At 36.1% G+C, this 144,179-nt stretch overlaps 6 protein-coding genes and 1 long non-coding RNA gene across 8 annotated transcripts in view; 6 read left to right on the top strand and 1 right to left on the bottom strand.

Annotated features, from left to right (window-relative positions):
• LOC129276836 (proteasome subunit alpha type-7) overlaps positions 1–8,999 on the top strand; it is an 18,843-nt gene extending 9,844 nt beyond the window's left edge. Inside the window, exons 4-6 of the mRNA XM_064095271.1 lie at positions 3,075–3,197; positions 5,004–5,186; positions 6,085–8,999. Of these exons, the coding sequence (XP_063951341.1) occupies positions 3,075–3,197; positions 5,004–5,186; positions 6,085–6,189 (411 nt within the window). The 3' untranslated portion in view covers positions 6,190–8,999. The remainder of the gene's footprint in view (positions 1–3,074; positions 3,198–5,003; positions 5,187–6,084) is intronic.
• A 3,897-nt stretch (positions 9,000–12,896) lies between these two features.
• On the bottom strand, positions 12,897–28,480 carry LOC129276846 (dihydroorotate dehydrogenase (quinone), mitochondrial-like). The gene is made up of 9 exons (XM_064095272.1): positions 28,302–28,480; positions 25,870–26,079; positions 24,567–24,766; positions 23,474–23,556; positions 22,692–22,882; positions 21,326–21,445; positions 18,713–18,866; positions 17,747–17,906; positions 12,897–16,650 (listed from the first exon to the last, which is right to left on the bottom strand). The coding sequence occupies exons 1-9, from the start codon at positions 28,311–28,313 to the stop codon at positions 16,599–16,601; spliced, it is 1,182 nt and encodes a 393-aa protein (XP_063951342.1). The 5' UTR covers positions 28,314–28,480; the 3' UTR covers positions 12,897–16,598.
• Positions 28,155–33,432, top strand: LOC129270241 (tartrate-resistant acid phosphatase type 5-like). The gene is made up of 2 exons (XM_064095273.1): positions 28,155–28,214; positions 28,690–33,432. The coding sequence occupies exon 2, from the start codon at positions 29,161–29,163 to the stop codon at positions 30,178–30,180; it is 1,020 nt and encodes a 339-aa protein (XP_063951343.1). The 5' UTR covers positions 28,155–28,214; positions 28,690–29,160; the 3' UTR covers positions 30,181–33,432.
• A 9,705-nt stretch (positions 33,433–43,137) lies between these two features.
• On the top strand, positions 43,138–76,213 carry LOC129276828 (apoptotic chromatin condensation inducer in the nucleus-like). The gene is made up of 14 exons (XM_064095275.1): positions 43,138–43,390; positions 47,145–47,204; positions 47,755–47,839; positions 48,769–49,963; positions 58,913–59,132; positions 62,848–62,926; positions 63,973–64,130; positions 64,537–64,734; positions 65,104–65,413; positions 65,989–66,221; positions 66,712–66,819; positions 68,426–68,699; positions 70,229–70,344; positions 71,770–76,213. The coding sequence occupies exons 1-14, from the start codon at positions 43,247–43,249 to the stop codon at positions 71,971–71,973; spliced, it is 3,384 nt and encodes a 1,127-aa protein (XP_063951345.1). The 5' UTR covers positions 43,138–43,246; the 3' UTR covers positions 71,974–76,213.
• Positions 76,214–103,240: 27,027 nt separating this feature from the next.
• LOC129270225 (sodium-dependent dopamine transporter-like) lies at positions 103,241–112,477 on the top strand. Its single transcript, XM_054907628.2, has 2 exons — positions 103,241–103,914; positions 107,721–112,477. Exons 1-2 carry the CDS (start codon positions 103,437–103,439, stop codon positions 107,873–107,875), a joined length of 633 nt encoding a protein of 210 aa, XP_054763603.1. The 5' UTR covers positions 103,241–103,436; the 3' UTR covers positions 107,876–112,477.
• Positions 112,478–120,991: 8,514 nt separating this feature from the next.
• Positions 120,992–135,408, top strand: LOC129276807 (sodium-dependent noradrenaline transporter-like). The gene is made up of 11 exons (XM_054913213.2): positions 120,992–122,453; positions 123,216–123,354; positions 123,783–123,917; positions 125,038–125,141; positions 125,496–125,620; positions 126,118–126,230; positions 128,907–129,138; positions 129,941–130,041; positions 130,668–130,838; positions 131,933–132,007; positions 132,522–135,408. The coding sequence occupies exons 1-11, from the start codon at positions 122,368–122,370 to the stop codon at positions 132,543–132,545; spliced, it is 1,305 nt and encodes a 434-aa protein (XP_054769188.2). The 5' UTR covers positions 120,992–122,367; the 3' UTR covers positions 132,546–135,408.
• A 4,733-nt stretch (positions 135,409–140,141) lies between these two features.
• Positions 140,142–142,619, top strand: LOC135153323 (uncharacterized). Of its 2 annotated transcripts, none has more exons than XR_010292779.1 (3): positions 140,142–140,206; positions 141,988–142,089; positions 142,506–142,619. It is a non-coding gene; the product is annotated as an uncharacterized LOC135153323 (long non-coding RNA). The 2 variants fall into 2 exon arrangements; XR_010292778.1 differs by having other exon boundaries at positions 140,162–140,210.
• The last annotated feature ends 1,560 nt before the right edge of the window (positions 142,620–144,179 follow it).

Genomic DNA, 144,179 nt, shown 5'->3' on the forward strand with positions numbered 1-144,179 from the left:
AAATCCACCTAAAATGCGCCGAAAACGTGCAAAAGTCTAATAATACCGTCTAAAATGTGAATAGATCTATAGTTTTGCTCCTAAACATTCAAAATCCATGTCATTTTCATCATACTCTCTAAATTTACAGAGGAATGTATTCTGATGACGTTAAGATATTAAAAAATGGGGTCCATGTGCTCGTTTTTAAGGTATTAGTGTCTAAACTGTTAAGAGTTGGCTTGAAACAGCCCAAAATGCGCCGAAAACAAGTAAAAGTCTGATATAATACCGTCCAAAATGTATAAAATACAAATGGTTCCGTAGTTTTGCTCCCAAACATTCAAAATCCATGTCATTTTCATCATACTCTCTAGATTTGTAGAGGAATATATTCTAAAGACGTTAAAATATTAAAAATATGGGGTCCATGTGCTCGTTTTTAAACTATCAGTGTCCATATTGTTGCGAGTTGGCTTGAAACAGTCTATAATGCGCCGAAAACTGGCAAAAGTCTAATACCGTCCAAAATGCATGTCTAAAATACGAACATGACGAATGGTTCCTTAGTCCTGCCCCCAAACATTTAAAATCCATGTCATTTTCATCATACTCTCTAGATTTGTAGAGAAATATATTCTTAAGAAGTTAAGACACTTAAACTATGGAGTCCATGTGCTCGTTTTTAAACTATCAGTGTCCAAAGTGTTGCGAGTTGGCTTGAAACAGTCTATAATCATGATAATGCGCCTAAAACGGGCAAAAGTCTAATATCGTCCAAAATGTCTAAAATACGAATGGTTCATCAGTCCTGCTCCCAAACATTTAAAATCCATGTCATTTTCATCATACTTTCGAGATTTGTAGAGAAATATATTCTGAAGAAGTTAAGACACTTAAACTATGGGGTCCATGTGCTCGTTTTTAAACTATCAGTGTCCAAAGTGTTGCGAGTTGGCTTGAAACAGTCTATAATCATGATAATGCACCTAAAACGGGCAAAAGTCTAATATCGTCCAAAATGTCTAAAATACGAATGGTTCATCAGTCTTGCTCCCAAACATTTAAAATCCATGTCATTTTCATCATACTCTCTAGATTTGTAGAGAAATATATTCTGAAGAAGTTAAGACACTTAAACTATGGGGTCCATGTGCTCGTTTTTAAACTATCAGTGTCCAAAGTGTTGCGAGTTGGCTTGAAACAGTCTATAATCATGATAATGCGCCTAAAACGGGCAAAAGTCTAATATCGTCCAAAATGTCTAAAATACGAATGGTTCATCAGTCTTGCTCCCAAACATTTAAAATCCATGTCATTTTCATCATACTCTCTAGATTTGTAGAGAAATATATTCTGAAGAAGTTAAGACACTTAAACTATGGGGTCCATGTGCTCATTTTCAAATGATCAGTGTCCAAAGTATTGCGAGTTGGCTTGAAACAGCCCAAAATGCGCTGAAAACAAGCAAAAGTCTGTTAATACAGTCTAAAATGCGAGTGGTTCCGCAGTCTTGCTCCCAAATATTGAAAATCCATGTCGTTTTCATCATACTTTGCATATAGATACTTAGGCACCTGAATATTCCAAATATGCAAAAATTAACATGGGTCCATGTGCTTGATTTTTTGCTATAGAGCTTAAAAATTATTCCAAAATGGATGATGTTCTTAAGAATTGCGCATCCGAAAAAAATCTGGCATTCTTAGACCTCACGAGATCACAACATTGAGTTTAAAGCCCTCAGTCAAAATCCATGAAAATTTCATCAAATTTTGCAATATGATTTATAATCGTATCCGTGAGATGGATAATCTATCTATATTGCTGTCAATTGTTTATTCATTTAAGTCTAACAACACTCTCGGTTCTTAGAAAGAATTTGCGAGAAAGATACTCATATGCAGCCTCAAAAATGTGAAATTTCAATAACAAACTTGAGAAGTGAAAAAAATGCTGCACTTTATTCAAAACCCATGACATTTTCACCAAACTTTGCAAAGTTGTAGAGGAGTGTATACCTAAGAAGGGCAAACATTAAAAAATATGGGTTCATGTGCTTGTTTTCAAACTATCAGCATTCTTATTAGAGTAAATTTGCTTCTTAAAACACCCGAAAACGCGCCAAAAGTAGTATCTATGCATGTGAGGAAAATTTCCGAACCACTTTTTCATTTATTCATACTCGGGGTCATAATTCATCATACTTTTCAGCACTACAGAAAAACTATTTTTAAATTGTAGAGGAATAAAAAAAATGGTCCATGGAATATTTCCAGTTTATTAGCTTCATAAAATAACACATCAGATCTGCAGTTAGTGCAGATAAGGAGAAAAATCAGCTCACATTACCTATACAGCTGATTAAATCACAAGTTCATCCATTGTGACGGCGGCGCGCAGAGTGTAAAATATGCGCAGATACTGATGCGCACAAACATAACTGTGGAACGTCCTTAAGGCATCAGTTTTCAAGAACCCCATTTCATGTTAAATTCCAGTCGACAAGCACCCCCATTCACAGAGGGCCATCTAATTCTTAAGCCCCTCATTTCACGTTCAAGTTCAGATTTAGGGGCTACATGCCCCTGCCCTTTCCAAACCTGAGTGCCCCTCCCCCAAACACCTTATAATATTATTTGCAGCAATGTCCTTTATCAATACAAAAATGGGAAATATTTTTTTCTTGAAATTTCATTTGTATACGTATATCCAATGTAGAACATCAAGCAATTGAATTTAAAAACTCTTGCCGGAATGCTGCCCATGGAGTGGGAAAAGTACAAACATTGTGTGTGAGCAATGACAGATGTCATTCAGGTGTATTAAATGCTGTGTAAAAGGGGATTTTGCTATCATCATTTATCAAGAATTTGGTAGTGAAAGATTTGTACACGTTTGCTTGCACATGCTTGGAATAACTAATTAAATAGGATTTTTGTGGCTTCTTGAAAAAAATGTTTTGATGATACCTTATGTAAAGCAAGCATCCAATATATGAGTCTTATTGTTATTAAACTCTTGAGTCTCATGTTATTAAACTCTTGAGCTTCTTGTTTTGTATGCATCAACAATCTGTCTCCTTTTTTACCCAGCGTTACACACAAAGCAATGGTCGAAGGCCCTTTGGACTGTCAACTCTGATTGTAGGTTTCGACTATGATGGTTCCCCCAGACTGTACCAGACTGATCCTGCAGGGACATACCATTCATGGAAGGTAGGAAGAGAGCTCTTGTTCTCAACAGCTTTCTCTAGACTGGATGGGTTCTTCCTTGACGACTGGTGACCTGTTCTTGTGCTAAATGTGATGCTTTATTAACAAGAAGAATTTTAATGTACAATGTTTTTTTTTATTTTCGATGGTTGATGAAAATGATTGAGAATCTGACTAAGCACATAAGAATAGGTTAACAGTTGTGTGTAAAGTTCTCTATAACTTACAGCTTAATCAAACCTCACCCAAGAGAGGGTAGGGTGGCCCTCGGAGGAGTTGTCATTTTACGACATTACAACATTTAGTCAAGACAATAACAAATAGATAATTTGCACACTGCATTTGCGCTTGGTTGCCGATGATACTTTGACTTTAATGCAGAAGCAGATTATGAATGAATGCATTCATGCAATGTACAGTGTATCCCACAAAAAAGGAAACCAGTTTTCAGAGACAGATTTCACAATTGTTAAGTATGTTTTTATTAATTTGATACTTATGATGGTAAGAGTGGAATCTCACCTTTAATTTGAGACCTACAGCTTAGCAAATCGTTCATGCCTGGCTGATTACAAGCAATAAATCTTGTGGCATATCAGACATGATTTACGCAGAAACTGATGTGTGAATCTGAATCCACTCTCATTTCAGAGATCAGTGAGAGAAACTTAACAAAGAATGCTAATGTACCAATTGTCGAATAAGCACGGTCGTGGTATCATGAACAAATCTTGTCCAATTTTTTTGTGCAACCTGATTTGACATTACAGTTTCAAACTCGTCTTGCTCATTAATGCATGAAGTGTTTGTCTCATATTAGGTATCAAAATATAGAGGAATATTGTAATTGAAATATCAAAATTAATTTGCCTTTGAAGAAAAAGACATAGGAATCCTGATTTCCTTATTTTTGGGACACTCTGTACCATTTAATGTTGTATTTGTTGTGATAAATGCAGGAAAGCAGTCCATTTTTCTTGGGGGGGGGGGGGGAAGTGGTCATGTTTCTTTTATCTGCAGCTGTCCGAATTTCTCTTTAATCCTACTCTTTAAAGATACGTTCTTTAATTTAACCTGCAGTTTGAACCACTTGTCAGTCATAACTATACACATTTTTACCATGTTTATTCCATTGCCTTTTAATGAGTTCTGCATGGCTGGATATGAAAGTATTGGGATGGGACACTATTTCTATAAAACCTCCCAGGGTAGAGGGGACTATCTGTTTTAAAATATGTATTTCTTTGGCATTGGGTGATAGAATCATTGATATTGTCCCCATGCATATTTCACAAAATGCCAAAAGCCATTGGCATTGAACATTATCCTGAACATGCTGACCACTGAGCAGTAAGTTCAATCAAAGCTTCCAACTTTGTAAAGTGGCAAATGAAGTGAAGACAAAAGATCAGCAACACCATAATCTCTTTTTAGAGGAGCACAGGTAGTACGAACAATAAGACACTCCTTCGTAGTGTTGTATTGATTATATCTTCAATCTGCTCCTTATCTTTTTTCCTTGTCTCTTGCTGGGTCATGTAAAATATCCTGTTCAAATGAGAGTTTCGTGAAAGGGTTTCTTATTGATTCTTACTGATTTGTTTGCTCTCAGACATTCAGATGCAAGGATTAGCAGTCGCTCGTAAAATTTGTCAGGGAAATCATTGACAAGAATCTTCATGAAACTCTACTATGGTCCTTCAGTTTTGAATTCTTAAATTGATGTGCTCCATGAAAACCAAATGCTTGAAACAATATAGGTCAAACACTGATGGATTAATTAATTTGTTTACATTATCAATATTCCAGGCTAATGCCATCGGACGCAGCGCAAAGACAGTAAGGGAGTTCCTCGAGAAGCATTACTCTGACGAGGTTGTTGAGAAGGAACGCGAGACGGTCAAGCTAGCAGTCCGAGCCCTGTTAGAAGTCGTCCAATCAGGAGCCAAGAATATAGAATTGGCTGTGATGAGGAGAGGAGAGCCACTCAAGGTGAGGGGGTTAAAGGGCAAGACCACCCCAAGAAAAATTGATTTTGAAAAACAAATAAAAAAATATCACACAAGATAAAAAATTGGATTTTGAAAAATAAATAAGTATCACATAAGGATATCAGTGAAAATATCATCGAAATTGGATTTAAAATTACAAAGTTTTGACTTGTGAAAGCTTTAGCTTAGAAATTGCATTGATGTACTAGTCGAGGGACCTGTAGTATCAAGCTTAGCGATTGATTGCAGGGTTGATTTCTATGTTTGATTGGATTGATTATTGTGTATGATCATTCGTAAAAATCAGCCCCACAATCAGTTGCTTAGCTTTAAGTTACGGCCCCAGATTATATAATTGAGCATATAATTTAATGGATATTCTCAAACAAGCTATGTTTACAGTATATTCCAGACTCTAAAAAGATGTAATAAGTGAGGGTGCTCTTCAGAATGGCCGCCAAACTATTTGTAAAGTGTATATACATGCATTGTTGTTGTTCATAAGCATTTTAGAGGCTAGGAATGGGACATACTTTGCATGAATTGTGATGAAAGTTATTCAGAATGTATACATGTACATAAAACATTCAAAAAGTGATGGTGCTCGTCAAAGTTGCCGTTATCATCACATAAAGGGTGTGCCTGTGGCCTCTGTATGTTCAGCAAAAGGTGGCAAATTTGACCCCATTTTTGCATTTGATTCGGTTGAATTTGTTTGAAAAGAATCAACATGTGTGACAATAATGTGTATGAAGGCAAGATGAGGGTGCTCTTCAAAATGGCCACAAAAATCTAAATAAACAGTACAGATACCAAACCATCCTTGCAGTGTCTTTCAGTATCATCTACTTCCTACTTTAATGTCTTGCGTTATTTGTGTTATTAATTTTCATCATCAGATGTACGAGGTATCAGAAGTCGAGAAGTACGTCACAGAGATCGAAAAGGAGAAGGAAGAGGAGGCAGAGAAGAAAAAGCAGAAGAAAGGAGCTCCAACCTCATAATGATTAGTTAAAGCTTGTCTTGTATATTGTTTTTTGTATGTTAAATCGAGAGATCCCCTTAAGAAAAAAGGCCTAGTGATCGTCCAATTTGGACCAAAATGTAAGAAGCAATGTAAAGCACGTAACAGTTGCGATAGGATTTTGGAATCATAATACATTTGTCTTTGAAGGACATTAAAAGAAATAGTATTCTCAACATTCACTCTGAATGTCATACCCACGCCGCTTATCAATTGATATATGTGTATTCTATCACCCAGGATGGAATGAGTTTTATGACAAATAAATCATTACCACTTTCACAAAAGATCACAAGAGGGTTGTAGCAGATAGAAACATATTTTGAGATAAATGAATTTAAAGCTTTTTACTGGTCTGGGACCATCAGATCGGTGCCAGTGTCGCGCACTGGCTAAAAGTCTGATTGAATTTAATTTCTTTTCCATGACAGAATAATATCTAAGGAATGGAGATAGACCAGTGAAGACGCTGACATTTTGTGAGGTTATAGACATTTGACAGTCTTGTAACATTGGAGAAAAATATTTGTTTTCATCGATTTTTGGCCTTTTGGGATACTTTGAAAAAAGGGGAGACTGAATGTTATGTAATACACTGTATATTATGCATTGCCACCTGTTCGGAAACATGATTTCACTCTGCATATCCAGAAATGCCTGAAGCTGAGGCCAAGGAATGACTATCAATGTGGCAGTGAGTTAGCTGGATCCATTGGGTACAACTTTGTCATTATTATTTCCATATCTTTTCACAATTCCCACATGAATACTCAAGATAGTAGTTCTTAAAAAGATAAAATTCCATTGTTCATTACTCCCATATTTATGATGTGAGACTTATCACAACAAACACATTTCATTTTATGAGTCTTTTTTTATCAAAATGTACTACTGATATATGCTGATGGTTAAGCTGTATCTTTAATTCTATTGAAAATACATGCATTTCCAGTTTCGATGAATCATATTAGTAAAAATGACTTTGTTAAGTCTGCATATGAAGTCAAAGCAATTTGTATCTCACTTGAAAATGCAATGTATGTGTCATTTGCATGTTCTAAGACAAATTTGTTTAAGCTGATCATATTTCTGAAGGGACGGACTTTGGGAAGATTCACCTCTTTACAATCACTGAATTTTCTGAAACGGTATGAAGTAGCAACAACTTGACATGTGTAAAATGGATGATGAAAATGAATTAAAAAGATAGATATAGGAAATATGATAATAGTCCCCAATTTTTTTTCTAATACTAGTATACTGGTAGATTTGATGTTTTGAAGTTCTTGCTATAACCATTGATAATTCAAGATTGTCATTAAAATGCTACCTTTGAAGTAATGAAGGAAGTTCAGTCTATAAACTTTAATAATTCAAGATTGTCATTAATATGCTACCTTTCAAGTTTTGAAGGTAGTTCTTGCTATAACCAATGGTACATTCAAGATTGTTATTAAAGTGCTAATGCATGCAGTTCAACATTTGAAAACAACATAATGGATAATAGTATGGTCTATGGTGTGTGATAGTCCTGAAAAGCACCATCTGTAGTCATTCGGGAGTTCTGTTAGCAGGTGACTGTTAGCTCCTGAAAGAACTGTTGCTAAGCTCTGGTCATCATCAAAATGATAACTGTCATCCACTGACAAAATGAGGCAACTCTTTGAAATTAGTTTCTTAGTGTACGAGGAAAGTGTGTCATTGTTCTATGTAGAAATAAACATACTTGTTTTTTAAACATCTATATTTCCTGAAGTCGGTGGCTATGCAAGTCCAATTTCTTTAGCATCATGTAGAGCATATTGAACACATCCCAAGTAGAACAAAAATTATTTTTGAAAAAAAAAACCATCAGGGTTGCTTCCTTGTGTCAGTGGGCAGCAGATATGTTATACTTCTGAATGTCTCAGCAAATACAAAATGATGAGTGAAAACATTATTCAAATTAATGAAATACAGTTTCTGAAGGTGATGTTCCATATTTTGTTTGACCTTTACCATTGTTACCAAAGGATTGAACCTATGATGAATCTGAGAGGGTTACCTATGAATCAGGGCTTTGCAGCATCGAGGCTCCTTCAGATATGGCTCTACAACGCTTAGCAATGTTCTGTGTACAAACTCAATGGGAAATGAGGCATCCAAGATGAATGCTGCAGACACTGAGGAAGATAAGGTTGCCTGGCTACAAATAGATGTGAACCATGCAATTCCTTTTGGAATAGTAAAGGAGTACTACGAATAATGATTATACTTGCTTACATGTGCCCAATAATACTTTATAAAAAGTATATGCAGCATAATTATGTATGCGGCATGACAGCGTAATTATGCTGGCTTTAATATTATTATTAAGTATATTTTGGTTTGCATAACCAGTCCTGTATGAACCAGTCATATGACTTTAAACCATTGTCCAAATCAGAACAGCCTTTTTTTTTTCATTACTGTAGAACCAAATTAACTGGCAGGAGAAAAAGGAATGTTGATGTACATATGTAATTGAATGTATTGGAAAAATTATAGATGGATTTTTTTTTAAGATGAGAAATGTACCCTCCTAAAATTGATATGGATTTCTTACATTCGTAAACCGCTCAATGTGTAAATCTGATTTAACACATTTCTCTGGTTAATTGTGAAGATATGTAGCATTTGAAAATTGTGTGATGTACAGAGGTGCATGTCATGTATTATACTGTTAGCAAGGCTTTTAATTTCTTTTTCATGTATTCCGTAGAAATGTGTCAATTTTGCAAAGCAAAGAATTAAAATTCTTTTCCTACACTACTTCATGTAGATTTTGTTTTACTTATACGTTTTGAATGTAGAAAGTCACTTGTAGGATTCATCTTGCCCTGGACTTCTTGACTGACATCTTGGATATTGTGCAACTAAACTTGGTTCACACACCACACAAAATTTCCTTTAAAAACTGAAAAATATGAATTTTGTGCTAATTTATGCGTGAAATCGTAATTATGCACCAATTCATGGAATGAAACCCTCAAACTTTTTTTTTAGATACTGATGTTAGTTCCTGATTGAATATCTTTTATACAAAACAAAAACAAAAATCAGTATGATATTTTTTCTTGACTTTGTGACTTCATTTTGTTTTCAACTTTTTAGGAAATATTTTCAGTGACATTTGTGAGATACCTGATTTCTATCGCAAAATTATTTAATTTATTTATTTCAATCATCAAAGGAAAAAATAATAACATATTTATGAATATCATCTGAAGAAAGTTGTCTTGGATTTTTGTCTCGTCTGCGTAGCGGAGCGAGACATAGGTATCACTATTTCCGGCGTCGTCATCGTCGTCAACAATTGTGTTGTACACCCAATAACTTTCTATAGCTTCGAGGTGGGATCACCAAATTCATACCAGAGGTCCATCTCCTGAAGGCACAGGTCAAGTTCGAATATGAGTCAAATTGGAATAAGGTCAAAGGTCAAAGAACTTTCCATGACTGGCACTGTGCTGTGTTGTACACATAATAACTTTGTACACCCAATAACTTTCTATAGCTTCGAGGTGGGATCACCAAATTCATACCAGAGGTCCATCTCCTGAAGGCACAGGTCAAGTTCGAATATGAGTCAAATTGGAATAAGGTCAAAGGTCAATGAACTTTCCATGACTGGCACTGTGCTGTGTTGTACACATAATAACTTTCTATATCTTCGAGGTGGGATCACCAAATTCATAACAGAGGTCCATCTCCTGAAGGCACAGGTCAAGTTCGAATATGAGTCGAATTGGAATAAGGTCAAAGGTCAATTAACTTTCCATGACTGGCACTGTGCTGTGTTGTACACATAATAACTTTCTATATCTTCGAGGTGGGATCACCAAATTCATACTAGAGGTCCATCTCCTGAAGGCACAGGTCAAGTTCGAATATGAGTCAAATTGGAATAAGGTCAAAGGTCAATGAACTTTCCATGACTGGCACTGTGCTGTGTTGTACACATAATAACTTTCTATATCTTCGAGGTGGGATCACCAAATTCATAACAGAGGTCCATCTCCTGAAGGCACAGGTCAAGTTCGAATATGAGTCGAATTGGAATAAGGTCAAAGGTCAATTAACTTTCCATGACTGGCACTGTGCTGTGTTGTACACATAATAACTTTCTATATCTTCGAGGTGGGATCACCAAATTCATACTAGAGGTCCATCTCCTGAAGGCACAGGTCAAGTTCGAATATGAGTCGAATTTGAATAAGGTCAAAGGTCAATGAACTTTCCATGACTGGCACTGTGTTGTGCCAGTCTTTTATTCTATTCGCTGACGACTCCAACATATTTTTCTCCCATCGTGACCCAACAACTTTGATTAATGTTATGAATACCGAATTGAAATCGGTCCATGCTTGGATATGGGCGAACAAACTATCATTAAACATAAAAAAGACAAATTTCATATTATTTAGTAACACAATACAAACGCTCCATGGTAACATTAACATTAATGGCATTAATATTGACTCTACCCAATCAACAAAATTTCTTGGCATATTCATCGACAATAAATTATCATGGAAAACACACATTGATATTCTTTGTAGAGTGATCGCAAGAAACATTGGTGTCATCAACAAACTTAAAACATTTTTACCTCACAAAATACTTTTGACCCTCTACTCAACCCTCATCCTCCCTTATCTAAACTACGGAATTTTATCCTGGGGTAATTCACAAATAACACAAACTAATAGAATATTTTTGCTCCAAAAACGAATTGTTAGAATAATTGAAAATGCCCATTACCGTGCTCATACAAGCCCGTTATTTAAAAAAATAGAATACTAAAAATCCACGATCTCTATCTCCTGAACCTTGGAACTTTTATGTTCCAGCTATCAAAAAACGAATTACCCACCGCAATTACTTCACTCTTTACCAAAAACACTAACATCCATACATACCCCACAAGACAAGCTATACAACATCAATATCACCCCCCTCTGACTAGAACCACACTCGCACAAAAAACCATCATTTACACAGGTCCCAAATACTGGAATGGTATTCACCAAAGCCTTAAACAATATAGAAATATAAACACCTAAAACTCTCATTCCTTAATGAGTACAATGTATGAAACACATGAACTGCTTTATCTGTTCCACGATACTTGCCTCTCGACCCTATTTCTCTTTCTCCTCCCCTTTCCTTTTCTGCTGGGCACATAATCGTTTCTTTTTGTTTTGTTTTTTTCCCCAGTTATTTAATATTCCCTTATCCCTCTAACCTATGTAGTTACTGCCCCCCCCCCTTTCTTTCCTTGTTATTCAAACCTATTTTGCCGTTCTTCATATATGGTCTAGATTGTCTTACTTTACTTTTAATTCGATTAAGATTACTACAAATTTATCCTAAGGGACTTACAATTACAAGCTTCGCTTTTTAATAAGTCCCTCATTTTCATTTTCACATGCTAACTGTATTCTATAATTTGTCTAATCATCAAAATGTATCTTGAACAAAAATTGTATACATTTCATCTATTTCCTACGAATTTGTTAATTGATTATTGAAGTATTCTTATGACACTTATTCTGTTTTGTACATTTATACATATGTATATCTATGTTTGTTATGTTTATTATCAGAAAATGGAAGTGAAATAAACTAAACTGAAACTGAAACTGTGTTGTACACATAATAACTTTCTATATCTTCGAGGTGGGATCACCAAATTCAAACCAGAGGTCCATCTCCTGAAGGCACAGGTCAAGTTCGAATATGAGTCGAATTTGAATAAGGTCAAAGGTCAATGAACTTTCCATGACTGGCACTGTGCTGTGTTGTACACATAACTTTCTATATCTTCGAGGTGGGATCACCAAATTCATACCAGAGATCCATCTCCTGAAGGCACAGGTCAAGTTTGAATATGAGTCGAATTTGAATAAGGTCAAAGGTCAATGAACTTTCCATGACTGGCACTGTGCTGTGTTGTACACACAATAACTTTCTATAGCTTCGAGGTGAGATCGCCAAATTCATAACAGAGGTCCATCTCTTGAAGGTGCAGGCCAAGTTCAAATGTGAGCCGAATTTGAATAAGGTCAAAGGTCAATGAACTTTCCATGACTGGCACTGTGCTGTGCTGTACACACAATAACTTTCTATATCTTCGAGTTAGGATTGCCAAATTCATACAAGAGGTCCATATTTTGAAGGTGCAGGTCAAGTTCAAATGTGAGTTGAATTTGATTAAGGTCAAAGGTCAATGAACTTTCCATGACTGGCACTGTGCTTTGTTGTACACATAATAACTTTTTATATCTTCGAGGTAGGATTGCCAAATTCAAACGAGGTCCATCTCTTGAAGGTGCAGGTCAAGTTCGAATGTGAGTTGAATTTGATTAAGGTCAAAGGTCAATGAACTTTCCATGACTGGCACTGCTGTGTTGTACACACAATAACTTTCTATAGCTTCGAGGTGGGATCGCCAAACTCGTAACAGAGGTCCATCTAAGTCATATAGCATACATGTAGTTTTGACATGCAGTATCTTCATGACTGCAATATGCAGGCGAGACAACGCTTGGCGTTTGCCTTGTTACATACTGCATGACTGCTCCTTGCGTATTTGGTCTCAAATGATTTAAAGAAAATGGTTATGAAAAACTCTTGCATCATGAACTATTTCTTGTGCGAAAGGTTGGGTGACAAGGCAAGGTTTTACATTTATTAGTTGTACTGTATAAGTAATTAATTTCTGACGGCTTTCTTGATCTATAGAACATGATTATACACTGTACTACTCAGACAAGATAAAGGAAAATGAAAGGTGAAGTGTTTTTTATTCATTCATTTAATGACATTGTTGTATTTTCGCTTTGAGCTATAAAAAAACAATCTCATATTTAAATTTACAGTAACATTTCATGTTTCTTAAATAAACAGTATTATATGTTACCATACATTCATCCAATTCCAATAAATGTCAACAACAAAACATTTTCTTCTAATACTGAAATTAAACCTGAAATGACATTGATAATGATGAAGAGATAGGCAGTATCTATAAGAATAGAAGGGTACAATTATTTTTGGACGAAATGGTTTCATTATTGCTTGACAAAAACCTTTTCTCTTACTTTTGAGCTGCACCTTAACAGTGAATGTCTCTTTCCCATTTTGGTAGATTGTATCACGTATTTGTTTGGCATCACCCGTGCTTGGGAGGTGAAAAGTGAACTGAATCATTGTGACCCACAGGTCTCCCGATATAGCTGATTGGTGGTATACAGGTAAACCACTACACCTGGGTTAACCCCTATCCTTACACGAATAGTGCTGTAGGATCTTAGGTTCCATGAAATTTGCTCCGGCAACAATTGCTCCGCTCTAAATTCCACACACTAATCGAATGACCAACTTAAAACACTATACCCTACCCTAAACCTAACAAAACCCTATTGAAACCCTAAATCTTTAGACGATATTAAGCCTGGAGTAATGGTAGCAGGAGCAAATGTCGTGTCACCGGATCTTAAGATGCAAAGGTGAGGACCCCTTATATATGGCAACCTTTTCAAGGGAAGAGTGGTTCCACTGTAACGTGTGTCTATGGAAATGGGAGGGACACATAAGCACACAATGTAGCCTTTGGACAAGGCCTCATCACTTGGCCATATTCCTCATCAAAAAGTGGCTGAGATGAGTTTCGCGGTCGATGATGAGTTGGCAAAACCTGGGTGAACATGCTATCGAGCAACTTCAGTCACTAGGCCTTTTTGATTCTGGCGGAAATGTTAATGAATGAATCATTCATGAGCATGCCGATGTGCCAATCTGCACCGTTGATGCTCATGATATCGGGGCCCCCGAATGTTCACTTCTGTGGTATGGGGGTTCATTAATGCGAACAATACGCTCAATGATTGGCTGTTACCTCCAGGTACTAATTGCGCGTCAGAAACAATGATTAAAATGGGAAATCCAAGTCAGGTTCTTAAAGGCCCTGTGGCTGAGCTCGCATTGCTCATATTCACCCTGCCTTTTATCGGATAGTTTTTTTTCATTTGGTATATTTGATATAAATATCAATACCGACACAGGGCCTTGTGTAAAAGCTACACACAACATACTCTTGAGTCATGTCTGGAGAAGCCTTGAACTAACAATCTTTCATTCCAAAGGCAGATGCTTAACCAACTGAGCCAACTCAGTACCTTATATGTCACACACTGCCTTAATGTGCGCAGTATCATTAATTGCAACTTTGAGAAAATGATACATTTGGTGTTACAAAAGCACCACATAATACATGTACAAAAAACCTCTTTATGTTTTGACACAAACAATATGCCCATCAACTGTCCAGCAAATTTCATTACCTGATTTCTGTGGGGTTTTTTCTAAAAAAAAATTAAGATTATTCCTAGACATACCCATAGAACATACATATAAAATTATGTCTCAATACAAAAAAGACAATGAAAATATAAGTCACCTATTCTCTGAAATTCTATAAATACCTTGAATTTCATTCAGATCATTCGCATCATGGATACTATTACTAAAACTGTTATATATTCTTACTTACTAGTGACATCTCGAATTATTAATGTGAAGCCTGATTTCAAGGACCGCACAAACATGATTTTATACCAATGTATAGACCTTAAAGGCCCTGAGAGATTGAATTTCATTTTTTAACAAAACAAAGTTTTAAAGATTACTGAATGCAGTTGCAGTAAACAATGATTTCATGAGAAAACCTGTAAATTGTAAAAACAATGTTAATTCTTAATATGTCATCACAGATCTCGATCTGGTACAATTACAATTTTCGGAGATTGCATAAACAGATAAGCACGTATGGGACAGTGCAGGGTTCAAGTATGCCGGGTAGAGCCACCAGTCAAGGCAAATTACCGACTGGCTATTGGGTTAAAATTTGATGTGCCACCAGGCACAAATTTTCTGAAAAAGTGAACTAAAATTTTCTGAATATGTATTTCAAGTTGGTAAAGTCTTATGTGTTTGCACAATTAAAATTATGCATGCATTGTTTTGCCAATAGACTCACTTCGAAGCTTCGCCTCTTCATATTTTACCTGGCACTTAATTGGTCTAGCTAGAACCCTGGGGCAGTGTATTACTATTGCTTGAAAAAAGCCCTGACATTTGGCTGGAATGCCATGTTTATTTTGCAAATTTCTCAGTAATTACATGATTTCTTCCAGTTCCAGAATCCCTTGGCACATATGCAGACACTTTGTGGTCATTTTATTGGATTCAGTACGAGCTCACTTTGAATTTGTTACAACTGGCATTTATCTTTTTAAAAAAGATATTTTTACTTATACCTCATAAGTGATATCTAGAATTATTACCATGAAACCTGTTTTTAAAGATCATACACAAAAAAATTCATGTAGACCTTTAAAGTCATTACAAACAAAATTTCTTCTTTTACACAAGTTCTAAGAAGTAATTACTATTACCTCGTTACCTTATGACATCTAAGAATAATACTGTGAAACCTGTGTTTTTGAAGACCACACAAATGACCTTTATACAAATATACATGGATATGTAGACCTTCAAGGTAAATATGGCTTTAATTTCTTGTATACATATGAGGTATTGACAATTAGCACATGGTAATATCTAAAATTAATACTGTGGAACCTGTGTTTTTGGAGACCACCAAAAATTATCTTTATACAAAAATACATGGACATGGAGAAATTTAAGATCATTATGGATTACATAATCATGTTTTCAGAAGTAATTACTACATCATACGTGACATCGAAAATTATTACTGTAATACCTTTCTTAAAAGACCATGCAAGAAATAGTGGTGTTCCAAAATAAGCTCTGAAAGGTAATGAGAGATATGACTTCTTCTGTACACAATCAGGTAATCCCAGTCAAAACTAAGCCCAGGCATTTCCTGGAGGAGTCTGCAGAATAATGTTATAGCATAACTAGCCAACAGGTTAGTATATTTGTAAGACTTTGGCCCCTCGAGGCTTGTTCAGACAACTACTGTGGCTGGCCACAGACAAGGTTGAATGGACTCGTTTGGAGATACCTCACGGGCAAATTTTCTCAAATGACCTTTCCTTCCTTCTATAGTGTTGGGCAAATTTTAAAGCAAGATATTATGCAAGCATGTCTGACATAGCAGGATGCATAAATTGCATAGCCCAGGTGACTAGAAGAGCACATCAATGAACACTTTATGAAGGTGATTTATATTTGCATTTTTACATTGAATACAAATCAACTGTACAAGCAATTATTAAGATTTGTACTACAGGAACCAGATATGCAGAAGTGAAATATGCCATTTTAGTATTCCAGTTTATTGTCTATCTTTGTGAAGTATATCTGTGTGAAGTGATGCTATCTGTTGTCTGCTCCGACTGCATCTGATACAGACTTAAATCCATCTTTTCTGTAAACAAAAAAAAATAGACAAAAATAACTTTCAGAATGAAATTTAATGATAGATTAAGAATTGACACAAAGTTAGCAACTTGCTGTTTTGTAAGTCGTTTTATAGCCGTTTTCTCCCCCTTTCTTTGTAGCCGTTTTGTATACCTTTGAAAAAATTATTTAAAAAAACCCCAAAACAACAGTACATTAGTGATTACAAAACATATAATCTTGTCCATTTTGCTCACTCTGGAAATAAGTTAAATTATTACAATGACTGTCTATGTTTCTCAACTGGCCTTTTTTGAAATGTTATTATTACTGTTGAGTGGCCAATGTGCCTGTTTAGTGGAGCAAATTATGATGCTTTGTAACCATAAGGAAAAGGCTCTATACCAAATACTTTATGGATTGAATCGGGAAATGGATAATATCTCATCTCAATCTAGACAAACTAGTAAATATGATACATTCAAATTTTAATTAAGATTAGCCGAGAAGTGACTAAATGACTCAGAATATTTGCACAATAAAACTAAATGGATTCTTGACTGCACAAGCGATTAGTTCAACATGAATTTAAAGATTTTCTTGATAATCTGTCAGCTTTGCATTTGATAGAAAATATAAAGTATTTAGAATAGGAAATAATAAAACTAAAGAATGTGCCTATTTCTTACTTAAAAGACTATGGACTTTGTAATATAACGTATCCTATAGCCCATGTCGTCCTCTCATTCACTTTGTAAAGAGTAAATTTATAGTCAAACTGTAGGCCTATAAATACAGTGGCAGATCCAGTCAAATTATTTAAGCAAAATGGTGGGCCCGTCCAATGTATCATGTCTAATCCGGGTGTTTTATCCCGCTACATATATCTCTATCTCATATGCATTACACACAAATGTCATTGTATTTTACTCAATTCATCACTTTCTTTTTGATAATGCAATTGTTTAATTACTCTTTTTTTGGTATGTTAGATATCTTTTTTTTTATTTTAATGTAATTACAGACTTGTAGAACGACACACATTGGCTGAAGTTTGCAGCATTTTAAATGAAAAATAAAAAAGTTCACCCCATCTGGCTTTTAAAAGATGTGGGGAAACTTACCTCAGCAATTCTTCTAATTCCCTGTTAATTTTAGACGGAAGAGGTGGTCCTTCATATGCAAATGCAGTGTAGAGTTGAACCAATGAGGCTCCAGCTCTTATTTTCTCATAGGCATCTAGACCTGAGCTGACTCCACCCACTCCAACGATAGTCACTTTACCTGAAAAAAATTTATTGAAAGTGAAAGTGCAAGTGTTATGTATTAAAATTATGTCCAGTAAAGGAAAATACATTAATACTAAAGAAACGATATCATCATCATGCAGAGCTGTTTCTTTGAGGACTTACGATTATGATAACTTTGCTATTATGGTAAACACCATGGTAACAATAATCAGCAACTAATAAAAATCAGTGTTTCCATGTGAGTTACCATAATTGCAAATTTACTTTAAAATATTTATTTATTCTTGGGTTTCCCCTATTTCAGAGATACACAGTATTGCCTACAATTTGCAGCAAAGAGTACTTGTATTGGTTTACACTCGCATGTGCATAGGCTGAGAAAATTTACAGATGAAAAAAAAAAATGTGGACAAATATTATTTTACCTCAAATTAGTTTTCATGTTACTTCTCTTGAAGTCTTCATCGATTTTACCAAATATAAATAAAGATTCTCAAGTTAAATATTTTTGAGAAACTACAATCCTGAATTTCTATTAGGCAGGCTTGTGCATATTTCTCATCATTTTCTGATAAGTGTAAACATGGACTTACTTGTATATTTCATTGTGACATTTCAAGTCCTATAAAAAAAACTTCATCAGGCCATATGAACTTTGGCGGCAATTTGGTGCTCACCTGTGACGGGTGGAGAATGAGGCCTACATTACAAACTAGCCAGAACTTACAATTCAATGATCCCTTTAAACTTTTAAAATTCTCTGACCCCGTAAATCCAGGTAACAAGTTTGCTTTTACACTTATCCTAATGAAATCTAAAACATTCATAGACATTTCTCACCATTTGTTAATCTGTACATATCCCGAACTGCCGCTGTTGACATGTTTTTTAAAGGAGCACCACTCAAACCACCAGTCTCTCCTTTATGCTTGCCCACTAGGCTGTCAGGACGAGTTATCGTTGTGTTGGTTACGATGATACCCTCCACAGCACCCTAAAGACAACAACAAAAGTAATCACTTTAGACACAATTTTTTATAAATTTCCCACACTTAAATGCACTTATAGTACCATCTTTTTAAAAAAATTGTTTTGGGGCTCAAAATCACCCCTATCTGTGTCTCTTTAGAGCCTTTTAAAATCTTACATTTATTTATTTGAATAGAGCAAGGCCACATTTCCAGTTGGTTATACCATGGACCTATAAGAAATGGACGATTAACGCGAGCATTCTTTTGATGCAATCATAGTCGCCGTCTCCTGATTATGTGCATATTAATGATAACATACAGGTGCTTTGACAATAGCGACTACCAAGGCGAATCTGATCTTCACAAAGGAATGTTTTGCTCTTTTTGCCGTTTGTTGGCTGATGTCTTGTAGCAGATTATACCTTTCAATTAAGATGTTTCAGATTTGGAACAGCAAATTGAGAAGCAGACGATTTTTGTGATATCAAATTTATTATTATCGATTTGCACGCTTCTGCACACTCATAGTGACTTTTCTAACAACGAGAGGGGGACGACCCCTACAAGAAACCCACCATGTTTCTTTGGAATATTGTGAGGAAATCTTTAAAATGTGATTATAAATTACAATCAATCAATTTCATTTCAGCCTCTATCTTGAAATATTCATACATTTTTCCAAATAAAAACCATGGAACTAAGATAACCATTTGTAAACCAGAACTGCACATTAATTTCCGAGAATTCAGGCAATTTATTACCTTCTGCGCATACAATTTGTCTAATGTTAAATGTCTAATCACCGAAAGCTTCTGTAACTCATGGTTTAGTTGACGGCGACCATGATGGTATCACAGGAGATAAATATGAAGAGAATGTTATTCACATGACAATGACAGTCAGATGTTAGTGAATTCATTAACTAACCGATGAATGTCCAGCTTTCATAGGTCCATGGTTATACAGAACAAACAAATCTCTATGGTGTATGAGAGGGGCATTAAGGTCAGTCAGCAAGGTATCCCCAGCCAGGGGCAGATCCAGGATTTTCCAAAGGGGGGGGGGGCACATTTTCCTTGAAAAAAAAAAGGTCTTCACTTTCAAAAGGGGGGTGGGCACACTCCTGTTTTAATGGCATTTTCACATTACAAATTTTTATTTTGCTTCTCAAAAGGGGGGGGGGGTGCAGGCCAGCTGTGCCCCCCCCCCCCCCCCCCCACTCTGGATCCACCAGTGTACCCAGCCATGGCCCTGATAGCCTTATATTTAAAGCCCTGATTTTTTTTAATGATAAATATTTTCCTAAGAAAAGATTTTAAGTGAACTTTTGACCTCTTGCACCAATCCTGAAGAGTCACACACTGTTAATCAATATTAATGGTAAATTACATTCCTCCTTGTTTACAAAATCCAATATTGTAGATTTCATCTGCCTGTAATTTACATATAAAATTATCACACTAGTCAAGGTGACTTTCATATTTGATCACCCCAGTAGAGGTAAGTTTCTTAACCAATGTGTACATTTCATAGAAAGCATTTCCTGTGTAATCTACAAGCAATCATCCCCAACAAAGCAATGACCTACATGAGCCAGCTTCAAGGTCATTGACACTGAACTGCTCAAAAGCAAACTTTGATTTCATTTACACATTCAATATGACAGTTTATATTACAATTAATTGCAAGTCCCAAAGTTAATCACAAACCTTGTAATTAATTGCAAACTTGCAAACGATCTCTGGTCTGCTTCTTTCAATGCATATTTAAAAGGCATTTGATATTTTGATAGGAAATGTTTTTTAAAGATAAAATAAGGCACTTTGTTGATTTGAATGATCAACATTTTAACCAATAGTAAGCATTCATTTACCAATCCCTTCACATTTCAAAAATCTTTGTGATATTTTATCTGCTGTAATGAAGGTTTTGCCTGTAGTTTAACAGTAACAATACTCTGAATACTTTGTAAGTTTGAATTCACTGGTCTACAGGCAGATGGTTTAATTTTCACATTGACGAACATCATCATGGCTTAACCCATGGTATTGGTCTACTATCAATTTTGTCTAACTGCCATTTGATCCAACTGTCTAACACTCACTTAGTTTAAGTGTCATTTAGTCTAATGAAAAGACGTGTATTTTCCACATCTTCTATTTATTATTCCCACTTTGTTAAATGAAAATCATTTAGGCTAAATGGTGCTAGACCAAATGGATGTAAGACGAACTAGGTATAGCTTAACTGGAAATTAGGCAAAGTGGTAAATAGGCTAAATGGCAATTAGATCGAATGGAGGATTAAGTAGTTCTAGACAAACCAAGATAAGTAGGACGAGACCAAATGGCAAGTAAACAAAGTGGCAATAAATCACTTTACATTGCAATACTTTTTTTTACCAACGGATGTTAAAATTCATCCATTTGTTTATCTGTCAATGATATAATCATTTTGTTAAAGCTAATTTTCCTTCTCTCACCTTTTTGGCCATCACTACAGCAGCTATATCCTCCTTATCAGCTTGAGTTAAATCAGGAGCTATTTTGACAAGAACTGGAGGTTTAGGTGTACAGGGCAAGAGATCTCTCATGGCAACTACCTACAGAACCAAAATCAAAATAATTGAAAAAATGCTAAAGCCCTTAAATTTGTAATTATTCTACAGCCGTAAAGAACACTAGACTTTGCTTATGAGCATAAAGCTAACAAAAACACCAACCAAGTCCAACCAATTTCGGAAAAAAAACGTAATATTTGTTTAAGATATATCAATAACACAAGGGAGAAATAGTTGGCTTCAATGAGGAAAACATACTTGGCTACTGCACTTGGGCTGAAATTAATAAGATTTTTGGTAACTAAGCTAGAACATAACTCAGACTCTTGTCATGTTACAAGGGCTTCATCCGGAGGAAGTCGAAAAGGGGGGGGGGGAATCCACCCCCACTTTCTTGGTTCATAACTGTTATGCTATCCTGCTCCTGCTCTATGACTCCACTTACCAACTCAAGCCAGCCTTCTCTCATCCACTCAAGCATTTCTCACCTCTCAAACTCAATCCCACCTTCTACTCAAGCCTCTCATTTTGCCTACTCAAGCTTTTCTACTTTTTTCTGGTATACAGTGCTTTTAGGACTACAATTATTTCCGAAAGATACTCTACTTTCCAACTTCCACTTTCTGACTTCTCCATCCATTTCTACCTCTATCCATTTTTCTTAGTCCTTTCAAGAACACACGTTTTCTGTCATTTCCGCAATTGTTCATAACACCATGAAAACCTTCAGTCAGACATCATCTTCTTATTATTGTTCATTATGAAGAGAATCAACTGCATAAGTTTTTAATACACATGGCTTGATTTCTGCTACAAAGCATGAAAAAGCACTTTTCCAAAAGCAAAAAATAAAAAAGTCTCTGCCACAGGAAGGGGCAGCCTCCTTCCTCATAAAGAAGCAGATGAAGTCTACGTAGTGTATTTTATCAAGTCAATGTGACTAGCTCTCATTGAGGACACCATAGCTGATGGACCCAGTATTTAAGCATATAGATGTTGCAATTTTCTTTCTTCCCCCTTTTCACCTTTTCTGTATAATAATGTTTTAGGTATTGTTTGCATATAGAGTGACAATAATGATTGATATTTCAATGATATTGGACTGGCAAAACTCTTGAAAATAACTTTTACAGTAACCAAGATTCTTTATCTACCTCACTACCTAGATGATTTTAAGACCTGAAATATTCTTTCTATATTGCTTATACATCTAGAAATAGAATATTTCTAGATAGAAAGAGCTATCTAACAGTCTATTATTATAATTATTTCTTTGGGGATACCATACCTGGTCAACAAGCTCTGCTAACTGCTGTCTTCCCTGCATAGCCCTTAGCCCATGTGTGTTGGGACTAGAGACGTTGATGACTAGGTAGTCCCCTAAGCAGCCTAGTTTCTTCACACCATTGACATAGTCCTGGACCGCACTTGGAGAGGTCTTGTTCTTCCCAAGGTTGACGCCAATTATGCCTCTTTGATCTATCATAGCAGGCATAAATGGAATACAAGAATGTTGAACTAAGTACATTCTTGGAAGAAAGAAAGAGTCTATAATAAATACATTCTGAGTTTGAAAGCAAGTGGGTCCAGAGACAACACTAGAAAAAATACCACTTGTTTCAATTTTCCTTCCATGCATAAATCCAGGGACTTCAGGATGCATCTATTCAGATCACTTTCCTTGAGTGAAGGGTTTGCACAGAAAACGTATTTGAACTTGCTATAACATCACCTGAATAACTAGACCACGTGACTTTAGGCCTCTCAGGGTGATTGATTGGAATATGTATTACTGCAATCTGTCCATAAAAGACTGCTTTAATAGCTCCCTTGGGTGGTCGTTACAGACAGGTTTGAATGTAACTAAAATGGTTGAAGGTACATGTAAAGTCCACTCAAAAGAGTTACAACATTTTCAGGGGGGGGTGTTGAAAAAAAGCAATGGGAGGGGGAAAAAGACTGATATAAAATTGACTTCTGCCTAAAATGTTAGCAAAAATTCTGAAGATTTCCTTCAAAGAAAATGTCAATTAGCTTCCATGATTTAGCATGACATTACAATTAGCTTACTTTCAGGTAGATGTGCTGCTTGCTCTTGCCTTTCCTTCAGTCTTTGATAAGCTAAGTCATGTCCAACACTATTAAAGCCATACCTACAGGGAGAAGGAATAAACATACATCATCATGAAATAATGTGTGACATGGGTGGTATTCTGACAAAACATGCATGCATTTACAAGAGATTTGCTTAAGGCAGACTCCCGTGTATTTGATTGTTCATGTTTCTTTATTTTCTTCATCCATCACACTTTGGTGGCTGTAACAGAACACTAAGAAAAAACACCAAAGTTTGAGGCTTTGTGGAATGCTGGAAATTGATCATAAGTGCAATAAAAAGGAAAAGTAAAACTTTATGATAAATGAACATCGCTGACCTTATTCTAGACATTCATATAAATATGATGGTAACTTTTTATTGCTTCAAGCCTGAACAGTTAACAATGCTTACAATCTGAGGAAAGTTTATAGAATATTTAGTCTGACAAAAAACTGTTCATAAATTTCCACTTGTATGTATGCATAATTGCATTAGTCACATCATGCTCATGAAACACGCTTCACACATTTCAATCAATGAGTCTGCATGTTAAGGTGACCGCACCTTACGATTGGTCTGCGACCCGACTTCAGAATAAAATGTAGTAGAATTTGAAGCTAATATTGAGACTTTGAATATCTTACTGTGTAATGTTCTAAATCATCGTATAAATACCTATGTTCAAATCTGTGACTTTATGCTATCATCCTTCTTATAATAAAAGCAAATTTAATATCTAGTCGTAATGACGTCATAGTAGTCGTACGATTGGCTACGATTTGAAACTAATATGGCCTAATGGCCTTTACTCCAAAATAAAGGCTTGCAATCTTTCAAAATGGTTATATTAGTATTCTTTCAATTAATTTTAACGTCAAATAAAAAGATATGTTCCATTCACATTTTCAGAAAATGAGCAAAATGCGATTTGTTCCAAAATCAGATCGGGAACAGTTGTAAGGTGTGCGGTGGCCTTAAAAATATTATCATGTGCGCATTTTCACTTAAATATTATATTTAGTACGACTTTATTCTTCTTAAGACATTCCCCAGTTTCTTCAATACCTATTGATAATTGCCTTGTCTTCGGTCAATCTGAACACTCTTGGTTTGGGATTTCCCTCTTGGGGTTCAGGGGTGACACTGCCGACCTCTACGAACCCAAAACCCATCTTGAGTAGACCATTCATGGCCTCTGCATGCTTGTCAAATCCAGCGGCCATACCAATGGGATTGGTGAATTCTAAACCCATGGCTTTGCAGTGCTGTAATGGAAAAATATGGACAGTTGGAATCATCTAGGTTTGTATACACCCAGTGTAAAATTATCAAATTTTTACATCTTTACACATGCTTGCTATAATAGATAGAGTCTGTATCTATTATATTTTTATGAAGAATGTTTTTATCAAATATATCTAGGGATAGTGGCGGACCGTGACCCGGAGGAGACAAAGCATTGGAGGGGCACAGCATTGTTCACAAACAATACAGTGCCCCTCCAATGCTTTGTCTCCTCCGGGTCACGGTCCGCCACTGTCTAGGGAAGTATATATGGTGGATAAATCACATGATTTGCATGAATTTAGTGGGTCAAAAGTTTACGGTCCTAACATACTTTGCAATATTGATTGTACTTTGACAAATCTTCATTATGTTTGCTGCATTTAGCTGTCAAATAGTTTTTTTTTCCATAACAGGGTGCAAGGATAAAGCTGTTTAAAAATAAATTTATACATAACTGGTGACAGTTTCTTGAGCAGAATCAGATTTCAATAATTTGTATTCCATAATAGTTGAATTCCACTTATTTTTGGATCTAAATTATTGTTGTTATCATGCATTGAAGGCATAGTTTGTGTAAAAATACAGAAATTTTGTAATTTGGGGGCATATAATTTAAGACGGTTAACTAGTCGTACATAAAATAATACGAAACTGTCAAACTGGGTTTGTTTCATATTTCCGTTCGTAAAATACATGTATGCATGACTTTATAGGAGAAAAGTGACCCTAACTTAGCACGGTCTAAAAACATGTTCCAGTCTTGTCCACTTTGGTTACTTGTGAGAGGGAATCTACTTCCTCCAGAAGGAGACTCACAAAAGTTACATTAACCCCCCCCCCCTTCCACTTCAGTTGCCTCCTGCTGAAGTGAACTTGGGGTCGGGGGGGGGGGGGGAATTATAATTTGATTTCTGCGAGTCTCCCTTTATGTTTAGCAAGGAAGATAGTAGATTGTCCCCTCACAAGGGCCAAACTGGAAAAGTTCTACTTGTGCGTAATGTCAGGCATATCTTTGAACTTTATTAGTTACCTTTATGAAACACCACACTGTTTCGAATGGGAAGCAATGATCAATGCTTACCAGAATTGAAGAATCCTTGTACTTGCTCCTTGGCACCAATCCCCAAGCTGCGGCTTTCACTGCCAAGACGTGGGCTCTTTCTGGGTCTACCCATCGGAACGCTGGCATCACAAAGTCATGGTAGAACTTCTCATTGCCATTAGCGATGTTGATCCCGGTGAAACAAACAGCACCCCCTCCAAGGATAATAGCAGCACCCTTGAGCTTATCCTGTAAAATAGTAGAAGGAAAATAATGATGATGATGAAACATGATATTGAGGAACGGTGATTTTGGGTTTACCAGTTAATCAAAATTTTTTTTTTTTGTTAATTACTTTTCATAAGAGAATCCATTGAATTTTCCTTTGCAGAGCAGAATTCAGGTCTCTGCTGTCATGGCTGTGTAGCCTACAATTCATATGACAAAATGCATTTTCCATTTTACATCAATTTTGAAACTTAATTAAATCAACAGATTTTCAGAAATGGAAAGGCTTGTTAGAAAAGGCAGTGTAAGTTACACACACATAAGTTTTGGGTAAATTTTTATGGGCAGCCGTAAGGGCCAAAATTTAATGACCGGATTAGTGGAGTGCATAGAAGCAAGCTAACCTGTTAAATAGCTGGCTACTTGTCTATCAAAGAACAAAGCTACCAAGAAATTACACAAGTGATAGAGATTACCAATGTGCCATTAACCAAAATGCGCCGTAACAGGGCTGCAGATAAAGCATGTTAATCTCATCCAAACTTTTACAAGCCAGTTGCATTGCTCATGGCTTTAGGAAGACAGCATCAGGATATGCGACCATACACACATATACCAGGGGCATTACTTAGGGGGAGGGGGTGAATGCATTCCTATGCTTGTTAGAGTAACGAAGAAAAAAAAAAGAGGAGAAAATGATGAAAAAGAAAAAGAGAAGGGAAGAAAGAATAAAGACTAGGCCCTATCAAGAAGTCAGATATGGATCATGTTAGGCCTACTCTATAGGCCTATAACCCCTATTATTCAATTGAAACAAAATGGCTTCACCTTTTGCCATTGCCCCCCCCCCCTCCCCCATTAAAAAATCCTGATGCCACCCTTTTGCCAGGGTTTGGCTAAATCAATTTCTTCAAATACAATTATGAAATTGAAGAAATGTTCAATTACAATAAGGCCTACTTTTCAATTACAATTACTTTTGTCAATTACTATTTCAATTACTTTCTAGGAAAGTCATAAATGGAACCAGTTTTTATTCTGAACATAGTACCACCTATGACCTATTTCAACATTATTCTAAGTTATATAGAAACTGACAGAATGAAGGCTTAGGTTAAAGAGCACGGATTCTGCCTCTTACTCTCTTTGATGCTGAAGCAGTTGACATAAAAAATGTCATGAAATTAAATTCTAAAACTATAAATGCAAGTTTATTGTAACGTAATTAAATGTAATTCAAAGTAATTGACAGAAATTAAAGTCAATTAAATTTTATTCAATTACAATTACTTTCCCTTTCAAAACTTCAATTTCAATTACTCAAAAACATGTAGTTAATAATTATGTAGGCTAATTGATCAATTACCTTGTAATTGAGCCCAACCCTCCCCTGTCCATAGAAATATACTAAAAAGTTAAGTGCAACTTTTTTATATTAAACAAGCCAATACCGGGTGATGGAAAGACCTTTGAAATGGAAAATCAGTATTACTAGATAAACATGATCATTAACAAAAATATGACATTATTGAAACTTTATATCTAGAGCACCATATAAAACAAAAATGAGAGAATTTAAGAGGATACTATCTATAACAATTAAGTAGAAGAAATTAACAGTAGCCATAATGATAATGATTGATGATTATAATGATGATTACGACAATGGTGGTGATGAAAATTGATGATGATGATGATAATGATGATAATAAAAATAACATTAACAATGATAATAATGATGATGATGATAATAATCATGATAATAAAATAATACTATAGATCTACTAGTACTACACAAAGACAATAATTAAAAAAAAAGACAGATAACTCTAAGCAATTTTCAACATCAATTTATCTCCCCGCCCCCCCCCCCCCCCCCCCTCTATCCGATCGCGAATTGTCCAACTTAACCGGGTAGATCTGCCAATTAGCTTAAATTAAGCCTTAACTTTGTCCGTATACGTAGTCATTTCATTTTCAAGTAGTCTAGTCTCATCTATTTATTGATCTAACGAGTAACTACCTCGAGTGAAGTTCGTGCAGGTTCCACTCTACTCCACTTCACTACCGCTACACTACGCTCCACCTACCCGGGTAGGTGAAGCGCAGTGTAGCGGTAGGGAAGTGGAGTGGAGCCTGCACGAACTTCGCTCGAGGTAACGAGTACGCGAGTAACGTTTATACTTTATAGTACTAGTAGTACTCGGCCAGAAAAAAAATAAGAAGCATATTTTATACTTAACCTTGAGAGACATTGAGTTCGTTCTTTGATCCTTTGAATATAATGAAAAGCACTTTACTGTAGCCTGTAGGCAGTTATGTTTTTCCGGTATAAATAATGTAGCACAAACTTGACAAAGAGTTAAGTCACTTCAATTTTGGCTTGCACGGTTTACGTTGCTTACGAAATTTCGCGCGGGATAGCTACTTTTCAGCTGTAGATGATTAATATACCAAATAATTTTCGTCTTTCATGGAGATTTGAAAGGATGGAAATATCAACAGTTATAATTATAAATTCAATAACAAGGAACGTATATTTTTCTTAACTTCTATATCTAATTAAGAGTTTAAGGGCATAATTTATGACTTAAGAAAATATATATTTTTCTTTTTTATCCTGATTTACAGATAATACGAACTCAGGTCACCTGATCAAAGTGCCTGGATCATGTGACAACCCAACAGTGTTATTTCCGTGTTACATGTACGCCGCGTCCTTGCAACTGATAGTCTATTTTCATTTTCACCTTTTGTTTGTAGTCGATCGCAAGCATATATGAATATTGAATAAACTTATCAATCATCTCCAAACCACTTAGACTTTGTTTTTTTATCAAGAACTGCCGGGTTGACTGTTGCTGATGTGGCGATAAAACTTCTTGGGAGAAATCGAGGTCGAACAGCAAGCTAACTAAATTAAATAAGTGAGGTCGGATTGCAATTGCATTGGCATTGCCTTCATTAGATTAGGTCATGTCCGAATTTGCATGAGATGTGATTTGTGAGACCAGCTCAGCTGAATTTGAAGGAGGCATCAATAACATCAATAACTTTGTAACAACTGTTGAGCTGAGAAAGTTGAAAATACCAGTAGAGAAAATGGATTCTCAGTTTTCTCACACATTGATAGCATCGTTTACATCATGCATTTTGTTTGTTTTAGTATCTCTACAAGGTTCTAACACAGCATACTTGGGTCAAAAGAATTCATTAAATTTCCTGGTACTCGCTGACTGGGGAGGGCAGCCAAATTTTCCATTCTATACGACCTGCGAAGAGTATGTTGCCAAACAGATGGGAGACCTCGCATCAAATTATGCAACCCAGTTTGTCCTTGCTCTTGGAGACAACTTCTACTATGATGGAGTTCAGAACGTTACCGATCCTCGATTCAATGAAACATTTGAAAATGTCTTCACAGCAGATTCCCTTCAGGTTCCATGGTACGTAGTTGCGGGGAACCATGACTGGCATGGCAATGTTACGGCTCAGATACTTTACTCCAATATGTCCAAGAGATGGAACTTTCCGTCATTATATTACCTGGTGCGCTATCAGATCCCTTCGACTCAAGAAATGGTTTCTTTCATCATGATTGACACTGTCACGCTGTCTGGCACCACAGATGACTTCAACGTCCTGCAGCAACCAACAAAGCCCAAAGACCTTTTCCTTGTCGAAAAGCAGTTTTCCTGGATTGAGGATCAGTTGAAGGCAACTATGAACGACACCTATGTCATTGTTGCAGGGCATTACCCTGTGTGGTCAATTGCAGAGCATGGACCAACAGAGTTGCTTGTTGACCGTCTGCGCCCATTGCTGATCAAGTACAATGTGAACGCCTACTTCAGCGGTCATGACCACAACCTGCAACATATCAGGGAAGACAACTCGTCTGTAGAATACTTCGTGATTGGATCAGCACACGAGGTTGATCCTTCCGTGGCTCACAAGAAGGATGTGCCAGCAAACTGGGTGAAGTTCCATTATGCTGATGAGTCTAGCCTTGGAGGGTTTGCGTACATGGAAGCAACAACATCTGGAATGGACTTCACATTTGCTGACGGAAGAGCTGGTAAAAGCCTTTACCATGCAACCATCAAACCTCGAAAGATGTGAAATGTTTTCCTATGAGGATTGTATCTTTCATTGTCATGCTTTCAAATTGAGGGTCAGGTTTTATTTTGATAGTGTTTTCCTTGTGTCATCTACTGATTTTTGAAAAAAAAAAGTGCAAAGTCACTGAGTAAATAAACAATAATTGTTTAAATAAATTTTGATTGGAAGATATGTTTTGTTGAATATGGTCCATTTTATAGCCTTACATGTATGCATATCGATTACAAATGTATTATGAGATGTTTATTCTATTTCTTTGCTTCTTGAGTGTTTATGTACATCCATGTACTGACTTTCAGAAAAGAGATGTAACAATTGTGTGTTTTCATGTTTTTATTTTCAATAACATTTAAAAGGATACTATGTTGCCAAAACCTTCAGTTCCCGTCCATCACATAGTCTAGTGCTGGCAGCCTGATGTGGAAAACTTGATGTGTTCTAAATATCTAAGATGAAGTGATGTTCATTTACCTGACAGTTTTACCCTTTACCATCCCCTCCCAGTGATTTGTCTTTGGACTCTAGGAATCTCCAAAATAATGGAGGGATCAGCTGGGGAGGGGGGGGGGGAGATATAATGAAGAGAATGTGCACATACATGTATGTATGTTGACCAGGTCTTGGTTTATCCGGGCAAGGCTGGTCAAATTGTCAGACTACATACTCTACATTATTTCAACTACATGTGATGATTGGATCTAGATTATAGATTTTTAATTTCATTAAAAAAATTGAAGTTGTTCTATGCCAGCCTACTTGTACTAGTTAACAATATACCTGTATATGTAAAAAAAAAACAATCAAACTGTTTACCAATGATAGTGCAGTAACATTGTACTTAGTTGTTTTGTACAACATTAACTAAGTAAAAATGTTAACTTTTTTATAAGGAAATGGTTTTCATAAATACATTCCATTCATTGCTTATTCATGATGAGATTAATGTGTTCATATCATGTTATGAATGACATTCATAAGATCATAGGCAAGGTTATGTGTTCATTTATCTCTCATTTTTACTTAAATTATGTTCAATAAAATTATACTCCTATCTTTGTCAGTTCTAGTGAACTTATGCAAATCTGATATACAAGTTAGGATCTTTCCAGTTTTATAATTTTTTTATATAAAATGGATTTGATTTCATGTGAATAATCATGCACATCTACGGTACATAAATTTACAGAGAGTAACACAAATGATCATAATATTATTGTTGATACTACAGGATCTCATAACATAATCATAATTTGGATTAATGAAATATAAATTGCAAATGTAAATCTTAGATCATCCTGTACTTGCACGTTAAGATACTTTAACTTCAAGTATGAGAGAGTTAAAACAAGTTTAAATGCTTTGTGGTTGCTAATGCTATTAAACCAAATTTTCAAAGGAATTTTATTTCTAGAAAGTTTATAGTTTGCCATGTAATTGATGTGACGCCTCAACCATAAAAATAGCAAGGAATAACAAATTTGTTTGTTTGTTTCATTAAAGGTCAAGTCCATCCCAAAAAAATGTTGATTTGAATAAATAGAGAAAATCAAACAAGCATAATGCTGAAATTTTCATCAAATTCGGACGTAAAATAAGAAAGTTACATGGCATTTTTATGTTTCGCTTATTTTGCACAAAACAGTGGTATGTACAACTCAGTGACATGCAAATGAGAGAGACGATGATGTCCCTCACTATTTCTTTTTTATTGTTTGAATTATACAATATCTCATTTTTTTTTACAGATTTGACGATAATGACCAACTTGACTGAATCATATAGTATTAAACAATGCTACATCCACATGTTCAGGGAGGAATTTAATTCAATTGTTGTTTCACTGGACAATGAGGAGAAAATTAGAATATTTCATATTTCATATAATAAAATACAAAAGAAATAGTGAGTGGATGACATCATCAGTCTCCTCATTTGCATGCCGACCAGGATGTGCATATAACTGTTTTGTGAAATTAAGCGGAAACTTTCAAATATCATAACTTCTTATTTTGCATCCAATTTTGATGAAATTTTCAGTGTTATGCTTTTTAGATTTTTCTCTTTTTATTCAAATCAAGTGTATGTTGGGGTGGACTTATCCTTTAAAGTTGGAGGTTGTACATGCAGGCTTTTAAAAAGGTGTCATTCTTATTTAATTTTAAAATGTTAATTTCCAGTGTTATTTCTCTCAGACACAATAACTAATTGGTTTTTTTTATTGTGTAACCATGTTGTTCTATTGTTTCTTAAACAATTCTAGTGACAATGGTTGACTTTGACATGATTTCCGATTACATTCAATATAACCTTTACCTGACTTCATTTAAGTTTAGCTTTTCACTTTTTAAGAAATTGGAAGATCACCCTCTTAAGTTACTTTTCTGATATCATCAAAATAAAGAAGCATCTTAGTTCCGTTTAAAGATTGATTTATGTCAAAACATTGTATTTGTCTAAATAATGTTCTGTTTGTATTCTAAACAAAATTTGAATTTGCTTAATTATATCTTGCTATTTCATATTTTTTTTGTATAATGTAAGTCAACTGTTATTTCACTGCAGAAGGATTTTCTTATTTTCCTACATTCGCTGAAAGAATTACCCACGTAACTAAATTTGTTTATCAGAGCTATCTACATGTACAAATTACTGAAATTTGAAGCTTCTTTCATTTAGTTTGTATTTTTTGGTTTCACTTTCTGAAATATTATTTACTTTATTTTAAACATTCATTTTCCTAGTATGCAATATGAACGTCTAAAACCATGCATACTCCCAAGTTTGAACATGATAATAAAAAAAAATATTTTTGTTTATATGACACCTAAAAATAGATTTAAGTACCACTTAGAGACATGTTTTGTGATAACCACTATACAAATAATGTTAATTATTTGTGATAATGTTAATTTATGATAAAGTTCATTGTTATAGTGTTCATTGTGATAATGATAATTGTGATAACCACTATACAAATAATATTAATTATCATCCTTGTCATTTGAAATTTATGAATATGCTCAAATAGCTTTGTTATTATTGATAAGATTCCTGTTAAAAACTCTATGCAGTCTATGTGTTATATATTCTATGCAAAAAGAATAATATTTTGAAATTATTATATGTATGATCCTTGCAAATTATGACATTTTCATGATTGCAGACAAACTGAGTACTTTCTTTGTACTATGTTAAGAGTCTTATGATTCCTATAATAAAATCATATCATCACCATAGTACGTAATGATCATACATTTTGTCTTTATCGGGTCTTTATTTCCGAAGCCAGGTGTCAGTGGGGGGGGGGGGGGCGGGGGAAGGGAGAGCAGGGGTTATTTATTTATTTACGTTCACTTGGTTTACAAGCAGTCGGTTTAATCTCAGATAGCCTATTATCACTTAGGCTAAACCCCTTTAATTTACATGTAGTCTAATGTTCAGTTGGTCTAATTTCCACTTCATCTTCCTATTATTTTTACTTTGTCAAATTAAAATTTGGTTCATAAACAGTTCACTGGTAAATGGTGTCATACCAGGTGTATATTAGACAAAAGGGTATAGTTTCACTGAAAATTAGACAAGCATGCTACGTAGTAATTAGACCAAATGGTTAGTAGATGAAATAGAATTAGGCCATTTGGGACGAGAACAATTGGAAAGTAGATGAAGCAAGTGTTGACAAATTCTGTAGTTTACATATAAATGAAAGCAGTTTGGTTTTTAAATTAATACAGGAAGGATGTAATGATGGTAACAAAAACAGAAAGTAGTAGCCTGATGTAATGACTTGAGTTATAAATGCTGAGGATATTACAAGAAGCTTACCTTTGATAGATTGCATTATCTGTTGTACATTGGCAATTGATAGATCCATTCAGATTCAATCAATTCAGATTCAATCAATTTGTTGCAATAAATTGCAAGTATAGCAGTCAAATTCAAATCGCAACTGAAAGACATGAAGAGGTGACAAATGACTTACAACTAATTGCAAGTTTCTTGCATATATTTCAGAGATAATATGCAATGTTAGATTGTTGAGTAGATATAGAAATATCAAGAAGACAGTAAAGAGCGAATTTGAATAAGTATAAGCCTACAAATAGTCATGTATAATCTTATTTCACTGATTAGTATCTAACTTCACATAAAATATATGCTACCGTAGAGCTTATTTCCGAAGGGTACTACAGTTATATTTCTATATTTAGCTCTATCAACGATAATAATAACTCTTGTTTACCCAATATAACCACTTCAGCTACACCAGCTACATCTTTAACTTAACTTTTCTAAATCAGAACCCCTCCCCACACAAGAATTCCTTGCTATACGGCCCTGAAAACTGACATTTGAACAAGGGCGTAGGCTAGGCATGCTGGGGTGGGGTGCACCCTCCCGCTGAGGCAGAGGGGTTCCGACACTGGCAATCAAAACGAAATTTGTGCCCCTTCTGCTTTCAACAGATTCTCCATAATTGCAGTTCCACCTCCCCAGGCCAAGATGTGCACCCCCCCCCCATACCACATTTGTTCCACCTCCCCAGGATGTTCAAACCAGCCAACGCCATTGTTGAAGAACGGTAAATGTACGGTGTATGTTTATATTATTTATAATCAGAATGGTTACTTTGCCACCTTTGTCGTTATAGTAATTAACCATGGGTCAAGCACAAAACGTTTTCTGCAATTCCAAATTCCTTCGGGAAAATCGGATGATGATTGGAGAAGGAATGAAAAGAAAGACAAACACAAGGAGAAAGGGTGGAATACTGAGGAGAGGAGAAAATGAAAGATTTTAATTCGCCTTCTTTCTTCTTTTCATTTATTTTTTCGTCGACGGCACCAGTGCGGCGGTAGAGACTGTACCGACAACAATCGCACGCATTTTTTTTAGGGATATACTTATCCAGGGGCGGATCCAGCTTTTTATAAAGGGGGGGGGTTGGGGTGGTATGCGAGGGAGCGTAGCGACCGAGTCCAAGCGAGCGGAGCGAGCGAGGGGGGAGGGTGTGGGAGGGGCACAGTAGGGAAAATTTTTGAAAATCTGTGTGTGAAAATGGCGTTTTCTAAAATTACAAGTTTAAAAAAAAAGATAAGATTTAAAAAAATGGTCCCCGGATTTTTTTTTGGGGGGGGGGGGGTTGCAACCCCCCCAACCCCCCCCCCTCTAGATCCGCTTCTGTTATCACATTCATTAATTTAAATGCTGTTTAAAGTGCCCCGTTTTCATGTAATATGATATAAATACCGTGTGAGAAAAAAAATTGACACATCACAAATCCCCCACATTTCATGAACGTAAAGTCATTATATATGGCTAGAAAAGGTATCTTCTCCCAAATAGTTTGATACCAAATTTATGGGATATTTTGCACTGGCGTAAATCCCGGGGGGATGGGGGGATATATCCCCCCCACTTTTCGAGGAGGGGGGGGGATGGCCTGTACAATCATCCCCCCCCCCCCACTTTTTACGAAAGAAATAAAAAAAAAATCACAAGAGATAATTGTTTTATTGGTGAAAATTCTTCCTAAAATACCGCTTAACAAATAAAACAATATTATTGAATCATAAAATGCAAATAAAGAGCCAGTTCACCATTTCCAAACGAAATACTGATGTCCTTATTATGACATTGAAGAGAAACCCCCGTTTCTTCCAATTCATCAATGTTGGGGTCTTTGGGAAGGGATTAAGATGGAATGTCAAATTTTTTTAAATGTAATCTCTAATAAAACCATTAAACCATCATGGGGTAAAAAGATAATAATATTGGAGGGGTATTTGCCATATGGACATACAGTGGCGTAACTACGGGGGGGGGGGGGCATGGGAGGCACATGCTCCCCCCATCGGCTGACAAAAAAACCGGGGAAATGGGGGGAAAGAGAAAAGAGGGAGAAAGGAAAAGAAACGTAGTGGGAAAGAAGAAAGTATTATTCATTATAATGTTATATTATATTATAATTATGTTAATACATTACATAAGAAAAATTTTTATCATAACTTTATGAAACATAATTTGCCCAAGGCCTACGTCTTCATTGTTCCTGGTGCTCGCATTGTCTGTTCAACGAGATATATAATCCTGTTGTACTAAAACATCCCGCTTTCAAGTCAATATAAACCAAATATATTTCCTAGCACTTGAGTTATCATTGTTTTATGTAGTGACATAGGCCTATGCTTCTTTTACATGACTCAAAACGTGATTGTCCCATGTTAAGGTCTTCGTATATATAAAAACATTTCCTGTCCGTGATTACGTTCGCATTAGTGGATTGGTGAGATATGTCTGCTCTTCATGAATTCCTAAAATCAGTCCTTAAAATGTCCCTTTTTCTGATCTGAATATCAAAAAATTTCAGCTCGCGCTTCGTACTCGCATCATTTGGTTAATGAAATACGTATGGTCCAAGTTAATTCCTACAAAGAAACCTTAAAATGCCCCACTTCAGGTCTGAATTATCTAACTTATCTAAATTTTCTGCTCGCGCTTCACGCTCGCAATATTTGATTAGTGAGATGCGTATGATAATCATGATTGCAATGACTACAAAAAGTGTTTCATGTGTTCAGATGTAATTTTAATAAAATCAGCAAGCGCTTGGCACTCGCATTAGATGTCTATGGTGAGATATGCATACTCTTAATGGATTCCTAAAATATATTCCTTAAAATCTCGCTGTTTGGGGTCAAAGTATACGAAAATTTCAGCTCGCGCTTCGCGCTCGCATTGTTTAGCGAGACAGGTAACTATCATGATTACGCAAATTTGATTATAATGTCCCCTTTTAGGTGTGAATATTTAAAAAAAATCGGCTCGCGCTTCGCGCTCGCATTATTTGATCAGTGAGATACATATCCGTTCAATGACATTGTCCTTAAAATGTCTCTATTAGGTCAGAATAACTAGCAACTGAGCGCGCTTCGCGCGCTCACTCAGTGATTCAAAAATTTTGCTGGTGCCCCCACAATGCCGTGACCCACGGTACGCCACTGTGGACATATCAATTACAATTCCTTGCATATCTAAAAACATGATTGCAAAAAAAATGCCAAAATATTCCAGTCATCCCCCCCACCCCTCAACACGGATTTACGCCAGTGAAATATTATTTTGATGATCAGCTAGGGGGTATTCTTTGCGGTGATGTAAATTATGATTTGCGCCAAAGTAAGGCATGAATGCAATAAATGAGCCCCGAGATGCAAATGATGTCAAAATTCTACATGAGTTAGTAAACATACTTTGCAAATCCATTTTCAATGAATTAACTTGAGAATCGATACTAAAAAAGTACAATTATAACGTAAATTACTTAAATTTTTTTAAATGGATTTTAATGCAACTCTTGTGCTTGTATAGGATTATGACATCATTGACATGTGAATTTATTCTTTGCAGCCATGCCTTAATTACTTTGGCGCAAATCAAAATTTGCATCACAGCAAAGAATACCTCCTGGGGCCCGTAGAACATTTTTCTACGATTGATTGCATTGACTACAATGTACAATAAATCGTAAAAAATCAAGTGTATGATTAATCGCTAACCTTTGTGTTACGGGACCCTGATCATCCAAGCGTTATCACATACGACATAAATATGGTATCTAATTATTTGGGAGAACATACTTTTTCAGGCCATATAGTATAATGTGTTCATGACATATTTTCCCCTTAAATTTGGGATATATATATATATATATACACACACACACATATATTTCTGTTTCCATTACAAGAAATATACTTCCGATAAAATTAGGGGGCAAATTTAATAGTGTCCCCACTTTGCATGTACGGGGTGGAAGCTACAGTCCAGCCCCCCCCCCCCCCCCCGCATGTTGACGCCCATGGTATATAGTGTACTTTACTCATGACATTGTAAAGAACAAGAACGGTATTTTTAAAAGAAACTTGTTTTCAGAAAAGCACGAGCTGGCTCACTTATTCATATAGGAAGATGGTCGAGTATTGACAAATCAACATTAAAAAAAAAAGTCTGAGCGGATAATTATATTGATTTCGGATTCATTTCTTAGAAATTTTATAATTCCGATTACAGTCACATACAGGACACGATGCAGTTTGCTGAGTTAGTGCATAATTACATTGTTTTGTTCTCTCAAGGTGGAATCTTTTTCTCTCGGTCAAGAAAAAATATCGCCACCTCTGTGTGGCACGACGAGGGGGGGGGGCATGAGGCAATGCCCCACCCCGTTGCTTTTCATTCCAACACCCCCTCCCATGCACCCTATACACGCTAAAAAAAGTTTACCCAATACTGGGTAATTGAACATGCATGTTTGCTGGGTAAAATGATACCAAATTTTTAGTAAATTTAAAGGTCAAGCCCACCCTATAAAAAAGTTGATTTGATAAAATAGAGAAAAATCAAACTAGCATAACACTGAAAATTTCATCAAAATCGGATGTAAATAAAAAGTTATGACATTTTAAAGTTTCGCTAATTTTTCACAAAACAGTGATGTGCACAACTAAGTAACATGCAAATTAGACAGTCGATGATGTCCCTCACTCACAATTTCTTTTATTTTTCATTGTTTGAATTATGCAATATTTCATTTTTTACAGATTTGAACTTGACTGAACCATAATTAAACAGAGCTTATTACACATGTTCAGGGAGGAATTAATCGTTGTTTCACTTGTCAATGAGGAAAAAATTCGAAAATTTCATTTTTCATAAAAGAAATAGTGAGTTGGATGACATCATAAGTTTCCTCATTTGCATACCGACCAGGTTGCTGTGCATAATCAGGGGCGGATCCAGCTCCAATAGGGGGTGGGCCCAAATTGCTTTTCATGCATTTTTCCCCGATCGGCCGCTCAAAGTTGATTTTTGTTTGTTTCTTTGAAGGGGTTGTCTCAGTGGCGCAATGAGCCTAAAAAAATGAGGGGCTTAATACGGCATATCACATAAAATTAATAAGAGTTGCGAGCAAAAATTTTGACATTTTGAATACTAAAATCAAAGTTTGTGATAGATTTTTACATAACATTTGAAAAATGATAGGCTTATAGTCACACTTATTCCTTTTTTTTTTGGGGGGGGGGGCAAAATGCCGATGTCCTAACAGTAATTTCTTTGCTTTATTCTTATAAAACAACATTTAAAAAGTGTAATAATCTCATATGCCCTATTTGAATAGTGCGAGCGCGAAGCGCGAGCTGAATATTTTTGGAATATACTGGGCAATGTTTGTGAACCTGAACAAGATGCGTATGTAATTACATAATTACTGCGAGCGCGAGCAGAAATTTTTAATATGGGTTAAGGCTTGATCACGCGCAAAAAGGGACCTATTAAGGACGATTTGCAGTTAGCCATTAAGACGATACATATTTCAACATTTAGATAATGCTAGCGCGAAGCGCGAGCTGATTTTTTTTGACATTCCGACCTATAAAAAATTGACATTCTTAGCACTTTTTGAAATAAACGGTATAGGTATAAAACTAAACAATTGATGCGAGCGCGAAGCGCCAGCTAAAAGATTTGAGATTTCAGACCTAAAAATTGGACACTCTATTCATGTTTTGTAAATCATGAAAAGGAAGTTCCTACATTAATGATGAGAGCGCTCTTAGCACGTTTTGAATAAAGATCAAGCTGCGTATGTGTGCGCGTGTTTTAGAGTTAGACAGAATCTGGGCATTCTGAATACATTTCATTTTTTATCATGAAAATCAATAATGCGAGCTCGAAGCGCGAGCGGAAAATATTTGATATTCCGGTATGAAAAGAGCGAATTTAAGCACTATCTAAAGCACTGATGGAAATTGTGATGTGTATGTGAATAGCACTTAAGAAATGATGCGAGTCCCAGGACCAAAATCCAGTTAAAACCAATTAGAGCAAAACCAATTGAAACCAGTTGGCCAACTGGTTTCAATAGGGAAATTGGAACAACTGGTTCCAATTGAAAAACAGTTGCCAATTGGTTCCAATTGAAAACCAGTTGCCAATTGGTTCCAATTGAAAACCAGTTGCCAATTGGTTCCAGTTAAAACCAATTGGGCAACTGGAACCAGTTGGCAATTGGTTTCAATTGGTTCCAGTTGTTCCAATTTCCCTATTAAAACCAATTGAATCCAATTGGAGGCAACTGGTTTCAATTGGTTCCAGTTGAAACCAATTGGAGGCAACTGGTTTCAACTGGAACCAGTTGAAACCAGTTGGTTTCCAACTGGATCCAATTGGAACTTCCAGTTGGAATGAACTTAATTAGTTACAAATTAATTAGCATTTGCACTATAACTATTGCTCATGCCAACACAGAAGCAGTGTTATATGTCTATTAATATACCAATGTAAAGGGCATTGATAAAATACAGACTTTCATATGTTATATATTTATATGGAAGATCTTCAAATATATGTATTTTTGTTTGATGTAATTTGGTAACAGTTAGTGCATGGTGTACTAATTATCTTTGAATCTGTTTTAATTATATAATCTATAACATTTATGAACATGGTTTTCACTGCTAAGTATTATAAACACTTATCCTAAAAAAGTGTGGTACTTGAAATTGAAAAGAATTAAATAGATACATTGTAAATGATGATGAATCTCATAAAACATTAATCTGTGCACACTGGCAGATAATATGCAAATTAACTGGTTTCAATTGGATCCAGTTGGGTAACTGGAAAATTTCCAATTGGAAACCAATTGGAAATCATTTCCAGTTACCCAACTGGATCGCGTTTTATTTCCAGTTTAATACCCAACTGGTTCCAGTTAGGATTTCCAGTTACCTAACTGGTTCCAGTTAGAAATCATTTCCAGTTGGAAGTCATTTCCAGTTGCCCAACTGGGTCCAGTTAGGAATTTAAGTTGCCCAACTGGTTCCAGTTAGGATTTCCAGTTACCCAACTGGTTCCAGTTAGAAATCATTTCCAGTTGGAAGTCATTTCCAGTTACCCATCTTTCCAGTTAGAAGTCATCTCCAGTTACCCAATTGGTTCCAGTTTGGACTTCCAGTTGCCCAACTGGTCCCAGTTAGGATTTCCAGTTACCCAACTGGTTCCAGTTAGAAATCATTTCCAGTTGGAAGTCATTTCCAGTTACCCAACTGGTTCCAATTAGGATCTCCAGTTGCCCAACTGGTTCCAGTTAGGATTTCCAGTTACCCAACTGGTTCCAGTTAATTAGAAATCATTTCCAGTTGGAAGTCATTTCCAGTTACCCAACTGGTTCCAGTTAGGATTTCCAGTTGCCCAACTGGTTCCAGTTAGGATTTCCAGTTACCCAACTGGTTCCAGTTAGAAATCATTTCCAGTCGGAAGTCATTTCCAGTTACCCATCTTTCCAGTTAGAAGTCATCTCCAGTTACCCAACTGGTTCCAGTTAGAAATCATTTCCAGTTGGAAGTCATTTCCAGTTACCCAACTGGTTCCAATTAGGATCTCCAGTTGCCCAACTGGTTCCAGTTAGGATTTCCAGTTACCCAACTGGTTCCAGTTAATTAGAAATCATTTCCAGTTGGAAGTCATTTCCAGTTACCCAACTGGTTCCAGTTAGGATTTCCAGTTGCCCAACTGGTTCCAGTTAGGATTTCCAGTTACCCAACTGGTTCCAGTTAGAAATCATTTCCAGTCGGAAGTCATTTCCAGTTACCCAACTGGTTCCAGTTAGGATTTCCACGGTTGCCCAACTGGTTTCAATTGGTTTTAACTGGAAATTGTTGAAGTCCAGTTAAAACCAATTGAAACCAGTTGAAACCAATTGAAACCAATTAAAACCAGTTGAAAATCCAACTGGTTTCAATTGGATTTTGGTCCTGGGGTGCGAAGCGCGAGCTGATATTTTTATTATTATTTTGACTTAGGACCTGGGGAGCGTTTCATGAAAGGACTTGTCGGACGTTTTATCCGACAAGTCCCATTTTATCCGACAGTTAACATAGTAACAGTACCTCTCAGCCAATCAACATCAGAGAAAGATGTCAGATCTGACAACTTGTCGGATGAAAATGTTGATAAAACACTCACCAGGACATTCTAGGCCTAAGGACATTTCGTCATCATATGAAACTGATTACTATTTTCCTCTTCCTCTTCCTATATACGCGCGATATGAAACTTGTCGATATTCCTTTCTGAAAAAGGGACAATTTAGTTATTAGTAATTCATGAAAATTTTATTATCATATATGAGCGTAATGAGTGAGTGAAATTTGTTGACATTTGAAGCCTAAAACCTCCATATTCTAAGCACTTTTGTAATCATGAATAGGATTTATGAGTTGATATATTTTTAACTATTATTATAAGCGCAAATTGCGAGACGAAATTATTGATAAACTGTCATAAAAGGGGGATTTTAAGTAGTTTGTTAAATAATTATTATATATAAAGAATCTTATGGAATAAACAAAGACAATATATGTAGGCCTACTTGACAAATCAAATAACGCCAGCGCACAGCGCATAAAGCTGCAAATGATGTTCACACTATAAAACGGACATGCAGAGCACTAAAAAAAAAATCAATTTGTAAATCAAACAAAATAATAAAAGCTCCATGTCCGAGCTGAAATATGTTTTGTATATTGACTTCAAAACTTGATATTTTAAGCTACATATCAGCCTATCAGTGAGCAAGATAATCTCATCGAACAGGCTATGCGAGCGCGAAGCGCGAGCGAAAATTTAATAATGACATGAAATAGGGCCTATATATTATGTTTTAATCATTTTCCAAGTCGGCATCCCCTGACCTTATTTTTTTTCACTCGCCGTCTCCCTCCTCTTATTTTGCTCTTCGTTTTTCCTCTAGCTTTCTTCCCTTTCTTTTCTTTTTTCCTTTCTTTCCCCCTTTTTTTTGCTCCGCCAATAGGGGGGCCCGATCTCCTCGGGCCCCCCTGGATCCGCCTATGCATGTAACTTTTATTTTGTCATAACTTCCTTTTATTTCCATGATCGGATCGGACCATCGGACAGTGTACGTTTCGACAGTTTTCACGTGCATGCTAGGGCGCGCGCCCAGCTTCCGCTCGCGCGTCTTCTTTACCGCTGTGTTTCCAAAATGGCCGAACAGAAGAGAGTTACAACGCTTCCCGACGGCAGGTCGATTGAGCAACTTCGAGTTGTTGATCTGAAGCAAGAATTGAAGAAGTATGGCGTGTCACAAATTGGTAGCAAGAGTCAGCTCGCGGAACGTCTTAAAGCGGTAAGAAAGTTTCGCAGAAAAGGGGCTTCTCACGTTAAAAGTCGAGGGAGATCGAAAATTACCCTCTCGCGTGGGCCATTTCCAGCGTCCCTCCCGGGCTCAGTACTCCGTGCCCATTGCCAGGGCGTCCAACTCGGGGATATGTGCCTTGGCCTTACCGAGACATGGCTGCAGCCGCAGCGGCGCTAATGCAGTTTCGCACCGGCTGGTTTCAAGCAAATTTCCTCACCAGAAATTTATTCACAAATGTCGTGGCAAGTCTCTCAGTCACATTTGTGGTTAATTAATAATATGCCCACCGCTTTTCCAAATATCGGGAACGCCTCCGATCTCGTCTTCTCGACGCGACGACGACGTTATTGTTTGAATTCTCAGTCAGAGTCAGACATCATTTCGCTTGTATTTTAAGTTATCGACCAAAATTGCCTGCGTCAGGTCTTCTGTTTGTTCGCCACAAGTTCACATGATTTGGTCGATAACTTAATGTCAGTCCATATAAAATTACGGCAAAGCCAAGGCAGCGAAGGAAGTGATGTCTGTCGAGCTGTCTGACTGAGAATTCGACAAATGATGTCGAGATTGAAGCTGAACGTGAAATACAGCTGTTCCTGATTGCGATATTCGGGAAAGCAGTGGGCAGATTGACCTTTAAAGGTGATTGAGGGACTTGCCATGATATTTTTGAACAATTTCTGGTGGGGAAATTCGCGTGAAATCAGCAGATGATCATGATGATGCGAAATTGCATTAGCGCATCCCCAGGCCCAGCAGCATTTTGCCAACTGTCTCTGCTTTCTCGGGCTCATGCGTAACCATAAGAAGTAAACTCGAGACAGAGTTCAGTGACATGTTTAGTTGCCCAAACTGGAGCCACATTGTCGGTGTCAAATACTGTCAATATAAAATGGCATGAAAGTGGGTCTAAATTCCTAAAATTTAATTTAATAATCATGACATATAATTTCTGAGGTGACTCACCCAGTCACACTCAACTAAAAAATATGTCGAAACTAATACTAACTTATCATACTTATGTTTCATTCAGCCTCAATTGTATATTAAAAAAAATATTTTATCTCGGACATGTACATTGACCTTATCTTGAATATCATTAATTTCTTGTGTGTGTCACTGTGTGTGCTTGCTGTGTACAAAGTTAATGCCAATTGGTTATTCAGCTTAGTCTCAAAATCATCTGGCACTTGCAGGGCTCGAATTAATAAAGGGCCATTGACGGCCATGGCCGTAGATGCCTCTTTGTTTGGCCATCATGCCCCCCAAAAAAGTTACACTGTCACGGCCATAAAGTTACCTGCCCTTTTCCTTCTGGCCGTCATGCCCCTTTGGTCAAAGAAATGCCTCCTTTCTTTTGATTGTAATGCCCTTTTCTATATGAAATAATGTCAGAAATGTAATTTTACCAATACCTCAGTGACAAGTGACACCATTAAATTGCAGAGGCCAGAGGAGTACATTGTGCATTGAGTAATTCCCCAAATAGACAGAGAATAGTCCATTTATGAGTGGTGGGATTTGGAGGTTTGAGAGAAAATATCTACATGTAGTCATTTTAATATCCTTTAAAATTAATTATGGTGATTTAAAAAAAAAAATTTTGAGGCTCTTTTCTTGAATTAATTATTAGAAAATCCCTCTAGATAATGATACCGTCTGTCTGATATTCCTCAACATGTACCAAACAAGTTAGATAATTTCGGCTTTGAAAGACCTGGAAAGCTCTTAATCGACATTGAAGAATTAATTCTGGGTGATTATTCAACATTTATTGCAAGGCTCCACATTAACTTTTTTTGGTGGTGGCCCATTCGGGCCACCAAAACCATCAAATAATTTTTTTTGGTGGCCCGATATTAAAGTTTGGTGGCCCGAAAAATATAAAGAAAAACGTTATAAATGAATAAAACAAACTTCTGAAATATTCATTCTGCAGCCACTACCACTAAGTTCCTTTCACTTTATACATCTTGTAAGTAAACCTTGTTTGCTGTTATTTTACTTTGCTAATTGATAATTGTTTCTATCGTTGTAAAAATGAAATGATTGAAAGTGAATAAATGAATTGTATTGTTCGCAGGTTGTGTGGACTTTTTTTTAAATCTCTGTATAGAGATAATGGTAAAGTAAATAAATAGTGCATAGCAAAGTCAGATAGATGTACAAAACAATGGTTTTTCCTTCCTTCCTCTTTGAATCCTAAAACCTAGATTATGCATGCCCCAAATCCAGTTTATTTCTTTTTTCTCTTTTGCAGCATATTATAGAAGGAGAAAATCACAGAAAAATATGCTGCAAAATTAGAACAATGCATAAAAGGGGGAAACAAACAAAAATAATTTTCAAAAAGTATATAACAAAAAGAAAACAAATATAATAAAAGAAATTAGTGAAATAAAACAAAAGAAATGAAATGAAGAAAGAAGTAGTTATGGTCTTTACTTCAAAACACTTGCCGACTATAACTTTTACTTGCCCCGGGCAATCGGGCAAGTGCTTATGTAGCAGTCAGTAGCACCCTGCCTTTGATGTTACATTCCTTTGATCTCATCACTTCTACATTGACTCCTTTATTCATCCCATGCTTTACATTCTTCTCATGCTTCACATTCTCTCTACATAGCAAACAAATGTGCAAATTGACTTCGTTATTTTTATGCCATATTTTCATAGAAATGTTTGAACAGTAGATTTGTATTTTTTTTTCAAACTGTAAACCATGATTGTAAAATGAGGACATTTTATTCATTTTCTAAATTTCTAGTATTCGAAACTTTTTTTTTGTTGAGAAAAAATGTTCTTAAACAAATTGATCCTTTTCTTCTAAAGTAATTGTCAAATCCAATTGTAATGGCATAATACTTTAATAGTATTTTTTGGAATCTTTTGAATATAAACAGTGATTATCAATGTTACTAAAAATTGATTGAGTATGATTTCATTATCTATAATACATCAATGAGTTTCAATCAATTACATGTACAGTGCACACAATGTACGTATACATTATAGCAAGCATATGAAAATTACAACTCAATTTCTTACATATGTGAACTTTGTGTGTGTGGGTGTTTGTGTGTGTCTGGGCATATTTGCTAATAGCCATTTCTACCAATATTTGTTGCATATATCTTTCAATTGCAAATTTCAATGTTTTATCTCAACCAACAAAATTACTTCTTAGTTCTTGATACTGTATAAATTTCATAAAATCCTGGATGTACATGTTTCTGTGATTCTAGCCAGGAGGCATTTGGAAAGTTTAAAAAAAATGAAACAATGGAACATACATATGATAAATATCAAATTCAAATGTCAAATTTAGACATTTGAACAGCACTTAGTTGGACAAAGTGATGAGTTGTCTGGAAGTAATGCCATCAAAGAGTATTGGTAGTTTGATATACTGTATGTACATTACATGTAAAGTTAAACAGTATTTCAGTTGCAGGCATTTAAGCCAAGTTTTAAGTTCCAAGTTATGTTCATCATAATCAATCCATTACAACTTTTACTCTGATTTTTGTCACATTTTTATTTTTACCTTGGCCATATTTAAAAAAGAGTGCATATAGTAGTATTAGCTTTTGATATTATTTTGAAATGTATTGGATATTCAAATTGTATGGTAACAAGATTGAAGATACCATTGTCATGATCAGCCCTGCATATAGTGATTTACATTACATTTAGATTATATCCTCTTCCATTTTCTTTGCTCATTTATCATTTTTTTCAGCAAATTTACCTTGAGGAGTTGAAGCAAGCCCCTGTGCATGATGGATTCCCCAATCAGGATGTAAGTATATGTTGAAGCAAGGGTACTGTAGCAAATAATTTGTAATTAGCAACAGTAGTCATGTAGAATCTTACTGTATTTTGGGGGGTCATATTCATTGTGCCTCAAATTTTCTAATGGTATAGAAATTCTCCCTTACTTTTTTTAACCTTTCTTTCCTTGTCATTTGTAACCCCGATGATTAAAAAATTATGAAAAAAAAATAAAATAATGGAAATTACATGTAATAAATAACAAAGGATTTGATGAACTATTTAATAATTAATTGCAAGGAGTTGATCTTGGAATTTTTATTGCAGACCTTGTAGTTATTGAGGGTAGGAAATCATTTTCATTGCAACAAGCAATTGTTTGGTAAATGCAAATACATGTATCATAATTCTGCCATATATGTATGATCCTCGAGTTCATAAATATTGTTTAAAAAATTGTTTCCCCAAAGCATTCAATTTTAAGGGTGATTTGAGCTGTGATGAAGGCAAAGTCGTCTATCATCCTGTAATGTATGCTGTCATTGCTTTGATTAATTTTCTGTACTTTTTTGTTCTAGATTGTTGATGATGAGTCTGTTGCATCTAATTCATTCATTCAGCAGTATCTTAAGCAACAACAGGAGCAGCTGAAGCAGAGACATGGTGAATAATAATATTTTGAATGATTATCATGAAGAAATTTAACTTGTTGCTTCCAAGTGGTGGGTAGCATACATGTACATGTATCTAGGCAGAGGCTGCAGCTATGTGTTTGCCGTTATGAGACTTAAACATTCATGTATATGGGTAATTAGGCATCACTGATTGTCTTGCACAAGTCTCTGGTCACATGATCAAGGTCAAATGTCATTTTGTGTGAATGAATGATATGAATGGTGTGTTTTATGCATCGTTATGCATCGTAGTTGTTTTCAAAGTCAGGACTGCTGCCATTTTAAATCGCGTAATGCAGGCAAACTGCCAGTGCCAGAGGCATTCCACATGTATTATTAACAAATATCGGGCGAAAGTTGTTTTTTTTTATGAAAGAAAGAAAGAAAACCATGGCAAAAGGAAGAAGTGAGAGTATAGGTATTCCACTGTGTGTTTTCTCACTGCATTAGACATATCGCTGATGTTTTAGAGCTGCAACTTACCTACCGGTAATTAACAGGCTAGGACCTGGGTATCTAGAGCTACATGTATACAAATTAACCTAGATTAAGTGCGTAATTCTTCTATTCCTATGTATGACAAATTTTTGGTGGCTTTGCTGATCCTGTTTGTCTCATTCAAGTCCCACATGTACATGTACATATATTCAAGTTAGTAATCTAACATCAACTGAAGAAATCTATCTTTCAGGGTCATGCAATGATGATATTCATCATTTCATTGGTTTCCTTCAACCGAATCAAAATACTTTCTATAAAATATGGACAATAGGTTAGCATATCTTGGATGTAAAAATGTTACATTTGGATTTTTAAGCAACTTTTACTGACTTTTTGCCTCACCATTAGTTGACAAAATAGAATGTAATTTTGTATGTTTTTGAAGCAATGATGTTCATATTTCTTTTTGTATCATAGAGAGAGATCGAGTTGTGGAAGCACCACCAGAAGTTGAAAAGGGTGACGACATACCTGAAGGGCTAGCAAACCAGGTTGATGAGCTGAACCAGTCTTTGAGCCGTAGCCAGTCCGAAGAAGCTGACAAAGAACCAGACGAGGCAAGGAATGGGGAAGGTGTAGTGGATGAAGGAGCTGAAACTGCCCAAGAGGAACACACCACCTCCAGCAGATCATCCAGGAGATCAAGGAGACAGAGTGCAAAGCAGGAGGAAGAGGCGGAGGTAGAGCCAGAGACCAGGAGCACCAGGAGGAGGACCAGCTCCAGAGTTAAAGAGCAGGAGGAGCCAGAGGAGATGAAGGCACCACCTCAGGAAGTAGAGCAGATACAGACTATTAATGAAGTTGGGAAAAGATCTGAATCTGAGGCGATGCAAGATGAGGCAACAAAGGTTGTTGAACCATCTGCACCAGAAGAGGAGATGGATGTAGCAGAACCTGCTCCAACTGGAGATGCTGAAAATGAAGCTACAACACAGAAAGTAGAAATTGAGGAAGCAAAAGAGAGTAGGGCTCAGGTTGAAGAGACAGATGATGCCCAAAGAGATGGGAGTGTCCCAGATTCCGCATCGTCTGAACAGACTGAAGAGAGAGAGGAACAATCCAAAGTCACAGAAGACCCAGTTTCTACAGAGCCAGAGAGAGTAGAGCAAACCAGATCAGCAGAAAAATCTTCTGGAGAGGTTGCAGCAGATGATGCAAGTGAAGACAAAGTCACCATCCAAGAACAAGTTGCACCAGAAAAAGAGGCAAGTAGTGTAGAAATTGGGGATGCTTCTGAGAGCAAGGAAGAACAGTTAAGAGAAATTAAGCAGGTCTCCACTCAAAAGAGAGTGAAGCTCAACAGGTCTACTAACCTCAGTCGTGGTTTGGGATCCAAGACAGCAGATGAAGAGACGAGACCTGAGAAAGTTCAAGTCAGTGAACCAGAGGTATCTGAAAAAGGAGATGTTCAGACGAACCTGGATGAAGATAAAGATACCAGCTCAGCTCAGGAAGTGGTTGAGAAGTCTCCCAGAAAGCGGATAACACCTCCCGATGATGAGGATGATCAGGGTCAACCTGACACCACCTCAAAACGCAGGAAGACAGAATCAGATGGTGAGGATACAGACAAGGGACCAGAAGAAAGTTCCCAACCAGTTACCAGTTCAAGGTAAGTTTATATCCTTTATTCATAGAAATTTAGGGAGTTATTTGTGTGTTTTTCCTTGAAAAGATGACTTAAGAGGCTGACCTGCTGGTCATAATATCACTTTATGCCAAAAAAGACAAAGGTTGCTTTGAAATAAAGGGTTTATGCAGATATCTTGAATTATTTACCCTTAATTTGCATGCATGTAAAGAAAGGGTTCAATAATGCATGGCTTTTGTCAAAGGGTGCTAAATTCTCACTTTTTGCAATTGTTTGAGTCCATTGAGCATGTAGATTAATTAAGATAAATAATAAAAGTCTTATCACTCTCATGTACATGCTCAACTATATAGCAACAAGCATGAACTTTTACAAACTACATTTTGTACATGTACATCAGACCCTCTGATCTCCCTCAGTGGAGCTACTTAATGCATATTTACTGAAATTTGCATTAATTGTGGTCTAACAGAAAAAATATCTTAGGACCACCTATGTGATTTCAGGTCACTACTTTATTTCCTCCTAAGAGAACTTTAAGAAAAAGAAAAAAAATTGGATTACTAAGCTTTATGAATAAGATTTCTGAGGAGAAGCTGTTAAGAGTTTTCATTCTCAACCTCATGTACATATATGGTTAAATGGACCTATAATCATGTGGGACTAGTCCAAAGTCATCAAGGTGTTTTTCACTGGTGCCAGGTATTAATTTGAAATAAAGAAATGCATAAGAAAATTCATTGTCATCAAAGATATTGAAAATTTACCAGTTAAAAACTTAACTTATTTAACTTGATATTGAATTTCAAACCTGTAATAGACCAAGTGGGACAATGGAACTAAGTTTATCTCCCGCGATTTTCTTTATTTTCTTCTTGAATTTATTAGCTGGTAACATTATGGTATTGTTACATTAATACCGTGCTTTCGATCTGCGTTGGGGAGCACTCGGTACGGGGAAGTCAACAGACCGTTGCCGTACTCGAGCTACGTTCCCGTCCTGTTCTAAAGCCTTTTTGTTCGCGCTATTGACACGTGTGCATGTCGCATGTATTGTTCACATGCAATTGCCGCTCTTCTATTATATCGAAGCGGACGCTATTTTGCTCGATGATCATCTCAAATTCGGCGGTATGGAGAGGTTTTAGGAGGTTGTGCATGCGCAGATCAATTTTCGGCTCAAGTTACCGTCCTAGATTTCTCCCATCACATATGGAAAGCATTTTAATTATGTACAAATACAGTATGTAGGTGCAGCCATATTTGTTTGTAATTACACTGCTGGAGTTTCAATGCCATCTTATTTAGGAAACCAATGTTTTGTATGTAGGCCACAATGGAATTTTTTTTTGTCTCGCCTGAATGAAGTTCTGTTCGGCAGAGACCTTTTTCGTGTTGTTCTGTTAGTTACAAAAATGTTGAAGTTTTTGTTCAACCTGCTCTCATGTCTGTATTTCTGCATCAACTATGTTCACTCTTGGTACATATGATCCTTGGGCATTACCACATATGTGTCCATGAGGATGAGTTTACTGAGGCATGGTTTGTGATTTATTTTATACAAACATAATACAAAAAAGGAAACGTAAGTTCGAAAGTATAATCATATATCACAAATAATTTCATAAAAAATAATACATTTGAGCACAATGGAGAAGTATAATACAAGCTCAGTTAAAAAATTTGGATCATATGAAATCATAGAAGAATAACAAAAAATATTTGTGTAAATGGAGAAGAAGGGAAGGAGGGGAGAAGAGAATGAAGGTTAAGAAGAAGAGGAAGAAGAGAGGAGAAAAAGTGAAAAGGTAGAAAGAATACAAAAAGAAAAAGGAGAGAAGAATACAAAAAGAAAAAGGAGAGATGGAAGATAAATCACATAGACTGATATGTTGATAATTTTATGCAAACATGAAACTAATCTATATTCTTTATGACACTGACAGTGGTATTCTCTAATGATGAAATTATGTTGGGTTACAGAATGTGAACTACATGTATATTGCAATATTACCCCCCCCCCTTTCCCGATCCAAACAAGGTACATTACAACATTGTAAACCTATTCATTATCCCTCCCCTATACAGTGCATATAAAAAAAAACGGGACAGATTTGAAGTCTATAAAATTTTTGTTTCAAATTATGATGTCTATATTTTGGTGTAAATAGGTGCTCTTAAGGTCTTATCTTTGAAATGCAATAAAAAAAAAAACTTTGTTCATGTTTGAACGAACACGGGACGTTTTTGTTGGTAAGTTAAAAAAGAGGCTTGCGCCAGAATTGCAGAATATGAGTAATATGATGATCAGACTTCTTGCTAATCAGGAGACTTTCTCTTGACCTTTTCATTATCTGTGCCACAATTTTCGAATTATGCTGTCAAATTTTATTTATAAATTTATTTATTTACTTGAATTATTTTGTTTTTTCATTTAAACTTCTCTTACCTTTTAATTTTCCTTCATAAGTAACTGAGAAAAGAGGATTTTTTGTCAACCCAAGCAAAAAGATTTGCATTATTAATTGGGAAAACTTGTGATTATTCAAATCCTTTTATTATTGTGAAACAAATTATTTTATGTACCTTTAAAAGACATGAATCTATTTTTCAAGGGGTCATTGATTCCTTGACCAAGTTTAATTGCTTGACAAGAAACACAGGAAGGGATTCATGTCTTTCAATGACAATGGTGTATCGAGTCAATTTTGAAGGAGCTAGATATGGCAGATCGGGTAAAATGTATTAAAAAGTTGTGAGCGAGTGAAGTGAGCACGCAAATATTCCCACTTTTTTATTACAATATCAAATTTTGTGATAGATTTGACATAATATTCAGAAAATAATATCATATTTTACTTTTCTATCTTTCCTTTTATTTCCTGTCCACTTTTTTTCTTGGTCATGATTTCTTTAATTGAGGGGGGGGGGAGCATCCCAAGCCCCCGCCCATCTGTGTGGCATTGTTCAAAAGGTACCATAACCTTTGGAGCACACAATGAAAGGATTTGAAAAAAAAATCCACGCTCTCCCATACTTCGGTTGAAACAAAATTGTTTTAGCTTGAAGAAGGAATATTCAAAGCTAACAGAGAGCATATTAAAAAGAAACAACAACAGAACAATTCAAGCAAATAAATAGATCTGAAAATGAATTTTGACCGCATGATTTGAAAATTATGGCAAAGATAATGAAAAGGTTAAGAGGAAGTCTGCTAATTAGCAAGAAGTCCGATCATCATATTTATAATTTTATGCCATTTTGGTGCAAGCCTCCTTTTTAACCCCAGACAAACACATTCCGTGTTTGCTCAAGCATGAACAAAACTAATTTTTTTTAATAGCATTTGAAAGATAAAACCTTAGAGCACCTATTAACACCAAAATATAGACATTATAATTTGAAACAAAAATTTTATAGACTTTTCAAATCTGTCCCGTTTTTTTTATACGCACTGTAGTACCGCCAACACAAAAAGGCATATGTTGGACAGTATGTATTAATATCGCTTGGAAAAATAAAGTTGATATTTTATGGAATTACGTGCTTATTTTGCTCATTTCTCAGCACTTAATGCATTTTTTAGAGAGCCAATTGGCACATATTTTTTTTACTTATAAATACAAACACTTGGGTGGTCATTTTATTGGATTCTGTTCAAACTCATTTTGAGATTGTTACCACAACTGGTATTTATCTTTAAAGTATTATACATGTGTAAAGGGGTACTCCAGGTAAAGAATGATTTGATTTTAAAGGAGAATGAAATCTTTAGAACAAGATAGCTTGTGTGAAAACAGAAAAATCAATGAAACAGATCAAAGAAAGTTTGAGAAAAATCTGACAAATAATGAGAAGGTTATGGGCATTTGAATATTGCGATCACTAATGCTATGGAGATCCTCATATTGGCAATGCGACAAAGATGTGTGATGTCACTTGTGAACAACTCTCCCCATTACATTAGCATATATTTCACTTACATTGCCTCTTTTATGACACCTACTTGTATCAGTAGATCATGTATTCTTTCTATAGGAGGGCATGTACATGTATGTAATACAGATTTTTCAAGAATACATCATGGATATTAAGAGTTTGTATATCACCATAAGAAAGAGCAAAAAGAGACATTTCGGGGGTATTTTATAGTCCATCAAAGGGAAAGTTGTTCCCATCCTTGTCGCATTGCCAATTGGAGGATCTCCATAGCATTAGTGATTGAAATATTCAAATGCTCATAACTTTCTCATTGTTTGTCCGATTTTTCTCAAACTTTCGTAGATATGTTTCTTTGATTTTTCTGTTTCGACACAAGCCTACTTATTGCACAGGTTTCATTCCCCTTTAAGTTTTGAACAGATAAAGTAAAATCAGACAAAGTAAATACTTAAAATTTCATCAAAATTGACTAGAAATATTACATTTTAAAATTTTGCAAATTATTTTAGTGAAATGGTCGGAATGCATGTCTTCATGAAAGATATGCAAATGAGCAAGCTTACAGTATGATGTCATTTCCGCACTTAATATACTTATATATTTTATTGTATGAAATTTTATTTCTTTGAATTTTATCCTCCAATAATATAAAAAAAATGGATTCCCTAATGATTTGATCTGTAAAGTAATCACTGATGCAACTTATTTTGTTACAAGGGAGTAATATATGTACATGTCATCGGCGTTCATTCGAACTATCGTATCAGTCAATTTGGTCAAAAACTCGGTTTTGAGATTTTTGCAGAAAATGAATGTACACGTCCTATTCTATTCATAACTGAATTTCTAGGCAGCAATTTATTTTAGTTTCTGAGATATGAGAGGATTTTCACGGTGATGCCATACATACAAATTTTTAATAAAATGCGCAAATCCAATTGGAAACGTGTACTGTAGCAGAGCGATTCGACGTTTTGACTGACCACGATTTCAATGTGCGTGGTCAGCCAAGCTGTCATATCAGCCATCTGCACGGCATTGACTTTGCACGTGAAAAGTTATACAACGTTTTGACTGACCGCGCGCATTGTTGTATTCCCTATGGAATTTTTGTACAGGGGAAATCTAAACCGCTCAAACCGAAATTACAAGCATGGAGCTCTTCTGCGGTTTTTTCTCTGATCCTTGGTTTTGTTTAAAAATAAGGATACCATTGTCAAGCAATTGTCTTGGTCTTTCCAACCATGTATTTTTCTTGCAATGAATATGTCGTAAGGCTGGAGAACTAAGTGTAAAAATTATAGTAAAATTTGAAGTTGATTTTCTCTGAAATGGGTTTGCACCGTCGTATGTGGATACGACGGTTCGGATGACCGCCGACGATTTATCATACAGACATATGAGATAATTATGATTTCATGTCTATGTAATAACACCATGAGAAAAGGCAAAGTGGGGGCATGACATCATCATCATCAGGCATATACATGTAGGTTCACTGTTTTCACATAATATTGGAAATTGAAATCCAGTATTATTTATCATATTGAATGATGAAACTTTTTGCATTTCGCTTGGCGAACATTACTTTCATGTATTTATACAGATAATTATTTTCAGCCTATATTCCTTTAAGGCTACCCAACCAGTAGGCCAATAGAGAGAAAGAAATACCCCAGGGGTACATGCAGGAGGCAGGTGCAGCCAACCCCCCTCCCTCCCATTGAAAGGAAAAATATCAGACAATAAAAGGAGAGAGGGAGAGTTGGGGACTATTTTGTGTTGGACTGTTAAAAAGAGAAGTCTGGGTTATGGATTCCTATATTGAACTTTTATTTATTTCATTGAAAAAAAAGAAGAATAATTGTCTCGTCTCTCCATATGCTGTGCCAGCCCATCCCACCAACTCCCCCTGCCCCCCCCAAAAAAAAAGATAATGAAATGAAAAAATTAAAATGAAAGTGAAAAATAAAACTAATATAAAAAATGAAAAGATATATTTTTGAAATGAAAATAATTAGAGAAGACAAAATACGAGATTCAGGTAGAAAGAAAGTACAATAATAAGTCATCTTTTGAAAAAGATAAAATTGAGAAATTTAGATTATGAAAAACTGAATACATGCCAGGCGTCGTAATGTACAATATTTGAATGAGCATATTTCATTTCAATTTGGCTAATGGTTGAATACAATTGCAATCAGACAATAAACAAAACACAAAGTCATGTACTTTGGTCCTGCAGTCTCCATGAATGTACTAGTACCTGGGTATTATAATCATGAAGTCCATTATGCTCAAATGTCTGTGTGTGTATGGATTCTTTTGTGTGTGTGCACCTCTATGCACAATCACACACATGCACATGCATGGCATTTCAGCACAGCATTCCACTCCATGATGTCCTGTCTGTATGCAATGAATACAGCACATGTGAAAACCAAGGTCTATTCCTGCCCTCTGCAATGTGTATTGTCCATTAGGTTTCCACATGGCTGTCTGCTGTGCTTCACACTTTGGAGATTAATTTATGCAGTTAGTAAATGAACTACTAAGGGACCTACAGTCCCATTTTGGATTACCCTCAGTTATTTTGCCAGGATATTTTCTGACAGAAGGAAGGATGAGTCTATCCTTTTTATAGGAAATGTAAGCATTTGGATTTTGGAGGAACAGATCTGTGGCGTAAGAGTGACATGATCGAAGAAGATTCTCGTGACTGCGAGCTGCGTGGGCCATCGATTTACCTTTATTGTATTAATATTTGCACGTCATTTTCTCTTTTCCTTACCTGTATGTGTTCAGTTTCTGAAGTTTAAAGAGTCTTTTTAAAATGTTTTTGTCGATTTAAAGGTAAATGCTAGTTTTGGTAACGATATCAAAATGAGTTCGTACAGAATCCAATTAAATGACCACCAAAGTGTCTGTTTGTATAAATAAAACATATGTGCCAAAGGATTCTGGAAGAAATTGTGTAATTGCTGAGAAATCAGCAAATAAGCACAGGATTCGGGTAGAGCGTTGGGCCCAACATTCGAAGCAATAATTATACACTGTCCCACGTGCGCTTATCTGTGTTGGGGATCTTCAGCCTGAACATTTTTCAGCGTAGATTTCAAGATTTCACAAAGTTCAGTTTATGTAACTGTACCAGATCTAGATCCTCGATGATATACTGACAATTAAGCCTTGTTTTACAGACTTTCTCATGAAATCAGTGATTACTGCAACTACTGGAATTTCTCTTTATTAAAACATGTTTAAGAATTTCTGAATTATGTGAATTATTTTAACTTTTTAAGAGAATATAAATATGAAGACGGGTAATAAATACATTCATCCTGTATCTTGTGTTCTGTACTAGGAGCATGATCATGATAATGCTTTTAAGTCCACCCCAACAAAAAGTTGATTTGAATAAAAAGAGAAAAATCCAACAAGCACATTACTGAAAATTTCATCAAAATCGGATGTAAAATAAGAAAGTTATGACATTTTAAAGTTTCGCTTAATTTCACAAAACAGTTCTATGCACATCCTGGTTGGTATGCAAATGAGGAGCCTGATGACGTCATCCACTCACTATTTCTTTTGTATTTTATTAAATGAAACATTATAATTTTCTCTTCATTGTCAAGTGAAACACAATTAATTCCTCCCTAAACATGTGGAATTGGCATTGTTGAATATGGTTCAGACAAGTTGGTCCTTATTGTCCAATCTGTAGAAAATGAAATATTGTATAATTCAAACAATAAACTAAAGAAATAGTGAGTGAGGGACATCATCGACTGTCTCATTTGCATGTCACTAAATTTTGCATATCACTGTTTTGTGAAAAATACGTTAAGCGAAACTTGAAAATGTCATAACTATTTTATTTTACATCCAATTTTGATAAAATTTTCAGCGTTATGCTAGTTTGATTTTTCTCCATTCAAATCAACATTTTTCTGGGATGGACTTGACCTTTAGTGTTTTCATTTTAGATGCAGATATTGGGTCACATGCATGAAAAGTAGCAATTGTTTTTGCTAGGCATTTGCTTGATTCAGTATGCATAAAAATGAGTGAGCAAATGCTTTAGCTAGTAGTAGTAGTAAGCTCAAGCAATTATCAACTGCCTGCTACCATTTGCTTGACGATTAAGCTATAGCTAAAAAGCGTATGCATAAACCCAACCTTTTGGTTGTGTGTTTAAGCATTTGCTTTGGTTTTTCCAAGCTCTGTCAGAGCAGCTTGAGCTGAAAGTTCGCATTTTATAAAATTCCATGTTTATGCATGTAAGAAAGAATCCAAGGTGTACAGTAGCCTACACGGACATGTTTTCCGGGGGGGGGGGGGGCAGTCAAATATATTGCTGTACAGGGTGTTTTTTCAGTTATGGACGCGGGCCGCGTGTGCACTCGTTACGGGTATCAAAAACACAGATTTTCAAGAAAAAGGGTGGTTTTGAAAGACTCGTCAATGGTCAATCGCGGGGTCAAATGTATTTAGAGGGTTTTTTTTTTTCCAAAGCTTTTTTTAAAAGACTAGCCAAAAGTGTTTAGGTTATGTTTTTTCCCCCAAATTTTTTTTACCCGAGGTCATATTCTGGAGACAACTTGTTATAGGACTGTACTGAACTTTGTTGAAATAATTCCCCAACAGCCTAACTGACTATAAAATGACATTTTCATCCTTGAAGTGAAATTATTCCCTTGTATGGCTTCATATGCCTGATGCACTCAAGTAGCGCGCAGTGGATTGTACACACGACACTGCCATCATATTCGGCTGCATTAATAGCAGTATCTTCATAAACAAATCTGAATTAGCCACATTAACTGTAACAGAAAATATGCATGTTAACCTTTCAAGCAGTCATCAAATGTATTTATTCTTGTAGTTCAATTCATTCTACTCCTTATCTTATTCATCCTCTCAGGCATGTGTGCAGTTTTTTTAAAGGATATTATGAAGAATTTGGAGTTTCACTAGTTATGAATCAAGTTCCTTTGTCTTTCCATTATCTGTGTTCGCGAGTAGGGAAGACGGAGCGACTGCCTCTGAAGGGAAACTGGTTGCCATGACGATGGGTACTGACGAGGGAAAAGATGATGCTGCCTCTGCCGAGACTCCAGAGACGAATGAGACAGAGGATGGAGAGATCAAAGAGGAAGGAGAGGTGAAGGAAGAGGAAGAACAAATGGAAACTGAACCGGGAGTGGAAAGTAACAAGGAAAAAGAGACTGAACCATCTCAAAAGGTAAAAAAACAAAAACAGTTGGTTGATATTGAAAACGAAGCTGTCATGATCAAATATAAATCGACCAAAGTTTTTAAAAAACATTATACTGATTTTACTCCAGGGCCTTTTTCATAAAGACTTACAAACCATGATAACTTTGCTATTATAACAACTACAATGGTTACAGGGCTCAGCAGCCAATCATAATCAAATATGTTTATTGTGTAGTTACAAATGGGAAAGTTACCATAGTTACATGTAACCCCTGTATGAAATGGGTCCCATGAAGCATGATTTTGTTCATTTATCTTGGATTTCATATAACAAGAACAGAAATGCATTACCCACTGAATTTGAATAAATTACGGGATATTTTTATTTGGCATATACTTTTTTGCACTAATTTGTGCAGTGAACTCAAGATTAATTTTGTGCATAAAAATGAGGAACATGATTTTAATGCTTTCCAATTTGTCGTATCCAATTTAGAAACAAGACAGAAAAAGAAACATTTAAAAAATGATTAGCCATGTTCATTTTGTGTAAATATGTATGTATGCCTAACTATCATCTAGCCCCGCAAGCTTAGCATCTGGCCTGTGACCTGTACAACCCGGTTAGCCCTTGGGAGAAAAGTGCCCTGACCTACATGTATGTCAAGATATATGCAAAATCCTGTGTGTTCAAGAATCCGAAGGAGTAGTGTTGTTTGTGAAAATATAGAAGAAGGAAGAATGCTACAACTGAAGCAGAATATGGTATATCAGTAAAGTCACCTTGGTCTGAGCGATGTCATGACCAGACATTGCAGTTTAGATCTCCAAGTCCAACCGTTTATGCAGATGATTGTCTTCCCTAGAAGGCATCGCATCTTGGTTAAACTATCTTCGCAGAATATATCAAGCAGAAAAGCTTAGATTTACTGTCATTTCAGACTCCTGAAATCATGCATCAATGTAGTTTGTATCAAACTACTCATTATGGATCTACAGGCGTCATGAGAACACTTTGCGCTCTGCTCTGAGAATGTGCTACCTACATGTAAAAGACCTCATTTTCTAATCTCAGAGGAAGATACTTGGCTAATCAAAGGATCATCAACTTAGGTGAAGTGAAACATCAAAAAAAAATCTGAATTATTGTTTGACTGGAGAGAAAAGTGACCAGCTTACAAATGTGCTCCTGCAATGTGATCCGATTCCAAACCCGTCATAAATTCTATTTTAGATGAGTCTTTGAAGAATGATTCGATTAAAGCCTCTGCCATCTGCTAAGGAACTCTTCTTAATAACTCATCTACCCGTTTCTCTGGTTTATGTGTAGTTCTTTCACTGCTACATGTAGTCATCATCAGCAATTCAGACTTGGCAGTGTTCACATCTAACTCCCCTCTCGAAAAAAGTTAACATTTCTATTCTGAGACATGACAGGCAGAATGTACAGTACAATCCATCATCAGTCTTCAGGAGAAGTCTTGCCAAAAGCACCATCAGCTTTTGGCATATTGGTTGTCATCGCACATCAAATGTCAACGTAACTCCACGTACATTGAGTTGGCAAACACCAGGAAAAACATGTATGGATCCTTTATCAAGACCAAAGTCTTCTCTCCCCAATAATGTTTCCATCAGACATTTTACTTTGTTTATAAATGGTGACCATCTAAATGGCCATCATTCGGTGGAAGATGCAGAATGTACAAAGGAACATCAGTTTTCAGAAGAACTCTTGCCAAAGCACCTTCAGCTTTTGGCAATTCAGCTTTCATCGATTACCACACCTCCAACTTCAAATGAAATCTTCATATCATTTCTTTACATAACTTCAAGAAAGCTCATATGGACCCTTCTCAAGAACTTTATTATTATTACTGGAATATGAATCGCCTGCAGTGTCTTCTACGATACATCGTCTGTAATCATCATTCTTTAGGACTGAAGGATTAAATATACTTCAAAAGCGACTCCAGTATACAGTTCTGTTTAAAAAAAAAAAACTATTTGGACAGTGTCATCGACTCATCGCTGTTTCTACAACAATTCATCCTAATTATCAGGCCGCCTTTTGTTTTAGCTTATGAAATGATTAGTTCCAAAGCAATATGCCTTCCCCACACTTTATTGTGATTTGTCGCTCTTCAGAACTTTATTTTTGCCTTTTCACCATGGACTATTGCATCCTGTGAAATTTTCCTTTGTATCGTGCCACATCATCAACATCATTGTCCGGAGAATCTTCCAATTGATCGAAACTCATTGCGATAAGTTACTGAGACAAAGCGAACTGTGTTAAGCTGCTTTCGTAAACGCACTCATGCAGTCTTGTTTTTAACATCCAGGGTTCCCCTTCAATGTGTTCTGTACTCCCTCCTCACATGACGTTGCAAATAGTATTAGGCTCCAACACAGGTCGTGGCAGGTCTTCGAACAGCATACCAAACTTTGTTTTTGCAGAGCCCTGGGGGACAGAGCGAGAGAGAAAGTGGTGGCTGGGGTAATACTGATGGAGGCCGGGCCTAGAGTCTGCTGCCAGCATTATTCTGGATCATGTTTCTTGTTTCATGTTCATTGTTCCTGTTCTTTTTATGTATCTTTCTTTCTAATTATTCCTATTTTTCTCACAAGAAAGAGAGAATTGCTTTTAATATTCACCAAATTGGTTTGCTACAGGGAGGATGCGAAGAATAAATATAACCCCCCCCCAAAAAAAAAGAACAAAAAAAAGAATGAGAATAAAATTTAGAAAAACTTAGAATACTATTACAGTACTACAATGTAACTGCAAATTTTAAACAAGAGCAATTTATTATAAAAGGATATCCTGAAAATCTTGGCGATCTTTGAAAAAAATAGTCTTAAAAAGTTTTATGTTGGTTGACATTTACTTCTCTTCCAGCATAACAGCTACATGTAGACGTGAATGAATTGGGGGAAAAATAAATATTTAAAAAACGGGACTGAAATACACATATTGGATAATGCATCGTACACTAACTCCCCTGAACCTTAAGTTTAATTTTCACAATCTTTTGTAATCAGAAGGTTTGTCCAATTTATCTTGGATGAGTATTTCATTCCATTTCACTTAAAGTATTGGAAATGAGGCTCTAATTGTTTGAAAAATAGATGTATATATGAATGCACTGTAGGCATTTTAGAGAACTAACAAGTCTCCCCCATTGTCAAAGAGGCTCCAGAAAACTTGAAGAAAGCTTGATTTTATTTGATTACCATGCAAGAAGAAAATTTCATCAACTCCTTCCAGACATACCTGTGAATATTATTGATGGCAGCTCTTCAGTGAGATGTAATGATTTGTTTTGAATCTTTTCTTCACTTTTGTGTAGGATTCTAGGGATGTGCATTTCAAATTTCAGTACTCAGTTTGAAAAATAATACCCTCTTATTTTAAGTGTTGTGGACAATTAAATGAAAGAATCATGCAAAATACAAATTTGGCAAAAAATTGTTGACAAGCTTCCTGACACAGGTATATGAATGTTCAGGACCATGTAATGAACCATCATAGTTCAAAGGAAAAAGCAGAGATGAATATTGGACAAGCCTTCATTTCAATTTCCAACTCCTTTCTTTACTCTCCCTTCTCATGCCTTGCCAGAGTTACATTGGCATTATGGATAAATCTTCAGAATATCATTTGAGCAAATCATTGAGCAATTTTATCTAATCTGTATATTTGGCTGTTTTGTGTTTGTTTTTGCTTCTGAATCAAGGTTGAACAGAGATCCCGTTCCAGGTCGTTCACTAACGTGTCTTCAGCTCCCGTCAAAACTAAGAGACTTTCCTTTTCGTGTAAGACAAAATTGATTCATTTAAATGTATTGTTAATATAAACTGGGAACCAAAAGCTGAGACAAGTGTTGGAAAGATTTTGCTCATTAGAGCATACAGAAGACCACATTGCTATAACAAATCCACCTTGTACCTAGATAGTGGTTCAAACTACAACTAATTGTATCATTTTTTTAAAGCATTTCTTTTTGCATACACAACATAGGTCATGTGGAAACCCTACCCTATCTTGTTGATAGATATCGTTTCAATAAATTTCATGATTGTCAGAAGTTGAAAATCCTCTCTCTATTGTCACACCACTATACTATCATTGCAATGGAGGGGGGGGGGGCATTAACCCTTACCGTGCTGATGTGACTATACTATTTGAACCGATCATTCTCTGAAAAAGAATTTAGTGGTGAAAATTTCTAAGTTTTTTGGATGATAAGAACTACTGGTAAGCGTTCTATAATAATGCAGCAAATATAATCCAGCTTTAGCAGAGCAGCTGTCATGCACTTCTGCATTCTTGCTGGGTTCTGATTTTCCTCACCTGGATCGAGAGCAGCAAAATTCGGATAAATTCCTTGAAGGAATGAGATCCAGTTTTCTAAGTATATTTTATTTCATGCTTCGATAAAATTTTTAATAGAAAGTTCAATTTTTACGAAGTATCCATTTTGCCCCTCATACAACCAAATGACAACCAAAAACCAAAATACAATCAAATTAGAAATGGAGATGTAACTGAAATTGGCAGCTCATTACTGCAGTATATCATATTTTTCATGCATTAAATATAATGAAATATGAAAAATTTGTTATTATTTGAAAGAGCATTTACATTTTCTTCAAATATTGTGTGCAACATATAAACTTTGTAAGGGACTGGATGTATATAGAAGAACTCCCAGTGTTTCAAAAATAAACATTTTGTAGAGTCTTTGAATCAGAAATCCCCTGTTGCTGTAAGAAGGAAAGTGTATTCTTGGGGATGATTCATCGGAGATTGTATATCTCGCATTGACCAACCATTATATTTTATAAACTGAACCCCACAGCCAAGGACAAAGCCAAGGAGACCACAGGAGAGGAAGACAAACCAGAAGGCGTAGTCAACGCTCCTCAGGTTAAGAAGAGACGCTGGGGATCAACCAAGAAGACCACTGCAGATGTAGCCAAGAAGACCAATGTCAACATCAGTACACAGCTTCTCAAGGTATGCTATTTTATTGTCTAGGTAGTTATGGTAATAAGGATTATGTAGTTCATGAAGCGTTCATATCTGCTCTGTAGAGTGCTCATTGCCATTGTTACCCTTGCTCTAATCCATCCATCTGCAATGTTGATTTAGATTAGGCTCTAAAATTTTATACATATATGCCCTCTTTTACCTTGCTTAATATCCTCTACCGTTTTACAAAAAATAGTTCACATGGGATAACAGAAATAGATCAGGGAATTTTCAAGCAAAGTCTTATTCAAGGTATTGATACCTGTGGCTAGAATACACAGAAGAGGTTTAAAAAAAAATTTAGTGGGGGGGGGGGGTAACTTGAGTCTCTTCTTGGTTTTTTTTAAGGAGGTTATCTTTATAACTAGAGATCTATTTATTTCTAACGTAGGATATCATTCCGGAGATTAAGGTTCCAGCTTCTGAGTTGGAACTGGACCTAGAACCAGAGGAAGGGGAAGAATCCATGGAGGTCGGTGAGGTAGGAGAGACTAAGAAAGATGAAGAGAAAGCAGAACCCGTGGAAGATGAAGAGGCCACTCAAGGACCACCCAGGAGGAAGTTTATAAGGCAAACCATCACTGCACCAGTAAGTATTCCATGAATCTTGTCATTGGTGGTGGTGATGTAGATGGTGGTGATGAAAAGGTCATGCTTCTTCTGCTGTTGCTCATGATCAAAAGTAGTGAAAATATAATTTATTTGAAATAGAATTAGATTGTGGATGATGTCGACGATGGCGATAATGATAATAATGATGACGATGATGGCAACAATGATGGTGATGATGGTGATGAAGTTCATGCTTCTTCTGCTGTTGTTGATGATTATAATACTGAATATATTTATTTGAAACATATAGATTTCTAACTCGATCATTCAGACATTGCTTTCTTTCTTTTCTGAAGTCCTCACTATGGTTTATATTGATAGCAATTATTTTATGAAATTTCTATAGGGTGCTCAACACGAGGAAGAGAGTGACATCGACTACGAGGAGGATGAGGAGGATGACATGGTAACAAGGAAGGTTCAACAAAGAGATGAGGATGAAGAGGAAGAAGAGAAAAAAGAGAAAAAAGAGAAAGGAAGCGGAGATGAGGAGAGTGATAGTAGCAGTGAGGAGGAGGATGATGACAAGGAAGGGTTGGAAGATGATGGAGAGAAGGAAGGAGAGGATGGTGATAAAGAAGAGAGGAAGAAGAAAAAGAAAAAAATTGAAACACCCAAGGATGAAGGAAAGGAAAATAAGCAACCGGAAGTTAAAGGTAATTATTCAAGGAATCATTTTCTTTCAGATTTGAAAATTAATAGACTGTACTTGTATGTTAGGGACATAACTGATATTTTCCATATTCTTATTTTATGTAGATTGTATTACACAAGTTAATTTAATTCCAACACAAAACATTGATTCACCGGACGTTTTAACAAATTTTTAAAAATAAACAAAAAGTTATCGGACAAATGAAAATACTCATTCTGCAATCAAATTCTTATCATGATGATAATTAGGAGATTGTTTTGAGAACATTACGGCAAAGACTTGCTCTTCAAAATGTCCTCATAATTCCCTCAAATTCGATTTAGTGAATAGCAAGTTACAGCTGAAGATTTCACGCTGACGATATTTGGGTGCAGTCCCATATAAGTTTGTGCACAGCATTTGACCTTCGGAAGATTCGTGTCAATTCATTACCATTATGGCCATTCCATTGCTTTTCAGCAATCACCAGTTCTTAGTTGCATTTTGAACAGCCTTTAAAAAATCAATTTATTAAAGACAGTTTCCTCCATTATCAAATGGAAAACCAGGACTAAATTTTATCTTTAAAAATCACAGCGAAAAAGGTTATCCAGATCAAGAGAGCTGTGCGTACGATGATCGACGAACCAATCCGGAATACAGAACGTGACCCCAGCCCCTCAAAACGAGAGCTGAGTAACATCATCCACGTCAACAACCTGACGCGACCTTTCACCTTACCACAACTCAAGGAGCTGCTTGGTCGATATGGGACGCTGTCTGCAGACGGCTTCTGGATGAACAATATCAAATCACACTGCTTTGTAACTGTAAGTTTCTTTGGGCCTTTTTCGTGTTAGGAATTTAACAATTTCCAATCCCCCCTCCCCACGCCACATTCGAGATCATTCAAATAAGGCCTGCGTCATGCGAGTTATGAGCATATATTCACATTTCATATTAAAAGATCAGCTTGCATGGCTTATGTTTTTATTTCCATTAGTGTTTATTTTTAAGTTCCCCATTTATTTCTCTTTCTCTCTGTTTACCTCTTTTTATTCTTTCCCTTTCATGTTTTGCTTATTCTGCAAGCAGATTTTTTATTTTTGTATGATACAGTTATTTTATTCATTATTATGCTATGCAATCATATTGTACACTGACTCTAATGAACATTTTGAAATTGACCCTTTCACCTACTTTCAGCCACCACTGTTCAATTTTTAATACCAATAATTCAATCAATTACAATAATCATGTGATAAAGACAACTCCCAATGAGTTATATTCTTATTATTGTCTTTTTTTCTTTTATTCTAGTATGAGAGCTCTGATGAAGCCACGGCTTGCCGCGAAGCCCTTCATGGCACCACATGGCCAAGCAGTAATCCAAAGAAATTACGTGTAGACTTCTCAGATATTAACGAGGTAAGACATTGTCAATCACCATTACATGCATACAGTTTTAGGTATTCAGTTGTGAAGTGGGGTGATGAAATATTACATTCATTAAAGTTTCTTTCTCTGGGCTTGCCGGACATTGCAGTGTTGTTTTCTACGTTCAATACTCAGCATTAAGAAGTGCATTTGTGGTGGGGCTCACTAACTTTTGAGCACAACTGTAAATTCATCCAGAGCTGCCAAGTAGTAAGATTTTATTTTATTTAGTAGGATTTTTGAAACTTGTAAGAATTATGTTTTTTCGTATGTTTTTCAGAATTTTAAGCTTGAAAATGGGATAACAAGAAATAAAGAATTTTTTTTTCACAATGAAAGTTGGCAGCTCATCATGCATGCACCAGTGTCTTGCCGATTCAATGTACTCTTTGTTTTCAAAGGAAATGTGCAAATTTACAGTATGAAAAATTTGACATTGATGGCTTTCTATAATTGAGGTTGAGCCGTTCAATCAAAACTCTTTGTAAGATAGGACCCAGAGCTCTATGATACGAAGAATTGAGTTGGTACATCATTAACCAACGTAAAGTGAAAAAAGAGAAAGCAGAATTAAAAGTAATACAAGTTGTATCAAAGAAAATTGATCAAAAGTCAATAATGAAAATAGGTTTCCAGTTTGTCAGTCATAAAAGAAAACTTATTTATGATAGATATGTGTCAGTTACTAAAGGAAACAAAGATCCAATTGCTTTTCAAGTGAGTGGGTACACAATAACATTCTGATATCAAGTCAAATTCTGAACAGCTGATCAATCTGAAGGATAATGGATGACCTTAAATTTTAGATATGAATCAGAGACGACCATGGATGGATTGTGCAACTGTTGACTCGTTCGTCATTCTAAATGAAAAAGTAAATGTGACGTATTGGTGAATGCTGAACACACATTGTACATACTAGATAGTTTGCCCTCTACTTATCACTCTGTGTTTGATTTGTTCTGTGCACATCAACTTGGAAATGCCAGCACTCATGCTGTGATTGTGATGTACATGAGGACAATTCCACATGTATTTGTATTGGAATTGGAGTTAAACTAGTTTTTGGAGCAGCTCCCTGGCTAACAAGAATTTTTCTCTCAGAATTATTTGTGCAACGTGACATTACTTGACTGTTTTCCAGGAAGATTAAGGTTTTTTCTTTAAAATCACTTTCAGCTGCAAGCTTGTAAAAAGACTTGAAATTGTCTGGAATTGTAAAGTAATGCCAAATTTTGTACATGGATGTAGATTACACTTTGGATTATTGTGGAGGTTTCGTGGTATAGTGGATATTCCTCTGGACTGTAGGTCATAAGTGCATGGTTCAAATCTTGTTGTAGCTCTAATGTTCAATGCTCTATATTTGCCTCAGTCTGTTCTGGTGAAGTAAATGGGTACCCAATAGGAATGAGCTGAAACTGCAAGTAAATGCTAAAGTGCTCTGTTGAGATCTATGCCTGAATCAGGACAAAGACTTTTCATAATTTTCTAAATTTTTAATCTTATTTAATAATGATGAACTTTCTTTTTCAACTTTGACCAACTGCAATTGTTTCATATTTCATCAACGCACCTCCACAATTCTTATTGGCAGCTGAATAGACACATGGGTGTGGTTGTCAAGAAGGAGCCAGTCAAGGCGGAGCCTGCCAAGGAACCGGAACGCAACACCGCAGCCCGCAGGGAGCGTATCCTCCACCAGGACAGGGAGAGGGACCTGGAGCAGGAGAGACGGACCAAGGAGCGTGAGAGGGAGAGGGAGCGCGCCCGTAAGGAGAGGGAATGGGACCGGGGCAAGGAAAGGAGCCAGTCTCCTCCTGAGAGGAGAAGACGTACCAGGTCACAGGAGAGGAAAGACAGACATGAAGGTATCGTGTGATCATGTTCACTTTTTTTTTTGGGGGGGGGGGGTAATCCAGTCTGAAAAGCCCAGGTAAAATAGGGGTCAATTTATCAATCATTTTAAATTGAAAAAGGTATCCTTGACTTGTTCACATCTCCTGGAGTCAAGATTGAAGTATTATCTTGGTCATTGTTCTATTTTTTCACAGACGTATTGCCCAAATTTAATTCTTATGGGTTCCTTTTTGTGTGAAAAAAAAGTTTGTGCTTGTATTGTGAAGATTAGCAGCAGCAGCATTGATTTGTGCCTAAGGAATGGTTAATGTTTATTGGCATTGTTCATGGCTGAACTCCACTTACAACTTATGAGAAGACAAGATAAGAAAGAATGTTAAATGGAAGTCTGTATACAACTACTTCTGAAAATTTATGATATGACTGGACGGACTAGAATCCTTTATGTGATACTCCCTTCTCTGTTAGTTATCCTCTGATTCAGTATATTATTGCACCGTATAGAAGAGCCTTTCATCAACATTTTATGCCTGTACAAGTTGTCAGATCTGACAGTTTTACTTAAATTTGATTCTCTGGTAGAGTCAGATAAAACAAACTTTGTCAGATAACACATCTGACTAGATCTTTCAATGCTCTTAACCCTAAACAGGGGGGGGGGTTGATTCAACCCCCCCTCAACATTTTCTGCGCAACATTTTTTGACCGCGCCACTCGCAGAGTTTATACTTGTAAGTCTCGCGCATCTTTTGAGACCAAATTCACAACACCCGGGTACGCGGTTCCGAAATTACGCAACATTTCGTACGTGCATGTCAGACCCAAAATTGTTCCAAAACGTGATTTTGTGTACAAAGTCAATGCAAATTGAGTTTTCTCATCTTATTCATAAAGATATTATTATTTTTACTTTAAACAGCTGAAATCAATTGATTTTAGCATAATTATGATTCAAAAGGGTTGTGCAATAAATCTGGTGAAAAAAACAAAGAAAAAAAGGTTGAAAAATAAAGAAATACATAAGAAATTCATAAAACAATAAAATACATAAGAAATTGATTTCCAAACCGAAGTTTTTTTAAATTGCGATTGTTAAGAATGCTACAAAGAATATTTTTACCAAAAATTAGCATTCTAGGAGCTTTATTTAGTGAATTAGAGCAAAAAGTATGATTTATGCATAAATTAGCATAATTAATTCATATAAAATAAAATCTCATTATTTTGGAAAATTTTACCATACAGCCTTGTAGATTACATCGCACACTACCAGCATGCACATTTTTGCGGCGAATCAACCCCCCCCCCCCCCCCCCGGCCACAGAACAGCCAAAAAAGCCCGGCCTAGTTAGGGTTAAGAAGTGCAATACCACAGCCATCTACCCCCATCTCACCAGTTCCAAGAAGCCCAAGTGCCACAGAGAGCTCTGGTTATGTTTCTTTTTGTTATATTTTCAATCAATTGGCTTTGAACACATCTGCCATGAATGTTGTAAACCGCTGCCACTAAAAGATTAATCTGCACAATCTTAACCAACAGAAGTGAAGAAAGAAGAGAAAGAAGTTGATGAACCTCCTGCCAAATTGTTGGATGATTTATTCCGAAAGACCAAAGCTACCCCATGTATATACTGGTTACCTCTGACAGAAGAACAGGTATGTACTTCCTTCTTAATGCCCCCTGATGTAGAATCACAACAAAGTCTAGTTTTCAGACTTTTTGTCTTCATTCAGCTTAGTGCTGTATTATAAAAGTCTATTCTAATTTCAGTTTAATGAAGAGTCAAAGTGGACGTTATTATTATTACTTATTATTTGTGCTGCGCTTTTCCCATTAGGCCCAAAGCGCTTACAATGAATTAATTAAATGTAATATTTTAAAAATTACAAAGTATGAAAGAGATGAGTTTTTAATGACTTTTTGAAAATTGCTAATGTTGGAGACTGTCTAATTATTAGTGGCAGGTCGTTCCAGGATTTTGAAGCCGACACCGTAAAAGTTCGGTCACCAGCTAATGTACGAGTTAATGAATATGTGAGGCGAAGGTGATCACTGGCTGACCTAAGTGCTCTAGTTGGTGTATACAGATTCAAGCAGTTACTTAAATACTGTGGAGCCTGTTTATTCAGTGTTTTGTAGACAATCAAGAGTAATTTGAATGTAATTCTCTGTTTAAAAGGAAGCCAGTGAAGAGAATTAAAGAGTGGTTGGGAAGGATGATCTTGGGAAACCTGTAAAATTAATTGTGCTGCCCAATTTTGTAGTCGTTGAATACGGATTAATTGATTAGAGGGAATTGTAGAAAGGAGCCCATTGCAATAATCGATACGAGACAGAACCAATGAACGAACAGCATTGTGACAGGCAGACTAATCAATGAACCTTCTGATTCTAGAAATGTTCCTTAAATAAAAAGTGACTGTGCTACAGATATGAGAGATATGGTACGACATTGACATGAAGTCAAATTTCTCTATATTTGTTTTCAAACAGCACACTCACACGAAACTCAGTATTCATAGCTTTTATTTTTTATTGTTGCTATTTTTGAGATTTATTTTCTCAATGAAACGTAACTGTGAAATGCGAAATTGTGCATTAGTATTTGTAGTCATTTTCATTTCACCTCCAAAGTTCACAGGCAGGTGAGTCTCTTAGTAGAATTTCTTGGAATCACAGAAATTTGATATGGAAGAGGAAAATTATGCTTTTTACAATCTTGCCTGAAAAAAAAGCTTTGACATGCAATTATTAAAGAAAAGGTTAATGTATGGAAACTTGATTTTATTCAAAGTGCCATACTGGAGTAGGATTTACAGGCCTTAGATTCTAATCAGGGCCAGGCCGTTTTTACATAGGGTACTTTTTTAGATTACAGCACAAATGAGATATAAAAAAAAGCACACAAAAATCTCCAAAGCTAGTCAGTGGGACCATCACTGCCATAGCCTGGGTGGCCTTGGATCAATTAAAGCCCCGATTTGAAATATTCATTGAATCAAAATCTGTCCGACCGTAATTTCCACAATGAAAATTTCATAAATAAATTGTGTATTTTGAACTCGGTTTCATGTTGGCAGGCTTTAGAGCGTGAGAAAACAAAGGCCAAGCTGGCTGTGCAGAGAGAAGCACGCAGGATGACACAGGAAGACCGATTGAAGGATGTAAGGGATAAAAGCCGGGAGGATCGGATGAGACGAGATAGAGAGCGCCCCCGGGCCAGGGAAAGATCATTGAGTAGAGGGAGGAGAAGCAGGAGTCGTAGCCGTGGAAGGAGACGATAGAAATAACTTGTTGTTCATGTAGTATGGTGGAAATTTGGTAAACAAGCTCCTTGTGCCATGATTCTTGTTTGGATTGGTCCAACAAACCTCAGCCAAAATTGTCATACTTTTAAATAATGTTGAAAAGTGCTCCACTTACGCTTATAAATACATATGGTAAGCTTCAAGCATACACAATTTTCAAATTACAGTACATGGACAAACAGCATTCACAAGTTGTATTATGCTCAGAAATTTCAACTTTGGCATTCCATTAAAAAATAACCTATTTATTCACCCAATCCCCAGTTTCCCCCTTTCTTACTTCACTTCCTAAACTGCTCAAGTCATGATCATTTGAGCACATTACATATTTTCAATAGAACTGGAAATAAGAGACACATAATTTCAGGAAGATCTCACATGTTGGGGATTGGACTTACATATTATGGATTGCCCTTGTGCAACAACAAGTTATTGATTGTTTGTTGCAAGGAAGAGAGATTTTATGAGGAACAAAATTAACATTGAAGCGTTTGAGGAAATGGCTGTGCCAGTTTTTGTGTGCATGGAACATGATATTAGTTCTCCTTCTAATTCTTCTGTAAGAGAAGGAAATCTTTACCATTCTACAAATCTTGCATTGTCTTTGTCGCAGCAAAACACTTTTCATGAAATGGAGCGAGACAATTAAACTTACTTATCTATTAATACATTAAAAGATGGTTCTAGAATTAAACACAAGCTGTTAGGTAGAAATAAAATAAAAAATCAGATTTTAGGTAATCAATCTAATTAATTCTTCAAGGAAATCATGTTTTAATGAAGCAAAAATGAGCACATGCTGTTTGGTACACAATAGTAGGCATGCTCAAATTTTACAACTTGTACTAATTAATTTTGTCTTGTCTTCATTCTTGTGTTTGCCCTTGAAAAATGAGAGTTAATTTTTTTTTCGTAAGTTAAGGGTGACTTTAAGAATGACTGATGATCCTTGTGGTATATGATATTTACCATTAAATGTTCATTGGTGATTAGAGCGTAAGAAAGGTTTACCAGTCGTAGTTGCTCTTAACTTCTGAGTAGCTTCATGAAACACTCACCAAGGCCCTGTAATATAAAGCTAGTGCATTGAACTAGGGGTTGATTTATTTGATTGATTCCATTGTTGAAGATAAATACCAGTTGTGGTAACAATCTCAAAATGAGTTCGAACAGAATCCATTGATATTACCACCTAAGTGTTTGTATAAATAAAAAATATGTGCCAAATGGCTCTGGAAAAAAACGTGTAATTGCTGGGAAGTGAGCAAAATAAGCGCGGAATTCCATCAAATGTGGGGTATTTTTCTAAGCAATATTAATACACTGTCCTACATATGATTTTCTGTGTTTAATGATCATGAGAATTAGCGATTTTGAGCTAAGATTTCATGCTTTTACAAAGATTAGTTTCCATTAATGTACCTGATCTAGATGTATGATGATATTTTGACAATCTTGATTTAAAAGACTTTATCACGAAATAATTGTTTGCTGCAACAAACTGTCTTTTACCTTTAATCGTTTTTGATCAATCATAAAAATCAGTAATACATCCATCGCTAAGCTTTCTGTTACTGGGTCCTGAAGTGTTTTACATGCAATTGATGATAATGGGATGTTCTTATGTGGCATTCATTCTGTTGTGCTGTAGAAAATAGGGAGAAAAGTTAGACAGTCTGCTATCAGCAATTCTGCTAAAAATGTCTTGATGTTTGAGATATGCAGTTATACGTCTCAGCCAAGTATTATGTATGGTGCTGGTTACCTATGTTTACATAAGAGCGGTATCTTTTCTCTCATGCCCTTCATATGAATGGTCCCCCCCCCCTCTCATGCCCTTTAAAAGTTTGTGATTGTAGTCCTGCACACTGAAATGGAGACTGAAATCACATAGCAATTTCTTTATAGGGAAGGGCTTGTTTTTCTTTTAATGTTTGCCTAGTAGCATATTTTTTGTTTGTTTTCTGAATTCGTCCTAGATGTCGTCTTTCACTCTGATGTTGCAAATAGTAAGGGGGAGAACACATGAAAATATTTTCTTTTCATTGTAATTGGAAATCCATTGTATTTCCTGTATTGAAGGACAACATTTCTACCAGCTGTCTGTATGTAATAATACAAACAGCCTTGGGGGCAAAAGAAACAAATGTTTATAGTAATGTTTAGAAATGTCAGGGTTATACATGTTCAAGGGTTTCAAAAGTCACCATGAGTCAGATATATCAAAGCTACTATTGTAGTAACTTTGCTATGCAATGGTGACTTGCATGGGGTCTTCTTATTTTGATTGCTTGTTGAGCATTGTTACCATGGTAGTTACTGTTAAAAGGCAAAGTTACTATTAACGGTACTATAATAGTGTTTTCCCCTTTCCATCCCCTCCCTATTTAGGGTTAAATACCATGGCATTAATGTTTTTGTAAGATGAATTCTGCTTTGTCAAGAGTGAATGAAATTGGTTAATGAATGACTATCTGGTTACCAGCAGTTGATTTAAGTATCTGATCTAGTGATATATCCCATTCAATGTGTGCCATTTTGCAGCTTTTGTATTTTTTTTCTTCAAAATTTAATCCTCTGTTCACGGATCAAATTTGTTTTGTCATTGCATTATTGAATTGTGGAGAGTCCGTCTAGAAGTTGTATTATTTGGATTTGTTTAATGTTAACCTTTCGAGATTTGATTTTTTTAAATGAAGAACCAACATTACGAATGCTAACATTTCAAATTGTTTGAAAACACATTTTCGGCATTACTCCTCTGTTTTAAGATCACATGCTCCATCTGTTATGAAAATCATGAGTCAGAAAAAACTGGAACCTCTTTATTTACTATTTCAAATTGTGTTCATTCATGTGAATTACATTGGTACAGGCATTTTTAGCTCTCTTATTGGAATATGAATTCATCACAATCTTCTGTCTGATTTTCAGTACCTAGCTTTTTGGGTGAAAGTATGTCCCGATCTCTGTAAATCTTGACCCTACTGAATGTTAACCAAAATCTTTCACCAGGGTTTCATGAAATATCAAATACAGTGAAATAAAAAAGCAGCCTCTGGTATACATGTAGATAAAATATTGTATTATAAGAGCCATATATGTCCTTCGTAAGGGGAAATCAGATGGTATATTTTCTGTTTTTTTTCTTTAAGTGAATTATTTAAAGCTATTCCTGCTACAGCTTAAGAAGAATTGAGGTTGGCTCTGATGTTTGTTTCATACTTTTCTATGTATGGATTTGTTTGTATATATTGTCACATTTTTTTTTCTATCTTCATTTTTCTTTCGTCAACCTGTATTTGTAAAGCGCATGAAAAATAAAAAGCAGTGGATAGAATTGAGGAGAGTTAGGGATTTTGTGTAGGATTATAATAAAAATCACTGATTCATCTGCCAGATACTATACTTGCAATCCTTTAGATCAGAAAGTAATGGCCATAGCCTTATAACCCAAGTGGTCAGTTCAAACTGTCTGCAATAGATCTTATGCATATGACATAATCTCATCACGCCCTTTCTCTGAGGATGTAGGAATACGCTTATATGGAATATGAATAACAACATACCATTAAGAATTCTTCCTTTCGGCATGGTTTCTATGTGTTATAATCTGCTGCATTGAACCACCCACATGGTCTACCATGAGTGTTCAAATGTAAAAGAAATTAAACTACTCCCTTCCTCCCTTTCACCATATTATCTCTTAAAATTTATAGAGATCAAAGGTGGCTCCCTTTGTACATGTCAATACCCTACCGACTTGTAACATTTTTTTAAAGATTGTTCTTTGGGCCTGATGTTGCTATCATAAAATAATGAAAAGTGGCTTATGAGTGCCACGTAGTAAACCATAATTAAATTTGCAGGACAATAAAAGGTTCAGCATCATGTCAACAGCAAATGTTGACTTTGTGTCGGTGTAAATTTGAAGAAGTAAATTATATTGTCATTCCACATTTTAGAGTGTAGATACATGTATAGAATTAGGATTACTCATAAACACCAGTAATATAGATAATATCAAGACATCACCCTTGGAGATTTTTTTTCAGGGGCCAAAGAACTTTAATCCTCCCAAAGTATGAATATTCATACTTGAGCTGTAGTGAGGCATTATGGATAGTTTTGCATCATTATTATGTCATAGTGTGAGTTTCTATTTTCATTGAATTGTGTAAGATACATGTGAAAATTAAACTGATTTGATACTTTACTTTGAAACTTGTTTTGTGTTGTCAATGTTGCATTTTAAAGGCCAACTTCATCCAACAACAATTTTATTTGAAGAAATATCAAATACTTCGATTTTTATAGATTTGATGACATGAGGGTCCCCACCAAATCATGATATGATAATAACAACAACTATGATAATTATAATAATAATAAATGATGATGATGATGATGACGATGATGATGACAATGATGATGATTATTATTTTAACATAGTATATGGTTTCATTGGTACCCTCATTTGACACTGCTCATGATGTTCACATCACTTTTTTGATGAAATTCAAATGTCATAAATTAATCAAACCAAGATTTACATTATTGAACAGCAAATTGGAAATATTTGATATTTCATGTAATGAAATACAAAAAAAAATAGTGTGATGTCATCTGTCCCTCCATTTGTACACTACTCATAATGCGCATATTCCTGTTCTTGGGAAATTTAGATATCTGAATAAATTTTATAACCTTTTTTATTTTCATCTTTGATTTCGATGAAATTTTCAGTCTTATACTTGAACTTTTTTTTCTGTTCATTCAAATCAACTTTTTGTTTGGGTAGACTTGACATACATGTATCAAAAACTAAAAGATTGTGCATTTAAAAAACCTACAAGAAAGGTGTTTTCAAGTAACCTGTAAAGCTACAGGAGTAGTCTCCAATATCTAGTTGCTTGTGTGTAAGGAGGGGTAGACTCTTTATTGATATCAATAAATGTATCATGTGATGCAAAGCATCAGCAATTTCGATAATACATGTAGATCACTTCAAAGAGGTAAATTGCCAATTCGTCTACTGCCAACTCGTCCACTCACCACTAGGTCTACGTTCATTTGATCTAATGCCGTTCCGTCCAACATTTCGTCTATTTGGTCCGATCATCACTTCGTCTTATCACCATTTCGTCCCATAACCAGTTGGTCTAATATCCATTTCATTTTTATTCATTTTGCCCAATTAACACTTAGTCCAATTAGACCAAATGGTATAGGGACTAAATGGCTATGGGACCAACTGGTTATTAGACGAAATGGTGAGTGGACGAATTGGCAATTAGAACATGTGGATATTGGACGAACTGATGGTAGGCCAAATGATAGTAGACAAGTTGGCAATTGGACGAATTGGGAACATAAACCCATCAATGAATATTCAATGTTTGCATTTTGGGGGAAATCATGAAGACTACATACAAGAAAACATTTTGCTATAGGCTGCTTGTTCGTGAGGTGGGGATCGTTGAGTTCCCGACTGACAGATTTTTCAATAACAACATCAATAAAATGTATCATAAATGTGATGCAAAGCATCGGCAATTTTAACAGATCACCTCTAAGATCATTCTATTGTCATAATTGGGTAATGGCCCTTCACAAAAGAATATATTTTGATATAGGCCGAGGCCTTTGGCGGAAAGCATTGATCCCTAACCCGAGACTTATATATACATTTCATTTCAACACGCACATTGAAATCTTAATTTTTGGTGCTGATAATGTTTTTTTAACCAAACTCGGTTCCGTTCAGGTATGATACAAGGGCATTATAATAGGAAAGAGGGAGGGGCATTACGACCTATATGACTAGAGGAGAAGTATTTTTTCCCTCAAATTATCAATACGCTTATTATAGAGACACTAGACCGAGACACCACTTTTTTCATTCTCTTTCTTGCTTGCTTGCTTGATTGATTGCTTGCTTGCTTTTCCTTCCCATCTTTCTCTCCCCTCCACCACTTCATAAAAAATAATAGACTGATCACCCCTCCCCCTTTGGCCACAGCCCTGGTTCCGTTCACGAAAGGCAATTTTGAAATCAGCATCCCTTGTATTATAATTGTCATTAATTATTTATAAGAGCTATATCATTATTATCTTATAATGCCTTAGATCAGAACAGTCGAATATTAATTTAATTTCACAATCTCCGTAAATGTGTCTCCAAAACATCGATGAAGTTGGAACATGCTTGCTAACCGCATACATCTTTTATTAGGGGATATGATTTTTCTGAGCAATCGATCCCATATTCCACATACATACACATACATATATATATATATATATATATACATATACATATACATATACATATATATATATATATATGTATATGTATATATATGTATATATATATATATATATATATATATATATATATATATATATATATATATATATATATATATATATATATATATATGTATGTATGTATGTATGTATATGGAAACATAGGATCGATTGATCAAAAATATCATATCCCCTACTAAAAGTAGTATGTATGCGGTTAGCAAGCTTGTATATAAAATTATATATAATATATATATGAAATTTGACCCTCCCTAAATTTTCTAGAAATGGTTGAATGAATCATAATAATAATAGTTGCACATGCAGGCTTTTAAAGTTGGGTACCCGTTAATGCACTTTAATGACAATCCAAAAGATATCTATTATTCGAACTCGAATCATACGTGAACTTTATAAATATCATCATTGAACTATAGGATTCTTTTCTTTATCGTCTCGTTGGTTGTCCTGTTCAAACCTCATGGTTTTGATGCTACAGCATGTATTATGTTTTGGTGATTTGGCAAATAAAATCATTCAATCAATACACATTCGTGTGAAATCACCATTGTGACGTCAATATTTCAGGAGCTCGCTTGGGTCTGTCAGGGTGTATTTTTATTGTCACTCTTTCAAACAGCGTTTTGCATTTGTTCGATTTTCAATTCAGCAACTCGATTAAATACAAATCTTTATCATGGCAAATGAATGCATGACACCGGAGCATATTCCGTGGTACTATAGAATCGTGAACATTTGAACTTTGAATTTGGTGCATTATTGTATACATTCTCAACAGAGGAACGCACGGCCAATCTCTCCTTGTGCTCATAAACTTTAGTTCCTTTTAAGGGTAATTTCTTGTTTGATTAAAACATTCCTCGCCTCTCGGAATCAAATCAAATTGGTTTACAATTGCGTTGTGTACACTGGAAAATACAGCCTGATTTCGGGAACAACTGACTTGAGGATGGTGTCTATATGAGCAGTGTACCCAGCTGAACTCTGAGGGAAACCTTCCCGATTATTTTCCCTGCTTCTGGCCCGGCTCCGAGGCCCGTATAAGAGGAGAATTTGAGGAGAATATTGGTCGGATATAGAAGCGGGAATCGACGGAGACGTCGGACAGGGCTGAATTCGGAGATCAAACGTAAACAGTAAAGGATTGTGTGTCAGTCGAAATGTGAGCATGACAAAAGGACAAAAAGAGAGAAGGTATTATTTTACTCAAAGATATGTACAACGGTGTCTCGAAGCTTTATATATGGCAAGGGAAAAGAAAAGTAGGGCGATGGATGCATGTTGGTGACTTGGAGCAACGACTAAAGCGAGGCTGCAGCGGAAGTCTCCAACTTGACGAAACGTCTCAAGTGAAATCTGTAGAAGCAACCCTTTTTGATCAACCCCCAAAACCATTCGAGGATCATAACTCGATCTGGTCATAACTGTTGCCTGGACTTTGTTATAGTCATCATGGAATCATCAAAGCAGAGAGATTCTGTATGTCGTTAATGTCTTAGGAAAGAATAAGGATTATTAACATGGAAGGCGAAGAGGATGTCAGCGGGATTCGATTCTTGGTCAGGAGGAATCTCAAGGCTGCGAACGAACAAGGAGTGTTCTTACTCGCCGTCAGGAATGGCAAAGGTGAGACATAATTATTCTTAATCTTTTTTATAAAATCCAAGTTCAAACTATTTCTCAGCTCTTTTGCATTTTTTTCTTTCTTTGAATTGTAAAAACACCTAAGAACAGTTTCCATTCGAACATGAATGAAGTCGTAGGTAACTCACGAACAGCTCGCTTTGTGAAACACCACCCAGGGAGCTATTTTCACAAAGCTCCTTGTAGGTTACAAATGACTTTACGATCGACTGGAGCATGTTCTTTGGCCGTGCTAAATCCTATTCTTCATCAATATCATTCTTAGCTTACATCAACAGAAGAAAGTAGGAAATAAAAATTCTCGTTAATTGTGCGTGCAAATTTTATTTATTATTTGTCTGACTTCGGCGACAATGCAAATTTTAGACAAGAGTTTTACAACTAGCTTGTTTTCTTGTGTAGATTTTAGAGCAGTGGCGTATCTACGGGGGGGGGGGCATGGGGGCACGTGCCCCCCCCCCCCCCATCGGCTCGCAAAAAAAGGGGGGAAGGAGAAACGGAGGGAGAAAGGAAGAAAACGTAGTGGGAAAGAAGAAATTATTGTTCATTATAATATATTATAATTATGTTATGTTGTATTATATAAGAAACATTTTTTTCATAACTTTATGAAACATAATTTGCTCAGGGCCTATTTTTCCTGGTGCTCGCATTTTCTGTTTAACGAGATATGTAATCATGTTGTACTAAAACCTCCCGTTTTCAAGTCAATATACACCAGATATATTTCCTCGCACTTCGTCGAGTTATAGTTTATGTAGTGACATATGCTTCTTTTTCATATACTTAAAGTGATTGCCCCACATACATAAAACATATAAACACATCCTGTCCGTGCTTACTTTTGCATTATCGGATTGCTGAGATATGTCTGCTCTTCATGAATTCCTAAAATCAGTCCTTAAAATGTCCCTTTTCTAATCTGATTTTCAGCTCGCGCTTTGCGCTCGCATCATTTGGTTAGTGAAATACGTATGGTCTTAGTGAATTCCTAAAAGCAAGCCTTAGAATGTCCCTCTTCAGGTCTGAATTTCCTAAATTTTCAGCTCGCGCTTCGCGCTCGCAATATTTGATTAGTTAGATGCGTATGTTAATCATGATTACAATGACTACAAGTGCTTCATGTGTTCAGATGTAATTGTAACAAAATCAGCAAGCGCTTGGCACTCGCATTAGATGACTATGGTGAGATATATATATACTCTTAATGGATTCATAAAATAGGCTATAGTCCTTAAAATGTCCCTGTATGGCCAGGGGTCAATATATAGACAAGTACGTATCATGATTACAACAATTTGCTTATAATGTCCCTTTTTAGGTCTGAATATCAAGAATTTTGAGCTTGCGCTTCGCGCTCGCATTATTTGATCAGTGAGATACATATCCGTTTAGTGGCACTGTCCTTAAAATGTCTCTATTAGGTCAGTATACCTGGCAACTGAGCGCGCTCACTAAGTGACACAGATTTTTTTGCTGATTGCTGGTGCCTCCCATGCCGTGACCCACAGTACGCCACTGTTCTGGAGGTCTAACATTCATATTAACTTCACAGTTATATATATGATTAAGTTCATAATCATATATGATTATGACTGACACCAGGAAGGGGATGGGGGTGGGAGGTGATTTTAGAATGGCGTATCTTTTATCAGTTTGAATAATGCCGGTTTTATAGAGTTACAACCCGACCATGACCTCCCTTTTTGATACTCTTATCTATCATTCCTTTCTTTCCCCACTCTTTTTTTAAAACTAACTTTAAAAAAAATGAAAGCGCAGTCGCCCCCCTGCCTTCTGTGGTAATGCACCTGATTAGTATAGTTTTATTTAGGCTTATAGGTCGATAAACCTTTTGTTGACATGAATGCTAGATGAGATTCAATGCTTGTTGTAAAGTCTGAACTTTTGGAATATGCCCAAAATAAAAATGTTTGTTATATCACTTTTTGATAGCAAGAGCAAAAAGCATTTATTTTAGACAATAGGCCTACTTCAGGTAGAGGTGTTCTTTTTAAAATTAAATGTTTACTAACTCTAGTTTATGGAAGCACTAAACCACAGAAGTTTTGACATGTTCATAACCATGGGCGTCGATCCATGTTTCTGATGGGGGTGCGAAAGTGGAAAAAAAACTTGTCAGCACGCTTTGCACGCAAAGCGCACTGAAAGAATTGCAATTTTTTTTATAATTTATGTTTACTAGTACCTTTTTGTTAGGTTAATTGGTTTGAACATAGAGCTATTTTTTGGTTTGAAAGTTCTTTCCATTGCTTTCTACAATATTTGTTTACATCGCATATTATGAATGTTTCAAGTTGTCAAAATTATTAGAGGGGGGGGGGGGGGTAAATATATTGGTTTGCCACCGGTATATTTATGGGGGAGCTCGCCCCCTGCCCACAGGATCGACTCATCTCATGTTCGTAACGATGTATGCGTATTTGATGATTTGAACATCTAAACATAACTTGAACATCTGAACGTGTGTTAAGTACACACTTTATAACACACAATGAAGTAAGTAATATTTATAATAATATTTGAATAGGTCGGATGAATACTCTTTCATTTTTATTTCATGATGTTTGTTCGATTCGATATCACTTTATTGGTATCACAATAAAGCAGTGCTGCAATAAAGATATAAAGATTATTAAAGAGCTCATTTGCAAAAGGGGTTAGATCCATTTTTCATCAAATTTGATTATGTTGTCCCAATGTATAGATTTTTAGTAGCTCTATAAGATGATACAAAAGAAAAGTTGAAATTCCCATTAAAAAGTGAACAAAAATGGCAAAGAAAAAATCACCTTTTTCTCGAAAGGGGTTAGATCCATTTCAGTTCATGTTTGCGAAAGGGGCTAGATCGACAAAAGTAATTTTTTGACAGAAATATTTTTACAAATATGAAGACAGGCAGATTTTTTATGTTTACATTGTAGGGTATCATGAAAATCTAGTTTCACATGAAAATATTTAAATACGGGAGAATGAAAAAATGTAATTTTTTAGAATGGTCTCAAATGGATCTAACCCCTTTTGCAAACAAACTCTTCTCAAGAGCACATTTGCAGAAGGGGTTAGATCCATTTTTCATAAAATTTGATTTTTTTTTCTCAATGTATATATTTTTAGTCGCTCTGATGATACCAAAGAAAAGTCAAAATTCCCCTTAAAAGTGAATAAAAACGGAAAACATAAATATTTTTTTCTTAAGAAAGGGTTGAATCATTTTCAGTTTGTTTGCAAAAGGGGCTAGATCCACAATGGTAGTTTTTTCAAACAAATATTTTAAAAATATGAAGACAGGTAAATTTCTTTTATACCCATTTTTATGTTCACATGGTAGGGTAATATATCATGACAATATAGTTTTGCATAATAATATTGCAATATGGGAGAATTAAAAAAGCTTAATTTTCTCGGAATGGTCTAAAGTAGATCTAACCTCTTTTGCAAAAAAACTCTTCATATATAGAAAACATGAATGGGATAATGACAATGATTCAGATAAGCTATAGATGGTATTTAATAAAGCTGTTCTTTTCTTTTTAAAATACAAATATGAAATATGAAAAACACAAATGAATGAGCAAAAACGACAAACTTACACTGGCAAATGTGTATAATATCGACATAAATGAAACATTCACGTGAATCAATAATACTAATAATAATGAACCAATTCTTTTATTGCGAATATCACACACACAAAATTAGAATAAATTCAATTCCTCGTGCGCTCAGAAAAAAGTAAAATATGATGATGGCGCCATATCACATAGAAGAAAAAAAACAATACTTTGACACAAAACACAAACATTTACTATTTAAAATAATGAAAGAGATGTGTCATCAAAAGACTCTTTAACTTCTCTACCTGATCGGCCTGTCAAGGATTATGCTTGTTACACTCATGCAGGGGCCGCGGAACGGTTTTCAAAGTGGGGGGGGGGGGGGGGCTGACCATGCAAAAAATCACAATCATATGGTAATTTTTACGTTTTGGTACGAGGTTTTGAAAAAAGGGGGGGGGGCTGAAGCCCCCCGCCCCCCGCTTCCGCGGCCCCTGTCATGTTCCACTTAACTCAGCGGCAGCTTGATTAAACGATCATGTACTATTTCATAACTCAAATAAAGAATCAAGCGTTAGTTGTGATGGACATGAATGTTAAAAATGACATGAAAAATATACCTGAAAAGGAGCAGGGTTGTAGAATAAATAAATTTTTAACAGGGCTGGTTTCAATGCAAACATTGATAAAAAAAAATACAGGGGAGAGTAAGTAGAGCAAACATGGACAGAGGGGGAGGGGGGAGTGGGGGTCCCATTAAGAAGAATAAGAAACGACTTAAGAATAGTGACCAGAGAGTGTTGGGTATATACTTAATAACGATTCTCAATCACTTCGAGTCATCAGCTAAAATTGATATCTGATTTTGAAATATTGTTTTTGTTGTTGTTGACAGGTTTAATTTTACATATCTAGCCCCTCATTTTTTTTTTGCTAATTACGCCACTGCCCAAAGGACACAAATTACTGGCAACTGACTATCCTTCAAACCAGACAAGCCCGACAAGGTATACTTCTCGAAAAAGGCTCTCATCCCCTAAAATCAGACGAGCAAATAAGAAAAATTCCTACTTGCAGATGAGACTAGGTTTGGGTCACATTTCAAGGAGGCCCTTACCTTATAAGCTTCACAATATACTGCATGCAGAGAATACCAATGTTCGAACTGTGATCAGTGTTGTCAAAATCGCTCTTGAGAATAGCGCCATCACTTGTCAGCCGTCATTTTCATAATTGTCCTACATGATCACTTTGAAATATAGTTAAACTCAACTCACATTTTGAGACCATCAATTTGTATTGGTTTGGTGAATGGTTCCAGAGTTAGAATGAATTTAATGACGCCCGTGTAGGTAGAGATCATGGCTTTGAAATAATTTTTTCCAACCCGTACCCCGCAAATACTGCTCATCAGGTCATATAGTGTTTGGTTAAATTGATAAATTATGAATCTATGAAACGAGCAAACTCGTCCTAGGTGATTGTAAATAATGATCTAGCGGGATCCACTCCCTGAAATGCTTGCGGGATAATGCAAAATTAATAAGACTGTATTTATATCATGATGTAATTGTTATTATTACACTACAAAAATAACTTTAAAAATTTCATTCATATCGGCTGCAGAGGGTGTAAAGAGATTTGGTTGGCTTTTCGATGCTTAATCTTAGTGAGAAAAAGAATGTTTCTCTATTTCAATCCTTCATTTGATAACATTTCTTGCTTCCTACGAGCAAATAATAGGGAAAAGAAAACCTGTGAGGAGTGCAGTCAAATTTGCTAGAGAAATTGTTCGATGCTTTTATTTTCTTTCACCCAGTAATTCTCTTCCTCTTTTTCTCCCCTATCCCCACGGTTTCTTACAATTCTTTCAATCGATTGAGAGGAGATGTGGGTGTGAGCAGGGGCGGCGATCGGGGGGGGGGGGGGGGGCACAGTGCCCCCCTCACGAACGTGTACTGTGCCCCTTTCATCGGAAGAGAACCCGTTTTAGGTGTTACTAAGTGCCATATCTCGTATAAGTGCTCCATTTTACACAAGAAAAGTGCCCTTCACGAACATGTCCTGTGCCCCTTTCACCTGAGAGGGATCCGTTTTATGCCGTTGGCAAGTGCACCTTTGCCTTCTTATAGGTGCCCTTTCTCGTATCATTGCCCCTTTTTACTTAACAAAAGTGCCCCCTCACGAACGTGTTCTGTACCCTTTTCACCTGGGAAGGACCTGTTTGCCTTCTCATAGGTGCCAGTTCTTCATATCAGATATTGTCCTGAAAAACCACACTCTTTTCGTGCCCGATGAGCGCCCGGGTTCTTTATTTAGCACCGTTCTGCTCCCTTCTGCAAGTCCATAAGGAATGAAAAAGACTTGTAAAAATAATCCTACGTGCCTTAAGTTTCATGAGTCATGTGGGTAGATAAGTCATTTTTTTCTTTGTTTTAAGATCATGGCAGTACGCAGCGGGGGGGGGGGGGGGCAAGGGGCAGTTGCCCCCCCTCCCAAAATTTTGAAAACTCAAATTTTTCACTGCAGATTTTCACAAAATTCACCAAAAGTATGCATAAAATCCATCAATTTCACTTAAAGGTCAAGTCCACCTCAGAAAAATGTTGATTTGAATTGATAGAGAAAAATCAGGTAAGCATAATGCTGAAAATTTCATCAAAATCGGATGTAAAATAAGAAAGTTATGACATTTTAAAGTTTCGCTTATTTTTCACAAAATAGTTACATGCACAATTTAAGTCACATGCAAATGAGAGAATCGATGATGTCACTCACTCACTATTTCTTTTGTTTTTTATTGTTTGAATTATACAATATTTCAATTTTTACAGATTTGATAATAAGGACCAACTTGACTGAACCATAAAATGCTAAACGATGGTAATTCCACATGTCCAGGGAGAAATAAAACTTTGTTCCACAGGACAATGCGGAGAAAATGAGAATATTTCATATTTCATATAATAAAATACAAAAGAAATAGTGAGTGATGTCATCAGTTCCTTCATTTGCATACCAACCGGGATGTGCATATAACTGTTTTGTGAAATTAAGCGAAACCTAAAAATATCATAACTTTCTTATTTTACATCCGATTTTGATGAAATTTTCAGCATTACACTAGTTGGATTTTTCTCTTTTTATTCAAATCGACTTTTTGTTGGGGTGGACTTGTCCTTTAACAAAATGCAAAAGCGCCTCAATGATACGGTCAGTCGCTTTGCTCTCTCGCTTTTTGAGTTTTTTTCAAAAAAGTTTACGCGTGCTGCCCTCCAGTGAAAAATTTCTGCATATGGCCATGTTTAACATAGTGCCCTTTTTTAAAGAAAAGGTGCCCATTATCCCCGTGCCCCCCACTTAAAACTTCGCTCCGCCGCCCTTGGGTGTGTGTGTATGTGGGGGGGGGGGGTAGCCACGCGACTGCATATACATTAATCATGGTAACTGGAAATTTATCTTAAATCGGCATTTCCCCCAACGGGGTACTTTGTCATGTTTGTGATTTTCAAGATTTTCTAGAAACCGTAATTCGAATAGAGTAATGAGTATTGGTTGTAAAGTTTATGCTCTGTCCCGGGACCATGTTAACATATTTGCCCTAGTCTTCTTACTAAATGTCACGGATTTGACAGGTAGATAACAGTAATTGACAAGTATGGGCTATACGGTATGTAAATATTGAATCATTTTATACTGTGCCTGATCATGCTGGTAATTGTCATCTTGTCACGGTCGTAACTTCCGACCATTTCCTCAATTTAGTCTACCGTTCTGGATAATTTAAATATTACGTTTTTCTCCGTACTTAATTTGTAGAAAGAAGCAGGCCATCAAAACGTCTGATTTTTTTCCGGGGTGGGGGGGGGGGGGGGGAGCGGAAGGGAGCAAGACGTGTTAAAATTTTCGAAGAAAATCGAAGGCGAGGGAGTGAAGCGACTGAGCAATGGGGCACTTTTGCATTTATAAAGTAAATTTAAAGGATTTAATGCACTATTTTGGTAAATGTGGTGAATATTTTCAGTAAAAAATTGTAAGTTTTCAAATTTTAGGGGGCAAGTGCCCCCTGCCCCCTACCTGCTGTCCTATCTGATAAGCCTGTATCAGAACAATTTGATTATTATTATTACCCCCCCCCCCTCCCGAAAAAAAGTCAAAATCTGCCATCTTCACTCGCTGACACTATGGGAATTTTTTTCACACGTGAATCTTGAATCATAATTGTATTGATGCTTGCAATTCGTCTTTAGAATCATCGGAACTTTTACACGGAAAATTCGTACCGTAATTTGAGTAAAACTTTATTGGAATTCACCTACGGAGTAGAATTTGAATTCGTGATTGTGATTCGCGTTCGTGATTCTAGTTTGGTTTCACACGTTCTAAAAACACGGCTTATTTTTCACTGGAATCATCATTCAGATTACGATTTTTTACCTTGTGAAAGGGCGGCATGTCTATCCCCTTCCCACTTTTCATTGACCTGTCCAAAAGGCTAATTTGTAATCTTGGTATAGGTTTTATTAAAATAATATCAGAATAAACCATGACGAAGCAATAATCTTCAATTTGTTATCAATATTCGCATGAAAATGTCTGTTGGACTGGAGCGGAGTATTCCTGAACTATCAACGAACTTTAACATTTATGGCCCCCAAATAAACATAAATTATATGCACAAAAACTGCGATTCTACAAGTGGCCATGGGCGGAAATCCCAGGGGGGACAGGGGGACGTGTCCCCCCTACTCAAAATAGTAGGGGGGGACACAATATCAAATGTCCCCCTACTATTTTTTGTCTTTTATAATGGTAAGAAATGCATCATTCTAAATCGATATAAAACATATATTTTGGGACGAGTTGGGACGAGATGACCGTACTTTTGGGATGATAACCTTTTTTTTGCTTGTCAAATTTTCCCGCCCTTGTCCCCATAGGCGGATCTAGGGGGCCGAGGCCCCCCCTCCCCTATTGGCGGAGCAAAAAAGAAAAAAAGGGAAAGAAAGAAGGAAGGAAAAAGGAGGGAAAAGAGAGGAGGAAAAGAAGAGAAGGACGACGAGTGCATAAAATTAGATGAGGAGAAGACTTGGAAAATAAAAAGAATCTTTCGTGCCACTATATAAAATTTTCGCTCGTGCTTCGCGCTCGCATTGCCTGTTAGGTGATTTACATATCTTGTTCAATATGGAGCTCAAATATCAAGTTTGTAAGTCAATATACACAACATATTTCACCTCGGAAATCGAACTTTCATTATTTTGTGTGATTTACAAATTGATTTTTAAAAAGTGCTCTGTCAAAATGTCAGTTTAATGGTTTGAATAATTTTATCAACATTTGCTGCTTGCGCTGCGCACTCGCAAATTTTGATTTATCAGGTACCTATTATTTTCGTGTATTCCATAAAGTTTTCAAAATATCAATTTTCAGGCCTGATTGTCAAGACGTATCAGATAGCGCTGCACGCTGGCATTTTGATTGGCGAGTTATGTATGTTTCAATATTGATTATGCAACAAACTACTTAAAATCCCCTTTACATGACAGTTTATCAAAAATTTTAGCTCGCGATTTGCGCTCGCATTAATGGTTAAAAATATATTAACTGATGCATCCTATTCATAATTACAAAAGTGAAATGTCCAGTTTTTATGCCATAATATCATCAGATTTCGCGCCCTCATTAGGCATTAATAAATATGATATTAATTTAATAGTTAAACTGTCCCTTTTGTTTCATCTTGAGCTTAGCAAGAGGAATAGGAAGATAGTCATCATTTTCATTACATGTCATAAGGATGTCCCGGTCCTATGTCAAAACTCAAAGTAATAATAATGAAAATTTTAGCTCTTTTTTTTAAGTGCGATCCATATCCATCTTACAATTTTCCTACAAAATGCTTGAAATATAAAGCTGTAATTGACTCTTTTTTCAGATCGGAATATCAAAGTTTCATGATTTTCATGATTAAAGATGTATTTAGAACGCCTAGATTCTAGGTCTAAATATGAAACACGCGCGTGCCTGTTTATTCAAATACTCAACTTGTTCTCTATTTAAATCATTATCCAGTTTCAGATCACAATATCAAAAATTTTCTGCTAGCGCTTTGTGGTCGCATTATCAATGTAGGAAGACCCCCTATAACTCATCCTTTTCATGATTTACAAAACATTGATTTTGATTGATTTATTTTATTTAAACACGGTAAAAAGCCCTCGATCAGCATATGGCTGTTTACAAAACATGAACAGAGTGGCCCATTTTTAGGTCTAAATCTCGAAAAAAAATTCTGCTCGCGCTTCGCGCTCGCATCAATTGTTGAATTATATAGCTACCCTGTTCACGATTACAAAAATTGATTAAAATTTTCCATTCTTTCTTTAAAAATTTTCAAAAATTTTCAGCTCGCGCTCGCATTTTTTGATTGTTGAAATATGTAACGCCTTCATGGCTGCTAAGTGCAAGCAGTCCTTAACAGGTACCTTTTCAACAGGTACCAGTTCAAATCGTATATAAAAATTTTCTGCTCGCGCTTTGCGCTCGCATTATTAATACTCATCCTTTTCATGATTTACAAAACATGAATAGTTCAGTACTCGTTCAGTACTCGTTCAGTATATATTATAGGACTAAATCTCGAAATTTTCCGCTCGCGCTTCGCGCTCGCATCAATTGTCTACTTATATACCTATTCTGCTTGAGTTACAAAAAGCGCTTAGAATTTATATTCTTTAGGTGAAAATGTAAAAAAAAAATCAGGTCGCGCTTCGCGCTCGCATTATTTGTTTGTTAAATGCTAACTGCACGCAGTCTTTAATAGGTATCGTTTCCATCAGTTCATTTCTGCTCGCGCTTTGCGTTAGTAGTAATTTTTTCAGGATAACAAACATTGCCCACAATGTTCAAATTTTAGGAAAAAATACATAAAATTTCCAAAAAATTAGCTCGCGCTCGCATCATATAAATAAGGATTATGATATTATATATGAATTTATAAGAATAAAGCTAAGAAGTGACTAATGAGGACTACCCCTTCAAAGAAACAAACAAATCATCTTCGAGCTGCCGATCGGGGAAAATATGGCTGAAACAAATTTCCGCCCCCCCCCCCTCCTATTGGCGAAGGCTGGATCCGCCCCTGTGTCCCCCCTACCTTTTGGGAGAGATTTCCGCCCCTGCAAGTGGCTACCCAGTGCTGAGATCATTTTGATTACCACCTCCCATGAGAATTTATGACACTTTTCAATATTACATATTTCCGAAGTGACATCGGCGTAAATTAAATAATTTTGAAATTAGTGAAATAAGATGAAAAAGCTTTTTTTTTGTTCAACTCGACATTTTTTGACTGATGCATTGTTACAGCATGGACGATGCCGCATGATCGGAGTCTAGTCTGCAGGCACAGACCCTGATTGAAACTTTGATCAGCAAGTGTGTATCCACGCAAGGACTAGCACATGCAAAACTTGTCAGTACACAAGGCATGAGTAGGCTGCACATTCAGACCCTTAACTCGAGTGAGGGGTCTACACAGCAGACTAATCAGAGACAGAGGAAGATCACCCTACAATTTTAAGTAATTAAAAATATAAAATAGGAGGAAATTATAAGAAGGGGGACATAAAAAGAGGTTTGGGTGGTGTAACTATATCCTATTTACATGAAATAATTATGTCACTTTTAGGTCGTCATTATGAAAATAAAAGCTATATAATCAATGTTTTATCCTGTCGTATTCATGAAATTGTTAATTATTACTCAAATAATTATAGACTTGAAGCCTTGTAACATTTTTGTCAACCAAACTTGGGGACTTCTCCCTTTCCAGGTTGTTGTTTTTGACGACATTTGAGAGGTTACCTCGCCCTTACCCTAGATAAATGTTGTCCTTTTTGCCCCTATATAATTATATCAAAAGGATGCCCCCGCCCCTGTATGTCCACTGCCCCATGCACTGAAAAATATATTAACCACAGTGTGACGATGCTAGCATACTACCAGATAAATTATGTTTCGAATTCATTTTATACTAAAAAAGACAAACCCTCTACATTATTTTTCAGTGAATGAATACATGGCAGTTCCGGATCGATTAAATCAAATAATGAAATTAAAAAGTCATTACCATAACATAATCATTCAAGTGTTGGTGTTGAAACATGTCGCCGCTTTTGGACTTGAATAGTGTATTTTGGACCGTGTCAAGAACAAAAAACAAGAATGATAGACACTTCGAACTTCGGATCACGCACTGTTAGAGACAAGACAAAGATTTTAAGAAGAAGGGAAAAAAAAGAGAAGTACTTGATCGTTGAGCATATATTTGTTCATAACTGAGTGTGCAATTCAAATCTATTTTGATTTGATAAAGCATTGCTGTACAGTCATTCTAACCTTGGTTATGATTTGATGAACATGCTGGTGGCTTCAAATTTCTCTCGCGGCGGGAATTTTTACAAGGCATAGGCCTGCTATTTTCAGTAAACAATTTTACTGTTTCATCTTTGTTCATCGTTCCACTCATTATCGACATCATCATGGGTTCGAGGTAAGATTGAAGGTGATATTTACATCGCAAGAAAGAGAGAGACGATAAATTAGAGTGTTACGTATTCTATCAAAGGGATTACTAAGGTAGTACTACTGTTTGTTTGATTTCTAATTTGCATAGTGTTACTGCGTATACAAAATAGTATTTTCTTGTAGTGTTTTTCCTTCGACCGTTCGTTGAGAAATTTAAGACGATATTACTGTCTTTCATTAAAACTAAGCCCTTTCTTTTCATATTGTAGTATTATAATGCAAGCTTCGAATACTAAACTTGATTGGTAAGAGGGACGCCCGAATAGACCTTGAAAATCTATTACAATTGATATACAAACGTTTCACACTCTCAAAATAACTCAGTCAAATGTAGTCAGCTGGGTGCAGCTGATATGTCTAGTCACACTTCTGAATTATATTCTAGTCAGAAATAACTCTGTCCTAGTAAAATACGACTAGAAAATAGTCCATTATGACTAGAATAACAGTTGCACACAGCTGACTCTATTGACTAGTCTTTTTTTTGTTAGTTTTGACTGATTTGTTTTTAGAGTGCAGTTAAAAACTACTTTACAAAAAGGGGTAGAATGGAAAGAACACTGGAATGGTAAGGGCAGCTTTTCATAATTATAGTTTAGGGTAATATAATCACTCTATGCAGATCATTTATATAGGAACCGTAATGTCTTTTTCTTGACACTATCACAATTTCTGATATAACATAGTCAACGACATTTGCCTTCATCTACAGTTAATTATTCAAATCCTACAATATTATTGTAAGGGTCGTTAAAACTCAAGATGTGGGTTGGATTTAGAATAAAACCAGATCGACCATCGTTTCTATTTCAAGTGATTTACATTACAATCGATACCAAGATTTAGAAATAAATCTTTAGGATGAAAACAAAATTCAGAATTCGATCTACTCCATGCAATATACGGAAAGCAATTTTTGACCAAAGGGGGGGGGGGAATAATTGCTGACTAGTACAACATTTCAAGCAGACAAATTTATGATTTGAATGAAATCAGAAAAAGTCAAACTAGCATAAAACTGAATATTTCATCAAAATGTAAATTAGAAAGTTATGACGTTTAAAATTTCGCCTAATTTCATAAAACAGTTATGCTCATCCTTGTCGGTATGCTAATGAGGAGATTTGACGTCACCCATTCACTATTTTTTAAAGTATTTTATTATACTCTTTGAAATATGAAATATCTTATCTTTTTCATGTAAAACAAAGTTGTAATTCATGAAGTGGCTTTCTTAATATCAAAATATTCTATATTTCTCATCAACTCTCTCATTTTGCTTATCAATGTGGTGTGCATATAACACTGTTTTGTGAAAAATAAGTGAAAGTTTATATGCTATAACCATAGAGCTATTAGCTCCATGCTATAACTTTTTTCATTTTACATCCAATTTTGATGAACTTTAAGCTTTATGCTTATTTCGTTTTCTCGTTTAGTCCAATCAACTTTTTAATGGGGTAGATTTTCCCTTATAAGAAGCTATCATTATTTTGAGTGATATAATGAGGTAAAAAAGAAGTAGTAGATAGAGGTCGTGTCGAGAAGGAAGAAAGCTACGACCGAGGAAGAAGTATGGCGCGAAAATATTAAAGGCTGGGGGAATGTAAACATGTAAATGTAAAGGGAAGATTAATCAAACATTCATTTACCTTCTTCAAACAAAACACTCCATGAAAATTTATGGCGAAGTTTTTATTGCGAAAAAGCTATTTTGAAATAATATCGCGTAGAAGACAGTTATCGCGAAATTTGGAAGACGGTCATTGCAATTCATTCGCTGGTCGTACTAGTCCGAGACGAGATATATAGGCTTCATTGTTCTATTTGAGATATATATACATATATTTTATTTTGGTAGGGGCATTTTTGTTTCGTTAAGCCATCCCCATAGGGTACACTGCTAGCGTCTTGGGATTACATGAGTCAATATAGTGGTAAATAGGACTATAGTTAGCACAAGAATTACTAACTAAACAAAGACTTTGCACCCATCTACATCGCTGTGGATGGCGTTGTAGAAGAATGGGGGAGGGCTAGAAAGGGCGTATTGATGGGGGTTGGGGGCGCCCGGGCGGAAGCAATATTCTTGTTTGAAGGACTAGTCAAACTCGTGAATTCGGAAGTGAGTAAATTTACTATTTTGTTATCGAAAGATTTGCGCCATTTCTTTATGTGGGGGAGGTTGATATGATAAGAAAGACAGCGTGGGGAGGGGTAGGGGCATCCGCACTCCACCGATAGCATGTTAGTAAACAATAGGCCTATTCCAAAAGTGAGCAAACAGTCTTAGTTTACAGTCATGGGAAACATAATTGGAACTCTTCAAGTGTTCAACTCTGCGAGGCACATTACTATTAAACCATGCTGGCAATTTCGGGATGAGAGATGTCCACCCACATATCATGCATATAGACATGTTCAAACCTCACCAAAATGAAACCCGAATGGGATGAAGCGTCAGCGCAACCTGTTTTAATGTCTTGTTTATAAGATGAATAATTAATCAACTCATTAGTTAATTATTGTCTGATTAATTTGTCTTATTTATTTAGTAATCTATTTGTTTTTGTTTATTTCATTGACTTATTTATACATCTCTTTTTCGAAATGTTTCAGGGTAACAAGATCAGTATTTTCTTTCGGACAGGTAGTGAATGGTGCTCCGTCTCTAGAAATGTAGTAATCAGGGGAGCGTTTAATGGAAGGACTTGTCGGGCGTTTTATCCGACAGTTACCATAGGTCTAAGCCAATTAGAATCGGGGAAAGTTGTCAGATCTGACAACTTGTCATGTGAAAACTGTTGATGAAATGCGCCCCAGGTGTCCAGGGATCATTGTCTCGAAAATTAAAACGCAATGAAAGAAAGAAAGAAATAATCTTACACAAGTATCAATTTCGCTTGAAAAACAAATGCCATCATTATCAAGCTCAAAAGAAGTCATCATCATCATCATCGTCTTCGTTTTTCATCATCGCATCTGCTTGTTTTCTTAATTCTATTTTTTAATGGTAGTCTTTCATTAATTCTTTTTCATCCACTCTGCTCAATCAATGTGATTATATATTTAGTATTATATGTTTTGGATTGTCATAATTATTCTTATAAGCATAATTGCTTCAATGAAAATCCGTCTTCCTCAACAGGATGTATATTTCTAATTTATTGTCAAAACTTCTTTGTTGTATTTTTGTTAGCACATTACTATTGCTATGAAGAAGAAAAATGAATAAATAAAATCAAATTAAATCAAAATTAGAACAAGACCTTGCAAAAGGGAATATAATGAGCAACGATTAACATGATAAAGCTAATTACGTCATGATCATCTATACCATATCGCTCGGACTCTCTTCAAGGTGACCCCTTCGCTCGCATAAGAGTAGCTTGCGACCCCATTAAATGCGGACTTTTTTTAACCGTATATTTGCCCCCATTTAGTACTCTATAATTGTGCATCAAGAGTTTTGCAAATGTTTGATTTCATGTACTCCAAATGAGAATGACGTCAGTTGCCGCTTAAATCTTTATGTTTATTTACTTCGTGCCACTCTCCCTGTAGCCGGTCAATAGGCCTATTCATGTTTGACCTACTTCTAACTTTCTTGAAAAGGTTTTGCTTTTTTCTGCTATATTTATACCAAGGTCTTCATGGTCGAGATTCGCGCTTAAGGAAAAGGCGTGTAATCTGTTGGAAGGCGCCTTTTTATATCATAATGAATGAATATATGCCCTTTATCATGACAAGTCATGATGCACTCCAAGTCCTGCCAGGCAAATATTTACAAGCCACCCACTACCTTTTTTCCCCCTTCATTCCGGCAATTGACAAAACCGGTAACATTCTTTACCCGAACAGCGTTTGAGGGCGCTTGTCTGATTGACGATACAGTGCCGTATTGTATCTCTGCACGCGGTAATGTGACGAAAGAGAAAACAAAAGTTTTCAGGTAATTTAGAATCCAATCCATATTCTAACTTAATGATATTAAAAACTTATCAATTCTCATGCAAGCCTTAAATTCTAAACCTCTACGATTCACGTGAAAAATTTGCGATAAACTATGTAGATTATAAACAATCGTCAATTAAATTATGGACCTACTAGAGAGGTCCATGATTAAATCAACTAAATGATTTTTTTGTAGAATATTTACATTCGGCGGTATTATGTCCAAAGTTCATCTCTGCCGGTATGATTAGCAATAGCTTGATGGTGATGCTCGAAATTCCAGAGATTTAAACTAAATCCAAATTGGCTGTGAATAGTTACCAAATGGAATTTCCTATTGAGATGCGAATCCTAAGTTTTTACTTTTAAATCTCTAATGATTTGAAGCCAAATCCAGAGTTCAGCAATCACTACCCAAGCGCCAATCTGGGCACCATCGTACGAAGAGTTCTGATAGATTTAAATCAAACTCAAGCTGCGATTGGTCTAAATTTGTGCATACGTAGTTGAGAGTTAGAATTTTAGATCGGTCGCAATTTGAATTTGATTTGAATTAATCGTAACTCTTTGTAAGATGGGGCTCTCGATTATCGTTTAATCCATGAACTCGAGAGTATAAAATGCGACGTCTGGGTAATATACAGTGCGTATAAAAAAAGCTTACACTTTGAAAAAGCCCCGGGAATTGAAAAATATACAACATGTGGGTAATTTTTTCACATATTTTCTTGGGTTTTGGTCTCATCTATCCAATGGAAGTAAAAGTTTTGACAGAATGTTACACTTGAGTGAGCACTGTCCATTTGTGTAAAGCTCACAGAAATCTGTTTGCGCAGAAATGCTTGTTTTCACGCTGTGTCAAGAGGAAAGGGCGAAATCAAACTTACCCTGCGAAACATTTCGTATACATTTCCCTTGCGCTTTTAGTCAATTGAAATAAAATGAATACATTCAGGCATTTTGTAACAATTTTGCCACCCAAACTGAAATTTCAACACTTAGTAAGTACAACCTTTACCGTTTTTGTGCCAGCTGGATCTGAGGACATAACTGAATCTGAACCAACGTTTATATCAGACATCTCCAGCATTTTTTCACTAAGTTTTTATCATTTAAAGTGGGTTTACATTTCATTTTTCATTGAATACTTGTTTCTCCACACTTTTCCCAAGCTTGACAATGATTAACAAAATGAAAATCAAGCCTAAGCCATTTCATGTAAATCACAGCTAAATGTAAAGCAAATATCGTCACGATGGCCTCGGTATGTGCACGGGGGAGCGGTGGGGCGCAATGCACTCTTCGAAGTGTTTTGAGCAAGAAAATAAGTTAAAAAGGTAAAGGATATTTTTAAATCAATTTTACTAGCTAAATTCCACGTGTTCTTCATGATTAAGGTCTACTTTTATTCGTCTAACTATTTCAAAGTTCTGCGCAAATCATTTTTTCACTAACTTTTCAAAAGTAAGTGGTGCTCACTCAAGCGGAAATATTTTTCGACAGTTATATCGTCATTTGCTTAAATGGATCTGTATCAATGTTAAAATGTGGAAAATCACCAGGATATTACCAATGTTTAATTTTACAGGATTTTTTTCTAAGTGTATACTTTTTTTTTGACACGCACTGTATAACGTCCAACGATTAGAAACTTTGCTCAGGGAAGTTCATCCAGCGGTGATAGTCGTCTTTATTAGGTAGTCTTCTCACTACTACGCAGAACGCTTTCGAGAACATAAACAAATCTATTGTCAAGTGTCCTTTATAACAAAGAGCAATCAGAAAGTCTTTGTCGAAAATTAGTGATACAAAACAGCCGTTTCGTCCTGGACTCTGGACAAACGACATATTTGTAATTTTTAGTCAGCTCCGGAACTTCGGACAGTCTGCTGTTCCGGTTCACCGATTTTCGACAAAGACCTCTCAGTTGTTTATCGTCATATGACGGGAATTTTCAATACATTTACTGTTTGCTTGAATCTGTTCTGCTTCGCGATGCAAAAAAAAAATCCCTATTGCACCTTTATAACAAAAGCTAACAAGAGCTGGTTCTTGTCGACAGTCACGGTGCTGTTCGCAAACCGCAACGGTCCGCAGTCGACATGGTTGATCTTGATGTGAAAATTCTGGCAAACAAAACACTGTATGAGGTGGGTCCTGTCGACATTCATGGTGCTGTTCGCAATCTGCAAAGCCCCACAGTCGACATGGTCGACATTTATGTGAAAACTGGCGAGCAATTTTTCCTATTTATTTGCCTTCATTTTAACAGATCAGTTGCCATGGTTGCGTCCTTTTTTAGCGATCGAGAATCCCTTCATTCTTCCGATTAAAAAAGGCTTGTGTGTCCTATGAAGTGAGAAACATTTTTGGGGTAATCAAGAATTTCCTTATAGAAATCGATCACTCTCTGTGCCCCTCATTTAACCAAATTTATTGATCCGCCTCTGCCAGATGCCGTTTGGAGAAGCCACTAACGAAGGCGACTTCGGACTCCAGAAAAGGGTCGATAAAGAAGCTAATCTGTGAGTGGATTCTGAAGTGTAAGGTCAAAACTAATAAAAGAAGAGGAAAGACAAAATGGCGTATACACAAAAGGCTCTTTAGCAGCGTCTAGAATGCTAGGGGGCATTTATTTAGTTTCTTTTTCTAAAATAGGGGAAATGAACATTCAGAAGAACTTCCTATAAGATGTACGTTATTAAGGAAGTCTTAAAACATGTTATGGTTCCAAACAAATTCTAATATCAGGTGGATGTTTCATAAAGCTGTTCGTAAGTTAAGAGCGATTTTAAGAACAACTGGTGATCCTTTCTTGTGGTAAATGGTATATTCATTGGCAATGGTTTGGCACGTAAGAAAGGTTCGCCAGTCGTTCTTAAAGTCGCTCTTAACTTACGAACAACTTTATGATACGGCCCCCGCAAAGAAAGAAATATTTGCTAAATCTTTTATTGATAGCTTGAAAGGTGGGCGGCGACAGGGTATTTTGATAGATGATGAGTGATCTATTTTTCTCAACTGAATTACAGATTTACAGGGGTAACATAGAAGTACACGACCAGTACTGTACACGACCAATAGCATCCTCTTTGGCATGTTTGGTGCCCTCCTTTATTCCTTTTCTCCCTCTTTTAATTCCATATTCCTCCATTTTTCACGAGTTGAAAATCATAGGGACCGTCAGCTCCCCCGCCCCCTCAAGCGACGCCCTCGCTGGCTTGAATTGAAGAGACACCTACCCCTTTCTCCAAATGATACACTTGTCAACTGCAATGATATGGTAATGACATAAAAATAAATATATTCCTTGCAAAAAAAATATACATTCTTGTGCGTGTATGCGTTTGCTTCATGCGTAATACAGTAGCTACACGAACTTCACCCATAAATCAGGACAGACAGGTATATTACAAATAAAGTACAATGCCATCAGAAACATGCGAAGGTATTTTACGTTTGGTTTACATGTTGTAAAGAACTAAATTCTTCACACTAGCATTGATAATGTGTTATAAACCTTAATCGATAGGGCATATATTATTTGCCTTTTCGCGGGGTTTTGTTTGCACCATACACTTTATCTCACTAGGAACATGTAGAAAATGTGACAATCTAGCAGAAAGACCCCCATTAAGTTACATGTGTAATAATAAAAGAAATGTCGAATGAGTAAGTAAGGTACAATTCTTACAAAATGCAAGAAAACCTTGCAAATTTGTTAACCTGGCATTACATTAAAGGACAGGTCCACCCCAACAAAAACTAGATTTAAATAAAAAGAGAAAAATCAAACAAGCATATACAGTGGGTATCAAAAAAAGTTTACACTTAGAAAAAATCCTGTAAAATTATAAATTTGTAATATCCTGAAGATTTTTCCACATTTTAACATTGGTACAGATCCATTTAAGCAAATGACGATATAACTGTCAAAAAATATTTCCGCTTGAGTGAGCACCTCTTACTTTTGAAAAGTTAGTGAAAAATGATTTGCGCAGAATTTTGAAATAGTTATGCCAATAAAAGTAGACCTTAATCATGAAGAACACATTAAATGTAGCTAGTAAAATTGATTCGAAGATATCTTTTACCCTTTTAACTTGTTTCTTTGCCCAAAACACTTCGAAGGGTTTAATTACCAACTGGATAAATTGTTAATTCTTCAAAAACGGGTATTGCGAATAATTTGCCATTCTGACAGGTTAAGTCACACAAACATTTTATTTTTCAACAATAAAGTATTAAAGGTGCATGATTTATATAATTTCTTTTTAGGTTTTTTCATGTTTCAATTGAACTCAAATGCTCTTCCTCATGCTTTTACATCACTATTCCAAAAGAATCAACATTTGCATACTTACCCTACCCGACAGTCGTCATTCTTTCACTTGCATAGGTTGAGAACAGTACTTAGGAAAAGAACGATAGTATATACTGGTCCAGTTTATTGGAATTCCTTGGATATGACACTTAAGCAACTACATAATTATAATATTTTCAAACATCACTTGAAAGCAAAGCTTCTTCTTCGATATAATGAAACGAACTGAAATTGCTATTTATTGGCATGCTCTATTGCATTTTTGTCCACAGAGCTTATTATCCAGAAGTTTCTTAAGTTCTGTTGGATGGCAGCTGCTTACTTTATTTCTTTTGTTTTTTTTATTTCTTCGTTTCTTTCTTTCTTTGTTTTTTGTCACGTTTCTGTGTTGTGTTGTTTTTGTGGGTGTAATTTAATTGATAAAATATTGTCACGTGTATTATTACTAAGTAGTAATGTCAAATGAAATGTATAAAAAAGGGAACCTTATCTACAAGCATTCTGCTTCTAAGGTTTCCTCCGCTTTTCCGTTTTTTTATGTACTTAAACATGTATTAATATGTAGTGATTAAGAATGCTTGCTATCTATACTTATATAGTCTACGTGTGTAATGGTTGCTCAGCTTAGTTATGTAAGTTAAGTTATCAAAGTTTTGTAACATAACGGATTTGTGGAAATAAAACCTAAATGAAATGAATGAAGAGTGCATTGCGCCCCACCCCACTCCCCCACACACCGAGGCCATCGTGATGATATTTGCTTTACACTGAGCTGTGATTTACATGAAATGGCTTAGGCTTGATTTTCGTTTTGCTAATCATTTTCAAGCTAAGGAAAAGTTTGGAGAAACAAGTATTAAATGAAAAATGAAATGTAAACCCACTTCAAATGATAAAGACTTAGTAAAAAAAATGCTGGAAGTGTCTGATATAAGCTTTTGTTGAGATTCAGTTATGTCCTCAGATCCAGCTGGCACAAAAAGGGTAAAGGTTGTGCTTACTAAGAGTTGAAATTTCCATTTGGGTGGCAAAATTGTTACAAAATGCTTGGATGTATCTGTTTTATTTCAATTGACTAAAAGTGGAAGGGAAATGTATGAGAAATGTTTCGCTGTGTAAGTTTGATTTCGCCCTTTCCTTTGACACAGCGTGAAAACAAGCATTTCTGCGCAAACAGATTTCTGCGAGCTTTACAAAAATAGAAAGTGCTCACTCAAGTGTAACATTCTGTCAAAACTTTTACTTTCATTAGATAGATGAGACCCATACCCAAGATTATATGTGAAAAAATTACCCACATGTTGTATATTTTTTAATTCTCAAGGCTTTTTCAAAGTGTAAACTTTTTTTTTGATACGCACTGTATAGCACTGAAAATTTCATCAAAATTGGATGCAAAATAAGAAAGTTATGATGTTTTAAAGTTTCGCTTAATTTCACAAAACAGTTATATGCACATCCTGGTCGGTATGCAAATGAGGGGACTGATGACATAACCCACTCACTATTTCTTTTGTATTTTATTATATGAAATATGAAATATTTCAATTTTCTCCTTACTGGCATGTGAAACAAAGTTTTATTCCTCCCTGAACATGTGGAATGACCAATGTTTTAATAATTTGTGGTCAAATCTGTAAAAATCGAAATATTGTATAATTCAAACAATAAAAAACAAAAGAAATAGTGAGTGATTGACATCATCAACTCTCTAATCACTGAGGTGTGCGTGCATATAACTGTTTTGTGAAAATAAGAGAATCTTTAAAATGTCATAACTGTCTTATTTTACATCCGATTTAGATGAAAGTTTCAGCATTATTCTTGTTTGATTTTTCTCTATTGATTCAAATCAACTTTTTCCTGGGGTGGACTTGCCCTTTAAGCGAGTGATCGACATGTTGACATGTTGGAACCAGTGGCAGATCTAATGGGGAGGGGTAGGTGTTTAACCCCCCCCCCCCCTTGGGCTTCCTAAAAGAAATATGGGGAGGGGGTCAAACTACAAAGGCCCTTCTCTGCTAACAAGGATCGCGCAAGCATGTGGCGGATCTACGGGAAGGGGAAGGAGATGTTATTATAACGCAGTACGTCGCTGATCATTGTCTATTGAGTTAAACCCGCTGGGAAAATCTTCATCTTAGCAAAAAGCTAGATCCTCCCCAAGGAACGGAACAATTATTATCAATACCCCCTTTCGGCCTAAATACCATTTTCACGTATTTTCTAAAGAATGTAAATTGTCCGTATAATATTTTGAACACTGTTGATAAAACTTTGATACAGAATCTTTTAATTTCTAAGGTATTATCTTTTTTGTGCAGTCGTTTGTTCACTTATTTCTGTTTGTATATTCATAATGTGCAGTATAAGGAGTAAAATATATAACAAACGGAATCCTTCGCTTTGGTGATAATCGTGTAAAGGGCAATGTCTTTGGACATTTGATCACGTTACATTTAATCTAAATTGCTTTATCTCTCTCTTTATTTTAAGCAGTGATACCAGATTAAGAAACATGTCTACAAATCACTGTCCGGCAAATAACAACCCGAGGATAAATGCAAAAATAAATGTTTGCAGGAATACTTTGCAGTAAAGGATAACAATGGGAACATACAGTTGCGGACAGACCCTAACCCCACTCCTAACGTCAAGACTCCGCGTCCTCAGTGCCCATGCCACACTAAATACAGAAACCAGACCGCACATACGATATGACATGACCCCCAGATGATTAAAAAATCGATTGGCTTTCATCAGGTACACCGGTGTGACATTTTATAGTTGCAAGAAACGCGCACGCAAAACTCAACGAGCCGACCGGGTGGGTATCTTCTTTCCAAACAAAGTTTCTTTCAGCCATTCATTCCGGTGACGAACTTTAACCGACTTCAGACCCATGCTTCCGACTTTGCGAGATACTTAATCCTTTGGATGGTTGATTGAAACTCATTTCGTGTTCGATTTTTATTCCAGGTTTAGTCGTGCAGGTTCGCCAGCCGAACACCACCAACATGGAGACCAAACCCATCGCCAACGGCGTCGCTCCCTCCGAGGACGTCACTGACCACGGCAACTCGAATTCCCATCCCGACCGTCCTGACGTCGTCGAAGTCGGCATCGACAACCCGACGATCGATCTCGGAGACGAGGTGCCCATCTCGGTTCACATTATCCGCCCCGAAGAAGCCGGCATCGCCCCGGTAGTCAACCACGACAGCATGCCTAATAACAATTTCATGAAAGATGGCTATGCCAATGACCCCTCCGCCACCGAACTCCTCAACGACACCAAAGTGGTGGAGATGGAGATGGAGGATCGGACAAGACTGCCAGTTAAAGAGGAATATGAAAAGGACAATGATAAGGAAGACGATGAGGAGAGAGAAACGTGGGGAAGGAAAATTGATTTTCTTTTATCTGTCATCGGTTTTTCAGTCGATCTAGCGAATGTCTGGAGGTTTCCATATTTAGTATACAGAAACGGGGGAGGTAAGTTATCTTTTTTTTTATTTATAAGATTTACGTTTTCCTCCCTTATCATATCCCTCCTCTGAAGTTATAGGTGACTCCAAAGTTAATCGCATTCGTTACATTTACATTAGAAATTTCAAAGATTTGGAATAAATAAAGATGGGTTGTGAATAATGACCAGCCGAATAGTAGATTTAATTTTAATCTTTATAAGAATAAACTTTTCGGTCTCAATATATTTGAATTTAAATCTTTTCGCTTTATATTTAAATCCAGGAGGTTTAATTCTAAATCTAATATTCGGCTGGATTTCATTTAAAAACTTGGAATTTAGAGTGTACTCCCAACCCCAAAGCGTTTTGTAATGTCATTGTAGCTTTAGAATTGACCAATATCAACCAAAAAAATACATTTCAATCAATACGACGTAAGTCTACTGATAAAACACCTCAATACATAAGTTCTTTCAAGCACGTATTCCTTCATGTGTGATTTTATTAATCCACCATTCCCTTTATCGTATGTATATTCCAAGTGTGTACTGTCTCGTTTAATTTTAGTATTGTAGATAATAATTTTTTGTTTTGTTTTCTACTTGTCTACAAAAACGCCAAATAACGTATTAGTCCACGACTAGTCCCCTTTCTGCTTGTTGTTGGGATTTTCTAATGGGTTCAAATGTTATCTGAACTGGATCTGAACATGTGCCTTTACGTAATTAAAATGTAAATAACTCGATATAAAAAAGGCCGAGAAGATTATACATTCCACCTTCATGGCTAGACTATTAATTTTCTTTGCTATTTCCATTTGGAATTACGGGGTTCGGGGTTCAAATCCTAAGCGAAGCATTAATGTCCTAGCTTTGGCACTAAATTTGCCACTTTCAACTTAGTGCCCCATATTACTTTGGTGACTCGTGGTAATACAGTAACCATGGTAACTGTCTAATCGGTGTATAAGTGTTACAAATTGACATTGGGGAGTTTTCGCGCCGTGACGCCGAACGAATTCAAGAACAAAGTGAAAAGTCATATCACAGCTTGGAGGTCTTTGTCGAAAATTGGTGCACCGGGAACAGCAGTTTCGTCCTAACAAGTTTCGGAGCTGACGAATAATTGTGTATGTCGTTTTTTCCAGAGTCCAGGACGAAACTGCTGTTTTGATTCACTAATTTTCGACAAAGACTTCTTAGTTGGTTGCTCTTTGTCACGAAGGACAATTTTACGATATATTTTCTATGTTCTTGAAAGCGTTCTGTGTAGCAGTGCGAAAACACCTTTATAACACATGAATTACAAAATCTGCCGAGGAAGAAAACGGAGCTGTGAAGCAATACAACGTACAGAGGGGTGTTTAGAATATGCCGAATGTGAATAGGTGGTGTCAATCCACGGCTCGGTGATGCTTTAGTGATCTTCGTTTAAACCAAGTTTGACTTATATTCTGAGCGTTTTCATTAAGAAAATACATTATTTTTGCTGTTTTCATTAAAAATTCGGGAATTTATATTGCAAGTTTCCAAGAACACAGAATACAACAATAGAATTCAATGAAACAAAACTTATCAGCCAACTCAATCCCCTTCCACGGGGCAAAACAACTTACTGATCATGCGCGCGGGAAAATTTAATGTTGTCATGTTATGCGCATGCTCGACTTGATAATGTTCTAGACGTATTATTTAACGTCTCTTGCGAACATTTCCGTCCGCACTCTCAGAAAAATTTGTAACCAAGGTTATAACATAATGAGCCTATCAACTGTTGATTGACAAAATAATATCCTTCATTCTACATGCAATTTTCTGTTTAACAACATTTAGCAGGTTGATAATATAAACCAACCTTAATATCTTTTCCTAAGAGTGTATATCTTTTCCCAAGAGTGTATGGGACATAAAGACTATAGGAGGGGAGGGGTAATTGCGGTTAGACTTTATTTGTAGATCATACTGTGGGGAGTGAGGAGAAATGAATTACTTTACTGTTATATTTGATTTTGACAGTCAACGCATTCCAACTTCGGAGTCTGTAATAGAAACAATTACACCTTTTATGTTCCCTTCTCAGAAAGGGTACGAACAATTTTCGGCACATTATGGTCACACCTTTCCAATATAAGCAGGTCTTCTCGGCGACCCGAACGGCAACGAATAATGATTTGAGTATGCAACAATCGTTTCTTGGAAATGCTACGGCATTTTATAGGAAAAGGCCATGTTTTGTAATAACATTATACAGTATAGACAAAGAGGCAAAATAACAATTCTTATTCAGCTTTAGAATTCATTTACCGTTCATATGATCATATTACCTTCCTGCTGCTTTTTTTCAATTGTAAAAGTGGTTAAGCTGAAAACCACAGACTGAAAAACACAACTTCATACCCAAAGAGATGAACTTTAAACTCTTACGGTTTTCTTTTTTCTTTACCTGTGTCACTATTCGACAAACATGACAGAAACTTCATCTCAGATTATATTTGAAATGAAACGTAGCCTGCTTGAACTAAAGAGAGAGTGGAAAGAGTTCTTTAAACTATAACCCCTTCCCCTTCTTTAGACAAGAAATATACCAGTCAGTCGGAGGACATATTCCGTACAGCATGTGCTTCACAATTTGGCCTACTTATCATCTCTAGTCTAAATTTGCTGGACTCCTAATTCTTTATCTTGTTTTATCGGAGCACATATCGACATTCCAATATACATGAATAACAATGAAGGTAAAAGTTAGAACAGAACTCAAGAACTTATATTTTGCTTTAAGAAAGATGTCAACAGAGTAAAAGGTTTATCCATAGTCTGCGAAATACTCTTAGAAAGTGTTTGATCAAACTGCTGTATATACGAAACTTTCCCTCTACAATGCAGGCTTTTAAGAATGACAAGATCATAACAAATAATGCAAGATGAGGATTCAGTTTATCAAGGACTTCAAATTGTTGATAAAGACCTGGTCTAAAGTATTCGAAATCTTTTGTGAAATTTTATTGACATTTGAATGCTAAAAAGTGGGAGGATTTGGTTTGATCGACTAGCTCTCAAAATAATTTCACTCACAGTTATCAGTTGCAGCTGATTTGATACCCCGCGTAAATACTGAAAAGAAAATCGTAATAGTATAAAGTGTAATTCATTTGGAGGCATTATACATAGAAAACTATATCGTTTAGAGAATATGAATAAATGATAACAATATAACGACGATGGTTATCGTGATAAGAATGATGATAGTGATGGTCATAATGATGATGATGATTATAATGATGATAGTATTAATTGAAATAACAATAATGATTATACTCATATGATAATGATAATACTGCTAACATTGAAAGTAATAATAATGATTATTATAATGATTTAATAATGAGAAATAAATGATTACACTTTGATTGTGTTGTTGGTAATGATTGCAGTGGAAATGACCGTGGTGGTGATATAATATTTATGATCTATGATGATGATGTAGATGATGATGAATATGAAGATGATGAAGATGATGATGATAATGAAGAAGAAGATGATGATGATGATAATGATAATGATGAAGATGATGATGAAGATGATGATTGTTATTGTTGTTGTTATTATTATTTTTTGTCTATTTTTTTTACTATTTATATTATTATTATTTCTAGTAGTAGTATCATCATTATCATTATGATTATTATTATGGTGGTGGTGATCGTTCAGTTGGAACACTTTCAGTATTTTGTCTGTTATCGTTATCGTCGCAATTAGCATTACTCTATATTCACCATCAATATTTCATACAATGTAACTTCTCAACTCTTCCATTTTTGACACACCCTCCCAGGAGCATTCCTCATACCGTACGTATTGTTTCTACTGATCGGCGGAATGCCCATGCTGTACATGGAGCTGGCACTCGGACAGTATAACAGAGGGGGAGCTATTAGTGTTTGGAAGATCTGTCCAATTTTTCAAGGTAAGTCTGTGTTGACCACTTAGATGACATTAACGTCTTATTATTTACTTTATGCTGTTGTTTGTTAGTGTACTATTGAATAATCAACAGTTCATAATCATTGATTTAAAGATAGGTCGCGCATTTTACCTTGAACCAATTTACTTAGTGGGGGCGTCGTGGTCTAGTGGATATGACTCTCGTCTTTGAGGGACATGGGTTCGATTCCCAGCCATGGTGTGTTTGCCTTCAGCAAGAAATTTACCCCATTAAGCTGCACTCAACCCAGGTGAGGTGAATGGGTACTGGGTAGGAAGAAATTCCTCGAATGCCAGAGCGCCTGTACAGGCAGCACGGCTATAGCCGGGGTTAAAAAACATCGGAGTATTATTTTGTTTGAACACGAATATCAAGTTAAGCTGTTACGAAAGGGGCCACTGTCCAACTTAAAGAAAACTTATTAATATCATACTTTTTATTTCAGTACTTTAAAGTCTGTCTACGGTAATGGTGTAAATCATACTCGAGTATCATCGAACATTGCAATTTTCGAAAACCGTAGTTTTTAACGCATTTTTATCTGTAAGAATTTAAAAATATGCATGGCATTTTCCAGCCATTAGGATTTAAATTTTCATTTTCAGTAATGTTTTTATTTAAAACAGCCATTTTGGCATTTACCGTACATAATTATGGTGTTACTGGATATAAAAAAGCTATTGACAAAAATGATATCCTGAAATTTTCAGTCCATTCCATGCATGAGGATGTATACTTTATACAAACAAGACTTATATTTTTTTATATTGATCGGAAACTCGATCAAAATAAATTTTGATGTAAAATCGGTATCCTTCACACTACAACTGTATTGTGGCACATGCATTAATATCTAGTATATGAATTGAAATAGTGACGTGCACTTTGTGAGGATTGACCAAAACTTAAGATGGATCTTAATTTGTAATGGATCCTTTAAAAACCAAATGATTTGTTTTCTGATGATTCTATTTTCCTTAATACCCCACTTCGCTTGTAAGTTACCGCAGCAGGGCTGCTCCGGATTATGTTTCTAATTTAGTACACTCTAAAAACTGGAGTGCTAATTCAGCTCTTAAGGAGCGTGTATAGTGACTGCACTTCGGAGTGCTGATTTTCTCGTTCAAATTCGAACTAAAAAATCAGCACTCCGAAGTGCAGTCACTATACACGCTCTTTAAGAGCTGAATTAGCACTTCGTTTTTTAGAGTGTAATTAAATCAAAGTTGATATCCCTAATATCTTATTTTGCGGGACTTTTTGCTGAAAGTGGGGGCTTTCACCTCCTATACATGCAGGCTTGCGTCATTTTATAGGCAATATAAGCAAAGGCTCTATACAAAAAAGACCGAACAATTTGATTTATCAAATAATAAATCAAATTCAAAATGGTTAATGGAGCAAGCTCGTAGTGAATATTAACAGATAATCTTTTGCAACGATATTCAAATTTGCATAGCCCTCCATGCCTCGAGTATGTAAATATTAAAAAGAATAAAGAAGAAGAAAAAAAATGCGCATGAAAAGCATTGTCTCGTAAGAAAAAAATCAAAATAGATGAAGGTTTCGAAAATGCAAATTCCTTTTGCTAAAAAATACAACAAAAAAAGCGTAAGACTTTTTCTCAAAGACTGCAGGGTTTGTGATGATTCTATTAATTTCAGCATCTGAGTCAAAGGCATTTTTTTAAAGATAGTAACAGTAAGATTTAAAAGCCCGTACATTCCTATTCATACATCATTCTATTTCATTATCATAAAACGCAGTCATGAACGAATTGCGAAATTAAGACCCTAAGAATTTATTTTATCCCTTTAAGTGGGATCGATGTTTACATTTATGATTGATTTCTCAAAACAAAATATTTCTTGCTCGCGCAATGAATGATTGATTATGACAATTGAACAGAGAACTCATACACGACCACCCGAAACAAGTCAGCACTGACATGACTGACGGCGCTCGATCGTAATTCTGATATTATTTGGCATATTAAGACTATAGAAATATGTAACATTTTTGGCAGATCTCCACGTTGTATACAAAGAATCACAACGTTTCTTTGTTTTGTTTCAAGTAAATCGTCATTATGTTTGGTTGAAATATCGGGAAATCGTAAGCAAGCATATCGCAAATTAGCAAGGCTTCGTAAATCTACGTCCGTCCGGGTACATTGTACATACAAAAGTATTCGTTTAAATGTTGTCAAATTGTGCCAGTTACACCCAGCAATAAATAAATGCAGGTATCTATCATACCATCAGTGTAATATGAAATAATTGGTGAAATTGTTCAAGAAAGCACCTGCATGGGATTTAAATGACAATAAAAGGGTCATTACTGAGATTGGTGGTGATGGTCGTGGTTATGATACTTATGGCGGTGATAATGTAATCAAAATAATGGGGACGATGGTGATTATGATGGTGATGATGATGATGATTATTATTATAATGATAATGATGACGATAATTTTGATGATACTATTCTTATTCTTGATGATTATTGTAATGGTGGTGGTGGTGGTGGTTATGATGGATATACCGGTGGTGATTGTTATGATTTCTGAGATGGTGGCGGCGGCGGCGGTAATGTTGGTGGTGGTGGTGGAGGTGACGGTGACACGCATAATGACAATTATGTTGTTGCTGGTGATGGCGATTAAAGTTGGGAGTTGGAGTTGTTTTCATGGTAATTATTATCCTTGACACCCCCCACCTCCATCTCGTTATCTTTATCATCAACCTAATAATCCCGCCTTAAATCATATTCCCTACTGCCTGGCCACCATACAACTTCCAAATTTATTAACAAACTCCCTTAACATGCAACACGTGTGTTTGCAAATGAATAACAAGAATCCGTTTCCATGGAAACGAACTCGACCATACGACATTTACTCTGTTTACAGTCTTGACCCGTTTTTCTTGAATTCTTGCATTACTGACCGAATATCAGTGACGGATTGTATCACACTGTTCCAATGACTAGTTCTACATTTGTGCCCGGTCGTTCGTCATAAAGTATAAATCAACCCAGCAATGGTGAATGGAGAACGAGAAAAAAATGAATAAAAAGCCCCGATTTTCTCTCAGAGAATAAGTGTGGGCGATGATATGAAAACCATCTGTTGACGATATAGCATCCATCGATTCACGTATACACTGTACTTGGTCACGATTGTACTTACCCTGTTTCCTGAAGGGGTATATAACAAGGATTTGGTACACCATGTGATGCATTTTGTACAACTTGCAATTCAAAATTTTATCAGTTTTCAAATTTTTTCGAGTAGACAGCAGCAACCTCTTTTATATTTTAATGAGTAATGTATTACATTCAAATATGTTTCCAAAGACATTTTTTTTAAGATACATGGATGAATAAGCGAAAATTGTGTACGAAAGATGAATCTCACCCCCCAAAAAAGAAAAGAAAATCGTTGAAATTTAAACGAAGGCGACCAGTTAATCATTATTCACTCCCTTCAATTAGACCGAAATATCAATGAATCTGGCCTGCATTCGTTTATATATACATTTTGTATGACTTCATAACACACGTAAGTTTTTAGATGATCTAAACTTCTGTTTGATTTCTGCTGTTGGTGGTAATAAAACTCTTGACGTTGATCATGATGGTGATAATGATGATGATGGTGTTGACGAAGGCGACGACAATGCTGTTTTTTTTTGTTCACAGCATCATTGATTGTTATCATCTGAGTTAAGACAAAATTGTTATGTTTGCATTTCGTGTAAAGATGGTTTGAAGAATACTGAATATAGGTCAACAGTAGGCCTTGTAGACGTATACTTCTCTCATTTCTCTTCCTTCGCGTGCTTCCATATTGAGTAAGCTGACACGCTTGTAGTAATAACTTTTGTTTATAAGTACACTTGAAGTGCATTCACCTCATGTTTGATTTATTATGTATTTTCTCGCAACGTATTTGTCACATAACGCGAAATTAGAGATCATGTTGGTGTCGAGGTCTGAATCAATCGTAAAACATTACCCACCGAATGACACTGTTTCAAATCGTGTAAGAAGATAGGCCTACTTTATATCTGTTGCAGAAAAACTAGGAGAGAAAGAGAGAGAAGCAAGGGGGTTGGGGTTGGAATACAAATGTTCAGCATAATTTCGATAAACTAAAGAGCAGCTGCATCGGCAAGAAACCCGGCAAGAACCCAACAATTTTCTTTAGCGATATAGTGAATAACAAAGCCTTCAACCTTGCATCTTCGTTGGCCAACAGGGGTCATACTCCCTATACTCGAAAATGACGAAGTGGATTATAATCTGAAAAAGAGGAATATTAAATAGCTCATTCAATGCAATTATATCAAGTATTTTTTCTTCCTGGAGGCCGTTCAATGATTTCTGCTCAATCGACTTAACCAGTACCAATCTACACCAGGGTAGGAAGAGGCAAATTTGGATTAGAGCCTTGCGAAAACTCGGGGCTACACAGCGTGTGAAATTCCTTCCTAAGACATTATATTATATCGCAATGATAATCACTGACGTAAAGATGAGGGGTTTGGGCCTTGGGGCCGTGCCCCCCCCCCCTCCCCCCAAGATTCTCGACCTAGGAAAAACTCGGAGAAAAAGAAAGAAAAGGAAAACGAAAGTATTATATTATTTTCCTAATGTTATATCAGACTCTATAGATTTTTGTTTGCTCGCCTCTTTGCAGAACTTTTGCTCTATCCGCCATATATGGCACCCTCTTTTGGGGAGTCTCATTTACATCATTGATGAAAATGTTAAACATATGCCTATAAACGACAAAATAGGTTGGTTAACATTACATGTGTAAATTGTAACTTGGTCTATCATCCTACGTGTATGGTCTAACTCCATTTCGTCTACTTTCTATTCGTCCATTAACCATTTGGTCCAATTGTCAGTTAGCAAATTTACCATTTTGTTTATTTTCCAGTTAGGCTTCATCAATTTCATCTATACCGTCCGCTAAGTTTAGTACCACTGAGCCCCTGGCTGTACACATAATTTTTTTTTTCGGGGGAGGGGCAAATTTTCGAGGAAACTAGAAATCGAGGGAGCGGGGTGACCGAGCTTGTCACGTGGATGATTTTTCATATTTGAAAGAAAAAATTGGAGGATTTAGTCCACACTTTTGGTGAATTTTGTTTAAATTTTCTGTAAAATAAATTATGTAAGTTTCAAAACTTCTGGGGGCAACTTCTCCCCGCCCCACCCACGCTGCTCACAGTCATGATTGAGCTTGTATTATTTGATGAATTTAATTTTAAATAGAATTTAATATAGAGGAATTAAAATTACACCATCAGGGTATTAATTTAATAACCGTTGGGGTAGGACCAATTTCATAGTAGACCAAGTGGGTTTTAACCATGATGGCGTTAGAGGATTTGAGAATTAAACCGTCTGCAAGTAGCCCAAATGGATATAAATCATTTCATATACTTGTCCTGCGTGTAATTTATATCAAAAATCAAACAGACTGGTCGCCTTGTGAACAGTCAGAATGGATTCGACATTTCTGACATAAAACACCAAATGAGATCCGAATATTTGAACCTCAACGGTGATGTTTCTAATATTGTAACTGTTTCGAGAAATTAAGTGTTTAAATGCGAGTGTAGCAATTGGAAACCCCGTTGGTCGTTATACTATTTTTAGAGAAACATATATATGAAAAAATAAATGTGACGACAAATTTAGGATTAGGGATGCCGATATCAGCACGCGATGGCTTCTGGCAGTGGGACTGTTATCATGGAGGGCATGCGCTATGAATTAGAATTTGAAACTAACACTTAGTGTTTGGAATTCAGATCCTACTTAATTCATAGAACTGTTACACTTTCATGCTCTTAAAGGCCAAAGTCTGCCAACACATACATTTGCATTAAAAGAGAAAATCAAGCAAGTAGGCGACAATACCGACAGTTTCATCAAAATCAGATGTTAAAACAGGAAATTATGATATTTTAATTAAAAAAAAGTTTTATGCACAGCATTGGGCAAATTGGTGGAAAGTCGGTAACATCTCACATTCGCTAATTTCATTTTTGTATTACAGTACATGAAATATGACATAGATTATTTTCAGATTTGATGTTAAAGGAAGCTCTTGGTCTTACCAGAATGGTTTTGCAATAATGACAATTTTATTTGTTCTCAGAACAGTAAAACTATACTGCTTATAGGAGGGAAAACATTCTTTATCATATGCAACATAAATGTTGCGTGCGTCACCATTGCCTCCTTTGTAATCGTGATTGCTCGAATTGTGCATATCATTATATTGTTTTGTAAAAATAATCAAAAAATAATAATCACAACCTTTCGTGATTTTCTCTTGAAATTTTCAGCATACGTTGTGCTCATTTGATTTTACTCTATTAATTTAAGTCAACTTGTCGTTGGGGTTGATTTGACCTTTAAATTTTAAGTATAGAGGTAAACGTTTGAACTGCTCTGATTTCTTGACGTGCTCACCAATGATCTGTCGGAAAATGCTATTTTTTCCCGAATTGCGTGACAAACCGTCCCGTAGAGGGGGTGCTCATTTGAGTTAAAAATAATTTTGGAGGACCTAGTAGAACACACAGTCTATTAATAACATTCTTGTATTTAATTCTAAACCACCGAGGGAACTGCGGACGTGTAAAAATGTATTACTGGCTCACGAATTCGGTTTAGCTAACGTCTTTACTTCAATGAATAATCAAACTATTAATGTATAGTACTTGTATAAAAGATACTTTTGAAAATATTCTTATAATATATCCTGAAGCTTTTTCCACGTCTATGAATGGCGATTAAGGCTATCGACAAAGCTTTCCGCTTGAGTGATTACCACTTACGTTTAAAATATTCGTGAAAAGTGACTTGCGCAAAACTTGGAAATAGATATCATGAACAGTGCATGGATTTTGGCTATAAGAAAACTTATAAGATATTTTGTCCTTTCTATCTTATTTGCTTGGCCAAAACATTCCCTCGAGCGCCACCCCCACCCCCCCCCCCCGTCCGCGAATGTGCTCTACATATCGCAGTGCTAGCTTGATTACCCTTGATTTCTTAGAGCTTTACAACAATGGACGGTGCTCACTCAAGCATGAGATTCTGTCAAATATACTTTATAGATGAGACCAAAGGCTAAGAATTATAAATAGAAAATATCCATATCTTGTATATTCTTCAATTTGAGGGACCTTTCAAAGTTTGAACTTTTTTATATTTATGTTTTTATTATAAATCATCGAGAATCGCAATATTTACAGGAAGTTGGCAGGATAACAAAAAAAGATCCAAATCATTACGTAGTCCTTAAAAACATCATAAAGGCATCAGCGCAGGGCCATCGTAGAATATACTGGCATGATCGTAAAGTCAGCGCAGGGGCATCGTAACTAAGTATACATGTACGAGCGTCGTACGATATGACATCTATCCCAAACGGTGCCCAATACATGAAATCGTTCGAAGTCCGTAAATAATGTAAACATTAAAATCGTAGCCCGTATTTACCTGCGATCCCCATCAAAATCGAAAACTAATCCATCCTACGGTGGTCGTAGCAAATGTAGGTAAACGAGGCATTAAACTTCTTTTTTATATAATAAGCTCATTTAAACGTTGTACGACGTAGTTATTATAATTATGTAGGCCTAAATTATTTTCTCCTGGGACATTAGCCGTATTTTTATTCGAATATAATAATGATTTCTTAGGCCCAAACGTATTGGAAACATATTACACAATCACTTATAAAACACCCATTTCTACATCGGTTTGTTTTTATTTGTCACTTTCACATTTGACAAATCACAGACGCCCCTCTAACACCTTAAAATATTACTCTTTCAGATCGGAAGTAATATATAATTCTACTACTTCTACTTGTAAAAAGCGCAATCTAAATATTTTCAGGAACTCGTATAGTTCATTGCTATTTTACCTTATTCCTATTTTTAGAATCCCATTCGGAAATCTCAAATTTCTTAGACCAACAGATAAGTGACATCTGTAAATCAACGATACCACATAACACAAACAAACAATGAATCATTCGTTAGGATAAATACAAGCACAACCATAACATGGACACAGGTTAAAATAAGGTCCACGGGTATAAAGTATTTGGAAAGTTCACTTCAAGTTGGCTTGTACTCGTAAATGTTTCGAAATACGCTATTTCCGTCATCACGTAGGTTTGTATAATAATTATGGCCACACCTTATTTGGCGTGGGGCCTATTTGAAGAGAGATATATTGGGATATAAATCTGCTTAACCCCCTTCCCCCCTCAAAATCAAAATATCTGTATGTAAATAGAACAACTTTTTAGATTTTAGTGAAAAGTGAATAGAAAAGATAAAAATACAATAAAAGGGAAAGGGACAGAAGGAAATCTACGGGGAGGAAGGAAGATTAAAATGGTATGCACGGGGTGAGACTGCCCACCCCTACACCCCAATTTTCAAAATTTACTTTTATTTTCAAATTTTCACACAAGTTAAGCCGGAGTGAGTACCTTTACAGTTAAACATGTTAAAGTTAAAGTTTCGTTTGATTGTTCAGAGCAAATTTTGGGCAACATACTGTCCACACAACAAATGGTTAAAACTTTATCAAATTCTTGGTAGTTTTAAACCAATAATGTGTGCTTTAGATGAAAACTACAAATTATTGGTTGAAAACTACCCAGAGTTGGATGAATTTTTAAACCAATCGTTGTGTGGACAGTATGTTGCCTAACATTTTAAGAGTATACCGTTTTTGTAATGATTTTGTTAAACTACATTCTTTTAAACTTTTCTACATATTTTTGTACAGACACAGTGAAATAAAATATTCAATTCCTATTGATCAATATTTGGAAATCTGAAACCTGAATTCTGGACATATTCCCTTCTTTTCTTCTACTTTTTTAAAAGAATGATAAATGAATAGTACCAATGTGATGAACGGTAAATAGAATGTGGACGTGAGAGATAGATCGTATACACAACAATCTCTTCATTCTGATTCCCGCATTGGTCCTCTTTGATTTGAAACAATATCAATCACTTATATATTGTGTCCTGTATAACCTGTCACAAATATGACAAAAACTCCCAAACAAAACTAAAAATTAGAAAAGGGGGATGTTGAACTGTAGAGAAAGTGAAGCACGTTAATATAATATCCTTCTGTTTTCTAGTATGTTTTATAGAGCGAAGACTGTCTTAAGTTGTTTTTTCAATGACATGCCCACATTTTTAACAATTACACGACCACGTCCCGGGATCATCATTAGAATTCCCTCGCCAAGAAATGGAATTATTGTCCAAAAAATAACGTACACTTGCTTCCATTATTCATTATTAGGAAAGAGAAACTCAAAATGCTGTAAACTGCGCCCCGGGAAAGCACCCCGCTTCGTCATTGTTCCTACCAATAAACCTGGCGATTCTTCATTGTTTTCCTCGACGTGTATTACGTGATCTTGTATATAGTCCCAAGTCTACGATAAATCTAATAGGCCAGTTTATTTTGTATTCCTTTGTGTGTCATTTTCAGTTATTGAATTATCACAGAAATATTGTTTAAACAGACACATGACTGATACATCTGCGTGTTCCTCTAATTATCAATCCTCTATTGCCACGCCACCGTTAATAGGGGGTGGTGCACTGGGAAGTGCTGTAGGAAGTCTGGAAAGTGCAAAACTTTTTCCTCGTTCAAGGTCAAAACGCATTGTCAAGTTAAACTCGTAACTGCTTTCGACCCTTGAAATGTCCCCGGTACACTTCAATCTGCAAGGGCGTAGGCTGGTTTGGGCATGGGGGGGGGGGGGGTGTGCACATTTTGAAGAAATGGAACTGAAGAAAAGTAGAACAGATACCACATCATGAGGACCCTATTCCTGAACGATATTTGAAGTTAAGTCGGTGTTTGAAGTTTGTATCTACTAGCCTGGATTTTTTTTTTGGCTACTACTATTGTATGATGGAACTCATATGGCTCTACGGAGTGGGAGGTGCATTTGCACCCGCCCCTCCCCCAATCTACGCCCAGGATCTTGGCTTTCCTAATGAGAAACCGGAATTTGGGGGAAGGTGAACTGTTCTAAAAGAGGGGTTCCAGTTCGAAGCGATCGAACCCAAGCAAACTTAAAAGCCTGCGCACTAGGGGATCGACGTGGTATGCATTATATGCCCCCGTACGCCTTCAACACCAACTTCACTCCGTCGTTGTTAACATGTGATATGATTAGTTGTAAATTGGAAAACATTATTCGAATGTACCTGATAGACATTCCATTGCTAACATTCCCTGGGGTAGGTATCCCCCGTAGACATGGGGACGAATGTTAAAGCACTTATGCGCTTCGTTTCGGATAAATCATTCGAATTTGCAATTTTCTTTTGCAGAGAAGAGAGATAGATCCCGGGAGATAGATAGAGAGGGGGAGAAAGGGGATGAGAGAGAGAGAGCGAGAGAGGAGGATAGAGAGGGAGGGGGGGGGGGCTATGTAAAGTCTGAGGGTGTAGGGGAAGGGCAGTGAGGAATCGGGACGAAATATACAAATAATAGCTTAAACCTCCCTGGTGTGCTTAGGGGCACTTTCATGGGCACTTATTTAGGGGCACTTTTTGTAATACGCCAATAATTTTCTTACAAAGACAAAGACAGTGTATAGAGAAACCAGAATCATAGCAAAAGAGTGAAAGAAAGAAAGAAAAAAAGTACATGAAAAGTGTCAGAGAAACAAGTTAGAGTAGAAAACAGAGAGAGTGAGATGAGTAGTAACAATAACTCAAGTCAGTTTCCATACTGACACTTTTAAAGTCAAATTTCACATTTCAAGGTAACACCTGTAAACAGAACACCTCGTAGTTATAAAGTTATTTTATCCTGTTCATTAGAGTTTTGTCATGTACAGAAAGGTATGATTAAACTCACATTACGTATCGGTCACTACTAATTTGTATCCATCCATCTTTCTTTATTTTGGAGCAATGTTGTGAAAAGTATCGAATTATCGCGCAGAAAAATTGTTGAACTATAAGATATCGTAACCATTTCAGGGGTTCGCAGACGAATAAAAAGAAACAACACTCGTTGTGCATTAGGAAACACACATGTGAATTAATCTAGTGAGGTGTAAGTTTACTACTAACAAAGTTATATCCGAGTAGAGAGAGGAAATCTACGGGAGACTATAGCATGTATAAGCTGGGTAGCTGACCGGTGTTTTGCGACCCAAAATTTGATCAGATCAGTACAGTGAACTCGACCAGCAGAACCCGACACTAACCGAATAAAGCATGTCTATTGCCATTCTCCTACTGTTCATCAATGCGTTTTGACACTAATCGGATCGCCTTTCACGTCTTTTTTTTTCCACATCGTCAGGAAAAAAATGTGCGTCGAATGAATGTTATTTCATGACTTGACGTAGAACCCTACACATGCAGAAACGAAATTGATGGTTTTGAAATGCATATTTTTGTTTTGGTTTGCAACCATAATTATATGCATATAGAATGACTTTATCAGGGCCGAGGCGCATCAAATTAGGGACAAGATCTATTACATAATTTCAGTTTCTTCTTTCGGTGATTTTGTTCGACCCGACCACCTCTTATGCATATTTGGATCCACTTTCCTTTTTTTTCATTTTCGGCAACTTTATTCTAGTAATCATTATGGGCGACTTCTCCCTGTGACACCGCCCCTCTTTTTTTAATATTGCATTATTACTGTGACAGTTGCATTTTTCCCACTTTCATTTAATTCTAGAAGCAGCGCTTTTATCATTACGTCTTTGTGTCATTTGCTGTGGGATGTCTTTAATTTAATGATATGTTTTAATATAAATTCTTATGACTCTATTACGTTTGACTTGCTAAATGACTTTGAACCCTACCGAGAAGTCAAACCTTGAACTCTTAGTCCAAGAATCCATTAACCACTGTACCATCATCACTGGGATGAATTTTTAAGTGAGGACATACATGTAGTCCCGACATAGCACCTGACTCAGTCCCCGTTTTGTTCGTTGCTTTGACCTTTGGCCTCAAACTATACATGCCTTTTCCTATCTGAGATGCGTTCTTTAAGCTATGTAAAGAAGTGAGTTTTTTATTAAAGTTATGGTACAATATTTGAGATATTTTCATTAGGTTTTTTTCATTAACCATGTTAACATGAATATGTTTTTCTTACCAAAATTACGCACACATTAATAATGATTGATGTAGAACAAAACGCAGCATCAGCAAAGAAAGTACATGAAATGGGACAATGGGACAAATATGGCAAACCAAAGGACAAGGAATTGCCAAGGATTCGGTTAAAACCGATATGAAATTGATATTAAAGACCAACCCCATTTAGATATTACTTCTTCCAAATGCTTTAGGTTAAGTAATTAGATTTCCAAAAGCAAATGAGAACTACCGACAACACAAAAATAACGGAAAGGACAATAGCCATGCAGCTTTCTTCCTACGTCGAGAGTATGTTATGATAGAACATATTTTGTGATTTATCATACCACCCGTGAAAACATTTTGAAGCATACTATAAATCAAAACAATAAAACTGCGAAACGGAAGCGAATGAGATATGGAAAGCCTGCTTGCTTTGTTCGATTGCCCTTACAGTTACAATCTTAAAATCAATTTTAGCTCAGAGGAATCTCAATTTGATAATGGTACATGTCAAAGCATTTTACCGCTACCACTAAAAGTCTAACGTTGCATTATCTTTGGTGCAAATTTAACGATTTAACGATCGATTCTTGTAATGAGGGTTTGAATTTTCATCGAAAGATTACACAAACTCCACTTTATGAAAATGTTATAAACAGATAAGTTAAGATTTAAATAACCAATATCTCAAATTGTAATATTCATGGGAAGTACTATGAATAGTTGAAATATAGTTCAATGTTTGAAAGTTATTCATATAGCCAGGGACGGATCCAATATTTCAAAATGTTACATATAGTATTTGAGAGCAACTTTGGGCCAAATAGGGATACATACTAAGCAGGAATGGAATCCCGCCCCACACCCCCCCCCAAAAAAAAAAAAATGTATGCCAAAGACTCGCGCACTGCGAGTTTGCAGTCATTTTGTTATTTCAAGAATCAATCCATTCGATTTCCGATGTGGAAGGTTATAATTATAAATACATTATTTCGTACATTCACTTCTCCGTATCAGTGATTGAATGTTGTAAAGAAGAACTGAAAGAGGAGGGATAAGTCACGGAAATTTCCAAAGGAAATTTCCAAAGGAAATTTCCAAAGATAGAGGAAATTCAATCTTAAAATGAAAAGATGCATGTACACAATAATATGTTGTTTTGAAATTGTGAGCCAGATGAACGAGAGACGATATAATTTTGTTGTTATTTTATTTTAGCCAGCAAAAATCGCTATTCCTATACAGGGATCACTTTGTAGGACACCACCTCTCCTTAACAAAAAACAAAAGAGAAAAAAGTATCCCCCTGAAATCTTCCATAATCAAAATTTTAAATGGAAACTTAGAGGACATCAAATTTCATCACGCCCCTCTATCGAACAGCTGATAAAGTAGCTGTCACCAAGGCGGGCCTGTTCTTACCCCATTACCTCTCATAGGGGACATAGGTTTACCCCTTCTATGCCCTCCCTCCTCCTTGGTTGATCTTAAGGGACGTAATAATGTCATTTCTTTCATTGAATCTGTCTTCGCTTTTGTAATGAGTATTGGCGCTCGTAAAATTAGCGTAGCTATCAGGAATCAATTGTAGGACAAATTTGATAATAAATCTTATTGGTAGGGAGGCTGCCAATGTTCTAGTTTCCATTTCCATACTCTACCTTTCTCTATATATGGATATTCGTATATACATTTTTATTCCTTGTCTCCAAATTTCGTCTTTATTTCTTGCCCATTTCTTCGCTAGAGATTTGTCGTAAAAAAAATCTTCTGCAAGCGGTCTTATTAAAATTTGAGAAAATTATCAATAATTTGCGTTAAGGTATTTGCAATAAAAAGAGATTAAAAATCATTTAAAGAGAATAATAATACTGATCTTCATGAACAAATGAAATGCTGAAATGTAATGCACTCCATAATTGGATAAAAGGAAAATATACGCAATTTTGCTGGGTAAGATATCTGATCTGTGTAAAATCTGTCCAATGCACAGTTAAGATTACATGCATACATGTATTTAAATCTGCAACAAAAAATGACATATTCACTTTACTTAATATTAGGAGAAATAATTACTTTTTCCCCGAATATTAACCGATTCCCGTGTCATTTTTATTTTGTCTCTGGTGGCAGGAGTTGGTTGGGCAGTTCTGGTCATCGCATGGTACGTGGGCTTCTCCTACAACGTGGTGATTGCTTGGTCCTTCTACTACCTCTTCGCTAGCTTCACCGGTGAGCTTCCGTGGACGTACTGTAACAAAGACTGGAACACGCCCTATTGTTTCGACGATTCCATGAATGCATCGTATGTGGAGATTGACGGCGCCACGGTGTGGCTTAATGCCTCCACCGGTACCACACCAGCAAAAGAATACTTTGAGTAAGTATCTAGTCTCGGTTTATATTGGATGGATTGGGGGCTTTGATTTGATTAATTTATTGTTCTCTTCTGCATACATTCATATAAATGGTATAAAATCATTGTTCATAACATAACAAACATAGAATTATTTACTGTTTTTGGCATGAGTCGTACTAAAAATATAATTTAACACATACAAAAATGATCCACTACCAATATTACAATATTTACAATTAGCAGGAGGAGGATTGTCATCATAAAAAAATTGCTTGAAAAGAATGACAATCGCAGATTCAAATTCATTGAAATTGATTAAATACATTGATACAGCAGAATGGGTATGTTTTTATATGAAAAACACAAGTTTGTAAAGAAGATGGAGATGATAATAATGAGGACGATGGTGACAATGATAAAGATGAAAGCTATGGAGATGATGATGGCATTTAATACCTGAATATTCACAAGGACGTGGATGTTCCCGAGAACGTTAAATGTTACAACATATTTCAGTCGAGCACGATCATGTAATTATGTAACGTATGAAATCATGAAACCTTCCCTCATGTGTTGCCCCCCGGGGGAGGGGGAGGGGGCTCACGTATAATGGTAGTATATGATTTATAGCAGTTTAAGTAGATACTTTTTGTGGGGGGTGCTCCCGTCCCATTGCCCCCACCTCTCCCGTTGCATAGTCTATAGTGATGGGATGTCAGTGTTAATTATATTAAAAACTGTATGGAATTGATATCTATATATCTACTTTTGTTTTTCTCCTAGTCTTGAAATGCTCCGGAGGGATAGGAGTAGTGGTTTATTTGATCTAGCTGGTATGTCATGGCCACTGCCTCTCTGCCTCATTCTCGTCTTCATTACCCTCTATTTCTCCATATGGAAAGGAGTTAAGACTTCTGGAAAGGTATATATGAAACCAATTTACTGATGATCAAAACACTTCATTTTTTTTTAACCAACTACAAAATTTAGTTATAACTTTTGCAGGAATTCAATAAAAATGAGAGAAAAGTATTGCAATAATTGTTTTTTTCTCTTAAATCACGGCTCGTGAAATCAATAAATATTTTTGAAAAAAAATTGATGGTGAAAGAAGGTTTTTTACGAATTTGAATGTTAATTTGATAATCCTCACAGCGAGTGATAGACCTAGAATTATGCCAATTTTTTCCATTACGATCAAGATATTTCAAGTACACCCACATTCCATCGTGATACTTTTTATAGCACAGCTCCCCCACTCCCCAAATTTATTTTGTTGTATATATATATTTTTTAATCGATAAAACGCTTCCTTCTTCTTTGCCACGCCCCCTTTTGTTATCACGACAGGTTGTATGGGTGACGGCTACGCTCCCGTACTTTGTTCTTACTATTCTGCTCATCCGTGGTGTCACCCTCCCCGGGTCTGGGGATGGCATTAGGTATTATCTCTACCCCGATTTTAATCTCCTCGCCCAACCCACGGTAAGTGATATAACTTATTTGGGACGTTGACTTATTTGAAACAGTAGTTGGCCAACCTTTATTCTCCAAATTGGCAACCATTAATATTTTCTATAATTCTTGTATTTTTATTTTAACGTTGATGTATCAAAATAAAGTAGATCGTTAAGGAAGTGTTTAGAAGTTATAAATGTTTAGTAATTTAGCCCCCCCCCCACATACCACCCTATTGTTACTGCAGACGTTCATGATTTTGACATTTATATCGAGATACCAATTAATTCAACAATTTTAGGGAATATTTTCCTCCAAAACCTTTTTCCGGAATTGGGCAGTTAATTGAAAATAGCACAATGAGTTTATAGATTTTATATTATTTTTTTGGGGAAGGTATTGAATGTATTGTATTAAAAGTAATTGGGCCAAACCACAACGTGTGCTTTCTTTGACATAGTGACAATGTGATAATAAAAGAAATTATGGAAATACATAATTTTAATACAGACCTGTATCTTTTAAGTTTTGAATTATTCTGTGAAATGAATAAGTACGAGGCCAATAATTTCATTTTAAAGAGCAAGTTTACATTCTTCTGTCATCATCGGTCACACATCGACAGTCCGTCAAACATGTTCTATATATTTCAGTTCATTTATTTAATTCTAATAAAACACACATGTATCATACAATTCCATGAACACTTAAACTTGAGCAAATAAAAATTAAAATATAATATACAATATAAGATTAAAAAAGAATACATCAGTATTGGAATAGGGTGGTCATAAAGAATACAAATGGAAATGTCTAAATAACCACTCTTGATAAGAATACAGTATAGAATTAGATAAAATCCATTAATAAATTAGATTTAAGGAAAGATAATTTATGAATAGTTAATGGGCAAATAATTGTACCATGAAAACACCTCCATGGTATATAAAGCTATCTTAAATTTTAACAAAATGATTTAGCAAATAATTGCTCATTTTCTATTCAAAGAAGTTAAGAATTGCGATTGAACATAACATGGCTAAGGCGTTCTCTTCTTATAGATGCTGTAAGTATAGGCCTAGTGCTCTCCTGACAATCTCGGTCCGGAAAGTTCGGACTAAAATGTTCTCTTTATCTTCTACCCCAGGTATGGATCGATGCTGCGGTGCAGATCTTTTATTCAATTGGAGCTGGTTTCGGTGTACATATTGCTTTTGCCAGTTACAACAAATTCCATGGTAATGTCTACAGGTGAGTTAAGTATGCCGAAGAGGAAAATCAGATAGGCCTATATATCGACGTGCTTAATTGAGATAATAAAATGTACAAAATATATTCATTTCAAAGCCGTTACACTATGTAATTTTATAATAAATAAAAAAAGGAAGAATAAATATAATGATTTTATGAACCCTCTTAATCGTTTAAACCTATCTATAATTACTTCTATGACACTACAAACACATTGAATTAGAAATTTGAAAAATCACAAACTCCCCAATAATCAAGGCATCCCATTCCCTCTACTTAATAGTATAGAAATTAAAGTACCTCTTTGGTCCGCCAGTATTCTTAAGTCTTATCATTGTTTTTTTTTTTAAACAGAGATGCTATTTTTACGAGTACTATCAACTGCTTCACGAGTTTCTTTTCCGGATTTGCTGTCTTTTCGATTCTCGGTTATCTGTCTTTCAAAACCGGTAAACACATATCAGAAGTAGCAACGGAAGGTAAGCACTCCTTTGAATGCCAATAGTCAATATGTGTGGTGGGGTGACACAAGGCGCTGTCTTTCTTCTTTCCCATTTTCTTCTCTTTTATGAGTGTTTGACCCTTCCTCTTCTTTTCTCTTTTCATTCTCTCCTTTCTCTTTGTCTTTTCCTTCTTCTTTCTTGTTCGTCATTTTTCTTGTTGTACTTGTTATTCTTTGCATCTTATTCTGTCGACAAAAGAAAGAAGAAAGTGCCTTTTATCATGCTCCCTCTTCTTATTTTCATAATCTTCTTCCTCCTCTCTTCTTTTTTTTTCTTTTTTATGTTCTTCATTAAAATGGAAGGAATGAAATTTATAATTTGTTTTAATTATCGTAAAAAAATGATGGATTTATATAATTATTTGAGATCAAAGGAGGAGTATCAAAGTACGAGTATTGGACATTTCACTAATTATGTTTTTGTGATTTTGTCTATGGTTGTTTTTAATTCATCTCTAATGTCATTTTTACAAGGTCCTGGGCTGGTGTTTACAGTTTACCCAGAAGCCATTGCGACGATACCCGGTGCGCCATTTTGGTCTATTATCTTTTATATCATGCTAATCGCACTTGGGCTTGATAGTTCCGTAAGTATTATATCATATCTTTCACGATTTAATCCTGATCATTACATGTTATTTTATTTATCTATCTATTATTTATTTATTTATTCATTTATCTATTTATTTATTACAATGATTAAATTCATCAAGAACAGAATATACATGTACTTTATGATTAGAAACATAAAAGAAAAGGATTGATAAACCGGGAAAGAAGGAGGAAGCGATAGAAAGAAATGTGGAATGAGAAAATTGAGAGAGGGGTGGGGGGCTCGGTGTAAAAATGGCAAAGGTAAAAATGGCAAAGGTAAAAATGGCAGAGGTAAAAATGGCAGAGGTAAAAATGGCAAAGGTAAAAATGGCAGAGGTAAAAATGGCAAATGTAAATATGGCAGAGGGAAAAATGGCAAAGGTAAAAATGGCAGAGGTAAAAATGGCAAATGTAAAAATGGCAGAGGTAAAAATGGCAAAGGTAAAAATGGCAGAGGTAAAAATGGCAGAGGTAAAAATGGCAGAGGAATAAATAGCAGCGGTAACAATGGCAGAGGTAAAGATGGCTGAGGTAAAAATGATAACACTTGAATTGGTATTTCTTATTTTTTTCGTGGACTTACATGCACGACCTTCTCATGTCAAATCGCTTTTCTAATATTCAAATTTGAAGAACACTTTGGATCCCAAATATTGTACTTAATTCATTACAGGGGAAATTCACACTGACATAAAGTTTATTGAAATGATATTGGTGAGAGTTTTAGGGAATCCATCAAAGATTTAAAAAGCTACTAAAATTTTACATGTTAATGGGGACGTCATTTGCGAGCAGTTTTCCCCATTTATAGTGTGATAAAAAAAATCAATGAAATGTCATTTAAGAAAAAATGAAAATGGTTTTAATTTTACCTTAAGTATATTAACATACATATAATTTCACATCCGCTCCTAATATATTTTTTTAGCAATCATGAACCACTGATTAAAAAAATTGAAAAGTAGACATTTTGGTGTATAAAATACGGTGTAGTTACTAGTATATGACGTCACAGATCAAAAACTCAAACTTCTAATAACTTTCTTAATCTTTGATAGGTTTTCCGCAAACCTTCACCAATATATTATTTCTGCTATTTTTACAGTAAACCATTCGTCAGGGTGAATTTCCCCTTCAAAACAGGTCGATAGAATGGTACCTAAGAAACACCTATAAATTTATATCCCTGATTTGCTACACATTTCAAAATTCATGTGATACCCGTTACCATAGAAACTAGTTAAAGAACTTGATATCCACTTGGACTAGCTGCAATGAGGTATTACTCTGAAAAAATGAACACTAGTTGCTATTATTATATCATTTACATTAAACTATATACGTATCATATCAATATCTATTCGCATCAATTATGATGTTGAAATATGAAAAATTACTTTTATTACATATTTAAAGTTTGGTTATTTTTCTGTTATCCAAGTTATGCAAGCGGTTCAAAGAAATCCCGAACTTGTCTATTTCAGTGTGTTAATGGTAGCGCACATTGGTGTTTACATTAAATTCGTTTGGTATGTATGTGATAAAGTGCTGTTCTACTATACGAACTGGCCAAGATAAATCCTATTTCATCACTAATTGAAATCATTTTGGCATGAAAATGTTTGAGTTTAATCATATCAACGATAAAGTATAGACCTTAAATGATGACAAAAATCAAAATAATATCTCATTAGTTCACAATACTCATTTTGTCAATAGGATTCCATTCAAGGTCAATAATTGACTAATATTAACTGGAAAGGCTCTATCTTTTCGTTGCTGATCTACATGTCATGATCTTTACATCTGTCATTTTTGCCTCTGCCATTATTACCTCTGCCATTTTTACCTCCTGCCATTATTACCTCTGCCATTTTTACCCGGCACCGGGGGGGGGGGGGGGCGGTTGTGGAGGGAAGTGACGGGAACTAACTGAAAAAAAATAACATTAACAAATAGATAATCATTATTAACATGATCAAACTTTCAGTACATTAAACAAAAATGAATCATCTCGTTACTTTTCATAAAACTATCGAAATGTATTCACATCTAAGCAAGACAACAATAATGTGATCAAATTCAAAGTCACATTCTTGGACATGTTATTTTTTAACACAAAGTCATTATTGACGCAACAAAAATCAAAATCATTATGTTTGTAAGCACATCAGGGACAGGAATGCTTATGGGCCTCGCAAAGCTTCGTATTGAATGAATATAAAGCATCGTCGTCTTTATCTTCATCATCATCATCATCATCATCTTCACCATCTTCAGCATCATCTTCAGCATAATAATCATCGTCATAATCTATATTTTCATCTTCATTCTACGCCTTATCCTCTTGATCATCATCATCATCTTCATCTTCATTTTTGATATGATTTATGTTTTATTGTATTCTTGTGTATTCACATCATTCGTTCCATACATATTCCTAACATGGTGTTGACAACTTTTTGGCCATGAATCATGCATCTTATACAAGAGTATTGCAAAACTCACAATTTGCAGGAGAAGGATTGACCGTGACGTAATAATAAGCAGACTACTTAAAAAAATACATACCCTTCTTCAAACTTCCGAACAATATAATCATGAAGTTAGTAAAGAATTCCAGATAAACACAAATCATTGTCAAATAATTTCTTTTCATCACAATGTAGTTCGGTGGGACGGAAGCCATCATCACCGGTTTGATAGACCAGTTCCCAAAATTCTTTAAGAACAGGAGAGAGTACCTGGTACTAGCTGTTGTCGTATCGTTCTTCTTCTTTACTCTCTTCAATGTCACGTACGGTGGCATATACATCTTCCATTTGGAGAACGAGTACGCAGCGTCGACATCGCTTCTCTTCGTGGTCGCAATACAGGTTTTTGCGGTAGCCTGGTTTTATGGTACGTAGGCCATTTATGTTCTTTCCGTCATGTCGAGTAAAATTTAGGCCAATAGCTTTAGTGACCCGTTGGGGGGGGGGATGAGTGAAGATTCAGAAGATGTTATAGGGAATCAGATCTTTATGGAATTGCCTCTGCGTCAATATCTACCATACAGGTCCCCCCATTATTTTTCATAGAAATAAACAGATAAGTGTCGGGGGTTGGGGTGGGGACTACCAGATCTCACGCGGTCTTTCCTTGTTTCACCTCTTTTTTTTACTTGACTATAGTCTAAAATATTAGGGACTGTTTATAAACTCTACATTTTCTGCCTAGTTTACATGTTCTTCAATCACCGTGCGAGGGATTACCCTTCGATTTTAATGGTCATGGTAGGTGGCTATGGGCTATGATTTTATTTTTAAATTATTTGCGGCAATCATACGTTTTCATGACTGTGCTAAAGAAAGTGGCCGTACGGAGATCGTATATCGTGCGATGCCCCTGCGTTGAGGTTACGACACCCCTAAGACGTGTTAAAGGTCTACGAACTTGTGTCTTTGAAAAAATTATATAAGCCCGCACAAAACGTAATACTAGTGCCTATACGGTAATCGAGAATCAGTACGAACACCGTAGGATCTGTTTTTATGTCACCCTCTTACGATCTGCAGGGTGCGATCTGCATACGGACACATTACGATCGTTGTAGACCGAATGCAAACGGGGCATATGTCCAGACGACGTTAATCAAAAGGCTTGAAGTAAAATGACTGTTCTTACCAATATCTTGCATATTTCATTCCTCCTCTATATATAGGGGTTCGGCGGTTCTCTGAGGATATCCAAGAAATGATTGGGTCCTTACCCAGCATTGTCTGGAGGATCTGCTGGAAATTCATCTCACCAACCTTTGTATTCGTGAGTACATATCGTAAAAACTAGGGTGTTAAACTCAAACCAGTTGGTGTCCCTAGAGGACCACACCTCGAAGGTGTTAAAACTACACCCTAGAGATTTAATATAACGCCGCGAATATAAAAGTAACTATACCAAAGTTGTTGCCATAACATCCATAGAATGGTAGACACCAACAATTTAACACCAGAATAAAATGTGCGGTCCTTAATTATGTACACCTATCATCTCCACAGTATATTAACGTGTAGATTTATCACGTTTCAGAAAAAAAAAAAAAATTCATTTAGGCCCATATCCTTGTGTCCTCGTCAGAATAGACCCGTGTTGAACTATTCCTTCGGTAAATACCATGAATTAATGATTATGTATCATTTATGTTCCCAACAATGTACATTTTATTACAAGCAATATTTTCTGTCCATTTCTGTTCGCACAGTAACGCACTTGATCCCTTTCGTAAAACTTGTTACAATAACAAATTTGCAATAACAGTTTTAAGGTACTGAATCATCTGTTTTGATTGGCTGGAAACCAACTTGTTATGGATTTGTCATTATAAGAAGTATTAATGAATCTGGACCGACGATTACTTACTTAAAATGATATGCTTGCCCTCCTCCTACCAGGTGATGTTTATAGTGAGCATGGTGTTATCGGAACCTCTAACTTACGAAGAATATGTTTACCCTCAGTGGGGTAATGTATTAGCATGGTTATTCGCATCATCATCGATGGTGATAGTCCCCCTAGGTGTCATCTGGCAGCTGATAGTGGCCCCAGGATCAGGCTTTAAAGAGGTAAGATCTCCAGGCTCATTTCGAATCATTGGGTGATCGAGTCGGGCGTGTAATCACGTTACCATATCTTTTTTTTAGAGGTGTTGTGGATTATTGGATAAGTCTCCGGACTTTAAACCCCAAGGTCCGGGGTTCAAATCCCACCAAAGCACTCGCGTCCTACGTTACCACTCTCCACCCAGGTGTAGTATATGTGTACCTGGTAGGAAGGAATTCTTTGAATGCTCGAGCGTCCGATCAGGATAGCCGTGCTAAAGCCGGGGTAATAGTATGCAGTGCTCGAAACATTATTTTGTATTAAGCGGTAAATAAATGATGCATATTATAATTATTTTTCATTTTTAAGCAGCTGGTGCTTCTCAACTCAACTCAACTCAACTCGAATAGTTTGGACATGTTCGTATAATTCGACTAATCCAATTAGCGTGATACTAAATCAACATGATCAAAGTAGAATGATGTGCTATATTGGTAGGCTCATATTTTAATCGATGTACATGTCGGCTAAAACATTTCTGAGAGTGTAGTTAGGCCTACAATACTCCTTATAAACATCGACAGCAATGTTCGCTATACTAAGCGCCGACGCCAGGGGAGTGTTTCATTAACATTTTCATCCGACAAGTTGTCAGATCTGACATCTTTCTCTGATGTTGATTGGCTGAGAGGTACTGTTACTATGGTAACTGTCGAATAAAATGGGACTTGTCGGATAAAACGTCCAACAAGTCCTTTCATGAAACGCCCCCCAGGCGTCAATGTCCATTCCATATCATTGAGATAAATGGCGCCAATATTGACAAACATGATATTGATCCAAGATAAGTCGTGATGTAAGGGTAATATCTAAGATTGGACATTAGCGCTGATATTCCCGTCTAACAATAAAAGGATATATTTTACTACTTCGAATGTTTCGTTAAAGACGTCGAGGAGAGCATGCGTTGACGTCTTTTAACATTTATGCCGCTTCCATACATCCATTGTTAAAAGAGAATGACAAAAAAATGTACTGATACCTTTCGAAAGATTACAGTGATTAAAGGTGTATGAATTTATTTAAAAAAAATATTTTTTTACTTGTCTTTTCTCAGAAATTCGCCTACGCTATCACACCACGTGCAGAACATGACCTGATTAGAGAGAAGGGAGAAATAACTAGATTTAAGGTGAATATCATTCTACGCCTAAGTGATTTAAAATACACACAACAATGCATTGATTTATAAAGTTATGCTGCAGTCACATTCTTGAAACCGACTCCAAACCGACCGATCGTTTGTCATTGGAAATAACGTAATAGATTTGATCGGTCTGGAGTCAGTATATCCACAGTGTGACTGTGACAGTGTTCAGACACAATTATATTTATAGGGCAAAATACAATCAGTTTTGACTTTGTTGAACGTACCATGTGTCACTAATTATATACCAATGCTGCATTGTGATTATGAGTATCATTGTTTGTTTGATATTGATCCCGTTGATATTCCACGGTAGTAACTCTGAAGTTTATTTTCGTTTCAAGATAGAGAGAATCGTGATAATGTGAAGGAAATACTGTCACAAAGGTCACAAATTCCTTTTCAATTTTATCTTGCCCATTAGGATTGTCCCTATTATTGTGCATCGAATTGCTTATTTTTCTATATTTATGTCATCCATTTCTATCCTCAATTTTAGGCTAAACATTGGCTGTCTCTATAGGCTCGGAAGTGATGAACAATTCGCCCTTTCCGTCAGAACCATTCGGTCCATACCGTTTTGAGCGAGTCGACCCATATCATAAACAACTCGGCGCAACATTCGTCAAGCGAGTCTGCAACAAACCTACAATGAACTGGCCCTGCTCTGCAGCTAAATAACTTCGGATGGATATATCTTCCATGAGAATCGTTGAGTTTCTTACGATTGAAAGCATTGATAACTGCCTCATAATTATGTTTACTGTTTCACAGAAGCTACTAAAATATTACTTCCATATTTTTAAGAAAACACATGAACCTAAACAAGTGTTAATCACACTTGGCAATGTGTAGCTGAAAGGTAAACGTCCTCTTTTATTTTTAGGTGAAGATCTCCAGATGCATTCGAAACAAGCTTATTCAACTGTGTGTAAACTTTTATGTGCATACATTTTCAAAAGAAGTTCGCACGAAAAAGAAATGAACAATTACCAGTTCAAAGCTATAGATTAGGAAAGAGAGATATAATGAGTGTTTGATATATATAAACATGCATATGTATCTTGTGTTAAAACTAAAATGATTTTATCTTGTGGACACTTTCGCCGGATTAGGCTATACGAGTATTAGCTTTCGAATTAATATAAAAAGTGCATTCTTGGATAGCCTTTGCAAATTACTTTTACTATGCATAAATTCATAGATAGACGGCAGATATTTGAAACTTTCGGTTAGAATTTTTTAATTCTTCTCTCGATATACAAACATAGCATAGAGTAATCGCAACATGTAGTCTTAATGTGTTTAGAAAACCGTTAATTCACCTGCATCTGTGAAGTGTTCGTAATTTATATATTTTTTATTTTATAATTGTGATGTCTTCTTTTTTAATAGTAAACGCAAGAGCGAAAGACAGTAAGGAGGGGGGGGGGCAAAAGAAGGGGGAGAGAGAGGTGATAGGAGAAAGGAAGAAAGAGAGAAGGGGAAAAGAGAGTGAGAGCGGGGGGGGGGGGGGGTAACCGAGAAAGAGGATAGACAGATAAAAATATTTGTGAGCGATTTGCTGCATTTATGTTTTCCACCACAAATTACTTGTTTGTTGATAGATGTACATTTTATTCAAAGTTAATAGTTAGGAATCCATGGTTTTGTTCTATGAAGCTTGCACTATACGGTACGTCTGATGGTATTCTTTTGCAATTGAATTTCATATTTATATTCTTATTTTGATATTATACTGCATTTTGGGACATTTTAACAATTCCCTATCACGGGATGACTAGCACAAACTAGCAAAGTACTTTTGGACTGTTTCACACTATATCGGTATAGAAGTGCTATCAATCACCAGTGGAGATCTGTACAGTGTCATTCGCGCGCTATCACCACTTACAATAGCATTGGATCGATCATAACTGTGATCATGACTGTGTGGAGGTGCCGTGGCCGAGTGGTCTAAGGCGCCTGGCTATACATGAAAAGTCCGGGGTTCGATTCCCGGCCGCGGCACCTATGCCTGTGAGCAAGGCATTTAATGTGCAATGCTCTTTTATCCTGCTTTCAAATGGAAATGCTATAGGCATTATTGGTAACTTGGTGTTCACTTGTTTAACAAAAAATCAATAATATACACTCCAGACATTGTCGATAATCAATCACCATGTGAATGAAGACGTAAGATCTAACAGCACTTGTGATTGGTAGCATCATTCATCTTCACTGGGGAAAGATAACATCTAAAGCCCGCCGCATACTTCACGATCTGACTACGACGAGATTTTTTAATGAAAAAAATCGCATAAATTTGAAAGTCCCTAAGAAAGAAAATCATTTTATTTGAACTTCGGCATGATGCTAGGATTCGAGTCGCAGCCGATGGGAGCCGATGCTGACATAATTCCTAGGCCCTATATAGTTGGAATGTTCATATCAAGTTATTACAATTTTTTGAAAATCCGGATTATGGACATGACGGATCGTGTATTGTGCACCGGGTATTAAAAGGGTACGATATATTTGATGATTTTTCTATGAAATGATGTTGTATCTGACATTCCATAATGGAAATCTTAGTTGGTTGTCACATCCAGACGTTTTGCCAGGCTATGTCAATGTTCTGAGTGTATGACCAGCCGTGTTTCTCAAGTTTTAGAAATCAGTCATTCAATTCTTGATATAAAAAAATGCGTTTTTGTTAATAACGCCTGATATCAAGACTTCAAATTAATTCCATGAATAATTACGAGAAATATTTTTGTCAACAAAGATAATTATCTGTATCAAGAAATTTAACTATCAAAACGGCCTGCCATAATCTACGTACGTCAACATAATTACGCTGACTAAAACGTTCAGGGGCCACTTCATAAAGCTGTTCGTAAGTTAAGAGCGACTTTAAGAACGACTGGTAATCCTTTCTTGTGGTAAATGTTAATTGGTGATTATTTAGCGCGTAAGAAAGGTTCACCAGTCGTTCTTAAAGTCACTCTTAACTTACAAACAGCTTTGTGACACACCCACCTGGTATGGTCGCACCTTAATAATTATGTATTCAAACTGTCATGTTTGTTTATGGTATTCATGTTAGATGTATTCCATGAAACTGTTCGTATTGCTGTACCAAAACTTCAACGGAAAGATACAAATGTGAGCCTTATTCCCCCTGACATTATTTATACATATATACTGAATTAATCTTGATGTAATAAAAACTAACAAACATATGGAGGTACAGTGGATTAGTGGTTTAGGGCTCCTGATTAGACACATTCGGTCCCCGGCCACGGCGTATAGGTCATTGAGCAAGGCATATAAATCCTATATTGAAATTATTGTAAATTTGATAGGTATTAATGTGAGAATAAAAAAAATGTAGGCCCACTCATAAATATTATGAAAGACTGATAGATTAATTGTTTTAGTTAATGATTGATTTCTATCACATATCTAGATGAAGAAGTCCTTCAAAGTGGATTAATCAAAGTTCATAACAACTGGCCTGTTGCAGAAAGATTGATAAAAACCAACAAATTAAGCGTAAATCCAAAAATACGCGATTCTGACTGTATCTCTTTCTTCGACGGGTAGGATTTACATAAAGCTGTTCGTATCTCGATCACGCATTACTGGTATGACTGGTATTACTAACGAACAGCTGTATGAAACAACCACCACAAAAACACAGCTATTGATCGTAGGGGTAATATTTAAGATTAATTGAATTGAGTATTGTCTATGATCAGTCGCAAACATCAACTCAACGATCAATTGTCAAGTTTTATGCTACGGGACCCACGTCACAAAACCTTCGGCTTGTCATACTACAGTTGTTTGTAAAATCGTTCCTTCATGAAACACTCCCAGTATTAATCCGCAAAACAAGGTAGGCCTATAAATCTATTGCAAACCTTAACATTCATATCACATACATTTTCAGGTTGTATTAAGTAGTATTAAATACATTTCACTCGACAGGCAAATGATAATGAAAAATTGTACATCATTAAAGGCCCCAGGGGCGGCGATCCTGGGGGGGGGGGGGCTTTTTGAAGCACTGAAAAAGGTGTCATTTTTTAACGCAAGAAAAATGCCCCCTCACAAATGTGTAGTGTGCCCTTTTCACCTGGGGAGAACCCGTTTTAGGTGTTACCAAGTGCCCATTCTCGTGCCAATTCTTTTTTTTTAGCAAAAATGCCCCCTTTCGAACGTGCTCTGTGCCCCTTTTACCTGAGAAGGACCCGATTTATGTGTTAGAAAGTGCCATTTCTCAAATCTTTGCCAATTTTTACCGAAAAATGCCCCCCATGAACGTGTTATTTGCCCCTTTCACCTGAGGAAGGACCCGTTTTACGTGTGAGCAAGTGCCCCCTTGCCTTCTTGTAAATGCCCTGTCTCGAATCAGTGCCCCTTTTTACCCACGAAAGGTGCCCCCACCAAAATGTTCTGTGCCCCTTTTACCTGAGAGGGGCCATTTTACGTGTCAACGAGTGCCCCTTTGAAACAAGAAAACAATATTATTTTTATATGTTACTAGAAAACTTGTAAGGATAATCCTACGTGCCTTAAGCTTTATAGTCATGAGAGTGGTGTAGATAAGCAAAGGCGTACAGATTGGGAGCTCTGGACCCCTTCTCACATTTTTTAATGACCAACAAACAAAAAGAGAAAATAAAAGTGAGAAGGGTGAAATATGATATTATTTTTTTAATATTAGTTGTCAAAATCTATCACAAAATTGGATTTTCGTTATGAAAATGTAAAATTTGTTGCTCGCTTCGCTCGCTCGCAGCTTATACGTGATACGACATATCTAGTTCCCTCAAAATTTTTGCCCCATTATTCCACTGTAGATAATCCTTCTTTTCTTTGTTTTAAGATAGTGCCCTTTTCAAAAGAAAAAAAGTGTCCCCTTTTCCCTGTGCCCCCCCCCCCCCCACTTGAAACTTCTCTCCGCCGCCCCTGAAAGGCCCTGTCATATAATATTCTTGAAGATAACGTCTCACACCATCTACATGATCTTAATTTAATTAACTCAAGATTCGCGACACGTTTGATCTACCTGGAAAAATATGCTGTTGTGCGCAAACGCATAAAATACGTTCATAATATTATGCAATCGTTTTTTCAGACGTTCCTACCATTCGACGAAAGTATGTAACAGTTTAGAAAAAAAAACCATGATAACCAAATGCTTAAACTTGATTAAAAGAGTGTTTTATTATAATGTATTTTGTACAAATTTTATACTTTTTTTCAAGAATGTGAATAGTAACTATTTCTTATACTGCATTTTCTAAATAAAAATAAAAATCATTTTTTTTACAAAAAGCATCAATTGACCTAAATGTGTGTTCTATTTCACCTTGTTGGATTATATTTGACTCATTAAAACACACAACAGTAAAAGAATGTCATATTGAATATATAATACACACACACACACACACCCCACACACACACATACACACCCACACACACACATATATATATATATATATATACATGTATATACATATATATATATATATATATATAGGAAAATGGGGTAAAATTGCTGAAATACCTTGTACATTGTACCTTGTACCTTGCTGAAATAATTGACTTTTTAAATGCAAACATCTAAATTGTGATTGACTTTGGCCTTATGATACTTGTCACCTCTTGTATGGTGTGTACGTGTCGGTTAGGGTATGCTCACCGTGTACAAAGTTGATGGGAGTGAAAAGATGTCACCAACACTTACGAATTAAACGGCGGTAAATGGATTGGGGAGCTACATCAAAACATTGCCTGAATGTGCCTATAATATCCAGTGCCAGTCTTATTAAAGCAAAGAAAGATAATTTACCAGACGGAGTAAGGGCTGTGAGTTGTGTTTATTTACAACACGACCAAGAGGCCGGATACCGGTTATCCGCGCAGCTTACATGTAGCGACAATACAAAGCAAATATCAATTACAAACACCATGGCGCAGAAAAATATCTCCTTTTTTTGCCCAGGAGCGTCCATGTTTTGAATTGGGATGGGTTGGGGGCAAAATGATAAAGAATGACGCACTTCAAAGCGCACGGATCCAGCGTTGTCTTTATTATTACGTATATTGTTGGTGCGCGTATCATTTCAGGTTTTTGCCACGCGAGCCGATTCTGCACCGCGAGCTGTAACAGCGTGTAAACGCGGTGCAAGATAAACCAAAAGCCGATTCTGCATCGGCTTTTGGTTCTGAACCAAAAGCCGATCACATGTAAACACGGTAATTGAAAGTTTTCGACGCGTTCTGCGCGCCAAATTATAACACATACCGTGGTTACATGTGATCGGCTTTTGGTTCACATGTAAACACGGTAACAGAAATTTTGTGAGTCGTGAAAAAGGCGTTTTTTTAAATATTTGCCCCCAATATTTCATGGAGGGAGTGGAGGCGATCACCACTCCAGTAAGACCAATGAGACAAGTGACAAACTCCAGTAATCTAGACCAGTTTCAAATTCCAGTTAAAAATTAACTGGAGACCAGTATTCAAATGAGACAAGTGACAAACTCCAGTAATCTAGACCAGTTTCAAATTCCAGTTAAAAATTAACTGGAGACCAGTATTCAAAGACCAATTTAATTTCTAACTGGTCCAGTATAATCTTAACTGGACCAATGTGACCAGTAAGTGCAGTAAACCGATGCTCAAAGTTACCAGTTGAAATTTTACTGGTCGTACTGGTCCAGTTGAACTGGTTCTTCCTTCTGGGTAACTAGTTCTGATTAAATAATATGAGGATTATAACAAGTCCCGGGGGGCCACTTACATTGACGAGTGGATACCATGCGCGACCCCCAAAACACGTAAAAAGGATGTCTTTTTCAAGATAGGGAACGTTACGTACGTAACGTGATAAGGGTGTCAAAAACACAAAAATAATGAAAAAAGGTGTCTATTTCGCTATAGGAAAGCTACGTGTTTAGGGTCAAATTTGCGGGGATAATAAAACAAAATTAAAATGTTTTATAAAGGATGTCCTTTTTGCCCCAACACTACGTGTTTAGAGTCCGATTTGCGCGAGGTGGGAAGGTGGGGCCGTACTAAACCAAATGGTGTGTAAAGGTAAAACCGACGACCGCCGGACCCATGACATAACAATAAAATATCGCGCTTGTTTAGGGGTACATTTCAGGGAATACTTGCCCAGAGTATCGTTTTGTTTCCGATTCTTGTTAAGGGTAGGGTTCCCGGGGGGGGGGCCACTTCCATTGACGAGTGGATACCATGCGCGACCATGGGGTCTCGAAAAGCACCCTAAACACGTATTTTCCATATTCTGAAAATGCACCCCTTAACAAGTATTGACGTGTGAAACCCTACCCTTAACAAGTATTGGAAACTCTTGATAAGTATTCCCTGAAATGAACCCCTAAACAAGTACAGCGATATGTCACGGGTCCGTCGGTCGTCAGTTACTTTTACACATCACTTGTTTAGAACGGCCCTACCTTCCACACGTCGCGCAAATCGGACTCTAAACACGTAGTGTTGGAGCAGAAAGGACATCCTTTATAAAACATTTTAATTTTGTTTTATCATCCCCGCAAATTTGACCCTAAACACGTAGCTTTCCTAACGAAATAGATACCCGTTTTTCATTATTTTTGTGTTTTTGACACCCTTATCACGTTACGTACGTAACGTGCCCTATCTCTTGAAAAAGACATCCTTTTTACGTGTTTTTTTGGTCGCGCATGGTATCCACTCGTCAATGTAAGTGCCCCCCCCCCCCCCCCCCCGTGGTAGGGTTTCACACGCCAATACTTGTTAAGGGTGCATTTTCAGAATATGGAAAATACGTGTTTAGGGTGCTTTTCGAGACCCCATTGCAAAGACCTTATAATATATTACTAGACCGAAAGCTGCGTGTGCGTTCAGCACAAAACAAATGAGATTAGGCTCCGCCTACCGCGATCATTTGAAGACAAAAATAAGCCCTCATTGACATTCATGAGCATGAAGATATTCATAATCCGGCCTTTTCATTGGCTAGGAGCGTCATTAATACGCGATTTCCCCGATTCTTTGTCATCGATACTAGTGGTATCGTGTTACAGAATTAATTATTCATTTGACCTCATTACGTCATCTAATTCATTCATTCTGAAACTTTTCTTTCCACACAAAAATGGACCTACGAACACTCCGGTGAGTACGTATAAATTGATTTAACCACATTAATTCAGTGGACTATTTACACATTTCACACTGTATTTTGTGATCTAAGGTTATTTCTTTAACTAATGAGAGAGTTTGCTATCATTCTTCTGTTAAAGAAAAACAGAATTTGGTCTTTGAAATTGAAGTTAGATTGTCATCGTCGCCCGGCCCAGTGCAGCCTGTATGTTGCTTTTCAGTGGTTATGCCGCTGTGTCAACCACATGTATTTTGTACGGGCTCCTAGCCGGCTGGGCATCGAGAGAAAATCGGGCCGGGAGCCCACGATTGATTAAAACAAGAAGAATGAAGCTTCTTTTTGTACACTGTATAACGTTAGATCTAACTGTTAGAGGGAGATCTGCATCTATCTTCAGTAGATCGAGACTCAGTCAGGAATAAACTGTGAAGCGGAGTGTGGAAGAAGATATGCCTGTCATCATTGTGTCAATCCTCACTAGATTCTCGTCAGTTTCACTTTCAGATATCAAATTTATTTTGCATAACTTCAGGCTTCTTCTGCATTTAGCCCCCCACCCATTTTAATTCTTATTGTTATTTATAATATATAGTTAGACTCGGTATTAGAAATAACATGCTGCTCTGCATGTTTGTCTTACTCTTGTTATCAATAGATCAAGATCTAATTTCTAACATGGTTAACAGAGCCTAGTCTTGCTTCTTAATTTTACTTCATCAGTTTATGTTATTTTTATCCATCGATGCTTGTACGTAGATCTAGGCCTACCTAATTCAAATCTAGTCATCTAACTTTTATTTTGCCAACCCTCGACACGTACCCCCAGGGCTTAGGCTCTAGGTCTATAATTTTAGGCCTAGATGTAGGTCTGGGCCTAAACGACTACATTTACATGTACGAGTATGACTGTCGAGTGGACCAAGGAGATCTAGATCTACTCTCGGTCAATAATGGCAATGAAGGTTTAGCCAGGAATAAAAGTCAGACATCAAAAATTTTTAAATCGATATACATCTAGGTAAAGTCATCGAAGGGTTAGCTTTACATTCTAGGTCTAGATAGATCGAGAGTCTATCGATAGTCTAGATCTAGACCTTATTTAGATACATGAATGCTGTCACGAAGCACTGATTCTGGTTGGACTAGATCTATACTTTTTTTACAAATAGATCTAAACCTAGTGCATGAGATTATGAAATTATGTTGTTAAAATCAAATAAATTAAGATTCGGAATAAAAAGATGCAGATTTTTTTTTTTGGGGGGCAGACATGTGAAAAATTTAGAGAAACCTGAAATTCAGAAAGCGAGGGCCCGAAGCAACCAATATTGCATAGGGCTGTTTTTTGCATTTTCTAAATTGGATTTCATGCAATTCTTTTTTTTTATGAAGGTTTTCACATTTTAGCTCCCACCCAAACCCCTCCCCCTAGGCCTACAGTGTTAGAAAATTTATCCTTAAAATAAAAGAAGTTCCTGCAGCAGAGTCTCGAGAACACCTGTAATTTTACCAGATTGCATAATCTTACATCATATCATGTAAAATTACAGGAAATTCGTATTTGGTGTATGGAACCTTACAAATTTCCTTAAATAAAACACCATTTTCCCCTTTTTAAACAGACCTGTTCTGTAGAAAAATTCCTGTTTTATGAATTTACAGAATGATTGTTATTGCTTTCTGCAAAATCTTGTTTTTTTTCTGTAAAATCAGGGTTTTTTTTATCAGTGTACATACGGCCATGAAAGAGATCACTTGACACTTATTGTTCTCTCTTTTCTTTCACAAACAGGTTGAGTTTGAAGAACAAGAAAAACAGTAGAGGTCTACCCGGTACCTATGGTTAAACATGATGATCATAAGTGCATGCATCATTTTGCAGATTCTCATCCAGGTATAAAAGTTAAACTAACCCATACAAAATTACAGATACATTACATGCATTGAAATGAATGTTAACCATGTTTACATTAAATAAAAATAACCTGAGCAACTGCTAAGAGGTAGGATCTATACTGAATATACACTTCTTATATATACAGGCTCTCGACTCTCTCGAGTCTAAAATAGAACCAATGCCAAAAGTTATGTACCTTGGGCAAATTTATAAAATAAGGTCATGTCCTTGATCTACTATTATTTAAATGGCCTTTTTATTTCCTATTTGTTTATAAACAAAGCAATATTTATTTTTCATGTCTTATATTTGATAAAATTCATTTTATTCATTCTTTAGTGTGATATTCATATTTCATATTTGTAGATTTACAATCTTTTTTAAATCTTATTATTTTACATTTTGTCCAATAGGATGATGCAGCTCTACAATTTCCATGGAGGTGATTGATGATGATAAACAATTGGTGAAGTAGGCCTAATAGAACAGTGATAGGACCACAAAGAGAAATACAACCTACAACAGTTATATGAGTGAGTTAATTAGTGATTATTTTTAATAATGGGGGGTTTTCACAATTTTTTAAGGCAACAAATAGACCTGCCTTTGAAAAAACCATTTCAATTCTGTTTTTAGATTATAGTTAGCTGTCGTTTTTATTCGCAGATAAAAATATTCTGTGCAACAAAACATATCAACTTTAATTCTGACTATTATATATAATTTATATATGTTAATTCATATATTCATATTTATAGGAAATCTCTGACATTTTTTTTATAGAGTACATGTAGTTATAATGGAGAGTGGTATGTAAACTGCACAGAACAGGTTTAAGTGATATGCTTTGTAGAAGTACAAGTTTATAATTAGTAGAAGTAAGATTTCCTATGTTATGTGATGAAGAAATATATATACCGGTATGTATAGTCTTACTTTTCTTAAAACATTTATGTTTTACAAATCATGACAATTTTAATTTAAATTCATTGATTTTCTTTCTCTATTTTTTCAATCTGCAGGACTGGTGTAACAGATGTTTTCATTCAAGAAATCCAACATTGAAGAGTGACTTAGCTTAGGAAGCACTTGATAAAGATGGAAAAGGTTTTTTTTTTTCAAGTCCAATTTTTTTATTTTTATTATTATCACAACCCCAAATTCATGAAGTATGAAATTTCCTGTTGATTTTCATTAAAACTGATTGCAAAAGGAGAAGCTATAAACATACAAATAGGAGCGGCGAAGTGAAGTTGAAAGTGGGGGGGGCACAGGGAAAATGCTGTATTATGTGAAATTTTTAAGAAGTTGCGAGAGAGCAAAATTTTGACATTTTTAAAAAGAAAATCCAATTTTGTGATAGATTTCGACAAAATATTCAGAATGATATATTTCACCCTTTTTTTTGGGGGGGGGGGGGGCAAGAGTCCTTCAAGCCCCCCCCCCCCCTCCATCTGTAGTGTACGAAATCGCTTATCTACCCCCACTCACATGAATTTTAATGCACAAAGGATTTCCTTATTGTTTTCTTGTTTCAAAGGGCACTCGTCATGGTGACCATAAAACGGGTCCTCAGGTGAAAGGGGCACAGAACAAGTTCTTTAGGAGCACTTTTCTTTGGTAAAAGGGGGCAGTTATTCGAGAAAGCTAGGGCACTTACAAGAAGGCGAGGGGGCACTTTTTAACACATAAAACGCGCCCTCAGATGAAAGGGCACAAAACACGTTCGGGGGGCATTTTTTGGTAAAAATTTGCATACAAGAAAGAGCACTTGGTAACACCTAAAACAGGTTCTCGTCAGGTGAAAGGGACACAGTACACGTTCGTGAGGGGGCATTTTTCTTACATAAAATTAAAGGCACTTTTCAGTGCTTCAAAAAGTAGGGGGAACTGTGCCCCCCAGGATCGCTGCCCCTGCATACAAAAAACATTTTCGTTCGATCCAAAGTATTAACATACGCTTAAGAAAAAAAGTAAGGCTAAATCCTCTGATAATGTGATATTTTTTCTGGCTATTAATAAAATTCACAACTAACCAGAAAATGCCTTCATGTCTTTCATTTGTATTCATATAGTATTTGTACAGA

Source organism: Lytechinus pictus, chromosome 2 (assembly GCF_037042905.1).
Source record: "Lytechinus pictus isolate F3 Inbred chromosome 2, Lp3.0, whole genome shotgun sequence".
NCBI classification, from domain to species: domain Eukaryota; kingdom Metazoa; phylum Echinodermata; class Echinoidea; order Temnopleuroida; family Toxopneustidae; genus Lytechinus; species Lytechinus pictus.

Coding starts and splice junctions, on each gene's coding strand:
- LOC129276807 (XM_054913213.2), top strand. CDS start 122,368: ATGAATGCATCGTATGTGGAGATTGACGGCGCCACGGTGTGGCTTAAT. Junction 123,355..123,782: donor GAGTTAAGACTTCTGGAAAG/GTATATATGAAA, acceptor TTATCACGACAG/GTTGTATGGGTGACGGCTAC. Junction 126,231..128,906: donor CACTTGGGCTTGATAGTTCC/GTAAGTATTATA, acceptor ATCACAATGTAG/TTCGGTGGGACGGAAGCCAT.
- LOC129270241 (XM_064095273.1), top strand. CDS start 29,161: ATGGATTCTCAGTTTTCTCACACATTGATAGCATCGTTTACATCATGC.
- LOC129276846 (XM_064095272.1), bottom strand. Junction 24,767..25,869: donor ACAAGGATTCTTCAATTCTG/GTAAGCATTGAT, acceptor TTTCCATTACAG/CACTGCAAAGCCATGGGTTT. Junction 21,446..22,691: donor TAGCAGAGCTTGTTGACCAG/GTATGGTATCCC, acceptor TTGGTTCTGTAG/GTAGTTGCCATGAGAGATCT.
- LOC129270225 (XM_054907628.2), top strand. CDS start 103,437: ATGGAGACCAAACCCATCGCCAACGGCGTCGCTCCCTCCGAGGACGTC. Junction 103,915..107,720: donor AGTATACAGAAACGGGGGAG/GTAAGTTATCTT, acceptor ACACCCTCCCAG/GAGCATTCCTCATACCGTAC.
- LOC129276828 (XM_064095275.1), top strand. CDS start 43,247: ATGGCCGAACAGAAGAGAGTTACAACGCTTCCCGACGGCAGGTCGATT. Junction 47,205..47,754: donor ATGGATTCCCCAATCAGGAT/GTAAGTATATGT, acceptor TTTTTGTTCTAG/ATTGTTGATGATGAGTCTGT. Junction 65,414..65,988: donor TAAGCAACCGGAAGTTAAAG/GTAATTATTCAA, acceptor TAAAAATCACAG/CGAAAAAGGTTATCCAGATC.